Below are 141,233 nucleotides of genomic sequence, written 5' to 3' on the forward strand. Positions count from 1 at the left end.
TATTGTTAGAGATATTTCTAGCTTTTAATATACTTAGATAATAAATTCTTATTTATCTTTTTAGTCATAAAGAGTTAGTATCCTTTATGTAGCTTCACGGAGCTATTTGCTTTACTTAACTATATAAAGCTTTAGCAACTTTTATGGTATCTTTGTTACTTAGTTATTAGTATAATTAGGAACTATCTAAGATTGGTTTTATATATATATATATATAAAACTTTACTAAGCTATTGGTCTTGCTTAGTGTTATAGAGCTACCTTATTTAGCTTTGCGGAGCTATTAACTTTGCGGAGCTATTAGCTTTGCGGAACTATTAATGTTGCGGAGCTATTAGCTTTGCGGAGCTATTAACTCTGCGGAGCTATTAATTCTGCAGAGCTATGTATTGGGTTTAGCTATACAGAATTATATATAGCCTTGCTTGCCTATGTTAATATAAATATCTATAACTAGCTATTCACAGTTGAATATATTTATCAGGCTATATTATGTTAATAGTCTGAGTTATGAATCGATATAAGTTTGGGAGCTGCACTTGACCTAAGGTAGAAGATTATATTTGTATTATAATTCTTTCTACTAGTAAGGTTCTTTGTGCACTGATCTCTTTTGTTCCGATTTGTTTCGAGAGCGGCGAGTATTATCAATCCGTTTAAGATTTACAACAACGTATTCTATAATCAAATGATAATATACTACGGAAGAAAAATGGACCAGGTAAAAAAGACAATAAGAAGCTCCAAAACCATGAACGAAAAGACGGCAGCATTTCCTCAAAATGCGTCCCCATTGTTTATCGGATGAAATATATAAAAAAGTCATAAATTATGTTATAACAGTTTAAAGCTTGTAAAAGCTACACTAACTACGCTCATAAATGCTGAATAGGTTTTTGAAATAAAAAAAATATTTAATGTTTAAATTAAAAAAATAAATAAAAAAATTTTAAGTTTAAGAAATAAATAAAAAATATAAAAATATAAAAAGTAAATAAAGAATAATAATCCCATGCTCTTAAATATTCCAGCCAGAGCAAGATAGGTAAAACTTCTTTGTGGATGAAAGTTGCACCTGGAGTTAAATTTATTCATTAATCATCCAACTTATCCACTTCAGATAATAGTACTATACCTGGAGTTAGGTTTGGAGAGATGGAGCATATCCCAGTCAATGTTAACTAGATAGGAGCAGGAATAATTTCTCTCTCCTCCTCTGGCCAATTCCTAAATGTTTTAAAATTATGTTTTTACAATGTTAGGATAAGCATAGGACGACAAACGAACGATAAACACTATTTTTACAACCTGATGGTGTAACCTTTATTATTTCAAACTTTAAACTATTTTTTATAATAGAATTCATAGTTTGAAATATCTAATATTTGGTTGTCAACATATTTGGGTGAGAAAATCAGAGTTTGAGGCAAAGAATTAATTTCTTTATACATCTGAATTATATGTGTTGTAGGTTTTAATTGTTTTAAAGTAGAAATTAGGTTGGGCTAAATGTATGAACTTTAAATACTTTTTAATATTTTATAAAATTTAAGAGAAAGACATAAAAAACGAAAAGTCCACGCTATTTTAGTGTGAATGGTAAGAAAAGTATGTATCCGATAAATATAATAAATTTAAGGTTTAAAATTGTTAAGTTAATGTAAAAAAGTTAATTTGATGTTGGTTGAAGAGTAGGGTAACCTGAAAATCCAGGCCGGACTTGGCAGCTGCAATATTCATTCTATAAATATTCAAAACTAAATATTTGAAATTCTATTTTATACAGGGTGAGAAACATCGTAAAGGATTGAAAATTCTTCCAAAACGGGATTTGTTAGGTGAAAATTGTACTGTGGAATGATCCGCCCTGTATTTAAATGGTCACTTTTCCACAAATTTTTCTCTTTCCCCCAACTTGGGTTAGCCTGCCCCCCCCCCCCAGCCCTGTCAGCCTTTCATGATAAATTAATCCTTCCTCTGGTAAAATAAACATAAAATTATTAAAATTTCCCATTAACCTTTACACCTCAGGGTTTATTCCTAAAAAACTTGGATTTATTGTAATTCCTAAATGAGAAAGCAGTTTCTGGTTAACACCTTGATTTTTTTGCTGAACCTCTAAACCTTAGCACTTTGATTTTGCTCCTAAACCTTGAGGTTTTATTAACCTTAACACTTTGATTTTACATATAAACCTTGAGGTTTTATAAACCTGAATACTTTGATTTTACTCCTAAACCTTGATGTTTTATAAACCTGAATACTTTGATTTTACTCCTAAACCTTGATGCTTTATAAACCTGAATACTTTGATTTTACTCCTAAACCTTGAGTTTTTATAAACCTTTAATCCTTATTTTTACCCCTAAACCTTTTATAAACTTAACACCTACTTTACTACAACACCTTGAGGTGTCATAAATCTTAATACCTTGATTTTACTCTTAAACATTTTTCTGAACATTTATTTCTTCCTTACACCTTTTTTACATTCCTGAACTTTGAAAATAAACTTAAACCTTGATTGTTAAAACCGTGAAACCCGTTCGGAACATTTGAACAAACTAACCCTTGTTAGTACTTGAGCTTTCATAGTTTTCTTAAACTTTAAATCACAAAACAAAACTAGTTGAAATTTCATTTTTAAAATTTAAAATATTGTTACAATATTATTTTTACGTCTGGTTTTAACTGTTTATGCATTCCCTTGAGTTTAGTTTTATATATATTGTTGCAATGTTATCATTAATCTGGTTCAAACTATTTTAAATATTTCCTTGAGTTTAGTTTTATATATATTGTTGCAATATTAATCTGATTCAAACTATTTTAAATATTTCCTTGAGTTTAGTGGCTCCGTAATACGGTCTGAGACAGCGCTTTGTTTCCCAGGTCCCGTTGGTCCCGTTGGTAACCTTGCTCCGCTGGATCCTATAGGTCCCTTAATTCCTAAAGATGAATTCAAGTTATTGTTCTGAATAGGTTTAGATTGTTGAGAGTTCTGGTTCGGAATAGGTCTGGAATGTTGAGGGTTCTGGTTCTGAATAGGTCTGGAATGTTGAGGGTTCTGGTTCGGAATAGGTCTTGACTGTTGAGGATTCTGGTTCTGAATTGGTCTGGAATGTTGAGGGTTCTGGTTCTTAATAGGTCTGGATTTCTGGTTTAAGATATCTGGTTTGCTCCGCTCTTCTACCTAATCAATATTATCAAATTAAAATTAAAATTAATACCTATCCCTATTATCTAATTTTATAAACGTACGACAGTCGAATCGAAATAAGATCTGAACTGGTACAAGTCATTGCCACAAACTTTAATTTTCTAATCCCAAAATCTTTGCAATATTTCAAACTATGAATTATCTAGGATCAAATAATCTAAGGTTGAAATATCAAGGGTTTGAATCATCAGGTTGAGACCATGAGAAATTAGAACATTGAGCTTATGGCAAAGACTCAATTCCTTGTTAAGCAATATTATCAGGTTAGAAAGATATCACGATTTTAAATCGGAGTGTGAGGAGAGTAATCAGTTTCTTTCCATCAAAAATATTTAAAAATTATATTTGTGTAATCTATGTATTATTTTACAAATCATTATTTTTACAAGCAACGTGCAATAGCCATTTTATTTTGTGTTGAATATATATTTTAATTTGCTTGATTGAAGGTCTCCTACAAGCTCAGAACAATTAATCAATTTCAACCTTAATTATAGGAACTAGAGAAACCTAAATGATTCTTATTTTGATTTAAATCAATATTTTAGCCGTAAAAGAAAAAAGTTGCTTTTGATTTTGTTGCTGTTTTTTTATTGTTTAGATTTTGATGTGGATGTGTTTTGTTTGTATAGGACTAGACTAGAGCGCTTCGCGATCCATTTTCTATTAACAATTTCAGCTTTTGAATGTTGCTGTGCCAGCCGCCATTTTTTTCGTTGTACATCACAAAACAATAATTTTTGGGATTTTTTTGTTATAATAAAAAGGATATCGAAGTATTGGAAAATAAAAAAAATTCTGGGCGAAATTTCTCAATTTAGAATTTTGTGAGTTACCACAAAAGTTTGACTACGATCAGTAAATCCGATTTGACGTTTATTGGATACAAACTAACAAACAGACCAACAGACAGACAATTCAAATACATTTACAGAAGAGAAAAAAGAGGGGAAGTAGAAGGGGGGGGGAATAAAAAGAGGGAGATTGGTGGATAATGGGTAAATATAAGTTGACTAAGAGTGAGTAAACATTAACCAAACTCTTCACAAAGTAATCCTTTCAACTACACTTATTCATTTACTTAAAACAAAAATAAAATATGTCCCGAAAGAGAAAGATTACAAAATTTTAATAAATATAAATGAAAAAAGCAAAACAGTGGTAAAAATTTACTCCTTTCTCTCTCTCGTTTCATAAACTTATAGGGTTTTGTGTATGAAAAATAACAAGCAAAGATGATGTAATAACAATTCAAATATAATTTTATCCGAGAATTGAATCAGACTATTATCACATCATAAACCTATTTAAGTACAGTGATCTTCTAAATAAAACAGAATTGGAAGACGACCAGAATCCCATTTGAAGTTTAACGAATGCAGTTTACCATTAAATTGAATTAGACCGTGTTTTTTAATAAGGGTATAAGGAGTCCTAGAATTTTCCAGAATAATTTTTTGCTCACCACTTTCTCAATAAACGTATTTTTCTCCGGGTAGTTTTTAGATCCAGGAAGACTCTGCACTGTGAGCTCCGGGTTGGTTCCAACACTAGGATTGATTTCAGGGTTCTGATTTATATCAAAGTTTTGCAACTCTTCTTCTTCTTCTTGTTTTATCTCAGGCAATACGGTTTCTTCCTTCTCGGGAATATGGGGTTCGTCTAATTCAGCGAGATCTGGGTCTGAGATAGTTTCTGATTCAGGTTCAGAAAGTTGATCTTTTAAAGAGGTTTGTATAATATTATGATCGGAAACTGATGAGTCCTCGACACCTAAACTTCCAGAATCAAAGGACTCCTCGTTACTTTCCGAGTAAGAAATCCTCTCTTGGTTAACCTCTTGAGGTGGAGAAGTTAGGTTGAGGTTCAGGCTGTGAATCTCAGTTGAGGTTTGACTCAAGGTATCCAATTCCTGGTATATCTGGAGAAATCCGTTCTCTGGGATCAGACCAACAAGGTTGGTTTCAAAGTAATCCCCTTCCTCCAACCTTTTCTCTGTGTTCTCCTCAACCGGAGAGGATACCGTCGGTATTCTAGGTTTAGAGGATCTAGAATTTAAATCTTGTTTCCGTTTAGTATCTCGTGAGATACCTTCCCGTCCTGAGTCTGCTCTCAAAGCAATTGAGAAGATAATTGAACCCGTTGAGCCGCTGGATCTTGCGGAGAAATTCTCTCCGTCCTGACACTCTCCATCCTTGAAATCCACGTCCTGTTCTCTTCTCTTCCCGTCCTCATGTATACTCCGAACCTCAGGAGGATGAGCGGAGCGGCTCTGCATAAACAAATATATTGATGGATCCGGGTTGTATTTTCTACTTTTATATCCCTCATACACTCTCCTTAATCAGTCCATTTTCAAACCTGAAAAAAATCATTCCTCACGAATTATTTTAAGCCAAGAACTGAGTTCTTACCGAAAACACTTTTTTCTACTCCTTTATAATTGCAACCTAATGTTGTGGACTTTTGATATTTCAAACTATGAACTCTGTGAAATCAAAAAGTCAAAGTTTGAAATACCAAGGGTTTACGCCAAAAGTTACAAAGAGTTTACGCCAATCATCAGGTTGCAAAGAGTTTTGACCCCTGTGCCTTGAACCTAAAAATATCAAGACTTGATTGTAATCTTTGTTCTTGTTTCAATAGTAATGAGGTGCGCCTATGCTACAGTAAAAAATAAACTCTCCTTAGTTCTGATACTCCTCGACATAACACATTAATATCACTAAGAGTTTTAATCGGAATATTTTCAGGCATATTTTGATTTCTCAATCAAAATCCACCAAAAATATAGAGTAAGAGATTTTATATACTTAAATAACTAAAATAAGTATCAAAGTATCAAAATATGGAATACAAAAAATCTATATTTAATGGGTAAAATGGGTTCAAACGGAAATACTCTCTGGCTTTCGAACCAGGGCTTCTATTCTACCGTGTCTCTTGATCTGTCTTTTAATCCTGATATTTTAAATATTTGTATCATGTAGATATTATGTACAAATCAAATGATATATCAACTGATTACTCTTCTCAAACTCTAATTGTGTAATTAGCTTATCTAAATCATCTCTGCAGCCTGATGTCGTTGACCGTACGGCGTACATACTTATGAACTCTGGTAGGTCTAAAGTTAAAATTTGAAAAATCAAAGATTTATGGTGGCAAAGATCTAAGGGTTAGTTTGAGGAGAATTTTCAGTTCCTTCGGATCTTAGTAAAATGTTAGTTAAGAAACAAATGAAATATTTTGATGTCCCATTGGACCATGCATGGAAAGTTCCGGTTTTACAAGAACTTTTAAATACAAGAATGAATAATTATGTTAAAGGATTCGATGATTACGTAATTACTGAAATGACAGAAATGACAAATATGTTATGTAATGAGTAATGATCAATGTTGTCTGTTTGTGCATAATTTTGCATATTTTTCTCTTTTCTTTTGGAAACCTGTATTTTCAAAGATTTATTTATACAAATTTAAACTACACCATTTATATATGTATTTTTATCTTTGTGTGTGAATAAATCTTTATAATATAATATAAATTTGTACAGTTTAAAGTACAACGGTAAATTGTTTTTGCAATCACGGGTTAATGTTCCTATATCGTGTAAATATCCTGTATACTTGCTGAAATATATAAATTATTCAATTATTTTCATTTGATTTGGACTTGGAGCTCTCTCTCGGGGGAATCTTGATTTAAACAATTGATTATTAGTTTCACTGCACAAAATATGCAAACATTAAATAACTGTACAATGTAGAAAGATATCAAAGGGACTGTAAGCGTAATTTCAAGTTATTTTTATATGGAAAGATGTCACTGACCGATTCACAATGGTACCCTACTACATACTAAATACTATAAAAGTTCAAATTAAAGTATTTCACAAAAACTGATATTTTTACATCCACAAAAAAAGTTGTTTTATAAATAATCTCAACATGATTAAATAGTTTTTAATGATACATAATCAATTTGCATTGAAAAAAAAACTATTTTATTGAGATTAAGACTTTTTTGTTTTCTAAATTTCACAATTTCACATTTCTTAGCTTGTGAATAACTATTGCAGATTTTTGTTATTAAACAGCTCAATATCATGTACAAATCAATCTATATAAGCACCAATTTACAAAACAAAATAGTTTTTGTGAAATACTTGAATTTGTGCTTTTATTGAATGCTTTGTGTAAACTTTTCACAAGAAAACAAGTCATGATCAATTGAATGAATTAATATTCAAAATTTGCGGATTAAACGATTCTTTAAATTATTTTGGATGTGAAGAGATATTTTTTGATTTTTGGTTGGTTAAGTTATAAAAGGTAAATAAAAAAAAATAAAGTAAGCCGAGATCAAAATGCAGGGTGTGGAGACAGAATGGAAGAGGCTTAGAGACGTAGCAAGGGGCACTAGGTGATTCTGCGTATCAGGAGGCTTCGGAGGTAATTTTGTGGGGCTCATGGTGGCTTTGTATCTCCTCCCTAGTCCACTTGAAACCTTCAACTGATCAGTAATGTGGACGATATTTTTGTTTTTCTAGGTTTAAAGGTGTTTAATTCCTATTTGTTTTCCTACAGTTTAAATCCTCGAGTCACTTCTGTACAGAGCTCACAATTGAAAATAATCAGTAAGTCATAAACATTTATATCTAATTCATACTTAATCAGACAAACTTTTTAAGGGTACCCTTGTAAATCTGACATTGCCATGTTTGCACTTGAAATTACACTTACAGTTCCTTTAATGCTAATAATCAGAATAGCAAGGAAGAAAAATATCTAGAAATTGATGGGAAGAGTAATAAATAAAAGTCCTTGAGAACTTGTATTGCTAAATTGTAAAGACAGGATTCAATTAACATTAAACATTTACGATTGTAAATGGTTTTCTAAAATGTTAAAGACCGAAGACGTAATTTCAAGAGGAACATATCGTCGATTTTAGAACTTGATTATCTGAAATTTTCCTTCAATATCTTTGTACATAAATCCGCAAGTTTACGATCAATTATATGGTTCATTTAGGGTATCTCTGGGGTAATGTTAATCATAATGTTTACCCTTTTTCACTATACACATTAAAAATTGCTAAGCTTGAAATAGACATATATTAAGGAACTGCATATTAGGTAGAAATATTCTCGGTGTAAGAGAAAGTTAACTTCTAGTTTAGATTATAAATCCTTAGTAGAAAAAATTCAAACGAATAATGAATTTCAAACACTTTGGCATAAAGTATTAATATTCTGCAGCAAAATTTTATCAAGACTTTACAAATCCACTGAACACTATTTTTTTAATCTTAATAACTTTGCAACATAATTTGTCATAGACTTGTGATATTTCAATTTATGAATTCTTCTGGATTAATAAGTCAAATTAAAAAAAAAGTTTTCACCATTAGATTGCAAAGATATTGGGATTATAAGATTTGATCTTTAGATAAGTGTTCAATTCATTTCTCTTTCAAAACTAAAGCTTGGCTACTACTATAAAGAAAGTGATAAAATATCGTGTAGATAAATTGATTGATTGATTGATAAAAAGAGCTGTTGAAGAAAGCAGTGCGAAGTCTTCACTGGTTTAGATTAAACTGAACCAATTGTAGTCGCTGCTATAGTTTCCCTATATACCCGGAGTTTAAGGAATAATTGGCATGAAACCTTCTCCTCCTTCTCTCTCCAACCTGGCTGGCTTAAACTTGAGGATACGGGGTCTTGCTTTAAAAATTTAATTTTATCTAAACCTATTTAATATCTTATTGTCTGCAATCTTCGTTGCGTCCTCCTTCATATTCCAAAATCTCCTCTATCTTCCATGTACCTTCAAAATTGACGGAAAGGAACCGAGTCTTTGCCACAAACTCTGATTTTCTAATCCCTATAGTTTTGCAATCTTATGTCGTAGACCTCAGTTATTTTCAAACTATTAATTCTGTTAGCTAAAATAATCTAAGTTTGAAATATCTAATGTTTACATTAGATTGCAAATATAAAGAGATTAGAAAAAGCGATGATTAAATTTATTTCTGCGTCAACTTTCGGAGTCGTTTGTTGAATATAATCTCACTCAGATTATTTTAAGGGTCCCTGTCATAGATTAATACAGATAATACCCTGTCATCTTTTCGAGATTTAGGGGTTTTCGTTCACAATAACCCTGAGAAAGAACACCAAAGGAGTTACGCGTATGCTCTTTTTCTTGTAATTAAACGCAGCATGCGCGTAACTCCTTTGGGCTTCTGCCTCAGAGTTATTTTTTACAAAAAGTCCCTAAATCTTCAAAAGACGATATCCAGTGTTCTATCTGTACTGTTATTAATTCATGGTCCCTGCGTTCACTTTCTTCTAAATATATACTCTATACTCTAAACCCTGAACCTTCTGATAAATTCTGAACCTTCACCTATATGCTGAACCTTCTCATATATTCTGAACTTTCTTTTATATTCTGAACCTTCTCATATATTCTGAACCTTCCCATATATTCTGAACTTTCTCTTATAATCTAAATCTTCTCATATATTCTTAACCTTCTCTTGTATTCTGAACCTTCTCAATATTCTGAACCTTCTCTTATATTCCGAACCTTCTCATTTATTCTAAACCTTCTTACATATTCTGAGCCTTCTCATATATTCTGAACCTTCTGATATATTCTGAACCTTATCTTATATTTCTGAACCTTCTTTTATATTTCTGAACCTTCTGTTATATTTTTGAACCATCTCGATATTCCTTTTTTCTCTTTTATTCTGAACCTCCTCTCACATTCAGATTTTATACATTCTATTTTCTAAAAGTAATAAAACTTTGATTTCTTCTGTAAGTTTTACTCGTTAATAATGTTTACAAATAATAAATATTTAAGTTTATTTAAATTCTCCTTTCAGTTTCCATATTTTTTGTTTGGATTGTCCCGAAGCTTTCTCCACTTTCCCTTGCTTTTCTGTGTATATTAGTAGTATCTAAACTTCGTCTCTACTCAAATATTTCAGTTAAATATGAGGGATGTGTAACAAGCAATAAGCTACAGTGAGATTCGATAAGTATAGGACTAATAAATATGCGTATATTGAGCGTATTTCAGTAGTATTTTAGCTCCGTCTCTTCTCAAATATTTCACTAAATTAAAGTAGATAGGGAAGGGTAACAAGCAATGCTACAGTGAGATTTGATAAGTGTTTACACTATATAGGACTAATAAATGAGCCTATATTTGAGCCTATTACATTAATAGTAGTATTTTAGCTTCGTCGCTACTCAAATATTTCACTAAAATGGATATGGAAGGGTAACAAGCAATAAGCTACAGTGAGATTCGACTAATAAATGTGCGTATTTTGAGCGTATGTTAGCAGTATTTTAGCTTCGTCTCTACTCAAATATTTCACTAAAATGAAAAGGAGAGTGTAAAAAGAAAGATGCTACAGTGAGATTCGATAATAGTACACACTATATAGGACTAATAAATGAGAAAATACCGTCCAATATTAAAAGGTTTAAGTTTAGGATTTGCTCATTTTCTATTGTTAATATCTAGGTTTACTTTTTATCTATTCATTTTTAGAATCATATTTTAGGATTACAAAAATTGTCTTCTTCTGATTCCAACTTTTTAATAACTAGTTTTCAGATATTTTGAATTTTTTCAAATCACAAACTAGTTGAAAGTCAAGACAGGGCAGTGCCGGAGGAGTTATGAGTGACGGAGTAAGGGTAAGTGACGGAGGAAGGATGAGTGACGGAGTAAGGATGAGTGATGGAGGAAGGATGGGTGATAAAGAACGGATGAGTGACGAAGAACGGAAGAGTGACGGAAGAAGGATTAGTGACGGAAGAAATATGGATGACGGAAGACGGATGAGTGACGGAGGAAGGATGAGTGACGGAGGAAGGATGAGTGAAGAAGGAAGGATCAGTGTAGGTGAACGGATGAGTGAAGAGGGAAGGATGAACAAAATAGGACGGATGAGGGATGAGGGAAGGTTTGATGTGCTAACTGGATTGGAGAGGGCAGGGGTTTACCATATCCTGGAGTCAATTCTAGACTTTCTTACTCTTCAAGATATTCTTACCGTCTTTACAGGAATACAGGATTTTCAAAACATTATATTTAAAAAAAGGTAAATTAAAAAACTATATTCTAAAGTAAATTGAAAGAAAATTAACCATTTAACAAAAATCCCGTTAGAAAATTTTCCAGTGGCTTCTTCTATTAAAATCCAAGAACATAAAAAAATTTGGAATCTAAATTTTGTTTAAAGTAAAAACAATATATATATTCTTTTCTATGTTGAGTATAATGTTCCATAGTGCAGTGTGTAAAGACTGGAACCTATGGGATACAGATCAATTTTGGTCTAGAAAAATAAAATCACAATATCAGGCAATAATTCAAGATATTTTAACAAATAATAATAAGATCTATTAACTGAAAATACATTCTTAGAGAATAGGATAACAGTTTGTAAAAGTTTTTTTATTTTTATTTACGAATGGTGAGACAAACCAGTTTTTCTGTTTTTTTCATTTAGAAAGTATACAGTGAGAACCAGAAAACAGTGAAGTTCACGTCGTCTTTATTTTTATTTTAATTATATCGGTTGCAATCATTTAAAATTACAAAATTCTGAGCAATTTTTTCTCAAGTAAAATGAACAACAAAGACGACATGCATCCCAAAATTTTCTGTTTCTCTCTGTAATTTAAGCAAAAAATTAAACTAAACTGTTCGGCATAATTCCTTCGATGATGAACGATGGAGAATAAAGTTTTTATACAGTTTAAACCATAACGTCGGAGATATCAAAAGAATTTATAAAATGTCGTTTTCTAAACCTACTGATAATGAAATGCTACAGATATTTAGGTATAACAGAATAAAATCCATTGAAAAATTGTCAAGACGGTATACTCTTAATTCGATATCTCCGAAGTTCTAGGTTAAACAAAAACTACAAAAAATCTTGTTATTGTCTCCTCAGGATGAAAGTTGTCTGAGAGGATGGTTGGAAGATAAAAAGTATTTATCAGAGAAAGAAAAATGCATTTATATTTCTCGGCTTCAATATAGATGGAAACATGCAAAGGTGATTAATTTCAAACTTCAAATTCAAACTATACCAATGCATGAACACAAACAAAGGAACTGAGTAGTTGCCACAAATTCTGATTTTCTAATCACTATATCTTTGGAACCCAATGTCGTAGATCTTATAGATATTGCAAATTAAAAATTATGTTAGAGCAAATAATCTAGATTTGCTAAGGTTTACGTCATCAGGTTGCAAAGGTATAGGGATTTGAAAAAGAAAACAAAACATGAGAGATATCACTTCTCTTTCTCTTTTTAAACCTTTCTATATCATACATGGTTTATACAAATATAATCCTTTGACTTCTGCTTGCTTGACACTTTTTTGGGGCTTTGAGTTCTAACCATAATTCTATTATAAATTAAAAATTTATTTTGTTCTTGTTTCTTACACAATATTTCTATATTTCGTTATCTGCTTGATGTAAGTTGGATTTATTTTGGCTTGATTTCACACACTTACCTGGAATATAAATTAAATTAATCGACAAAAAGACAGCAATCCTAATTAACATCTTTTAAAGGAATTGAGTCTTTGTCGCAAACTCAAATTTTTTAATATCTTTGCAACCTGATGGTGTAGACTTTTTATCTTTCAAGCTTAGATTATTTGATCTAACATCATTTATAGTTTAAAATATCTAAGGACTACGACGTTGGGTTGCAAAAATATAGGATTAGAAAATCAAAGTTTGTGGCAAAGACTTAATTACTTCCTTATATTGTAAAAGTCATGCTCCTGAATCCCGTGGGGGCCTCTCTAGCAATAGCTGCAGTTGACTGAACCATTTGGATAATTCGGTCAACTTAAAATTATTCCGCAACACCTAAATGTTGTTTCTAGGCCGATATAAGAAGGATCGATGTAAAGTCTACAGTTCTAAGTCTATGTTGGAGAGAAGAATCTGTTCTAGTTGGTCTTAACAACGGTTGCATCCAGGAGTGGAGCTTGGATGGTCACATGATAAGGTCGTATATTGAAATTAAAAAAATAATCCATAGTTCTTCCCACAAGCTGAAATTTTCTAATCCCTTTATCATTGCAACCTGATTGTGCAGACCTTTAATATTTCAAAATTGGACTTTTATCCAACATAATTCACAGTTTGAAATATATAAGGTCTACGACATCGAGTTGCAAAGATATAGGGATTAGAAAATCTAGGTTTGTGACACTGAGTTCTTTAAGTTTAATATTTTTATCTTTAAGGGAGAAAGAAATCCATTCCAAAGGTATAAAAGTTCTCAAAGTTGGTGAGAATGGATCCGTATTAACTGGATCCTACGATGGAATCCTCAGTGCCTGGGACAGAGAATTTTTCTTCATAAGGTATAAGGCTAAATTCTTAATAAAACAAATTTTAACGATATTTTTCTTTAATGAAACAATCATTACAAAATAGCTCTAGAACTGCCATTTCCAAAATGTGGTCTGTCATTGATTTCGTTCGGAAATAGACATTTATATGGTTTTACTAAAAAAATTGAAATTTAGACATTCTTAATATCTCTGTTAATTGTAAAAGCTGAAAAATGGCAGGACTAGAGCTGTTTTGTGATTATTGCTTTATAAAGAACTAGCTGAAGAAATTTAAAATTTTTTTAAAAAATATTTTGAAAAAAAAATCGAATTATTTTAGCCTATAACATCCCACAGCCACCCATGAGTGTCCACAAAAAATTTCAGCCCAATCGGTCCAGCCTTATTTTATTATTAAGAAAAGTGCTAAAATTAGATTGCTGATATTGAACGCCGAAAACTTTTCTAAGGTCAAAGACTGCTTGTAAGTCTTCAATCTTTTAACATTATTCCGTTTTTTTTAAATAGCATTGTAGCCTAATCTAGGAATGTCAAGAAAAATCTAACTCATTAATAGCCACAATCACTTATTTTCAATCTTTGACTTAGCAAAATATAAAATCTAAAAATCAAAGGTACATGTATAGTTGCAAATATAAAATCTAAAAATCAAAGGTGCATGTATAGTTGCAAAAGTAGGATTAGAAAATTCTAATTTGAGACAAGTGTTCAGTTCCTTGGAAATTATACTCCTAAATATACAGCAGGTATATACCTGTAATATCAGGGGGTTGTGGGATATCTAGTATACAGCAAGAATATACCTGTAATATCAGGGGGTGGTGGGATATCTAGTATACAGCAGGTATATACCTGTAATATTAGGGGGTTGTGGGATATCTAGTATACAGCAGGTATATACCTGTAATATCAGGGGGTTGTGGGATATATAGTATACAGCAGGTATATACCTGTAATACCAGGGGGTTGTGGGATATCTAGTATACAGCAGGTTTATACCTGTAATATCAGGGGGTTAAGGGATATCTACAGTGATAACCAGAAAACTCTGTAATAAGAAGACGACTTTTAGAGTCAAGTTTTAACTTAAAATAGTTCATTGAGCATGAGACACAGCTATGGTGCATTGTAAACAGGCCTATTTCACTTAATAAGTATTTAATAAGTTCTAAAACTATTTGCTTTGCAACAACTTCAAATACCCTTAAGTATTGGTATAAAGTCGTCTTTCTATTCCAGAGTTTTCTGGTTATCACTGTAGTATACTGCAGGTATACCTGTAATATCGGGGGGTTAAGGGATATCTAAACGTAATTTTATTTCTAGCGATTCATCTGGCATGTTTATAGATTTATTTTCGAAACTGAGGAGCAATAAAGAAAGCTTTAACAATATTGTACACCATAGGGCAATTAACAGAGGTCAATATGGTCTTATTTCTAAGAAATACGATTTTTTGTCTGATTACCAATGAGGTGGTGGAGATTACCAATTGAGCAGCGCACATGAAGCAAGACACGTTTGGGTAGCGGTGATTACCAATTGAGTACTTCTGCACTCCTCCCCTCGTACGTTGAACTCCTTGGTTCCAGAGAAACTCGTAGTTGCAAAAATATGATTATGGATTGGAAGACGACATAACACTTGCATACAGTGAGATACAAGGTTCAACAACAAGCATACAGTGTTTAGATGTAATAATAGGAGGGTTATGGGGTATTTGGGATAAAATTACTTTGCATTATTTTTAAGAAAGTTTTATGTTTTGATAATATTAAGGATGGAGACTACATGTGGTCTGCTAGTTTTGACTGTACTGTACGGCTGTGGTCAAGTACAGAAGACTGGAGTTGTATTGCTGTACTGTCTGGGCACACACATCCAGTCCGTGCCCTGGTGCTTACCCAGGGGTACATTGTCAGTGGAGATTATAGGGGGTTCATCATGATCTGGGATATCAAGGATGTTTTTACAGAAATTACCAAATTCCAGATCCAACAAAAGAAACATAAGAAGCAGGTAACACTTTTTAACTAAAATATTTTTTTCCGTCAAAATTATAAACAATCTAGTTATTGCCTCTTGTGGATGCAAATAAATAATTTTCATGTGGAAACTAAAAAATACGATGATTATTTGATGCACTAAACCTGCACTGAGTTTTTGCTTCGAACTCTTATTTCTAATCTCTATATCTTTGCAACCCAATGCCGTAAAAAATTGTTATTTTAAACTATTTATTCTGTTAGATGAAATATCAAAGGTTTACACCATCAAGTTGCAAAGACACAAGGATTAGAAAGTTTAAGTTTGAGGCAAGTGTTTAATTTATGTGTTCAGCAGGAATCCTCGCTGTTCAGAATGCGTGGAGGTCGATTAGTACAAGACAGTGCAGGTAAACTTTTAAACAAGAAACTTATTTATCTCATTTTGTTTATATACATCATGTTTTCATCATACATGTTTTGATGTCAAAATTTTCATCTAAATCACTCAAAAAAAAAGAGTTATGAACTCTATTCTTTATCTTAAAATTTTTAATGACTTATTTTAAGCATAAAATTTCTCTTTCATCATTGTTGACAAAGCTGTATAAAATATTTGAACATACATTTTTTCATTCTTTTTGGACGGTTGAATCACATCAATATTTAATTCGATCATATTATATTGAAACCATTTTTAAAAGAGCTCAGAAGCTGTCATTTAAAGATTTAATAAAGAAAAGATAGACAAGGTATAGCCGATCAACTTCAGGGGAAGAATGTTCTAATCCATGAATTGGCCCGAACCTGACCTGATCGTGCCAGGTTTAAATCAAAAGTACGGTTTAGAACTTTCTTCCCCTGAAATTAAAATGTAAATTTTAGGAATTGCTGAGGTTCTTCAGCACTCGTCTCTCCTGGAGCATGATCATCACGTGACCTGCCTTCAGGCCAACCCGGCCTACCTTATCTCAGGGTCAAGGTCACAATTTTTTAAAAGTATTTCTAAGTACAGGGTTGCCCACACAGGATGAGACCAAAAATTAATTGGTATAACTAGGTAGACCAAAATTTGTTAGCCTTTTAACATATGAATTTTTAAAGCGTTCCTCTTTATTTGAGTACAAGGTTATGTGTTTATTTCTGTACTACATACAATTTTACATTTATCATGTTACATGGATTGGATTTTCCATGCCGTTCTTGTTTAAATAGTATGAGGAAAAATCTTCCATTTAAAAAATCTTGGTTGCCTTTCTGTGTTTCTTTATGTATTAGTGTGTTCATAAAAGTCTAAATTTTCCAGCCAAAAGAACTGAGCATTTGTCACAAACTCAAATTTTATAATCCCTATATCTTTGCAACCTTTGATTTTATTTGGTATAACAGAATTAGCTTGAAATATCAAAGGTTTATGACCAAATATAAAATTTGAGTGGAAAATATTCAATTCCTTTATGAATGTGGGTCAATACTCAATTTGAACAAGGTTCCGTTCAACTATACTCTGAAAAGTGATTGTGAAATTATTGAAGATTGTGCTAATCCGTTGCATCTGGTGATTTCGTATTCAGTGAGAAATTATAATATTCGACAGGCTTTGTTTCAGCCTGTCTGCTTAACTACAATACAGAAGAAGTGGTTGAACCAGTTGTATCTTGTTTTTCTAATAGTCACTCATTCATAAAATTCAATCTCTTAAAAAATATTTTACCATTTTTTTTATTTTAGGGACAAGACAATTGTAATTTACTCTTTTCTTCCTGATAAAGAAAAAAGAAAAAAGTCCAGAAACGGAAGAACTAGTTACTTTGATTCATTGAATAAATATTAAACCATAGAATAATTGTTAACTTTTTATTAGTATTCCTCACTAACTCCTCGTTGTTTAACCCCCTAAAAAAACATATGTTAAGAAAAAATGTAAATAAGATTAAGGTCTACTTGAAGGATTTTGGAAAATTATCATAAAATAGACAAGTGTCAATTGATAAGAAAAGAATAATATAAATATATTAGACCTGGGCCAGGGGGGCCTAGGGGGTACGGTCAGTTGGTACACAGGATTAAGACCACCCCCCCCCCCCATAGTAAGCCCCTGCCATAAATTTTTTTTATAACCTCTTGTCGGTAAACGTTTTGTAAATGCTCCCAATTTCAAGATTTCCATGCGTTAAAGAGTTTCAGAACCAGGTATCTAATTTATCATGAATTCATTCCAAATCTACTATTAATTTAGTTCGTTATCATGTACAGGATTACTCATAAAAGATGAGACTGTAAAGAAGACCTAAACCTCTTCTAATATGACAATCTCTCTGCCTTCAATATAGTCTTTAAATGGCTTATTTAATGTTTTGGCAAAAAAGAAAGAAGTTTATCAGTGGCAGGGAGGTATGAATATAAGGAAACAGTATAAATTCCGTAAAGTCTTCTCTGAAGTCTCATCCTTTATGGGTAACCCTGTAGCACAAAACCTCAAAGCCTTATACAGGGATTTTTCTAATAATTATAGTCATAAAATGTAAACTTATCTTAATATATAGTTTTAAAACAATCCTTTTTCCCTGAACAAGATCTGTTACATACATTTCAATGTTAAAGCTATACATAATCATATTCATATAGGGGTGTAGTCAGAAGTATGTCCAGACTCCAGAGTGGGGGATAAAAATTTGTTCTTTCTTTACAGGTGAAGGGGGGGGGGGCTCATTGTACGCTCTCTTGAGCCCAAAACCCCATTGTATATTTCACTGATCCAAGGGGGATAAGCCCCGGTAGCCCCCCCCTGAATATGAATATATATGTATAATATATAGCTATGTATTATAATTGTCTTGATAGATTGAATGTACATCTAAAAAAGGCATTTGAATTTAAATTAAAGACAACAAGACCTTTCGAGTAAACAACATTCTGGAAGTTTAACAATTAGATTTGAATTGTACGTCCCTCCTTCAAGGGCGTAAACAGAAATAAATCTAGGGGAGGGGGATTAGTACAAGACAGTGCAGGTAAACTTTTAAACAAGAAACTTCTAGGGGATGTCTCCCTATTTTCAAAACTCCCCCCCCCCCTCTCTCTCATAACCGAAACAACTTGTTTATAATTTTAGAAAGAAAGATATTGGAGTAGCTTTGACAGATATAGTAGTCGACAGCACAGATATTTATGTATCTGGAGATGATGGAAATATCTTGAAACTGTCTCAACCTCAAGAATGGTCGGAACATGATCTCAATATAGAGGGTTGGAGAGTAGATTGGAGACTCACTGGAGGAGAGATGATAAACTGTCTTGCTCTTTTTAAAAATCTTAGCAGAATTGGTTAGAAAACTTTCGTTTTTAATCTAGCATTAAAATTAGCTCTCAAAATTTTCCTTTAACTGCCACCATTTTTTCGTAGATTTAAAAAAAAAACCTAAAAATAAAATATTTCTCAGATTTCGCCTTAAATACTATGGGCTTGCCCAGTTCAGCCTTGTTTTTGTATACAAACAGGAAATAGACAAAGGAATTGAGTCTTTGCAACAAATTCAGTTTTTGTAAAACCTATATCTTTGCAACCTTATGATGTAAACCTTCGATATAAAGATGCTTAAAGGTACACATACAGTTTAATTACCTTCCATGTACTTTACTTTATCTCTCCTTCAAACAAAACTATAGCAGAAAAAAAAATGTTTCTAAAAATACGACTTTTTATTATACTGTTATGTTAGTAATAATTAGTATTTAAACAGAGATAGTAAAAGATATTTTTGAAAATGAAAAACTCAACTTAAACTAAAATTCTATGAGATGAAAAAAAAGGACAAAGGTCCAGAGAATAATTATGTCATGGTGGCTCTGGTCCACGTATACAATCTTTTTAATGCACTGAATGAACAGCAAACTATTTTTTTTTATGTTCTTCACTCCTGAGTTTAAGATATGAAAAGTGTAAGCTCTGAGTTCTATGGGGGGCTACGCCCCCCCCTTTACAGTTCTAGGGTCGGGTATTGCCCCCTTGCCCCCCTGTATACGCCCTTGCTCTCCTTAAGTTTTCGACGCTCTTATTTTAAAATTCTCTTATCTCAAGAATTTTTATTAGTTTATTGATTGAATAATCCGGAGTTGTCGTCTTCATTCTGGATATTTAAATCTTTGTGTACACACCACTCTACGTTCTAGTGTACACTCCTCCGGGCACAGGATTTTATAGAAACTTATCTTTTACTTTCATCTTTTATAAACTTACACCTAACCCATTTTCATGAATAATAAGGATTTTGGTTAGATTATGTCTGATAAATTAATATTAATTGTTGTTAAAACTGAAAGTTTTCTGTTGTTTAAGGCAAATGTTAAATTAGTATTGCATGGTGTAAATATCAATTATTTAGTCATGGGGTCTGTCCTAGTGAACGATTTTTGGACCCCCCCCCCCCGGAGCCCCCCCTCCTATCAATTTTGTACATGACCATTTATTTTCAGCAAATTTATTATTATTTATTTTTTTGTTATTTAGGGTTAGGTTAGGTTAAGACACTTTCTGGGCTTAGCGCTGCGGCTAGGATGGGCTAGGGGGCTGAGCGCTGCGGCCACGGGTCAGGTTAGTTAAGACACTTTCTGGGCCGAGCGCTGCGGCTAGGACAGGCTAGGGGGCCGAGCGCTGCGGCCACGGGTTAGGTTACGTTAAGACACTTCCTGTCAGACCCATGTACAAAATTGATAGGAGGGGGGGGTCCAAAAATCGTTCTCTAGGAAATTACCTAGTCATGTCGACATTTGATCTGTTCGTCTGTACTTTTTCCTTATTATTTCACTGTTATTTCACCAATTTAAATATCTAAAACTTGCAGAATTAAAAATTTTGATCTCGGAGGTCTCTGTTCAAATCTTTTCGTGCAACCTACCTTTCTCGTCTTTTTCTCGTGAACGAATTATTGTAAATATATATATATATATATATATATATATATATATATATATATACACACATACATACATATCAGATTATTTTGTGACTTATTTGCACCTAGGTTAAGGGTTTTACAGGTCACATATGTTAACTTCTTAAAAATTGTGTTTTTTACGTAAATCTCGGAATAACATGCTAAATCCGTTCCATTGAAATCTTAGATTATTCAGATTAAGAATGGGTTTAGCTGACGAATATCTGTATTCTCCTGATGTCCTGTTAGATCTAAACCTGGATAATTCAAGTGCAAAGTTCAACCCCAAAGTGTCGATGTTGAATCCTGGGGAAGGATTAAAAGTCCGGCCATTGGCTAAAGAGGTAAATTTCTGATATTAAGAGTTTGGTGATGAGCAGATTGTTAGTCCTGATTCCGGTTCTTGTCTACAAAGTGGTCGTCATGTTTACGTACTTCAGGGGATGATAGTTTGACCGCTAGATGTCTTACGCACAATTTTCATCTGATAGATAGATAATTCATACGACCACAATCAAGAGTCATCATGTGGTCGACCATTGTAATTTTGAAACTTTTGGTGGGGAGACCTATAAGCTGAAATAAATTTACATTAAGCCTAAAGGAATTGATGCTTTGTCACAAACTCTGATTTTCTCAAGAACCTATGTATTTGCAAACCTTAGGTATGTCAAATTATGAATTCTCTTAGATCAAATAGTACAAGTTTGAATTATCAAAAGTTTACACCACAGAATAAAATATACAGAATTAGATAATTTGAGTTTGTGGCAAAGACTGAGATCCTTAATAGTTTTATCCAAGACTATAAATTATATAGAAGGGGGTAAACTTTTCAACCCTTTTTCACTTTTACTTTTTCTTCCTTTCATTAGTAGTAACAGAAATTAAACATTCTAAACGATCTGAATTAGGCCATTAAAAATGTTTGTTTTACATATTAATCCATGCCATGATATGATTTCCGCTGCTCTCCCAAATTGTTTGAACTGAAAAATTTGAAAATTGGCGGGGTCTTGCAACATGCAATCAAAACAGCTGACTCGTGTTTTTGTGTGATCTCACATTGGCCAAGTGCAGATATTTTGTGGCTTCGATCTCTATGTTTCTAAGACAAGCATTTGGAAGACCTGGCTGAACTGCCTGACGCCGGTTCAAATCCTTCCTTAATCTTTAACTTTGAAACAGCTGTTCAAATTTGTACCGGCAGGATGTAGTTCAGCGGCGCAGCTCAGATTCTGCTGGTTGAAGTTTCGTCACTAAATCTTTAACCCTTTGACTAATAGAAATCCATACTTGGAGTGATATTTTTCCAGGACTATGAGAGAGGTTTCCTGCAGCTCCTCGGAGAGTTAACCTCTGTTGGAGATATATCAAGAGAGGCCTGGGAGGCCAGGTTTGATGACCTCAAGGCCTGCAAGAATACTTACTACATCACTGTTATAGAGGATACGTTGCTAAAGAAGGTAAAATTTCATATTTCGAATTTTTTGTTGGTATATTTGTAGATTATTAATAAATCTCTTTTAAAAGCAAGACTAAAAAAAACTGACGTTTGATCTTGTTATGTTAAGGTGATTGGTGCCGCTACTCTTGTAGTTGAGAAAAAGTTTATCCACGCCTGTGGCCGGGTTGGTAGGGTAGAGGATGTCGTCGTCTCGGTAAATATATACATTTATTATACAGGGTCATTCCATGTCAAGTCAGCCACCTGATGGACGGCATGTCACAGATTTGGCTAAAATTTTGCATACAATTTTGGATATTAAAAAAATCCCGGAACCCGAAGATGAGCGTTCTGTGACCTTCTATGCCAAAGATATGGCTCTGTAAAGTTTCCGATACACTTATTCATATTGGCTTCCATAATAGATTTTCTCTCAGACCTGAAGTTACTGTTGATAAATGATTACTAATATTAAGTTTTAAATTTTGGATAAATATTAAAAAAAATTGTTGGATTTACTTCGGGAGAAAGTAGACAAAATATTGGGGTTGAAATTTAAATATGATAAGAGATTTGCAACCAGTTAATTTTTAATTCAAAAATAATTTTCTTAGAAAAATGTCAACTTGATTTTACGTTTGAAATTAAAATAATATATTAAGAATGAGTATAGAGGTAAACAGTTGGGAAAACTTGCAGTTGGAATTCTTCAACCCTTGGCAAAAAAGTTGGGATGTTACAAGGTAATCGTAATTTTGAAATTAATTATTTTTTATTGAAGTTAAATAAGTTCACATCAATGATTCCTAAAAAAACTTGTATGTAATCATACAAGTCCGAAAATGTACTGTAATTGATTAGAATTTAACTGCACTGTATGTACTCTAGAAAACTCTGAACTGTACATCATGTAATATTCTGTAAACCTGTACTAAACATCTCTAGGTAACCCTGAATTGTACATCATGTAATATTCTGTAAACCTATACTAAATATCTCTAGGTAACCCTGAACTGTACTGACGCTATGATGGCGTACTACACCGGGCTAGGATATGTAGCAGAGAAGGAGAACGCTAACTTCCTCTGTCTCCGGCTATAGATCAAACCTCTCTTTGCGCAGTGCTCATAATCCTACTTGATTAAACATGGTTCTTGTATCTTTATAAACCAAGCTCAATGTGTGCCTTATCTTGATATTCATGTAATACGATTTGCCATCTTTGTGAAGCTGTCATGATTATAAAATTACAAAAAGTATTTATTTTAATTTAAGTATTAATAATTCAAGTGTTACGTACTTTACAGTATTTATTTGTTTTTATTTTTATATAGATTTTTACTAAATATTGTGATGACAAACCCATAAATTTAAATGAAATTTTAAGAGTTTATTAATTTATAAAGAATTTAAAGAAAATAGTTTATAATAGACAAAATGTTAAAATTGTCGAGATTAGAACGTAAGAGTGTTCAACAGTTCTGCTCAGGGTGCTCAGTTCGTCTATCCAGGTACAGTTCTACTCAGGGTGCTAAGTTCATCTATCCAGGTACAGCTCTACTCAGGGTTCTCAGTTCGTCTATCCAGGTACAGTTCTACTCAGGGTTCTCAGTTTGTCTATCCAGGTACAATTCTACTGAGGGTTCTCAGTTCATCTATCCAGGTACAATTCTACTCAGGGTTCTCAGTTCATTATCCAGGTACAGTTTTACTCAGGGTTCTCAGTTTGTTTATCCAGGTACAATTCTACTGAGGGTTCTCAGTTCATCTATCCAGGTACAATTCTACTCAGGGTTCTCAGTTCATCTATCCAGGTACAGTTCTACTCAGAGTGCTCATTCCATCTATCCAGGTACAGTTCTACTCAGCGTGCTTATTCCGTCAATCCAGGTACAGTCCTGCTCAGGGTGCTCAGTTCGTCTATCCTCGTTCAGTTCTGCTCAGGGTTCTCGGTTCGTCTATTCAGGTACAGTTCTCTTCTGCGTGCTTATTCCGTCTATCCAGGTACAGTTCTATTCAGGTATTATCTGGTTTTTAATAATGATTATCAGCTTTCTTTCGATTATGCTCGTCATTGTAAGAATACCAGAATAGCAAAAGCAAGCCTATAATAAGCTGTGTAATCTGATTTTTGATTTACCAATGTGATCAGAACTAGACTGAAAAGAGGGGAGGGGAGATGGAATTTGCTTGAAGATTTGACTCCTCAGCAGTGTTATTACGTCAAAGTAAAATGTACGCAACCCATATCTATCCTCCCTTTACCAACAGTTCTACCTACACTTCTCACTCTACAAATGTTATTATTTGAGGAGTTTTTAATTTAGGAAGGATATTGAGTCTAGTTTTCCTGCAGTGTATAATGCTGGACTGGAGCAGGGTTGGTATCAATGGTGGAGAGAGAGTGGGTTCTTCTCCCCCCAGTACGGAGGGAAGAAAGAGAGGAAGGTCGGAGAGAAGAGCAGGTTCTCTATGGTTCTACCTCCTCCTAACGTTACAGGAGTTCTTCATTTAGGGCATGCTCTAACTACGTCAATACAGGTATTTCTAGAGAATTAACAGAATGATAATTATTGTTCATTCCGTAATGTTCTTCTTTGATATAGATATTATGGATTTTGGTTTGTCGTGATGAATAAACAAAGTTCGAGTTTTATTTAAATTTTCTAGCTATTTTTTCTTGTTTTATCAGACATTTTTCTGATGGGTTTATTCTTTACCAGAACGTTTGTGCAGGATGCTCTGGTTAGATATCACAGGATGAGAGGATGCGAAACAACCTGGATACCGGGAAGTGATCATGCCGGTATTGCAACTCAGGTATGTTCCCCCCTAAAAATAGAAAATGTTAGTATGTTTTTTTTTAGCTTGATTATTTTGGAATTTTTATTTTTATATTAGTTGAGTTAAATATCTTTTAAAAGCTGACATGCATTAAATTGTTATTTTATATTGCTCAGGGGCGTTCTTAGGAATTTATTCAGAGGGGTGGCCGGGGGCTAAATTTACTTTCTTTCTAGGGGAGACTCAGCCCAAAAAAAAAAACCAGGAAACCATAGATTTCACTGATCCAGTGGGATGGGGGGGGCTAAGCCCCGAAAGCCCCTCCCATAAGTACGCCTCTGATATTGCTGAATCTCGAATGAAGAGGGAATGTTTTCTAGTTGAAAATATATCCCCCGGCCCTGCTCACAAGAAATTTCCTGGAAAGAAGGGGCTGAATTATTTGGTGTACTGTCCCGGTTTTCCTTATATTATATAGTCTGTATGTTACACAGTACAGTGGCTCTAGCTGGTTAAAAATAGGGCCGGTACTTGAAATGAACTTGAGTTTACAGTGTGCTGACAGGTTCTTGTATAAGGTAGATTGTAGTTGAGAAGCAAGTGATGGCCCAGGAGGGATTGACCCGGTACGACCTGGGCAAAGAACAGTTTCTTAACAGGGTCTGGGACTGGAGGAAGCTAAAGGGGGACTCTATACTAGGGTGAGTCCATCATAACTATAATTTATTAATTGATTAAAGGGACTGTCTTTGTTATTTCAAGTGACCCCACATTTAAAGAGTACCGTGCCTGATTTACAACAGTATCCTATAAACCTTTATCTCAACAAAAGTGTTGCTGATAGCTAAAAGTGTCTAATCCTCACAATTCATCTATTGTTTCTGCAACAGAAATCGAAAATAACTTGAGATAAATAGGTCACTTACAATTACGTTTACAGTCCCCTTGATAGATTTAAAAATCCTGATTTCCAGCAGGCGCGCAACTAGGGGGGGCCGGCCCCCCCCCTAGCCTGATTAAGGGGGGGGCATGCCCCTCCCTTAAGAAGTCTTGCAAGAAATGACGAAGTCCACCCTGTTTTGCAATTTAGCGATTCATGAATCCTGACCCTGAGGAAATTTAAGAGCTCTTATCGTAAAATAAAAAAAAAGATAATTGAACTTTAGTTTATTGAGCTTATAGTTCAATCGATATAGCACTTAATACACCATATACACACACACAGACCCCCTTCGTCTCCGAGCCTAACTACTGCCGTAGATCAGAACAGTTTGACAAGGTTCCAATGTGCCTTAATCTTTGTTTTTTTTTTCATTATGCTGTTTTTTCCTGGGAAAGGGAAAGGGGGTTTATCAAGTATTTTTTAGATATTTTCACTATCAGTTCTGCCAATTATTATGATATTGCTTTAATACTGTAGTACAACTATTCAATTAATCCTACATGTTCACTGCAAATATTGTGTGATGTGTCATATTAAAAAGAATATTTTTCATGTAAAATCATGAATTTTTAATAAAAGGAATTTCTTGTCAGTTTTTGAGTACAATGTACATATTTGATTTATGGATAACTAATGAAAATTTATAAATATCAGATGTGTTGACTTATAACTGAATATCCGGTTGGTAAGGTTAGTTTTTTTATTGTTTAAGTATAACACACATTTTTCTTGCCCCCCCTAAAAATGTTTAGGGGGGGGGGCCAAAAAAAAATTCCCCTAGCCCCCCTCTAACCAAATGTCTAGTTGCGCGCCTGATTTCCAGACAAAGGTTTAGGAGTCTCGTTGGAAATCGGACTTGTCACCAACTCAATAAATGGAGGGTCACTTTTTACGTCTGAAGTCCCCTTAATGAAGTTTTAAAATTCTGATTTCCAGTCAAATGTTTAAGAGTACCGTCGCGCGTTGAGAATCGGACATGCCACCCTATAAAAGAAAGGTCGCTTTTAAATTGCGTCTACAGTCCACTTGAAGGATTTAAAAAATTTTAAAAAAATCTAAAACCTAAACCTGCAATGCAAACCACACGAAAGCTTATCTAAAATTTGAACTTTAAAGAGGGTGGGACTATATTTTTGAATTTCAACATTATAACAGCTAGTTGCAACAAGACAGATGAGAGCCCTCTTTGACAGATTTGTATTTGTAGACAGCTGGAGGAACTAGGGGCTTCACTGGACTGGGATAAAACTCAGTTTACCATGAGTCCTGAATATACTAATAGTGTTAATACAGCATTCATTCAGTTATTTAATAAAGGTACCAATAGTAAATATAATGTATTTTCAAAAAAAAATTATGGGGGCTGTGTGATATTCCAAGATTAAATTTTTTTGTATTTTTTTGTGTATTTTTATATTAAAAAAATCATTTAATATCTCTGACTTAATGATAAAATCAAAAAAAAAATCCTAGTATACTGTGGGGGGTGGGGGAATTATATAAAATATGATTTTCAACAAAATATATACTTTTACCCCTTTCCTTCAGTCAGGAAGTAAAGCAAAATATAAAATTGGTACAAAAGAAAACCTGAAACTATGACATTGAAAATAAAAAATACTTGAATATAAATGTATCATCAATTTTGGCAAGGAAAAACAATAAAATGTATCCGTAATTAATTCTTCCTAATTGATTTAAAGGTGTATGTTCACGATATTATCGTATAATAGTTTTATTTAATACATGAAAACAATTTTGTACAATTAATATAGTCTCGATACGGAGATAATAAATATCTAGATTTAAAAAAAAAAAGAAAATAAAAAATATATCAAAAAATACAAATTACACTTTTTATAGGATTAATTTACCGGAAGAAGTCCCTGGTGAACTGGTCTTGTGTCCTTCAGTCTACTATATCGGATATTGAAGTGACGCATGTAAATGTTGACAAACGTTCACTCTTTGACATCCCAGGATACAGGTACTTGTGTGTTATTATTATCATTATTATTATCATTCATTTAGTGGACAGCTGTCACTCCGGCATCTGTAATAAACAATTGAATTTGAAAGAGTATTTTTGCATTGGAAAATTTTTTTCATGAATAACCCACCTCCCCTCGGGGCGGGGGGGGGGATGAACTTTGATGCACTGGATCTGGATAAATAAAGGAAAAATTTTTCTTAACAAAAATTTATTATATTCTGAAATTCTGTGAATAAAACCCTTAAAAAAAACTTTAGGAAAAATTATTTTCCAAATGTAATAAAATGTAATAAAATATACATCCTCTATATGGGTGAGCTCCAATTTTTGTTTCGTGATCTTAAGCCTACCCCAATATGCACTGAGTTTGAATGATGCAATTTGACAGATATATTTGTATTTATGTTTTGTTTATGGATTATTTTAATTTTGTTTTAAAGCAGAAGAAAAGGTGTGTCGTGCCAAACTATTACGTCATTATCTATTTATAATGTTCTTCAGAGAACCAGTTGAGTTGGGTGTTATTACTGATATTGCGTATAAGGTAGGAAAAATATGTTAACATAGATGTCTAAAATATTTACGTCGTAAATTCTGTAAGCATAATTGAGACGAAAACCAGTAATAACAAAGATATCTCAATATTTTCGTCGTAAACCTCTGTAAGATTAATCGAGATAAAAAACATTGTGTTTAAAACTTGACATTTTTTCAGTTAACAAACAGTGAAGCAGAGATAATTGTTTCAACAACACGACCTGAAACCATGCTGGGAGATACAGCTATTGCCGTTAATCCAACGTAAGAAAATTTAAAAACTTAAAATTATAAATTTTTATGGATTTTCTTTTATGTAAACTCTTTTTCAGAGACGAGCGTTATTCTCATTTGATCGGCAGAACAGCATGGCATCCTTTCCGACAAGAAGAGATTCCAATCATCGCCGATACTTACGTCGATCCCGCCTTCGGTACCGGAGCCGTGAAAATAACTCCGGCGCACGACCCTAACGATTTTGAAATGGGTGCGCGGCATTCTCTGAAATCAATCAATATACTTAACCCTGACGGAACCTTGAACGAGATTGTTCCCGAGTTCTGTGGGCAGCACAGGTTTTCAGTTCGTGAATCTATCTGCGCGCGCCTGGATGAATTAGGATTGTACCGGGGAGATCGTGAGCACGGCATGTCTGTTCCTGTGTGCGGGAGAACTGGTGATATTGTAGAACCAATGATGAAGTTTCAGGTAAAAAATTTCACACTTTTCTTAAATCTTTCAGATTCTAATGTTTTCGTCAGTGCTTAGGATCCTTTTCATTTTTTCTGGATTCGGATCTTAGAGTCGTCATAAAAGTCGGAAAAAATCAGGATCCAGGTCCTGCACATTTCTCCGAGATTGACAGGGGTAATTTTTTATCTTTTTGTGCTTATGATTAACCAGATATAAGTAAATTTGTAATAATCTCTCTTTTTTTTAACAGTTCAGATTAGTGATTTGAGAGCAAAAAGTCTGAGCCTTAGGGTTCCTTTTGGCTCTCTTTCAGATTTACATTTGATTGTAGTTAAGTCTGTATTGCGGGAGGGGGGGGGGGGGGAAATATTACTCATAATCTATATAATAAATCTATATAATAATAATTCGTATATATATATGTTGCGTATAGCCGGCCAAACGACTGGACCGATTGGGCTGAATTATTTTGTGAACACTCATGGGTGGCCCATTGTTATAGGCTAAAAAAAAATCGAATTATTTTTTTCAAGATTTTTTATTTTTTTTAATTTTTTTATCCATGGTCAATGCCGGGACCTTCAGCTAGTGATTTTTAAAATCATATCAACCAAATACATGTATTTTTCCCTAAAAACTTTAAACCTGATTTTTTTCTCTGATCGTGATTAAATTTTAAAGGTTTCAATATTTTTAATGTTTTAGTGGTTTCTTGACACGAGTAAGATCGCTGAGCTGGCTCGGGATGCAGTCAAGGATAAAGATCTGATATTGGATCCAGACACAAACAATCCAGTCTGGGAACGATTTTTGTCCAACGAAAAAACAAAGTAAGATTAACTTCTTTTTTGATTAATTTACCAAATACAAACTTTATTTTATTCAGCGTTTAGAAAAACTAAACATTAGTTAGATATTTCTCTCGAGAAATACTTAAATTTAAGAGCTGAATAAAATTTTGTTTGATAAACAAGTAACCTGTTAATTGTTTAGGGATTGGTGTATATCACGGCAACTGTGGTGGGGTCATAGAATACCAGCTTGGTTCTGTTGCAAGGTTAGTTTCAGGGGTTTATTTTCATTTGCGGGTTCTCGACGAAATTGACTTGCGCATTTCTTTATTATCATCGGAAAAACACCATATTTTTATCAGATTGAGGTTTCAAGGGTACCGTTGTAAATCGGATATTTTCATCTTTGCTTGGAGGGTCACTTAAAATTACGCTTACAGTCCGTTTAATGAAAAGTTTCCGTGAAAGGTATCGACTCAAGCCCTATGAAAGTTCCCAGAAAAATGTTCAATTCCAGCTATAGATCGATTTCTAGAACAAAATTAATAAAAAATATTAATATAAAATCTTAAAATTAAATTCCTTGCTCTTATAGAAACTGATGGGAGAATGCTGTTAAGTTATTCTTGAATCCAAGTAATATTCCTCATAATCTTAATTTGAATAGGATGGAGATGAGGAGAAAGGGGTCTGGACTGCTGCAGAAAGTAAAGATCAAGCTTTACTCCGTGCTTCAAATATATTAGGTCAACACAAAATCTTGTTAACTGCAACTCTGGACTAAAGTTTTCTGTCAGATATACTCACTAATCTAATCATTTTACCTCAATATTAGAGATAAAAGGCAATATATGATATTAATGTATTATTTATAGTAAAGCGTGTAAAAAGTTATCCATGTCTCTGATAAATATTAATTGTTTAATTTAAAAAAATAATGTACTTCCATTATTTCTAATCTTTCAACATTGCTTTTTATGTCTATCATTGCGTTGAAATGGTTAAACCTTGTGGTGGGTTAAACTACCGCAGGGGAAGAACACGAGTGTATATTTTTTCTTCCCCTTCCCCCCCCCATCCCACTTTTGAAATTAATTTTTCGCCCCATAAGTTATATATGCTTGCTAGGGTTTTTACGAAGAATTGGGGAAAATGAAATATTTTTAGGGGACATCAATGAAGAAAGATTTCAATTTTTCTGGGGAAGAAATTAAGCACGACACTAAGTAAAGCCAGGAAGGACAATTTTTGACAATGTTTGACAAATTTTGTCACTGTTTTACAGTTGGTGTGACAGTATGTGCCAAAATTTGACAAAACTGGACAAAATTGGACAAAATTGGACAAAATTGGACAAAATTGAGCAAAATTGGACAAAATTGGACAAAATTGGACAAAATTGGACAAAATTGAATAAAGTTGAATAAAGTTGGCGAATAATTCTTGAAATTTAGGATGTGCTGTATCTGAACTAATTGCCGAACAGGACGAGGATGTTTTGGATACCTGGTTTTCAAGTGGGATTTATCCATTTGCAGGTGTCAATTATATTCTATACAAATCATTTCTTTTAAGTTTTTTGGGTTGGTTGGTCAATTGATTGGTTGTTTGTTTGATAATTAATTCAATGATTGGCAAATTGATTGATCACTAGAAGATTGATTCATGGGTAAATTGATCAGTTGATTGATTGAGTCATTTAATGATTGATAGAGCGATTAAATGATTGCATGATTGGTTGATTGGTTATTTTATAAAGTTTGGTTGAGTTTTGTGAAGTATAAATGATTGAATGATTGGCATTTACCATTTTCAGTAAGACGATTGATTGATTGATTGATTGATTGATTGATTGATTGATTGATGTTAGTGTTTGGTTGGCCTGAGAAGACCCCTGAGCTATCCCAGTTCTACCCCCTGGATCTGATGGAGACAGGTCACGATATTCTCTTCTTCTGGGTCGCCAGGATGGTCATGCTTGGTATTGGTTTAACAGGTAAACAAGATGGTTTTAGGCGAGGAGAAATAGAACTAAGGATAGAAGGTTAAAAACTAAGATGAGCTAAGGATTCACTGCCAAGAACTAAGGATAGAAGGTTAAGAACTAAGGATAGAAGGTTAAGAACTAAGGATAGAAGGTTATGAGCTAAGGATACACTGTCAAGAACTAAGGATTGAAGGTTAAGAATTAAGGATAGACTGTCAAGAACTAAGGATAGAAGGTTAAGGTTTGTTTAACTAAGTAGGATAGCTCTGTTTAGTTCTTATCTTGTTTTTTATAACAGAAGTTGAATCAGGCTATTTATTTCATGCGTTGTGTGAAGGTCGCGTAGACGGGTTTATCTTAAAAATCTAATAAAAACATTTTGATGAAGCTGAAGTTCTACAAAGTAATGATAAGGGAAAAGAGTCCGCTTGAGAAGAAAATTTTCCACAAAATAATTTACACGTTCATGTCCATATCACATATTCACACAGCACACTGATATATAAGTTAACTAGGTTATAGAGCTTCTGAATTAATTTTATTCTGATGTTTTACTTTTGGTTTAAAATTTTGATTTATTGTGTGGGAAGAATGCAGTTTGTTCCTGGGACAATTATGAGAATTTTTCTTGCATCACAGGTGTTCTTCAGTTTGTTTTATTATTCCAAAGAATACAGTTCTACCTACCAGTTTCGATCAATTTTTTTTATTTTGTCCATTGTATTTTGAAAATATGTCCTTCATCAACCTTCTTTTTAAGACTTTTTTCCTGGTTCAATTTCCCATTTTTATATTAGTTAGTTGACCAGTTCTCTTTCTAGGTCAGTTACCGTTTCATGATGCAATGCTGCACGGCATCATCTGTGATTCACAGGGACGGAAAATGTCAAAATCTCTAGGTAAAAAGGAAAACCTGTTGTCCACATTATGAAGTAGTAGTAATCTCTGTTTGTTTGATTTGGATGTCCGATCATAACTTAGGAACCCCTGGACTGATTTACCTCAAATTTTGATCGGGGAACTGGGAAAACCACGGGAATGTTCTTAGCAGAGTTTTAAAATTCGTTTACACAGAAAGCTCAGTTTCATTTTCAGTTTCAATTTCAGTTTCAGTTTCATTTTCATTTTCAGTTTCATTTTCAGTTTCAATTTCAGATTCAGTTTTAGTTTCATTTTCAGTTTCAATTTCAGATTTAGTTTTAGTTTCATTTTCAGTTTCGGTTTCAGTTTCAGTTTCAGTTTCAGTTTCAGTAATCTTAAACCAAGTTTGATATTACTATTGTTTTGTTTAGTTATACCTTTTGATTATTGTAATTTTTGTTGAATATTTTTTTTGTTTTAAATTATTGTAATTGATGTTTTGCAATTTTAAGAGAAAAAAATAATAAATATTTAGGTAACGTGATCGATCCATTGAATATAATTAGAGGATCAAGTTTAGAATCTCTGAAGCAAGATCTGGATATAAGCGCGAAGTAAGAATTAGTTTTCATTAATTAAATTAAAATATAAAATTACGGAAGGCGAACAAACTTTTATTTTAGTTAAATTAAACTATTAATGACTAATTTGAGTGTTTCACTGTGACTGACAGCCAAGGGGATTAAGATAGAATTGTTAAAAGAACCTATGTATTTATTATACTAAAACCAAGAGTAACCGTATGTCCTGGTTAGGAACGGGTACTTGAGCGAGGATGAGGTTTCAGTATCTAAATCTAACCTGGAGAAACAGTTCCCTAAGGGTATTCCCGCTAGCGGGGCTGACCAGCTTAGATGGGCCTTATTAAGGTTTGTTGTTTATGATTATAAAACGACTGCAAGCAAAATTTCAAATGACCCTCCATGCAAAGATTGCAAAGTTCTATTTACCCTTGAAACCTTAATCTGATTAAAATGTGGATGATACCGTCGTTTTATTTTAAAATTTCTCCATTGCTTCTTTTCCACAAGAAATGCGCAAGTCACTTTTGCAGAGAACCTGCAAATAAAAATGAACAGTTTAAATAATTAAAAAATATTTGTGTCTAATTCATACTTGATCAGTTAACTCTTTAAAGGGTACCATTGTGAATCGGTAATGGCCATCTTTGCCTTGAGTGTGACTTGAAATTACGCTTGCAGTCCCTTTTTAAAACAGTTTTGATTGTTATTTTTTTGTAATATATTTTGTATTTCAGTTACGATGTGAAAAGTGAATATATAAACCTAGACCTAAGTTTAGTACCTAGAGCAGGGGCCTGGTGTAACAAAATATGGCAAGTTTCTAGGTTCCTAAATATGGCACATCAAACGGTAATTTTTTTTTTTCATTTTTTACTAACTCCCATTTTTTAAAAACCCTTTTCTCTTATTTTTAAATTTATATATTTCATGTTTAGAAAATTAGAAATAAAATTATTTTTAGACGTCTGACGCAGGAACAAATTTATCAGCAATACCTACGGATTTCCAGCCAAGATTAATAGATATGTGGATCCTCAACCAATTGGCTAGAACAGTATCAAGGTATGAAAAATATAAGCTCTGCAGATTTGATCAAACTCCAAGTCGTTTGAATCTCTTCTAAGCATCTGTTTTCAGTGTGAATAGCGAATATGAAGCGAGAAACCTGCACAATGTGGAAAAGGAACTTAGAAAATTCTTATACGGAGACGTATGTGATGTTTATGTTGAATACATAAAACAAAATATTCAGGTAACATGAAATCTAAATTAGGTTAACTATTTGAGTTCTTTCCCGCCATTTTGTTTTTAATGTCCGCCATTTATTTGTAATGGCCGCTATTTTGTTTTTAATGGCCGCTATTTTGTTTTTAATGACCGCCATTGTTCAAAAATATGTCCCCTATTTAATAAATCCGTGAAACCTTTTCACAATGAACCGTGTTCAGAATCCTGAAGATCCTGGTTTTCTGCCCAGTCTACTCTTCCTGCACTCTTGTATCCTCTCCTCTCTCAAGATGATCCATCCCATCATGCCGTTCATAACAGAAGAACTGTATCATAGATTACCAAAGGCAAACATATTTTTCCTCTAAATCGATAAACCATAATGAAAACTTATTTTAAGAATTTTTTAAGAAACTTAACATTTCTGATATTTTTAATAACAAACTTTATCTGGTTTTCTTTTTTATCTGCTGAAGTTAGATTTTCAATTATTTAAGTTAATAGTTGTACAATCATATTACAACAAAAATATAAAATAAGGAAAAACAAGATATGATTGGATTTAGTTACCAAGTGAAAAGCGCAAAGAATCAATAATGGTTGAAAACTTTCCCCTTGGGGTTCAGTGGAGTGGATTTATTAATCCGAACCTAGAAGATCTCATGGAAACCGTCCTTAAAATAATCTCCGGTATCAGGGGACTGAAGGCAAACTACTCCTTGATCAAGGGATCCAACCCGGCTGTGATAGTTCATTGTGATGACCAGCATTCAGTAGTTGAGTTAGACCAGTTTACGGGGGTTGATTAACGTAAATTTTTTTGAATCAACGTAAATTTCATAAAATATATTAACCGTTTTTTAGGGAAATAATCCAAAGACTGACGAACTGCGGAGAAATAAATTTTGTTGAAAATAAAATAGAGATCAAAGCTCTTCCAGTTGGTTGTGTTCTCACATCAGTGGAGAACCTCTCCATCGCCCTTAATCTCGGCCCCTACCTCGACACGGAGAAGGAGATGAAGAAGGTCGAGGAGAGGATCGGGAAGAATGAGCGGGACAGGAAGAAATTGGAGAAGTCGATGAAAGGCAAGTTTCAGTTCCGATCTTCTCCGGAGATAGTTGCGGAGAAGAGAAGAGTCCTGGACGAGGAACTGGAGAGGTTACAGGAACAGTTCAAGGTTCTCAAGGAACTTAAAGAGTAAAATTTTCAGAAAAATGTTGGATTTCTTATGGAACAATGGAATACTGAGACTTCTCTACACCTCGGTTGGGATACAATGGATTGGGTGTGCGGCTGCTGTATTCTTCAAGACGGAGAAGTTTTACGACCTCACAGGTCTGATAAAATATTAATGTAAATATAAAATTTCAGTCTTTCATTTTTACGGGAAATATTTTTTTAAGATTTAATTCAATTTGATAGCTCTTTCCATCACAAGTTTTAAATATTATTAAAAAATTTAAAGCTTTGAAATACTTTTTTCAAAGAAATTTTAACTTCTCGTCAAGTTTTAACATTTGACAAATTCCATTTATCTTTTCAATTTTCAGGCTCCGCTACATTTATTCTGGTTTCTCATCTAGCCTATGAGTCAAGCTTAATGACCAGGTTCTTTTTTTGTTATGATTGTACATTTCTTTTATAATGCTCACATAATACAACTTTGAATATATGCGCCGTCCATGTTGATGTTGATGTTGATGTTGATGTTGATGTTGATGTTGATGTTGATGTTGATGTTGATGTTGATGTTGATGTTGATGTTAGTTCATGTTCACGTTCACGTTCACGTTCACGTTCATGTTCATGTTCATGTTCATGTTCATGCTCATGCTCATGCTCATGCTCATGCTCATGCTCACGTTCACGTTCACGTTCCCGTTCACGTTCACGTTCACGTTCACGTTCACGTTTACGTTCATGTTTATGTTCATGCACATTCATTAATCATAAAATGTAAAAAAAAAGTATTAAACCCTTTCGTTATGTTCAAGGAGACAGAGTGTTCAGGGTTGGCTTGTATTTGGGTGGGCCTGCAGGCTCGGATCCTTCCTATTCCTCCGGATCATGAAGGACGGAGAGGATAAACGGTTCGATAAGGTGATAGGCTAAATGGTTAAATAAATGGTAGATGAACTAGTTGGATTGTTAGTGTTTAATTGTTGGTTAGATAGTATTATTGAGTTTGTTGATGGGTTTGATAGTTGGTTTGTCAATTGGATGGTTAATTATTCAGATAATTGTTTGGTTATTCATTCGGATAGTTGTATGGTTAGTTGTTCAGAATTGTGTTTAGTTAGTTATTCAGATAGTTGTTCTGTATTCAGATTTGTGTTTTGTTAGATATTCAGATAGTTGTTTGGTTAGTTATTCAGATATTTGTTTGGTTAGTTATTCAGATATTTTTTTGGTTAGTTATACAGATATTTGTTTAGTTAGTTATTCAGATATTTGTTTTGTTAGTTATTCAGATATTTTTTTGGGTAGTTATTCAGATATTGTTGGTTAGTTGTTATTCAGATATTTGTTTTGTTAGTTATTCAGTATTTGTTTTGCTAATTATTCAGATATTTGTTTTGTTAGTTATTCAGATATTTGTTTTGTTAGTTATTCAGATATTTGTTTTGTTAGTTATTCAGATATTTGTTTTGTTAGTTATTCAGATATTTGTTTGGTTAGTTATTCAGATATTTGTTTGGTTAGTTATTCAGATATTTGTATAGTTATTCAGATAGATTTTTATTCAGTTGTGTTTTTAGATAGCTGTTAGTTGGTAATGTTTAGATATTGTTACGTTAGTTTTTTGGATAGTTGGTTATTTATTTAGCGATTATTTTATTATTGATTGCGCGCACTTGAGACTCCAATCCCAATATTATTCTAGGCCATCTCTACAACTTGTGATCTGATTTAATATTTTTGCATAATAATTTTTAAGTGAAGGGTTTTAAAAGCTATTTATAAATTATAAAAATGATGGTAGGGATGGGTACTATATTTGGTTTAATGCATGCTGTGTTTAATTAACTCAGATTTTTTTAAGTTGAAAATTTTTTTATTATTTTATTTTTAGCAAAATAATCTTTAAAACATTATATATAAAATATAAATATTAAAGGCGAAGGAGAGTCCTGCGATCATGTTCAAGTTCTGGACCCTTCAGGGAATCTGGGTTTTCATTACTCTTCTGCCAACCCTTCTACTTAATAGGAATAAAACCAATAATATACACAACCAGTGCCCTCAAACATGAACAACAGTGAGAATCAAAAAACTCTATAAATAGTAAGAAGAATATAATACTAAAGTTAAGACCTGAAATAGTCCAATGTACATGAGACACAGTAATTTTGCAGTGCTCACAGACCATTTCACTTAATAATTAATTTATATGCTGCTAGTAAAGCTATTTGCTTTGTAACAACATCAAATACACTTCAAGTATTGCCTTATTGTCGTTCTCCTGTTCCTTAGTTTTCTTGTTATCACTGTATAGTTTTTTTAAAGTTTGAGTTTGGATCCAACAAGTGCTTCAAAATTTTTAAGATCTTCATAAATGGCCTGATTATTATTTTAAATAGATCATCTTTTATAGATTAGGGATCATTAGTGTACAATGGATCATCATTTTGATCAACGAGGATTAAAAACAATAACAATCTTATCATTTCTGAAGACTGAGGATCTTGGGAAACTACGGGTATTATTTCTCAATGGATCATTTATTCTCGGAATCAGAATATCTTTTTTATTGTTTTCTGTCTGCAAAGGCTGAATCTTTTTTTACATTTCCTTATTGGATGTTTTGTATGTAGTGAGCGAAGGAACCCTCCCATTGGAACGAGAGATTATATAGGATGGGGGCTGTGGACCCTGGGATTTATTCTAGAAGTTGTGGCTGATGCTCAGAAATCAATGTTTAAAAACAATCCAGAAAATAAGGTTGGCAATATATGGTTTATTTAGTCAAATACTAGTCAAGGGTGAGGTTGGATATTTGGAGATAAGTTTTAAAAAATCGAAAAATTAAGAATTGCTTAGAAATCCCAATACATAATTAATTACAGAACTAAACCCTTGATCAACCCTTGTGGTCACATCAATAACACACGGGAGTCATACTGCTTGAATTTCAGTCGGGACAGTGAAGTGGTCGGCTGGGACACAAAATGGATTTCTAAAATAAAATGTTTAGGAATAATATGGAACTCTCTAAGTTATCAAGGGAGGGAAAGGGGTGTTTTGGGTCTCTGGCGGCCTAAAAGCTTCCTGATCAATAATGCTAGTTCGATATCTTAGATCCTATCTATTTTTTCAGGGTAAATTTATCAGCTCTGGTTTGTGGAGTGTATCCCGGCATCCGAATTATTTTGGTGAGATGGTTCTCTGGTTCGGTTTGTATATCTCTAGTTCAAGTGTGTTTAGTGGACTTCAATACTTGTCTGTTCTCTCTCCAATCTTTGTCTCATTTCTAATCAGCAAACTGTCAGGTTAGTCAACAGTTCCTTTAAATATCAATACAGGGTTGTATATTTTCTCGAATTATTTCCCGTTTTTCTCCAGAAGTAATTTTTTTTTAGGGTTTTATTTGATTAATTTGGGAAAATTAATGGTTTTTAGAGAAAAATAAATAACTTTTTTGGAGATAAAAAATAATTTAAAAGAAACTTTCCTTTTGGTGTCCAATTTTTCAGTACCCTCCCCCCCCCCCCCCCCCCCCCCCCGATTATAAAAATCATTTCCCTTGTGTATCAATACATGAAGAAGAAAAAAAGTATCAATCCCAGTAATAGATGATGCAGGATGATTGATTGATAAGTCTAGTCAGTGCAGTGCAGTGCAGTGTATTTGCAAACTATTCAAATAACAAAATTCATTAATTAAATTAACTTGGCTTATCCTCTTTTTGTAATTTGATCAATTCATTTTAATTTTTTAGTTGATTTAGTTAATTCAGAATCATTTATTTATGTTAAAAAAACATTAAACATATAAATCGTTCTGAATTTGTAGAAATTTTGGCCCGTTAGGCAACAAATAGAGAGTTTAGATTTGAGCGAAACTGTTTTTTGGTGTAATAATAAATCTTTATGACTTATTCCTTGCTTTGGAGCATGGAGGGGGTACTATTTTAAAGATATAAATATAAAATTAAACTTTTAGCCAAAGATAATATATATATAGATATGCAGGCAGGTATAAATTTAGAGGTCTTGAGAAAAGGTGCAAACAGCACCATCTCTGTCGTACGCATGGCATTTTATCCTCTGGATTGTTGCTAATTTATCACTTTGTTTATGCGTGATAACACTAAATGCGTACTATAGTATCAACAATGTATACTGCATATTGTACTTAATGAAACAAATTAATCAATGCAAATAAAACTGAGGTAGGAATTTGACTAGACAAAGTTTAAATGTGCAAGTTGTACTGAATGGCATACGTAAATTAACGCAATTTAAATAAAAATTATTACTATAAAAGTACATCGAATCTAGGACAAAGTACAACTGATCTGATCATAACATAAACAAAACGCGTACTGTATGTTTGTGTTACCTTGAAATTTAATTTTATTGGTCAAACAGGTCCAGATAGCAACACTTGAACTATACAGGATGCAATACGCGTACTGTATGTTTTATAACACAAATGCGTATTTCCTACAGAAGGCAGCAAGGGGAGAAAGGAATATAGAAAGTAATCAATTTGCTATAGATGTCTCTCCTTGCACCTTTTCTCAGAGGTTCAAAAATTAGTTGTCTGCTACAAGCAATTTAGGAAGGAGGTTTCTAACTGCCTGCATATCTATATATATATTATCTTTGCTTTTAGCATACCAAAATTTACCAGATCCAATCCTGTTAAAATAAATAAAATAAAATAAAATTTATGTATTTTATGGTAGAGCACAAAATAAACTTGTATTGTAGGTATTCCTCTGCTCGAAGCTGCTGCCCTGAAAAAGTGGGGAGACAACCCTGCATATAAACATTATATTGAGAATACACCAGTTCTCATACCATTCATTAAAACATAAATATCAACCAAATCACGAGAGGGATTGAAAAAACGTTTATCAAATTTATTTTCTGATAATGTATTGATATTGATTTAAATGGGACAGATGATGAAAAATTTGATTTATATTTCGCACTAAGGGATGCGTGCGAGTTTTCAAGTAAAGGTGTAAAAAGCTGTTTGTCTATCGTATATTGGTTGGCGATTATATCAATACAATGACACAATATAACAAGCATCTTCTCTTTGTTTACATGTTTGTGTCTTTGCTGTTTGAAAAATTGGTAGAAATCATATTTGAAAGGGAAAGTCGTCTTCATTGTGTTGATAAATATGACGCCGACGTCGACTATATGTAATGTGTTGCTCGTTGGTACAGCTAAGCAAAGTAGTTCTTCAAATTCACAAATCATAGAACTTCAATTCAAACTCAGGAGTTTAGATATAATTGATTGGATAATTTCAGATTAAAAAATGATGAGTTCCACGTCTGAAAGTAAATGTTTCCCAAAAACTAACTGATCAGGCTGTTCGATGTGAGGTGGTTCAAGTTGGTGTGGTTCATTATGATGATGGAAGATACTAGACGCCAGGTGGCGATGGGGGATATGGTTCATGATATGTTGGTAGATAGACCTCCTTCTCCAGCTAGGATGGAGTACAGAAGTGATAAACATGCGAGGTATCTAAATTTTTTTCTTTTAATTTTTGTTTTCTCAAAAAATGAAACGACTGAACTTAATAGTTCTTTGTTTGATCAGCTGCAGCTGTAGTATGAAAAGAATTTATAGAAAATAATTAGCCGTGATCTAAAAATAAATTATGAATTTTCTACAATATCTAAAATAACATGTAATAATTATAATATCAAACATTTTTCTTGTGTCAGGTCTACTTTAACAGAATTGAGTTTGATACGAAAACTTCACGATCTATGCGATGTCGTCATTAATGTTGGGAATAGAAAAATATATGCACACAAGGTGAGATGAAGTTAAAAGTAAATATTATTATAATATAATAGTAAAAAAATCTTGTTTGTGAATTAATTTGCTTATTTTTGAACTTTTGTGTTGTGACTCCTTGGGATCAAGCATTGATCTCCATCGTATGCAGATCTACGGATTGATTTAATTTCTCTTATATCCCTGATAGTCATAACCTAAGAGAGATCAAGGATTTATTCTTATTAAAAAGTGTCCAGTGTCCACATTTGATATCGAGACTAAGTGTACAAGATCAACAATTTCCACACAAAAGTTTTGATCGGTAGTTAATTATTAAAAAAAAAAAAAAATATTTGAAAATATTTAATTTTTAGGTAATATTAGCTGCGTGCTCTCCGTACTTTAGAGCTATGTTCACCGGCGCGCTGTCTGAATCCAACCAAACAGAAGTCACTATTAGGAAAATTAACATTCTTTATCCAAAAATAAAGTGTCTTTGATTTATCGATCAGTTGAGGAGAAAAAGTCGTTAAAAGTTCAATTCCTTCCCAAAAAATAAGTTCAAAAAAAATTTCATTTTGTATGAAAGATTTGTTTCGGTTTTTCATTATTGATTGTTAACTGTTAGTGTCGAGAGTAAAGCATGATTTTTAAGAAAGTATTATTAATAGAAGGTAAAAACTGAGAAAGTAAAAATGAAACTTTTCTTTTGACCCTTAAGATGTTAAATAAATACAACAAAATGCTTTTACTTCGGACAAAATTAAATATTTCATCTTACCTTTCTAGATTTTATAATTTTTACATTACTTTTTTTATCATCATTGAAGATGTTGTTTGTATACAGAGATGTGGACGAGACTGCTATGGATATATTGATTGATTTCTGCTACACATCTAGTATTGTAGTAGAGGAGAACAATGTACAGACCCTTCTGCCTGCAGCGTGTCTTCTACAACTAGCAGAGATTCAGGATGTTTGCTGTGAATTCCTCAAGAGACAACTTGATCCATCAAACTGTCTAGGTATTCGCGCATTTGCAGATACGCATGCGTGCCGGGAACTCCTAAGGATTGCGGATAAGTTTACGCAACATAATTTCCAGGAAGTGATGGATCATGAAGAGTTCCTACTCCTTCCCCTCTCCCAACTCATAGATATAATATCCTCTGACGAGCTGAATGTGCGGAGCGAGGAACAAGTTTTCCAGGCTGTGATGGCCTGGGTTAAATATAATATCAATGAGAGGAGAAATCATCTATCCCATGTTCTACAGCATGTACGGATGCCCCTTCTCACACCTAAATTTCTAGTTGGTACGGTTGGATCAGATATCTTAATAAAATCAGATGAAGCTTGTAGAGATTTAGTAGATGAAGCGAAGAATTACCTTCTACTTCCTCAAGAGCGTCCTTTAATGCAAGGACCCAGGACCAGACCAAGAAAACCTATTCGTAAAGGGGAGGTATTATTTGCTGTAGGAGGCTGGTGCTCAGGGGATGCCATCGCGAGCGTGGAAAGATATGACCCTCAGACCGGAGAATGGAAAATGGTCTCGCCGATGTCTAAACGACGGTGCGGGGTGGGAGTGGCGGTTCTTAACGATTTATTATATGCAGTCGGTGGTCACGACGGTCAAAGTTACTTAAACTCAATTGAACGGTATGACCCTCAAACTAATCAGTGGTCTAGTGATGTAGCTCCCACTTCTAGTTGTAGGACAAGTGTCGGGGTTGCAGTCCTGGACGGATTCCTCTACGCGGTCGGGGGACAGGATGGAGTATCCTGTCTAAATCATGTTGAACGGTATGATCCCAAAGAAAACAAATGGTCCAAGGTAGCGAGTATGAACACCCGGAGGCTTGGTGTCGCTGTAGCAGTTCTCAACGGATATCTCTACGCTATCGGGGGTTCAGACGGTCAATGTCCTTTAAATACTGTAGAACGGTATGATCCCAAAGGAAATAAATGGACGACCGTTTCGTCGATGAGCACTCGGCGGAAACATCTTGGTTGTGCGGTATTTAATAATTTAATCTATGCTGTTGGAGGAAGAGATGATCAAACTGAATTGTCAAGTGCAGAGATATATAATCCTAGTACAGGATCCTGGAGTCCTATGGTAGCTATGATGTCTAGGTAAGTGTTTAATAGTTTGACATATCTTGGGAATAAACAAATGTATTATGTTTCCCCTTACTTCAGTTTTGATCGCCCCGTTTAGTAAAATATTTATTAAAATTAGTTCTGAACTAAAATTTTTGGTTCATGGGTTTGAAGTCTAGAGAACATTGTTGTTAAATTAATTTTCTTATTTTTTATAGCATTTTTCTTAACTTTTTATATTTGTAAAGACGGTCTGGTGTTGGATTAGCAGTTGTAAACGGATTACTGTACGCTGTGGGTGGGTTTGATGGTACAACCTATCTTAAGACGATAGAACAGTATGATGCGGATGCTAACAACTGGAAACTCTGCGGCACCATGAACTTCCGGCGGTTGGGTGGAGGAGTTGGCGTTGTGCGAATGCCGCAATCAGATTCCAGGCTTTGGTAGCACGGAGAGTCCCTTGAAACATGGAAGCTTTAAAGCTAGCTTTTCTTAAGGTTCATTTTTGTTAGAGCAGAGAGTATGTTGTTCTTAAGATCAGAACACATCAATAACTAGAGACTTTTCGAAAGTTTAAAGTAAAAGCAAGGTGTTTCAAGTTTTTGGGGACTCACTGTACTCAACACTCTTAGGTAGAGAAGTACGGTCATTGTAAATAATATTATTTATTTGTTACAAATGCGAATTAGATTCAACATATTCTGCAGTACATGTACGACACATTCAGAAACTTGCATAATTACACGCTTTAGAATATAGAATTATATTGCAAACATCATACACCCTTCAGCAGTCAAGACCTTAATCTTAATATTCTTCGAAACATTCAGATGTATACAGAGGATTGTTTTTTATTCTTTAAAACTGGTAATTATTAAACTTAAAATTGTTCAACAGTGTAAGTGTTTTAACTTTTTTAAACATGTCGTTTTGTTCAACTTTTCACAGTTCAAGTGTCCAACAGCTTTTTAACAATATAACTTGTTTGTTATTCTTTAACCTCTTTCAAAACCATTCAATCAACTGTTAACTGTTATTCTTTAACCTCTTTCAAAACCATTCAATCAACTGTTAACTGTTATTCTTTAACCTCTTTCAAAACCATTCAATCAACTGTCATGTTTTAAAATTGGAATGTTGAACTGCTCTTTAAGGACCAATATAATTGTATTGCATTCAGAACTCGTTATTCTTNCATAAATAATCCTTGTAATATTCAAAGTGTTTTATTCTAAAATTTAAGTTAAATTGATTAAAGTAATAACATTCTTATACTTACTTTTAAAATGTGTATTTGTTCAAATCTGTTTAAAATGTCTTTCGCATCCCCCATGGTAAAATCAAAATATGTAATTCTTTCAGACAATGAATTCTGAACTTCTTAACATCTTTGTCTTGTGAACTATACATACTGATTGTGAAGAAATCTATTACATAAAAAAATACAGCTTTTTATTGATTAAAAAAAGCCCTACCCAAGATGAAGAAATATGCATTTTATGATGTCTTACTAAAGACTGAGCACAATTAACTTTGAGCACTATTTGTTATTAAACTTTAGCTTGCAATCTCAAAATCTGATTTTTAATATCTTCAACCCATTTAAAGGGACTGTAAGCGTAAATTCAAGAGAACCTCCATACAAAGATGGCAATGCCCGATTAACTTTTGGTTTCCTGTTTATTTTTATTTGTGGTTTCTTTACAAAAGTGACTTGTGCACGTTTGCTTACAAGAAACAATGGATAAATGTACAGAAAGAAACTTTTCTCTAGAGTCAGAAAAACTACGTTATAAAATAATGAGATTAAGGATTCAAGGGTACCGTTGTAAATCGGTCATTGCTATCTTTGCACAGAGGGTTACTTTTACGCTTACAGTTCCTTTAACTATGACTAATTTTATCCATCCATTTTAACCAAGCAACTAATAGAATCAAGAATTATTCAAACTTATCACAACACCTTGTTCTAGAGACCAATGATAATTCAGCAATTGCGAATATCAGAAATTTCACTCTTTTGAGTAAAATATTTTCTTCGGTCCTACCATATACGTGTTGAAACTTGCAATTGCTGAATTCCATTGTTAAAAAGATTAAAGATATATATTCTCAGTTTTATGCTAGTTTAATAGACAATAGTTATTACTTCTTGAGTTGAAAAAATTATAATAGAGTAATTTTTAATATTAAACATAATTTATATTTTAGTTTCACCATTTTGAAAATTTAGATAAATTCGTCATTTTAAATATCAAATACTAAAGCAATTGTATATTTTTAATATTAATACCACTACACAACTTCTAATATTCACTCTCAGATAAAAATGGAGAAAGTTCTTCCTTTCCAGCTCAACTATGCTTACAGCTTAATATGGTGAGATAATTTTTCTAATTACAATGATAGAAAACTAATTGGTTCGTTTAAGACAACTTTAAAGGGTTGGAACTTTTAAATGTTTTTTTTTAAATATCTGAGAAGCTTTACAAATTTTCCAATTGTTTATTCTAAACATTAGCTTTTATTACAATATGCCATATTTTAACACTGAGAGAAGATGTATTTCAACACGAACCAACAAATGATCGTTTTTTTCCTCAAAATGTTTCTTGGGATAAAATCTTGTATAGTCATAAAACGCGACCTTTTATTAGTTTTTCAATGTTGGAATCCTCAAAGATTTTTGAGTTGTCTTTTAAAAGCCCATAAACCTTGAAAAGTTCATGAAGAACGAAGTAAGTTATGGTCCATCATTAATTAAGTGTATCTAAAAAATAATCTCCTGGCCATTTTCAAAACATTTTCGATGTATGAATACCATTCATAAGGTCTGTAGTAGAAAAATTAGGGAAAATGACATTTTGAAATTTGCCAACTTGGCTCGATGATGAGATCTGTACTGTACCAAGCATTTTTTTAGATAACCTGTATGTATCATGAATCATTATCAAATAATTATGTTAATTTTTAACCAATGCGTCGGTTACTCATATAATAGGCATATACAACATAGCTTTTATAGCATATTTACAGTTTGGTTTGATTTGATTTGTACTTGGCCTTCAATTTTACTCTTCACAGAATTGTTCATCTAGAAATGTTGCCCTCAATGATAAATCTTTTTTGAAAAAATTCAGGAGTGTATATTTTGTTTAAAAATCATCTCCCCCCTCTTTTGGTTTTTATTCCCTAGGTTGGGAAAATAAATGAAATTTTTGGGGGGGGAAGTATCCCAAAGGAAGAAAAAACTTACCTTTTGATATCCAATTTTTCCCCTCAATTAATCAAAATCATACCTCCGTGTCAGGGGGTGGGAGGGGGGTAATTCTTAAAATCATACACACACCCCTTATTACATTATAGTGATAAAACAATTTTCCAGGGCGTAGAACTTATATGTGAGGAGTGTACTCAAAGAAATCCTAGAACTCCAGTACGAACTCCATGCTGCAGGAGAACACTCTGTAGACCTTGTTGGTTTAAGGTTAGAACCAGAAATTTAAACCTGATCAGAGAGACTATAAACTTAATTGCTTTCGCCGGTTTATAGCAAAGTTATGATGGGACAAAACTAGCCGGTTTAGTACTAGAAGTACACAAAATATGGTCTACAATGATTTCTAGATTATAGACCAGATTTTGTGTTTTTCTAGTACTAAACCGGCTAGTTTTGTCCTATCATCGACGTCGAGCCGGATACTGGAATTTACTAGAGATGAGCCAACTCAAAAATTACTCTCACTCAAATTTCCGTAGCTCCTCCCAACGCCGTTGTAGGGGGGGGGTGGGGGCATTGCTCTATAACTCACACTGTAGTTGTCCCTGAGCATCGTTTATCAGATAAAGGTTTAAAGGTTTAATCTGATAACCTATATATGATGTTTTCAATATATATGGCCTTAAGAATTAAGGTTTATTAAATTTATAACAATCCTTACAATTATAGGGGTTGACGAGAAATCTACGAAAATGTTGGTTCCCTGGTTGCTCAGAAGCTAAACTATCCTATGATTCATGTATTCATATCAAACCCACGGACACATTGATATCTGTTAATTCCCAACCAGAACCATCTGACAATGTGGCAACCAAAGAAGTCACAATCTATCTCCAAGGCCATAAGACTCTGGAAAGGGAACCCCTGGCAGATAAACTTGATAAAACCCCAAATGAAAGTCCAGAAAATAAATTTACATCTAAAACATTTACTCCAACTATTAAAAATCCGGTGGTCTTACTCCCAAAAATCAAGATTCCAATCGAATTTTCTGCGGAAAATCAACCACCTCAGCATAATAATATAGCTCCGATAGTTTCTAAAATTCTAGTTCCAGAAGTTTCAACCCCAAAAGTTGATATCTCATCATCTGCAGAGACTGAAACCCCGCGAATTAAACCTGAAAATGAAACACCTCAAGTTCAAACCCAAACACAGTTATCGCCTACAGTTCAAATTCCGACAATTACCCCTGTCCTCGAGACTCTGACACCCTTGTCGCCGAAGGGTCAAATCCCGATAAAGAAACCCCCTGTTCTCGAAACTCCGACAACCTTGTCTGTTAAAGTTCATTATGGGAAAATTCTAGCTCCAAAAAAGAAAAAATGTTCTTCCGTAAACTCTCCAACTTCGAAACCTGCAACACTAAAGGCTGACACTGGAAATTCTACAACATCTATAGTTCCAGCAAGTCCAGGTTCGACAGCTTGGTCTCCTAAAAAACTTGTTCCACCAGTTGCACCGACTGCAACGCGTGATTCTAACATTGTCTGTGAGAAAAATGGCGACTCTGATCTGAACCCTATCCTTCAACCATATAACTCTTTCAAACGTTTGTATTCAGATAATAAACCTGATTGTGTTATTGATCTGGTTACAACCGACCTACACAATAATTCAATTTATAGTAGTTCTCTTTCTAATGATCCCTTAGACAAGAATATAAATGAAAATAAGGCTCCTAAAAATTTAGAAAAAATGGCCGTCACAACAAGTAAATCTTTTGATCTTAAAAAAGAATCATGTAATCTGAAGTTATCTAAAACTGAAGAAAAAAAAGCAGTGATCAAAATAAATATGAAAAAAATCAAGAAGATTTCTGTGAAACATACGAAAGCTGATAAGAAAAGTTCATGTCGCAAAAATAATAATTATAGAAATAAAATAACAACAGAAGAGGCTGAATGTGAATCTAAGAAGCCAAGAAGCAATATAAAGAACCATGACGATGATGATGAATCTTCATATTCACAAAACTCAAATTTAGAACCAGACAGTTGCGAGGTGCAAGGTAAAAAATGCAGAAATTATCTTTTAACGTATTTATTTTTGTGGCATTTGACCAAATAATTTATTAATTGTATAATAACGAATTATACTATACATAATGTGTTATGCCTTACGGCAATCTAAATATTTATAAATTTATTTATTTTTATTGTTTTTGAAAAAAAATATTGCGAACATTTAATATTTTCAGACAAATTAGCTAGAGATGTGAACGAGAAAATGTTAGAACAAAGAATTAAGGAAAAAGCTGGAACCACTAACGACGAATATGGTTTTGAAAATGATGTCGACATTTCTGACAAAGGACCTGATACTGACGTACAATCTGCTTTGGACATGTCACCTCCAACTGACCTCCCTGTAGTTGCAAACATCTCAATCAGCGCAACAACTCCCCTTGTCAACACATCTTTGGTGGACTGTTCATCATTATCCAACGATATTCAGGAGAAGTCTTCCTCTGGCTCGACATCTTTCCAGGATAAATCTTCAGAAAATTCATTTTCTGTTTCGGACCCAATTTTAACTCACATTTCAACCGTTCAGGAAACTTTATCTGTAAACATATCTTCTGTTGCAGACACATTTTCAGTGGAATTTAGATCATCGGATCTGGAAAACCTGGAATCAGAAACATCTGTAACAAAGATATCTTCAGTAGCTGGCATATCTGTTCCCAACACCATTGACGCAAAAACATCTTCAGAAAATGCAGTTTTGATAGATAGTCCTTCTGACGTTAAAACAAGACCAGATGCTCAGGTAAGTTTAGAGAACACACTTGAAGTAACTGAAGTAACACCCACTAATCAAGTAAAATCCGCTACTGAAGTAACACCCACTAATCAAGTAAAATCCACTACTGAAGTAACACCCACTAATGAAGTAAAATCCACTACTGAAGTAACGAAGTAAAATCCACTACTGAAGTAACACCCACTAATGAAGTAAAATCCACTACTGAAGTAACGCCCAATAATGTAGTAAAATCCACTACTGAAGTAAAATCCACTACCGAAGTAAAATCCACCACTGAAGTAACACCCACTTATGAGGTAACACCCACTACTGAAGTAACACCTACTTCTGTAGTAACACCCACTTCTGTAGTAACACCCACTACTGAGCTGTATCATGATCTGCCAGCAGAGAACAAGAATGTTGAGATCAAAGTGAATATTAAAGATGAAACTCCTGTGAGAACTACTTTAGCAGATTATCAAGAGTTTATAGAACCTGATCAGAAACTGTCAAGCATTAAGCAACCCTTCAGTCTCCCTGACAGACCTGATAGCAAACAGCATTGTTTTAAATCTAGTCCAGAGGTTCATCAGGACGATGTTGTGGATGAAAGGTTTGGTCCGGAAGATGTTATAGCCCTGGTATTCCTGGATGTTCAAGTACTAAGCCTGGAAAATACATCTGACTATTCTCAAATTGGAGTTTACGTTCACGTCACAGGAATCTCAGACCCGGAGAGGATGACCTCCAAGAGTTTGCTGTTCCCTCTTCAACCTCCCGAGGTTGGAGAACTTAGTGTTAAAGTTTTTCTGAAACTTCTGGAGAAACTGAGGGTTCGAATCTCAAGGTCCGACTCAGCTCAATTCATCAAGGATAGTGATAGGTCAGACAAATTCCTTACATCAAAAAAGCATCGACTTTTCTTTCAAAACAAAATAATTATAAAATTTCGAAAAAACGTTCGTTTTTCAGAAATGTATTTGTCCCAAGAAAATCATATCATTTATTATCTTTAATAATTTAGGTTGGTAAATTGCTTCAGTTATAGCGCTGCCTTGGATGAGATCATTCAAGAAATCTCGTCCCTCCAAAGATTCGTTCAGGGTTGTATCTTTGTGTACACCTCGGAGAAACTCGTCTTTCCTCTACTACACTCTATCCTTGACAAGGTTGGAGATGGTTTAATTGGATTTATTAATCTTCAGGAGATTTTTGAAGAAACTTTTCACGGAGAAGAATCTCAAGATCTTACCTCAATCTGTCAAGAGGTTTTATCAGATTCATTTGATCTCTCCGATACTCAAGAGACAACCATTGTTCTCTTTAATCTAGTCAAACACCTGATGAACCCGGATTTTGATAGTTTCATTGCTCCGTATTGTAAGTATAGTTCTGCTATCCGATCTACAGTTCAATGGAAGGAGTTCAGTTCAGGACTGAGATCTGAAAACAATTCTAACATTCGGTAAAAAAAAATTTTAAATAAATTAAAATTTGAAATTATAGAAAATCTTAAAGTTTGAGTCTCATTATTTCAGTGTAAATCATTGGAGATATATATATAACCAATCTTAATAAACAATAGAATATATATATATATATATATGTATATATCTATATATCTATCTAAATATTTGAGATATATTCTGCCCCTTGTCTTTGTATACATCATATATATGTATATATCTATATATATATAAATTACGCCTATTTACAGATTACTGAGTAGTTTTCAAGAAAACCTTTTCTTTGAATTATCCCTCTCAACTGGTGAAGTTCTACAGGATACCCTACCACGTAGAACCCTGGCAGACCAAACAAATCTGCGTAGAGTTACAGAGAGATCAGAAATTCTATCAGAGAAAGTTTCTTACAAATCCCCTCTTCGCAATGTAACAGAGCTCCAAGAATCTAGTCCTGTAGGTAGTATATTCACAGAAGCAAACCAGGATCCTAACAATGATCTGGATGAACCGCAGGGGAGCGATGAGTATGAAGAGGATTTCGGACAAACCCATCTTTCTCTGATTCATTCTCACGACTGGAGACCAATTCAGGAAGCCGTAGAGAAAACTAATCTTCAAAATAAGCTAATTGTTGAGGATTCCTCCTCCGGGTTGAGGTTGAACAACTCAATCTTTGATTTCTCCGGGTATGATCAAATACCTGAAGAAGATACCATCCTTATTCCTAAAGAATCCGACAAGTGTACCTGTGATTCATTGAAGATATGCAATATGTGCCAGAGTTTCCAAGTGAATGCAGTTCTAGGTTCTCCTGGTCGGTTTCACTCTGGAACAGTTCTCTGCCGAGTTCAAGACGATGACGGAGTAATCAAAGATAAGTTTGTCAGGTTTATAGACCGTAGCTTGTACAGCTCCCAAGAGTCTTGGGCTAAGGTTGAAGATCAGATTTGTAAGGTTCTTGACGGAAAATATATAGTTCTTCTCCTCCAACATTCGGAAACTAGAATAATTGAACCTGGAACTCTTTTAGGTAAGTGATTTTTTATTCAAGAAGAATGATTTTAAAACTTAAACTATCAATCTTATTATTATTAAGAATTGGGGTTTAATGTAGTTCAGTTCAGATCAGTTTATATAAGCCTTCGTTACTCTCCGATTCGACCTAAGTTAACTAACATACCAGGTTTTCTGTTCTAAGAGTAATCCGACCTAAACATGTATCGGACCTTGAAATAGGTTAGGGCAAGTTAGGTCAAGTAGGTGGAGTTGGTTGGAGGTTAGACGTAGTTAGTATGTCCCATATATAGACTGTAGACACACGTTACACATTACATAACACACGTTTCCAGGTTAAGTTAGGTTGCTGTTTTATAATTAAGAAGTAGGATGGTTCAGGTCTTATTTCCTAGGATTTTACCCATTTATCCCTTGTTTAGGACTATGTCAGATTTGGCGTGGTATTCCTCCCTCTTCCCAGCCTTCTTATCAATATCTAACTCTACGCTCTAGTATACAAATTGATTTGTTTACAATACTTAACTGTATTCCTGAAAGTCTGGAGCTAGCAGATCTACACCGCAAACCTCTTTGTGTAAATCTGGAGGAGTGTATTCCTGGAACACTCAACAATAAGTTTGCATCCCTTGACCCCAAAGGATTGATAAAGGTGATTTTTTTTAAGTTACGTTTTTTAATGTATAGTTGTACTTTATTTTTTAATGTGTAGTTGTACTTTCTTAAAGTGATTGTAAACTTAATTTCAAGGGACTCTTCATGCAAAGATGACATGCCTGATTCACAACGGTATCCTTAAAACCTTTATTTGATCAATAATGTATAAAATATGTATTAGAATTCTACTAGGTTTAAAAGTGTGTTATTTCTGATAATTCCATATGCTTTCCTGCTGTTTAAATGCGCAAGTCACTTTTGTTCAGAAACCATTGTTATCTAATTTATGATTGGTCAGGCAAAGCTTTTAATGGTTGTGAATCGTGCATTGCCATCTTTCAGGGCTTCTAGACTAAATGATAATAAAGGAATTGACGAAAAAATGTATTTTTACACGTCTCATCATCTCATGTAGATATTTTACATTATTTTATTGAAATTAATTTACAGATATGGTTTAAATCGTCATCTTTCAAATCTCCTCCGCAAATCGGTGATAGGATAGGCACAGTTTCAACCAAACTGGAACTCCAGGGTTTGGATTCAGTTTGTTTGAATCCAGAGGAGTCGAAACCTACTAAACCGAAACCTAGCCGTCCAGTTCTCAAACCACTAGTTCAGTTGGGAACCTTCAGAGATACTTCGCGAGACGCCTTTGCTTCAGAATATATCAATCCTCCAAATCCTTTATATTTAGACGCAAAACCTACCATAGATATAAACCCCACGCAGACATTACCTAAACGAAGGTTGCCTCAAAATCCTTCTAAAACACATCCGTCATTGAAGAAGCCAAAGCTCGCGTTCGGCATCAAAAAAACTTCTGCTTTTGTGAAAAGGAATGTTTTAGAGGAAACAAAAAACTCAGTTTCGAAATCTGGAGATGATATTCATCAGAATCAAAACCGATCAGCGTTACCTGGAGATAAGAGAAAGATCAATGAGTCATCGCAGCCTCAGTCCGTAGCTCAGCAATATGAGGTTTCCAAGTCCCACAACCCCTATATACCAGATAAAATCTACCCCGGTTCAAATAAACCCTCCGGCACATATACAACGATACCAGACAATCCTCCCCAGTATTCAAATCTAGCGGATACCAACCTGTCCTTTTCTCAGTTTTCACCACAACCCTCGTTTAGATCTTATCCACCACCTAGTCACTTTCATTTCCAAGAGCAAGCTTGGATTGGAGATTCAAACCAGATTTATCCGACAGCTCCCTTGGTTAGTATTGGTTCACAGTATCCGTATTATCCTGGAGAATATGTCCAGGCTTCGTCTTCAACTAATTCCCTTACAGCCGAGGGGGATCCCCAACCTTCAAATCAAGGTCTGAATTTCAACCATAGGAATTTGAGTAATCTCACAATAATCCCAACCAGACCTGACAACTGTAAACCCGTCCTGTCTCTCCCGAAGCCTAGACCTGCGGAGAACTGTAGGAATTGTGTGTATTCCAATCTGGAGAATGTTCTTGTTAATGAGAACTGTGAACTATGTCCAAACTGTCCCATCCTTGAGGTAACTCTGCTCGAGGAAATGACTCTCCTCGCCGGGAAACCAGTTTCATGTACGCTCAAGGTTCAAGGGATGTTGAAAGAAGGGGTTATCAAGTTGTTCACCAGAGCAGGGATAATCTCCTATCCGTCCTGTATCCGATCCTTCCCACCTCCAAACCACAAACATCCGGTTCTTTTCTCCGTAGATAATTCTACTTTCACCATGAACTTTGCCAATCATAGTCTAGAGACAACTCTACTCAGACGAGGAACCGTTGTCGCTGCGGCTCAACAAATATTTTTACGGAAATAGCATTTTTAAAACATTAAACTATAATCTTGTCTGAAAATTATGTGTGTTATTATTTTTCCTTTATTTTATATTTTATGAAATTATTGAAAATTCCTCACATGCATTGTATATTGCTTTTATTGAAAATTTTACTATTATAATTGTACAACTATTTTCGTTACTGGTGCTTCATATTTCTATTTTCAGAGAACATGGAGGGTTCTCATCTAGTAGGATGAAGCAGGTTAATCATGATTAATTTAAATAAAACAATACTTTTAAAGGGACTTTACGCGTAATTTCAAGTGACCCTTCAGGTGAAGAGGGACATGATTGATTAACTACGGTACAATTGAAACCTTTATCTGATCAATAATGTGGAAGATATTGTTCTTATTCCAGGTTTAAAAGTTTTTAATTCTGATAAAATCTAAACGTTTTCCTACGGTAGAAATGCGCAAGTCACGTGTGCAAAGAAATAATTGAAAATAATCTCTTAAAAGATTTTAAACATTGATATCTAACTTATACTTGATGGGACAAATTAGACAAAGCTTTTAATGATACTATTGGAAATCCAGCTTTGCCATCTTTGCATGGAGAGTCACTTGAAATTGCGCTTTACACTTTACAGCCCTATAAATATATTTTTTCATTAGATCATCTTTTCTTGTCTTCATATTTTACAATAGTTTGAGTTTTCATCTCAGTCGTTAAAACATTTAAAAATGACATCAAAAGGGAAATTTTTTACTCCCCAGAAATTTAATTTATTTCTCCTTAAAAATCATTTTTTTTCCGCATTTAACAAAGAAAACCTTAAAAAAATTAAACATACTTAAATTCTTGGGGGGACTTGGGGTGTGGGAAGATTCACCCCTGTTTTTTGGTTTTTGTTTTTATCGTGATGAATGATGAGATGAGATTAGGTTTCTATCGTGTCTGTATGTTTAGAAGGGGGTTGAGGAGGTGTCCCTGGTGGGGGAGAGCGTGACCTACCTGGGAGAGGGGAACGCGAACCTCGTGGTGGCAATCAGGGACAAAGATCTTGTCATCAGGTCATATCAACTTTTTACTTATTTATTCATTTTATCTTTTGGAATCTTTTATGATGGAAAATTCTTTTGCATTTAGAATTTTCTTTGATTGCCAAGAAAGAAATTGAGTATTTTCCACAAACTCTGATTTTATGATCAGATCAAAGCATTTAAGTTTGAAATATCGAATGTGAATTTTTGAATCTCTGGCAAAGACTATTCCTTTGTTGAAAACTTAAAATAGGAAAAATTGGAGTTTTTTTTAAAGCAGGTGTCTTACATATTTAAGAATTTCGCCTGGGGCCGGGAGATAAAGAAAAATTGGACATAAAATGAAAAGACAATTTTTTTAATCCTTTTTTATACTTTTTACCCAAGGGGACGGTATCACATCGACAGATTGACACGCACAACCTTGTTCTGTCCATAGCCAATGTCTGAACGTTGTTAAGACGACAGTGTAAACTCCTGATCTTTAACTTACAAACTGTCCAGGTTTCCTAAGAGTAAGTTTGCTGAGAAATGTCAAGACGAAAAACTGAAAGCTATCTCCTCCTACCTCAACCTCGTAATACGTCCTCTACTCGGAGATAGGTTTCTCAATCCTGTATCCGTGGTTAAAATATCTCTGGAGGATTTAGAGGTATTTTGTTCTCTAAGTATATATTGAAGTTTTAATAAGATCCAAAATTTCAATGGCATCCATTAAGTTAGAAATGACTAAAAATGTTCAACTAGAAATATATTTATTATCAGCAAAGTAGACATGCCACTCAATAAATTGAGTGTCTGAAATTATAAATTAATAGAGAAATGTGTTTGATCATGATTGCCTAACGATTGAAATATTTTATATTCAGCTTGTAAAGAAGAAGGTGAGGGTAGAGAGACCGATGGAAAGATGTGTCAAGGATATATTTTATCCAATGGGAATTCTAATGACTGATCTAACCCGGCCTTCTCAACACTTCTCCACTCATGGAATAGGTAACATTGTTAATTTGTGACAAACATATATTAGACATATCATGCATTTTCTCATGTGAAGAAAAACTACAGTGAGCCCCACTAGACATGACAAAGACATCTTATCTTGAGATTATATTAGAAGTTTGGTGCTAACCATTATAATCTAATGTCTGAATGTTTTAAAGGGGCCGTTCGTTTATTTTGGTAATTTCATGGTAAACTAAATCGCCTAGTAGCTATTCATCTTACTTTTCAAAATTATCTGTGGCCAGAGAAATAGCCGATTTATCGTTTAGAATTCCAGCGCAAAGGTATGATACCTTTGCAGAGACAAAATTTAAACGTTTTTTTCAGTAACAACAGCCCAATAAAATCTCAAGCTATCAAATTTCAATGGCATCATGTGTCAGCCATTATATATTAAAAATATGAAAACTTTTGATTTTAGAATTAGCATGAAATTAGAGTTTTTAGCGTTTAAACATGATTTAACACGTTTTTACAAAAACGACATTCTCTCTCTGTCAAACCGGTTCATAGATTACAACTCGGGGATTCCTGGGGAGTGGGGAAGAATGGAAAACGTATCAATCCGTCAAATGTTATACTTTGACAAGTTATATTTTGAAAATAGACAATTTTTAAATAACTTTGAAAAAATCAAAGATATTTACAATCATCAATTAGATGCTACAGTTGAATTTAAAATTAAATTTTTTTTTAAATCCATGACTATGACAAAAAGCATCAAATAGTGTAAATTCGGCCTTTTCTCCGGCCACAGTTGTCTTTATAAAGTAAGACTAATACCAATAGCGAAAAGACTATTTGGTTTACCCTCAAATAATATATTAAGATAACTTTTAAACTCAAGTTATGACTTCATAAAGTCGAATGAACATGAGGCACGGCAGTTGTGCAGTTTACACAGACCCATTTTACTTTGTGATTTAAAAAGTGAAACCATTTTCTTTGTAACAACATTAAAAACATTAAATACACTTCAGTATTGTTTTAATATCGTCTTCCAATTTCGCAGTTTTTTTGATTCTCATTGTATTATAAATGAAAACCATTAAGTAGGGTAAAGCACAAAAAATCGATAGTTTGGCAGGTTCTGAGTTTATCCTGAAGAACTATGAATTAAAGAAATTTGATCGCTGTAACTAACTCATTTAATAGGGTTGATAAAATTTTTCTTTGATTTATCTGTGTGAAAATTGTACATTATAAATCCAAAAATGTCACTTGACATCATTTAGACTCTTTAATCTGCTGCAATTAATATATTGGTCCATAAAATCTGCCACTAATAGTATTTTTGTCCATAAAATCTGCCACAAAGTGAATTTTTAAAGCTGCCACAAAATCTCTGGTGTTGATGATAATCCAAACCTCATAGAGTAAATAAATTAGTTGTTAGTTCCACATTAAAAAAAATATATTTCGTTCTGGGTTGACAATCTTCAGTTCTTGAGATTTGTTTCTGCCATGAAGATTCAAAACAAACTCTAATCATCTAATTATCTAGGTTCAACGATATCTGTTGAATTGAAACCCAAGATGGGTTTCCTGCTGCCTGAGAACTGTTCACATCCGTCCCTCTGCAACTTCTGCCTCAAGCAGTTCTACAAGGTGGAGCAGGGTATTACAGATACCCTAAGCGGATACTGTCCCCTCGACCTATTCTCCGGGAACAAGATTAGAATGTTCTCAGCTATCAAGGCCTTGATGCGAAGTCCGCAGAATAACATGAGAATATTCGGGGATGGAGCTATTCTCCATGGGAAAGAATCAACTGAAGTTCCAAGGTATTAAATTCAACTTTTTATTTAAATTTATTTTCAGTTATATTATGGGCGTTGTCTCGAATTCCCCGAAATGTGGGTTGTCAACTATTGTTATTATTATTGCTATATATGACATATTTGTTTTGTCAAAGACTAGTAACAAAACTAAAATTCTATTATAACAATTGAAAAGTAATTTCTACTCTTATTATTCTAGATGTTCCAAGCTCATATCTCAAGTAATTGAAAACGAAGATGTTCTTGCTCAGGTCCTTGTTACCGCACTTAGCTCTGAGTATAGGCCGGATACGGTACATACAGTCAACCCCAATGAGTTCAACCCTACGGCCATTCCACATCTCAGTTCCAAACTCCTGGCTGTTGAAAAGAGTCAAAAATCTCACTCGGTAAAGTCTGAACAACAATGCAAGGTGGAAGAAGATTTAATATCGTCTTCACACCCCAACTCTCAAACGAAAATATATTGTAAAGCCAACTGTGATATAATTATTTGCTCCGATCCTGCCGGTTCAAATCTTTGCCGCCAAAATAGATCTGATGAGAGCATGAATAATCCACCACGTGATAACCGGAAACCGGTACAGAAACATGTCTGCTACTCCAAACCAGACGCCATCTTGAAAAAGAATTGTGGAGCTACGAGGTTGGATTCTGAGGATGAGTTGACTCCAGGTTCAGTTCTTCATACTATCCTGGAGTTGCAGAAGATGAACAGTATCACCGATCGTCAAGCACTAGGAAACTTGTATATTTGACTCTATGCTAATTAATTTATGTTTAAGCTTAAAAAATCATTTATAAAGGGGGTTGAATTTTTTTTTTTAAATTAGTAAAAAAAAAGTATGTTAGCGCTGTATTTTAGGAATTTTTTAGGGTGTTTTTTTTCGCTGAACTATACTATTGTTAGGTAGAATTAAATTATTCAGATTGTTTGGGTTATAACTTATAACTATTAAAATGACGGTGGGGAGGGGCCTTGCCTGTTGATGGAGTTGAATGATGCCCAAGTTTTGTTTATTGAATAAAACTACGTCAAATGAAGATACTCGTTTTATGCAGACATCCTTGAGAGTTTGATTAAAGAAGGTCAAAACCTGGAGGATTTACAGAACCTGGTGATCCAGCCTGCAGAGGAGTTGGATACTGAACTCGTCTCGGAGTCCATCCAACTTCTGCGTAACTATATCCTTTACGCAACAGCTAAAGATCTTTCAATGTTTATAACCCTGCGGAAATTAAAGAACCCGAAGGGGGCTAGTCTTCCCAAAATCACGGTAAATAATCAGACATATTGCTTCAGCATTAAAATCATAGATCTGGATCCGAAACATGTTCACAGAATCTCTAAGTACGTGAGTCAGAAAAAGGAATGGTTGCGGAGCTGTACACAGACGGAATATTCTCTGTTCTCCCAATAAATAGGATACACCCATCCTTTGTATTTATTAGTCAACTTAGATAATATTGTAGTAAATATTTTCGATTATGTCGATTCAATTTATGGACGACACTATCTTTAACATTTTTAATGATACTTTTACGAATACTGCTTTCCAATTTGGGCCCTACTTCTAAAATGTTTTAATCTGAGAAAATAACATGATTATTTTTACAACATATTTACATCTAATTTAACAGAATATTTTTATTTACTTTGTTGCAGGGATATATATTTTACATGTATCATATATGAGATTCATGTACAAAATTAATATGAGGGGGGGGGGGGGGGGGGGTTCCAATAATCGTATACTAGGAAATTACCAAATATACATCCCTGCTAGCACTAACATTTTTACTAACACATATATACAATTAAGTTTTGACCTTCCATCTGTGCCATTTTGTTAGTCGAAATTTTTAGATTACATTTTACACAAAAAAAAATTTAAATATTTTCACGACGTTTTTTGGTTTTTTATTCTTATCTAGTATTTATAGGAAAAGTTTAGAGGAAAATATAATAAATTTTAATACTTGGTAACATAATTTGAACAGAAATAATAACTGAAATGTGGATTTATGGCATTAAGCATATTTCCCACCGCAATTAAGCTAATTAACATGATAGTTAAAGTTAAGTTTAAAAATATCTAATTTTTCAGACACATTTTAGTATCTTAATTAATGAGATGAACTTGGGGTAGAGAGGCAGTGGAGTTGAAATCACCAGCGGCGTGGGCGCTTTTTAGACAAGATTTAGGTTGATCGGAAGAGACGAGAGAAGACAACATGCTGAACCTGTTCTCATTGAAGCAGGAGAAGAAGGACGAGGCCGCAGGAAATTCAAAAATTTGTCGTCTCATCACATTATATATTAGACTTTATGGTTGTAATTCTCACAAGGAATCAGGACCATAACTGCAGGGATTTGTAAACAGGGGGGGGGGGATCCCTTTTACATAGAAAAAGCACTTAGTTTTTATGTATTTTTAAAAGCCCGGAAACCCAAAAACAATTTTTCGTGCAATAACAGTGCTTAGGATCCGCATTTTTTTAAGTACCCCTGGATATTCTGATGTACCAACATATACCAAAAAAAGAAAATACAGAGTATCTCTGTCATCCTTGATCAGTCAAAGGTTTAAGTGGTACCGTTGTGAATCTGACATTGCCTTCTTTTTTTTGCATGGAAGGCCACTTGAAATTATGCTTACAGTCCTTTTTATTATAACCTCAACTGTTTGAATTAAGGCGGAGGCCGAACCTCGAACAAGAAGAAGGCTAGTGCTGCTCAGCTCAGGATTACTAAGGTAGGATTTTATGAAAAATGTAATTTTCTGGACATTTTATCTTTTAGAAATTGGTAATTAATGCGATCTGTTTACCACATTGCTAAGTTTTCATTACGAATATCCTTTTTAAAAGGCTTAAATTTAATTTTAACAATCTTCAATGCTAAGTAATTGATTGAATAAACAGAAGTTCCAAGGTCCCAGGCCTTATTGATTGATTGATCCCAGGTCTTAAAGTGATAGATTGATTGCATAAATAGCTTTCCATGTAGATCTGCCAAGTTTCATTGCTTCTCTAGATGATGTGTATTCAACTAATTGTTTGTTCAGGATATAAATGAACTGGAACTGCCTAAGACCTGTAAAACAGAGTTCCCTGACCCCAACGATCTACTCAACTTCAAGGTGAAAATATTCCCCGACGAAGGATTCTACCGGCAGGGTCAGTTCTCCTTCAACTTCAAGATTGGAGATCAATATCCACATGAACCACCTAAGGTAAAGAAACTCATACTCTCTTAAATTAGAGGGAGTTTTACCGTAATTTCATGCAATACTCCTTCTAATGACTGTCATAACCGATTCAGCTTCAGTCTTGTCTTTTCTGAAAGGTTTATCATGGTCCATTTAACTTTAATTCAGAAATATTTTTTTAGAAGTTAATCCATTGAATTCTTTGATAACGACTAACTAATAAAAACATATTTTCTGTGGTATTGTTTTGAATCGAATCGTCATTTAAGTTATGACAACAACGAAACGAAACAAATTGATTAATTGATTTGATATTTTTCAGGTTAAATGTGAGCACAAGATCTACCATCCTAATATAGATCTTGAGGGAAACGTTTGTTTGAATATTCTCCGCGAGGATTGGAAACCTGTTCTCACAATCAACTCAATTGTGTACGGTCTTCAATACTTGTTTCTCGAGCCTAATCCCGAGGATCCACTAAACAAGGTTAATTTTAAATTATTTTCTCTTGTTTTCAGTTTATCAGGGTGTATGTGAGTCAGTGCTTAGGATCCGGATCCGGATCCAAGGGGTAAAATATTGACCAAAAACAAAAAAAACTTTTTACTCCTAAAACCCAAATCTGAACTTTTGATTTGATTTTGAGATTATAAGAATTTCCTCATTTCTGAATGGTTCATCAAGTTTTAGGATATAAATCAGCAAAGAAATAAAACAAAAAATTTGAAAATTATTTTTTGTCAAAAAATTCAGTAAATCTTAAAGTTATGACCTGGATCCGGATCCATTTTTTTCCAGTGCGGATCCGGATCCGCACCAAAATTAAATGAATCCTAAGCACTGATGTGAGTATAATATTTTCATTCAGGGTGTCCCACAAGACATGACTTGGAGATCATCTTTGAAATAATTTTCGGCATTCATCCGTCAATTTCAATTTACATTTAAAAAATTCCCAGAAAAAGTAATAAAAAAATACCCCTTGAGCCTTGTTCAATAAATTCAAAATTGTCTGTGTACTGAAAAAAATGCTTTATTCTTCAGTAATTTGACTGCAAAGAAAAGGCAGACCACATTTTGGAAACACTTAACAAGAAGAATTTCGATGCGTAGGAGCATTTTTCGAAATGTCTTCTTTTATAGGACTAGGTGTTTTGTACTCTTTTATACCTATTGACAGGACTAGGTGTTTTGTACTCTTTTATACCTAATGACAGGACTAGGTNATGCGTAGGAGCATTTTTCGAAATGTCTTCTTTTATAGGACTAGGTGTTTTGTACTCTTTTATACCTATTGACAGGACTAGGTATTTTGTACTCTTTTATACCTAATGACAGGATTAGGTGTTTTGTACTCTTTTATACCTATTGACAGGACTAGGTGTTTTGTACTCTTTTATACCTATTGACAGGACTAGGTGTTTTGTACTCTTTTATACCTAATGACAGGACTAGGTGTTTTGTACTTTTTTATATCTAATGACAGAACTAGGTGTTTTGTACTTGTTAAATGCATGTTAGAAATGCCGCAAATTATTTCAAAGATCTAGGACTATCTTTAAATCGACTCTCAGCTTTCATTTTCTTCTTAACAACTTTATTCAATACAAAACAAATCAACAATTATATTTTCATTTATAGAATCATAGAGAGAAAAAAACGTCTCACTCTATCTTCGTACCTATTGCTGTAATGAGTTGCTTTTCGCAGAGCTCTCCATTAATTAAGGTTTAATCAAAAATAGTTTTGCAAGCGTAGTTGCAAACTTTTCATCTTCAAACTGAAATGTGAACGTGAACAGAACTGCAGTATATAATTAAAAAAAATATATTTTATATTATATATTGCAAGCGTAGTTGCAATTGAATGACTTTTCATCTATATGAATAAAAAAGAAAAATAAGCAACGAAAAAAGGCATAAAAGACCTAGCTTTCATTTTCAGTATCTTAGCAAAAACTGAAATGAATTATTTTAGGAGGCCGCCATTGAGCTTCAATCGAACCGTCGTCTGTTCGAGCAGAACGTGCAGAAAACTATGAAGGGAGGCAGCCTTAACGGAGTCTACTTTGATCGTTGTATTCGATCATAAACAAAGATTTCAGACATGTGTTCCGTCAAATCCCCACCCACTCACCTACACTCCCACATTGTTTAACCATGTCATTTCAGATTTCTAACATCCTACAACCAACCTAATCCTCATCGGTTTCTCCTCTCCGTACTCTATCCATATTCCATATTCCATAACTAGTCCAAACACTGTTTTATTCAAAACTCTTCTTTCGCCAGATAAGTCATTCACTTGACCGTTATTCTTTAATCCCACACTCAACCCTCACTCTACCTCAACATCTACACTTTTATTCACCCCGCTACTCATAACACCCCGACATAAAAGCCCCGCCACTCTGAACCTCCCGACATATATAGCCCCACCACTCTACAAACCCCGCCAAATCGCTTACTCTGCCACTTCCACAGTTCCTTTCTGCGCCACTTCCACAGTTCTTTTCACCGCCACTTCCACAGTTTCTTTCTCCGCCACTTCCACAATTCCTTTCACCACCACTTCCACAGTTCCTTTCTCAGCCACATTTCACAGTTCCTTTCTCCGCTGCTCCTTCAACTTTATATTATAAAAACATTTAAACTTCTGCAATAAATGTAAGTTTCATCTAAACTTTGAGACTAACTGTTGCAAGATTTGTTCAATGTTCAAATATTTTTATGTTGGTGGATAAATAGGTAGGAATATTGGGTAAATTATTCTAACGTATTTATTCTGAGATCAGATCTTTTATGTTGTAAACCTCGGGATTATTGATTAATTTAATTCCTTCTCTATAATCATACCTTGCAGGAATATCTTTAATGAAGAGATTAAACATTGATCATCAAATTAGAAGTTGCACTTCAGATCTAGGCAAGTCCTGATTTTTATGAACACAAAAAGGTTAAGTTTGATTTTCATTATTGATTATTTACTATTTTTCTACCAGTTAATAATTTTATAATTTATTTTTGTAGTGTGTTTTTTCTTCTAAAATCTCATTTTCTCTCTTCCAACATTCCCACCCCTACAGCTGATAATAATAATGGGATTTCTATTTTCTTACTTTTCCCTTAAAACCTATATTTTTGTATTAAATTAACTTTAACGACATAGCTTTAACATTATTTTCTTTGCCATTCATCTCATGATTTTTCCCAAAGAATATTTTTTATTAGATTTACCCAAGAATGAGATTATTTTTTTTACTCGTCATTGTTTTAATTAAATGGGTAGAACTATCTAAGCTGCTAAAATTATTAAGATACACATAAAATATTACAGTGCAACATTTTAAACTTCAAATATACTTTTATTCTTATTTTTTGTCATTATTACATTTTTTCCATGTTTTTCATAAATTCCCATGATGTTCTAGATAGCCCAGACCTTGATGTAGTCCACCTGCATGGCCGCCTGCTCCCCATTGTTCTCCTCGGGGTTCCAGGTCGGATACCAGGAACTCTTCGCGTTCCAGAAATCAAGAGAAGCCTGATAATGATATAATGATTTAAGATACAGATAGATTGACAGATTACATGATTGAGTAGTATTCATAAGACATGAAAATTTAACACACTGCTCTGGTTTTCAAACATTTGGAAATTTTTCCCTGATAAATCAGTGGACGCTAGATAGTGTGTGTTGGATATTAAAAATTTTACTTTAAGGAGTTTTCAGCATATGAGATTTGCAACGGTAAACTCTAGTTTAAACTACATTGAGAATCAGACCACTCTGGAATATGAAGTTGACTTGTAGAATCAAATTATGACAATGAGCATGATACATAGCAATCGTGCAGTGCATACAGACCATTTTATCAAAATATTGCTTTAAAGTCGTCTTCCTATTCCACATATTACTGATTCTCAATTTATCAATTATCATCGACGGAGACATCTTCATCATTGATCTGAAAATATTTTCTTCTGTCTCTAACTGAAAATATTCGATCACAGTAATGCAACTGTACTATTTTAACGATAGAGATGAATGAGCAAACAGTTGAAACTTTTTAATTCCCGAAAACCAATGAAATCAGATAAAAGTTGTAAAGGTTCTTTTTTGAATCATTAAGGGCACAATATGAATCAAAAGATCACGTTAAAAAAATTTAGATTAAAAAAATGCTACAATCAAGTTCTCGTATACAACTGAACCAACCTGAGGAGAAGTATTTATCCATGGTTTCCCTCCCTCGTTAGTAAAATCATCAGAGAAGTATCCGGTTCCTCCAACAGCTACATTTAGGATCAAGAAGTATTCTCGGTCAAACGGAGCACTCTTGTGAAATCCTTCCCAGGGGTTCTTCAATCCTAGGAAAGATGGTTAGTTACATTAACCCAACCACTTATTTTAAAAATAACAATAGTACAGAATGGTATGCAGCACCAGGGTGCTTTAAGCCGCTTATCTTTAAGGTTGACATATAACCTATTTTAACTAAGAAAAAAAAGCAACTTTGTAGATCAATTGGTCGTGTGTTTTTAATTTTAAAAGTATGTCAAACTTATTGGGGTTTCATAGCATTTACAAAAAAAACTTAACAACATATTTTGGAATATCTGTTCAGAAATTTAAATAAAAACTTTTCTTGTTGCTAAAAAATTCCACTGCACTTAAAAGAAAATATCAAAGAAAGGAACAACCCTGTTAAGAAAAATTGGATCTCATTAATTCAGAGTTGAATCAGGGCTTGTCTTGCATAATTTTCTCCCTACCTGGCCAATCCGTCTCAAACTCTCCGTGTTCCCACATCCCTCCTTCAGGATATGTAATCCGTCCTATCTCCTCTCCGTCCACGGAGAAACTCATGTAATCCGGAGTCCACTCGGTCTGGTAATTGTGGAACTCTGCGTCCCAACCCTCTGCAAGATTTTTGACCCAATGAGCCTTGGACCACTCGTTGGTCTGGACATCTAGACCGTACTGCAGGGTTGCTCCGTACTGTTCTACTCCAACATTTACTCCGTCCTGAGTCAGTTTTCGGTTTCCTCTGATAAACAATTTTTTGTTATTTCATGCCAGATTTTTCGTCTACTTTTTTAACAAACTTTATTTATTTTTCATAAAAATCTCCAGTGCATGGTTTGAATTAATTTAAGACTGGATTTCTCCTAACTGACTATTTATTTAGATTTTGCTAATATTAATAAGTCACTTTAACAAAGAAAAATGTTGTCATCTTGCCATTACAACGATTATTACAGTTAATATCTACCTGGATTCAAGAATATCTATCTCTCCACTAGCTGGCCACATTCCATAGGCTTCTCTTAGAGGCAGAAGCCAAATGGCTGGCCAAATCCAATCCCCTGTTAACAAAGGAATTGAGTCTTTGCCACAAACTCTGATTTTCTAATCCCTATGTCTAAGCAACCCAATGTCGTAGACCATATGATATTTCAAACAAGGAATTCTGCTAATCGAAGTTTGAAACATCAAAGTTTTACAGCATTATATTCATGTTGTTAAGATATATGGATTAGAAAATTTAAGCTTGTTGCAAAGACTCAATTCCTTATAAGATTTTTATAAATCATCCAGAATTTTATCCTAATTCAAATCTATTTAGTTATGCACACAATGATTCTTTCCTACCGAACTAAAGTATTTTTACATTATTGATTTTAAACAAATAACAAATAAAAAAAAAACCACTTTGCTCTTTTCTTTAACTATTAATTGATTCCGGCATGTGATCATAAATGGACTAAAATTACATTTTTGAAAAATGTTACTTTCTGTAAAAAGCTACACAGAATTGATTACTGATCTTCAAAAATCAGTGATCTGGATTAATCAATGATGAAAATTTCTCAAGATTGTTAATGGTCATGATAAATCACTGATAAGGAGCAATCACTGATAAGGATTGATCAATGATTTGGAGTAATCACTGATCAGGATTGATCCAATGATTAGGAGCAATCAGTGATAAGGATTATCAATGATGTGGAGTAATCACTGATCAGGATTGATCCAATGATCATTGATCAGGATCGCTCTAAAATTTACCTGACGGCATCTTAGCTCTTGCTTCAACTTTGCCGTAGGTGAACCCGAAATGATTTGCAGTTCTCAACCTTGCAGAGGCGATAGGGTTGATTATATTAGGGCCAGAACCTTGTCTCATACACCCGTAAAACTAGAATAGGATTGGGTTGATTATATTAGGTCCAGTACCTTGTCTCATACACCCGTAAACTAGAATAGGATAGAGTTGATTATATTAGGTCCAGTACCTTGTCTCATACACCCGTAAACTAGAATAGGATAGGGTTGATTATATTAGGGCCAGAACCTTGTCTCATACACCCGTAAAACTAGAATAGGATTGGGTTGATAATATTAGGGCCAGTACCTTGTCTCATACACCTGTAAACTAGAATAGGATAGGATTAAACCTACAATGTTTTTATTAGTATTAGCTAATAATGACTCTACAATTAAATAAAAAAACTTGATTCCAATCTTGGAATTAAAATTAAACGAGATAAAAGGTCCCTGTAAGTCCCGGCTAAGTGGGGAGAGTGAGCATCGTCTCAATTTTCCAGGGAGATGGAATTAAGTTTCTCAATTTTTTCCAGAGGGATGTCCCCCCCCCTAAGCTGTCAATGAGAAAAGAAAAGAGATAAGAGTTGTTTTGTTTACAACTGGGTATAAGTTAACTTCTTATTTAAAGTACACATTGAGATAAAGATTACAATTTCAAACCCAACAAATTTCTTTCAAATTACGAACCAACGAAGGAAATCAAATTCTCATTCAATGTTCATTGAAAAATTTAATTAAAACTGATTCGGTAAACATTTATCTTAAATTAGAAAATTAGAAGATTTACTTGAATCAGTGTAAAAAAATAAATAAATTTTGTAATTCTCATTTTAATGTTATAAAGATGTTCAAACGAATTCAGATTTAATAATTTTAATACAAAGAGAACCAATAAACTTTGAAATAGGAAGAAGACTTTTAGAATCAAGTTATGACTTAAAGTTGTCCAATGAACATAGCTGTGTCTCAGAACAAACACCTCCAGATGTTTACCTGAGAGTTGGTGCAAACACCTCCAGATGTTTACCTGAGGGTTGGAACAAACACTTACAGATGTTTACCTGAGGGTTGGAACAAACACTTACAGATGTTTACCTGAGGGTTGGAACAAACACCTCCAGATGTTTACCTGAGGGTTGGTGCAAACACCTCCAGATGTTTACCTGAGGGTTGGTGCAAACATCTTCAGATGTTTACCTGAGGTTTGGTGCAAACATCTCCAGATGTTTACCTGAGGGTTGGAACAAACACTTCCAGATGTTTACCTGAGGGTTGGAACAAACACCTCCAGATGTTTAACTGAGGGTTGGTGCAAACACCTCCAGATGTTTACCTGAGGGTTGGAACAAACACTTCCAGATGTTTACCTGAGGTTTGGTGCAAACACCTCCAGATGTTTTGAGGGTTGGAACAAACATCTCCAGGTGTTTACCTGAGGGTTGGTGCAAACACCAACACTACAGATGTCTACCTGAGGGTTGGAACAAACATCTCCTGGTGTTTACCTGAGGGTTGGTGCAAACACCTCAAGATGTTTACCTGAGGGTTGAAACAAACATCTCCAGATGTTTCCTAAGGGTTGGTGCAAACATATCCAGGTATTTACCTGAGGGTTGGTTTAAACATCTCCTGGTGTTTACCTGAGGGTTGGAACAAACATCTCCAGATGTTTACCTGAGGGTTGGAACAAACATCTCCAGGTATTTACCTGAGGGTTGGTTTAAACATCTCCTGGTGTTTACCTGAGGGTTGGAACAAACATCTCCAGATGTTTACCTGAGGTTTGGTGAAAACATCTCCAGGTGTTTACCTGAGGGTTGGTGCAAACAACTCCAGGTGTTTACCTGAGGGTTGGTGCAAACATCTCCAGGTTGACCTCCCCAGAGATCAAACTGACCGTTCATGATGAAATCCTCTCCAAACCTATCCGAGGTTAAGGTAGGTTTCAGGAAGAGTGTACTGTCCCTGCTCAGATAACACTGCGATCAAGTCTCAAAATCAAAAATTTTACAGGTTAACCCAGTACTTCAGAGACATCGAAAGAATTTATAAAATGTCGTTTTCTTAATTTATAATGGAATGCTGCAGATATATTTTTTTTTAATTGAATGATTATATGGAGCTTTTTAAAAAACTGTCACCGCATATTTATTAATTTTACAATTACAGAGATTTAGGTACAATAGTATAAAACCCATTGAAAAATTGTCAAGACGACACTTTGTAAATTTTTCGATGTCTCCGAAGGACTTGGGTCAAACTGTATAAAGGATTTTTTTTTTGTTTAAAGGGACTAGGCGTAGATTCAAGTGACTCTCTAAGCAAAATTGACAATCCCCGATTCACCACGGAAACATTTAAACATTTGCCTGATAAATGATGTGAAAGGTATTGTAGTTTTCCAAAATTTAGAAGTGTAAAATTCGAATATTCTCTATTTGTAAAGGAATGTGCGAGTCACTTTTGTAGTGAATCCACAATTAAAATTAGCCAGTTTTTTAGATTAAAAACATTGATATATAATATATACTTAATTAGACAAAGCTTTAAAAGTAAATTGGTCATTTCCATCTTTTAATAGAGGGTCACTTGAAATTACGCTCATAGTCCATTTAAGTATACTTCATTTAACTTGTTTTGTTCTTGGCAAATTTTCATAAGTGGGTTTCTACAAAAATGACTAGCGCATTTCTTACTCCAGAAATAATGGAGATATTATCAGATTATAACACTTTTCAGGACAAATTTATTTGGTTCCAGAACAGAAATTCTTAACATTTTGTGATTCTTAATAACTATTCAAAAAGAGCAGGTTATGATCTGAAATATTGTTGTTTTCAATCTTCGTTTCAATTTACTTTATTTTAACGATGATTTTGCAACGTTTTCTTAAAATAGAACTTTTCATTTATATAATTTCTGCGATCTTCTATTTTTAGATTTTTGCATGGATTTGTTGCAGAAGGTTGAGTTTATCCTTTATTTAATTACCCATTTGCATGAAATAATAAATGCATACAATTTCCATTTTGAAATTTTACATCAGATTTAATTCAACCATGTAAAGGTTTATTACTCCTGATTAATTATAAAAGCCTTGTTAATTATTCAGGAACTGAGCTTTAATTAGAATTTATTTTAATTCAATTTTTTGTTTGCCTTTATAATCATAGAAAGCAAATTAAAGGAGTTGAACCTTGCTACAAATTCTAATTATCTAATCCCTATATCTTTGCAACAAAATGTCATAGACCTTAGATATTTCAAACTATGAATTATGTTAAATCAATTAATCTATGTTTGAAATATCAGGTTGCAAAAATATGGAATTCCAAATTTGAGTTTTTGACAAAGCCTCAATTCCTTTGTTCAAACTATGAATTATTTTAAATCAATTAATCTATGTTTGAAATATCAGGTTGCAAAGATATGGAATTCCAAATTTGAGTTTTTGACAAAGCCTCAATTCCTTTGTTGAAATATATATATTTTAAATTAATTGAATGGAATTTTCTTCAAAACCTATCTTGTCAATTATAACTTTGTAAAAAAATGAATTTCCAACGCAATTTTAAGTGACCCTCAATCTAGAAAGTACCATCAATGATCGACGACGGTACCCATACTTCTATTTGAATAGAAATCATTGAGACATCTTTGTTTTTGTATTTAAAAATTGACAACCTGTGATGATGCGATTTTCAAAAAAAACGATGCGTAGATTTCTACAAAGATAAAATTGAGCAACAAAACGGCGAACATTTGTCACATCACAGCAGCTATGTCAATTATGCATTAAACCAGGTCACCAGGTATCATTAATATTTTTGGTAGTCTTGACACGAATATTTGGAAGGCTTTAAAAGGACAGACCGGTTATTTAAGGTAGTTGAACAGAGTATGCAGTGTTGTGGAAAGCTTCTTTAGGATTCATTTAAGACATATAAAACTATTTAAAGATCTGTAAATCCTGAGTTAGAGCGCCAATTTGACGTTCAAAACTCCTACTTTGGGGGTGGTTACGTTTTCAGAATTAGTTTTTTTAATTATTAAATAACGACGACACAAATGAAACAAAACTCTACAGTAAACTAAATAGTTGTTAAGGAACCGGTTGAGAAAATAAAAATTAATCTTATCATCGAAAATAAGTAATCTTGTTCAATTATTAGTTTCTATTTCTCATTATTCTAGTTTCTCATTATTCACAAAAATTTTCTGCAGATTTTCTGGAATTATTATTGAAAAGGCGACATTTGAAGAATTTTAAGAAATCTGCGAATAAATTCAAAGAAAATAAGAAATTTAGTATAATGATGAAACGAAATAATTGATTCTAGCATTGATTTATTCACAAATTTCTTTTGAGAAATATGTTCCCATCTAATTAGATTACTTTATTTCATAATTTAAAAAATCCGATTCTAAAAACGTATCCACCCCCAAAGTAGGAGTTTTGAACGTCGAATTTGCGCTCAAACTCAGGATTTACAGATCTTTAAATAGTGTTATATGTCTTAAATGAATCCTAATGAAGCTTTCCACAACACTGCATACTCTGTTCAACTACCTTACATAGCCGGTCTGTCACAGGTTGTCAATTTTTAAATACAAAAACAAAGATATCTCAATGATTTGTATTCAAATGGAAGTATGGTTACCACGAACTGCATACTCAGTTCAACTACCTTACACAGCCGGTCTGACCCTTTAAATTTTTTGTTTGCTCATATCTTGATCTGTGTTCCTGGTGTAAGAATTAGATCTATTGTTCCAATAAACCTGGAACTCCCAGTTTCCTCCTCCTGCCATTGTTATCTCATGATCCCACATGTCCAAATCAATCTCGTCAAACTCGTCGTAGAATATCAAATCTCCGGACTCATGGCATTGAGGAACACCCTGAATTGAAGGATTATAATTAAGGAATTGACACAAACTCAAATTTTCTAATCCCTATATCTTTGCAACCCATGTATGAACCAAGCTCAATAATGCGTAGATGAAGCAGGAACCGAGTTTAAACCAGGAAGATTATCTGAATTGTACTTAAAGAAGGAGTTGGAGAATATACTTCAGTCCCGCATACCATCTAGCGGGGTTCACATACACTTTATATTCGGCAATGTTTTTATCGATTGGAATAAAATATACAATAATTAGTTGTGCTAGTTGTGCTAGTTATGCATTTAGGTACCTTCCCACCTACCAGACTGTTGTCCGGTATACTCAATGTTGTATACCTTTGATATTTTAAACTATGAATTATGTTAGATCAAATAATCTGAGGTTGCAAAGATATAGAAATTAGAAAATTTGAAAATCATTTTCCCCAATTTAGCGAAAAAAAAACTTTTTAATCAAAGATTTTCAAGAAAGGGGGGGGGGTAATAATTTTTCAAGAAAATATACACCCCCAACAGAACTTATCCATGATAATGACTGATCTCATAACCTCTCCCTTAACTTTATTTAACAGTTCCAAATCTTGAATGAATTTGCTTAAAATTGAATCTACCAATGTATTCAATTATAACAACTTGAGTCTTTGTTACTAACTCAAATTGTCTAGTCCCTATATCTTTACAACCTGATGGTGTATGTATACCTTTAATATTTTAAAATATTAGATTTATCAGAAATCATAGTTTGATATATTTAAGGTTTACGACATTCGGTTGCAAATAACTGTAACTAGAAAATCAGAATTTTTGGCAAAGTCTCTGTTCCTTTTAACCCCTGTAACCTGTAGGGTGCTCATGGTAGGGGAGGAGAATCCAGAGCAATTCCTTTTTCCCTCAATAGAGGTCGCAGACAGGAGAACAACAACTACTCCGAGAGGAACCAACATCCTAGTAAGCAAGTATAAGTGATAGAAGACAAAGAAAATCTTAAATATTCTAAATACGGAACGTAAAATAAGAAAAGTTTAAAACTGGAAGTCTATCTTCAAAGTATATAAATATTAATTTCTATTTGTTTGTTTGGCCGATTAACTCATGAACCCCTTGATTGACTTAACTAGTATTTACTATCGATAGAACCACAGGAAAGTTTTGGTGTAAAAGTTTTAAGTTGAGTAGGTTGAATTTTAAATGATTAAGTATCCAGACAAAGCCGGGTATCCCTGGTTAGATAACTAAATATAGTCAATACTCATGTATTAGCTATTCATCCTGAAAATTGCATAACGCATGAATAGATTCAAAATTTAATAGTTTTTTGTTTTTCATTTGTGTTATGAATTAGTTTATTTTGTTTTTGTGCTGTACTGTACTGTATTGTACTGTACTATATAGTGTATAAAATCTTATGGAAGACTTTAAGAATTTAAAGTAATTTCAATATTCGTACCTCAAAGAATATAATTTGAAACTGGGTTTTATCTGTATTGTTTGTCAATTGTTTATCTTATTTTTCAGGGTACGGACAAACATTAATTTTATACTGGGTTTTTTTACAGTAAAAATGTGTACTTTTGTTAATTTAATCAGTTCATAAAATGTTAAAAAATTTTATATGTTTATTTTTTTGCATACATCCCGCATAATTGTATCTAATCTTTTTTTATTTTTTTAAGAGCACTAAAAAAGATAACCAAAAACTTATGTAATAGTCCAGCTTAGATAACGTTGGAAATTGCCTTTGGGAGAATAAAAATGTCTAACGCCTTGGTGAGTAAAAAGGTTTAACCCTTTCTCCGGGTTTAACATAAAAAACACTTTATTTTGTTTAATCTTAGAATTTTATAGAATTTAAAAATAAATTTCTGCTAATGACCCTTCCCCCGGAAATGTATGTATGTTAGCTAGATAAATTGTTAAAAATAAATCTCTAGTGTTATAGAGGGTGGGGGAGAGGGATCAAGAGAGCTGGTGGGGGAAATAAATTTAATTTTATTCGTAAATCTACAGGGTGAATATATAAAAGTTACTAATCTCCGAATGTAAAATACAGCCTGTCTTACGTTTAGTTATTTATTAAGGTGCCAAAAGAGGGACGATTTTTTTTGTGGAAGGTTATACAACCTGGTAATTTGGGGAATTTGATAACGCAAGCCTAAAATTAATTAGTATATCTTTGAAATCTAAATATCTAAACCTTTAGGTCTAAGTTTAAAATATCATAGGTCGGCGACAGCAGCTGTTGATAAGATATGAATTATAAATTTGAGTTTGAGTCGAGTAATTACTTATTACTAATCAGTTTATTTTTTACTAAAGAGAATTAATATTAGAAGATTGAGCTAAAAGAATGTGTTGTAAAGGATGAAATCCCCGCAAGAGGATTATAATATCCGCATATCAAAAGCGTTGGATTCTGGACCCAGAAAAGACCTACTCATCTTCATCTCCTTTTATTCACTCGTTATTTATTATGTCTTTACATCTAGAAGCAATAAATGTACTTCTAATTTGGTGACCCCAGACAACAAACAAACCATGGCCGAAAACACAGCATCTTGGTCGGAAATACCTTAGGAATTGGACGAGGATGACAATATCAAGCTTAAACTTCTTTTCCACGTATAATTACTCTTTCTTCATCTTACAATCCCACAGCCACTACTGGAGCTAAAAAGCTAAATCTCAGCTACTCCTAGAGCTAATAAGCTAAACCTCAGCTACTCCTGGAGCTAATAAGCTAAATTTCGGCTTCTCCAGAAGCTAATCAGCAACATAGCTACTTTTGAAGCTAACAAGTAAACAGCTATACCATCTTTAACCTACTCCTAGATATTCTGGACTCCAGTTCTCTACAGGTTAAATCTTGGGGAGGGACTTCTGTAGTGGATGAAATCCCCGAAAGAGGATTATAACATACGCAAATCAGTAGAGTTGGATTCTGGTCCCAGAGAAGACCTACTCTTCTTCCTCTCCTTTTATACACTCGTTATTTATTATGTATTTATATTTACAACTGAAACTTTTCTGAAAGATTTTCCATATCAGAAACACAAGTGCAATGCATCAAAACAATTATAGATTCAATGTCTTGGAAAATTTGATAATTTTGTTGATTCCAGCCCCATTTAGAATTTCAAGTTTTTTTATGTTCTAATATGCAAATGTATCTTCGGTTGAAATGAGACATTATGAAGGCGCAAATGTGCACTGGTAAGGCTGCTTTTAAAGTTAAGGAAAAATCAGGTTGGTGTGAACAAATCTTTGCTAGAAGATGAAACCTTGATTAGAAAATTAAAATCAAAGCTACGAACTTTTAAATGAGATAAACCCATTCTTTTCTTACCATGTAAGGAAGGTTTAAAATGAGTTAATAGTCGGCTTTAAATTTTCAGTTAAAGTACAATTGCAATTTCTATTGGTTCTGAATCGTCACCATGCACGTGACTAAACCCTGATTGAAGCAGACGTTACAGGGTCATAGATAGTGAAACATTGCCGATTAACGGCAAATACAAGGCGCATGTATCTTTTTTTAGTTCAAAACGCGTGATACAATTCAGGGTTGGAATTGAGATCTAAACTAAAAGAATAATAAAATCCTACTAAACTTGGCATCCAAATATTCAACTGCATCTTGATAATTTTGAATAAATTATACAAACTATATGTTTCCATTTATCAATTGTGGTTGTCAGCAAACTTATATTGAATTTCAAATACAGAGAATCTTAACAAACATAAACATTTATATTAAGGACGGAGGCAGGGGGGGGGGAATAGTTTATCTTGTATAATTGTAATTTATTTTTTAGTCGTTTTGGTTCGTTCTTTAACAAGTTTTACCACAACTTCTAACATTTCAAAACTGTGTTCTGGTCAAGTTTGATTTTATTTATCTTTGCAATATTTTTATCCTAAAACAAGCAAAAGCGAACGTTTTAACACGCTAGCCTTTGGAACAGGTTTAGTTAGTTTTTGCATACATTTTCTGTCAGTGTAAAATTTGGTAAAATGTAGAAAAGCAAAAAAAAATTTGGATAAAATAATTCAAAAAACATGAACAACTGTAAGACCAGAAATGTAGTTTACTGTATTACATGTGAACACTGTAAACTACAATATATAGGACAGACAACAAGATCTTTAGATGAAAGAGTGAGAGAACTCCCCCGACTCACGGAAAAGTTCGTTAATTAGATCGACCCCCACCCCAACTCAATATTCACACATCTACACAGTTTGTTTTTAATCTTTAAGAAGAAACAATCTCAAGGAATAATAATTGTCTAAAAACATTTTTTAGAAAGTGAATATTTGCAAATTCTCTTTTTTCCATCTCATAATCTGAGTTCTTTTCCCTTATGTGCATTTGACAGCCCAAATTTTTATTTTGAATAATCTTTTTGTTTGTTTATATTCTTGTGATTTTTACATTTTTTTATTTTTCTATCGATTTTGATGGTTATTATATTGTTAGAACTGACGAGGGTCAACCCAGACCGAAATATATTTTCAATAAATGTGGAACTAACATCTACTTTTTTACTCTACAGAGGTTTGGTCCATCACCATCACTGAATTTTAAATAAACAAAAGCAATCTTGACCCAAGGAGAAAATATATGCAATAAACGAAGCAAAGCAATTTATCACACTATACTTTGTATGTATGTGACAGTGTATGTGAGATTGACACTTTGTTAATACATTGCTGCAAACGTGTAAGCTACCTTAAAATATCATAGCTTTATAACGTATGAAGCTTTATTTATTTACATATATACATTTATATGTAACCTTAAAATATCATAGCTTTATAACGTATAAAGCTTTATTTATTTACATATATACATTTATATGTAACCTTAAAATATCATAGCTTTATAACATATAAAGCTTTATTCATTTACATATATACATTTATATGTAACCTTGAAATATCATAGCTTTATAATATATAAAACTTTTTTCATTTACATATATACATTTATTTGTAACCTTAAAATATCATAGCTTTATAACATACTAGCTGGGCGTTGCCCGTGAAAAAAAATGTGAAGAAAAAAATCTCGAATTTATCTTAGCCCCTTTTAACACCCCCCGGCCACCCATGCGTGTCCACAATACATTTCAGCCAACATATATATATATATACGAATTTCTTGTTTTATTATATAGATATAGCTTATTTATTTACATATATACATTTTATACATTGTAGCATATAGCTGTATAAAACCATGATCATTTAGAAAACAGGGCAAAGTTGAATTTTACTTTTATCGCTATTACCTTCTGATCTTACGGAAATCCGGAAAAATGTCAGTTTAAAAAAAACAAAGAGAATATGTACATATGTCAATGTCACAAATGATAATCTAAAATTTAAATAAACAAAACTCTAAAGTTTAAATAAACAAAACTCTAAAATTTAAATAAACAAAACTCTAAAATTTAAATAAACAAAACTATTATCTAAAATTTAAATAAACAAAACTATAATCTAGAATTTAAATAAACAAAACTATAAAATTTGAATAAACAAAACTATAATCTAAAATTTAGATAAACAAAACTATAATCTAAAATTTAAATAAACAAAACTATAAAATTCAAATAAACAAAACTATTATCTAAAATTTAAATAAACAAAACTATAATCTAAAAAAATGAGTCAATTCTAATTGCCTAAATGAAATTATCCTATGCACTGTAAGCAGAAGGAGAAGTGCAAATTTATTCGACATCACTGGTACGACTTTGTAACCTCGTAGCTCTTCTAATTTAAGTGTCAAATATATATCTGCAGTTACATATTAGAAATTCAAAACATTTTTGTTCTTCTCAATATCTCTTCACAACAGAAGTTATGATTGAAAACATATAATATTTTAATTTGACTGTAGTTTAGTGTATAAATTGATGTGTTGCACCCCAAATATAAAAGTTGAAAGAACTTTTTCATTCAATTCTCTCCGGCTCATTTATTCTAGATTCTTACATTTCCAAGCCAGCCCACGGTTACATTAGAGAATCTTAATTCCCTTATTTGTAATATATACAATACATATACTACACTACACAGAACCATGTATTGTATATATATATATATATTCTAGCAGAAAATAGTTCTTGTGTCTGGAAAAATATATATTTGTTCATATATCTTATTATTATCCAATATCCATAGATTGAAAATATAAATGCTAAATGCTGGAATAAAAAATTACTTTTCTTTGAAAGAAACATATGACTTCAAACAAAGTAAATAGGTAAAATTAAATTTTTATAAAATCTTTTTAGGCGCAAAATGAAAAAAATAATAAATTAAAAAGATAGACCAGACAGCTCTGAAAGTTAGTCATCAAAGGAATTGAGTCTTTGCCACAAACTCAAATTTTCTAATCAGTATATCTTCGCAAACTGATGATGGAAACCTTTGATATTTCAAATTTAAATTATTCGATCTGACAGAATTCATAGTTTGAAATATTTAAGGTCTATGCCATCGGGTTGCAAGGATATAGGGATTAGAAAATTGGAGTTTGTGGCAAACAATTTCTTTTAAGATAAATTCAACTTTAAAGTGTCACAACACCTTGGCCTTCGGTTTTACCTCACCAACTCACTTATACTTTTTTGTAGTCGTGATCATCTTGGCTTACAGTGCATATGTAATATTTTCTTCAAACTGAAATTCACCCTGGACTAACCAGGGTCCAGGGCTAAATACAGTCGGTTTCTTCAATTTGAATTCAATTATGTTTTGGTTTACTAATCGACAGTCCTTAAATTCACAGAGCTGTATTCTTACACTTTTTCATTGAAAAGAAATCCACCGATGATTGAGTTTTCCACAAAGGAACCAATTCTCTCTTCAAACTTTTTAATCCTTACATCTTTGTTACCTTATTGTGTTAACCTTTGATATTTCAATCTTAGACTTTTTGACCTTACGGAAAGCAAGTCATTTTTTGGGGGGATTAAAATAAAATTCATTTGAACTTTCTTGGGTAGGAATTAAAAATATAAGATAAAATTAAGGAGAAACCAGATTTTAGACCAAAACACAGAATTAGAATAAATTTGAATTTCAACATTTTTCCCCTTGTCCTTGAAGTTTAACCGTGAACTAAATTAATGAGTTTTGAACCTGTTCCCCTGAATATTATTAGTATTATAGTATTATAACTATAGAAAACCTAATTTTCTTCCTATTTATCATGCAATCAGGAGAAAGGACAAAAAATAACTTCTTTCGACCGGTTTTACAATAATCTAAACAAATTATATTCTCAGGTTTAATATTTCAATTAAGGGGGAATTGACAGTGCAGGGTGTTTTAAAAATAACATTTTTAACTAAACAGAAAGAGGAGATCTAGATTCGACTTTGCGACATCTTAGCTCCTCTAGTCTTGATTTTAAGTATAAGAAAGTAAATGAATCGAGTCTTTGCCACAAACTCAAATTTTGTAATCCATATATCTTTTCAACCTGATGGTATAAACTTTTGATATTTCAAACTTGTAGATTATTTGATCCAACAGAACTCATAATTTGAAGTATCAATGTCAAGATTTGGGGCTGAAAATATATAGCAATTAGCAAATCAGAGTTTGTTGCAAAGACTCAATTCCTATATCCAGATATAAAAGAAAGATTCAAAACATGTTTGTTGTTTTCAATAGTTATTATTGGAAACATATAATCTTTCTTATATATTACGTGAAATTTACATTAGGTTAACGTGATAAAATATATACAAAATTAATTTATTGATAATAAAAAGGTTTTTGTATTTTTAATATATTAATTACTGTCGTTATTAATATTACTTCCTTCCTTTATAAGCACTGTAACTTTGAAACAATTGATCTATCTGTATGAAAGAATTATGAGAATTTTTTGTTCAGTTTTAATTAAGTTCAGATTTGAAGATTTCCCCTACATGGCTTTTAACCACCACGTAGCTTTCTAATCATTAATACTAAATTAATATTCATAAATATCACACCATAGATATTAAAAAGTATCTAATCTATGTATCTATCTATCCTCTATGTTGAGTATCTAATCTATGTATCTATCTATCCTCTATGTTGTATCTTGTATTCCTGGAAACACTGTAGAACACGATGTAATCAGGGTTAATGCTAACAACCAAACATTCTAATCATTATAAAAGGCTTGAAGGCTAAGCTATGTTTATCCTGGCTGCTTTGTTCCAAGAATTCTCAATAATATTCTAGTAAAATCCCCCTTTTCTATTTCTTCCTTTGTACAATGCAGTTGTATTCCAAGGATTTTGAAATCAGGAGAATAAATGTACAATCTTGTTACTGGAAATCTTTGACAACTGTTATTCTGCTAAAAAATCAAGCTTTTCTACATAGAAATGTGGTAAATTCTAAAAAGACAGAATAATATTTTATTTTATATAAAGGAATTGATTCTTTGCCACCCAATGTCGTAAATCTTAGATATTTCAAACTATTAATTCTGTTCGATCAAATAATCAAAGTTAGAAATATCAATATTTGGTTGCAAACATGAGTGATAAGACAATTTGAGTTTGTGGCAGATACTTAATTCCATTGCTGTATTTTTTTTACAAAAAACTACATGCGAAACTAACCAAAGCAAAATATGTTCGGGTTGATTCAAAATATAAATTACATTTTAATCAGTGCAGTGATTCAAACAATCGAAATGAATTTACTTTTATTTGTTTTTAAACATACAGCCCGACAAAAGCACGACACTCAAAACAAAACAAAAAAGTCGAAATATATTGTAACTATCTCAATGCCATTTAAAACTGGCGATATAACTCAAGAGAACCATGGGGACACGGGAATGTTCTTAGATGGGTATTTAGCTACTAAGTTGAGTGGGTTAACTTTTACGTGAAAAAATAGCTAAAAATTGACAACCAAGAGCTGATAACGGCGGGGGAAACTATGAATACCTCCTGGGCATCACTGGTTTCTCAAGAAAGTATAAAATATAGTCTGAGTTGCAATATACTTACATAATTGGTCGTTTTTTTATTTTCTAACCCATTTGAAGTTTTCCAAACTACTTTTTCCTCTTTTTATGGCAACTTAAATCTTTAAAGAACATGATGACCAATGCATGTCCTAATCAGCGAAAAAAAAACTTGAACAGTCTTGGAATAAAGGAACTTACTATTCTACGTAGCAATCTGTCAAATATGGGTTTGTAGAGACTTAAAAATAATTTCCTAAGATTTGGCAGAAAAAACTGAAGTCAACATGTTTTTATAACATTTGACTGCCTTAATATCTATTTTTCCATATCTTTTTTGCTATATATAAAATATATTTCTTCTTTAACATTATAATATTTTTATTATATTCTCCATTATGTTGGAAGATATGAATATTGTTATATAAATTGTGTAAGTGTCATATATAGTTTCCATATTTTTATCTTATTGAAAACAGGGAAAACAGGGAAAAAGGAGCAAAACCTTAATTTGCCTGAAATTCTAGGTCTAAAGCAACCTTCTGGGGGGCTGTAACCTTGATTCTGATCCTAAAAGTTTTATATAAAAATGAATCATTTTGATCATAAATGATTACTAGATTGTCTACTAAAAACCACATCATTAATTTATAATAATTACTTTTTTGTTTTATAAGGCTCAGGAGGGTCGAATCAATGATCTTAACATTCTACAGTATCATACTGAAATAAAATATTTCAAAAAATATTCAATAAAGTGTGAACTAAAGACAAAGTTTGGGACAATTTCAAGTCATCTTGCTCCGACTAAGAACTTGTACGACTTTGTGGCTTCTCTTCTTTTAATTTTTCGTACAAGTAAAGAAATCATAATTATCCGGTTACATATTAGCAATTCAAACATTTTTTTCCTTTCAATAGTTTTAAAGCGAGGAGTTATGATTAAAAACAGACAAGATTTTAATCTATACGTCCAACTCTAATTTACTTTAGTCTACACTGTACACTGCTCAAACTGAACAGTGAACACTGTACACTGTACACTGCTTAAACTGAACAGTGAACACTGTACACGGTACAGTGCTCAAACTGAACACTGTACACTGCTCAAACTGAACAGTGAACACTGTACACTGTACACTGCTTAAACTGAACAGTGAACACTGTACACGGTACACTGCTCAAACTGAACACTGTACACTGCTCGAACTGAACAGTGAACACTGTACACTGTACACTGCTTAAACTGAACAGTGAACACTGTACACGGTACACTGCTCAAACTGAACACTGTACACTGCTCAAACTGAACAGTGAACACTGTACACTGTACACTGCTTAAACTGAACAGTGAACACTGTACACGGTACACTGCTCAAACTGAACACTGTACACTGCTCAAACTGAACAGTGAACACTCTGAATAAAATATTTTAATGGTCTCCCTCATCCCATTAATATAATGTTCAGCGGCATTAAACCATTTACAAGATGGCCAATCTTACTTTACATTAAATAGATTGTTGTATAAAACCTGCTATTATACTCAGATCACCTTTTAAACCATTTTATGAAAAATACAACACATCAAAATAAAACATCTATTTTTAACTTTTTCTCTTGTTGGCTATTTTGTAGGTGGATACGTTTTAAATGAAAAGGTAAATATAGACAATCTCGTTATTAAAACATGTTTTTGATTTATATATATATTGAATGAAACTCGATATAATTTAAATTTAAGAAACCGAACACATCTCGCCCTGATTAGTCCAGGGTACATCTAACTAAATATTAGACTCAATTGATTCTAATAGCACTGTAAAGTAGATAGAAGGAGAGGGTAACATTTATCCGACATCACTGGTACGACTTTGTGACCTCGTACATAGTCTGGTTTAAACTTTTTGCACAAGAGCAAACTTATTTGGGTTCATTTTATAAATTCAAAACATCTTTGTTCTTCAATAAGAGGAGTTATGGTGCAATTAAACGTAGGCCTATAGGCATCCATTATATTTGAAATATATCTATTTTATATTCTAGAAGGATATGTTCGGTCTATTTGTATTATACAGACATTATATTTATATATTCACATTATTTGAATATTATTCTGGAACATTCCAGAACATTAATGATTCATTTTTCATTCCTGTTCCTTCACAATTACTGCGCCTTCCCTCACTCGCCTCCGTTAGATAGTTCAAATCTAAAACCTCACTTCTATTTTTTTCATCCTATTCTTAGTTCTACATCTTTCCCTTAGTTCTCTATCCTTCTCCTAGTTGTCTATCTTTCTCCTAGTTCTCTATCCTTATCCTAGTTCTCTATCCTTCTCCATGCTGTATATCTTTCTCCTAGTTTTCTATCCTTCTCCATGTTGTACATCTTTCTCCTAGTTTTCTATCCTTCTCCTTGTTCTCTATCCTTCTCCTAGTTCTCTATCCTTCTCCTAGTTCTCTACACTTCTCCTAGTTCTCTATCCTCCTCCTAGTTCTCTATTCTTCTCCTAGTTCTCTACCCTTCTCCTAGTTCTCTATCCTTCTCCTAGCTGTATATCTTTCTCCTAGTTTTCTATCTTTCTCCTAGTTCTCAATCCTTCTCCTAGTTCTTCATCCTTCTCTTAGTTCCCTTTTCTTCTCCTAGTTCCCTTTTCTTCTCCTAGTTCTGTATCCTTCTCCTAATGCTATATCCTTATCCTAGTTCTCTACCCTTCTCCTATTTCTCTATCTTTCTCCTAGTTCTTAATCCTTCTCCTAGTTCTCAATCCTTCTCCTAGCTCTCAATCCTTCTCCTAGTTCTCCATCCTTCTCCTAGTTCTCTATCCTTCTCCTAATTCTATATCCTTATCCTGGTTCTCAATCCTTCTCCTAGTTCTCTATCTTTCTCCTAGTTCTCAGTTCTCCATCTTTCTCCTAGTTCCTTTTTTCTCCTAGTTCTCTAACCTTCTCATAATTCTATATCCTTATCCTAGTTCTCTACTCTTCTCCTAGTTATCCATCCTTATCCTAGTTATCTACCATTCTCCTAGTTCTCTAACAAAAGAAATTTTAAGAATGAAATAAAAACTATTTTTAGAGAGTTTCGGGGTTCGAATATTTCCCAGTTCCTCCCTCCCCCTCCCCTTCATAATACACTCTTGGCCTGGAACGGCCTCAGTATAGCCTCAAGTCCTGGAGTGAGTAGAGGCGGCCTCTCTAGTGACAGTTTTCTCCATACTAGTCTAAATTCAAACTGTCAAACTCTGATATCCCGGGTTCAGAAATAACTTTTATTTCTCCGAACATAAAAGAAAATACAGAATTTTCTGTTTCAATTACATTTCGTTAGTTTGAATCCTGATTTCCCGGTTAATCATTCTAATATTTTCATCTTATTTACGATACATAGTTTATTTAATGTTCGCCTTTTGTTACCGGATAGATTATCTTAATGATTAATGGAGGGAAATAAAAATAAAATATACTTTTAATATATCTACATTAAAAACTACTTAATTTAGCAGATTTTTCTGTTTCTATTGAAAAGGGAATTTAGAAAATCTGAGTTTTGGCAAATGCTCATTTCCTTTTATCGTAAATTAAACTGGTTTTAAGAAAGTAAATTTACTGTTTTAATTAATTATAAATGTGTCAATTAACTGGAAATATAATATAAAATATAATATCAAATATAATACCTTGAGGTCGTCTTTGTATTGCAATGTTTCATGGTTTACACTGTAAACACACTGTATTATTTACTAAGTGTACTGTATGTATACACAGTGTATACCCTAGTATATAAATAGAAACAAAGCTTCTATATAAATTACATCAGTCACTAGATCAACTAGGGGAAAATATATATAATATATATGTATATATATTGTAAAAAAACATATGAATGATCGTAAACTTAGTAAACAAACTAAAAAAAAAACATTGTTACAGCTGTATAGTAAATTCAAGAGCTAAAGTCAGCACTTAAACTATCGAGGAGCCTAAAGCACCTTTGAAGCAAATATTTTGTATTGTTTTTAAGTTTCATAAGTTGAAAGTACAAAATCAGAAAAAAATATATGCAGTCAATGAACAGAAACTATAAACAGGTGAAATTAGGAAATTATATATTAAGAAGTGTAAGATTAGGAAAGAGGAATATTAGATCAAGAAGTGTAAGATTAGGAAAGAGGAATATTAGATCAAGAAGTGTAAGATTAGGAAAGGGGAATATTAGATCAAGAAGTGTAAGATTAGGAAAGTGGAATGTTAGATACAGAAGTATAAGATTAGGAATATTGAGTGAACAATTAGAAATACAGATCTAGGAAATCAACCTTTTTTGATATTTTGATATCTGGACATGTTTTTCATGTTCTCTATCTGGAAATGTTTTTTATCTGGAAATGTTTTTTATCTGGAAATGTTTCCATCTCGAAAGTTTTTCCATCTGGAAATGTTTTTCTATCTGGAAATGTTTTTCTATCTAGAAATGTTTTTACATCTGGAAATGTTTTTACATCTGGAAATGTTTTTACATCTGGTAATGTGTTTCTATCTGGTAATGTTTTTCTATCTGGAAATGTTTTTTCCATCTGGAAATGTTTTTTATCTGGAAATGTTTTTCTATCTGGAAATGTTTTTCTATCTGGAAATGTTTTTCTATCTGGAAATGTTTTTCTATCTAGAAATGTTTTTCTATCTAGAAATGTTTTTACATCTGGAAATGTTTGCTATCTGGAAATGTTTGCTATCTGGAAATGTTTTTACATCTGAAGTGGTTTTCCATCTGGAAATGTTTTTCCATCTGGAAATGTTTTTCTATCTGGAAATGTTTTTCTGTCTAGAAATGTTTTTACATCTGGAAATGTTTTTACATCTAGAAATATTTTTTCATCTGGAAATGTTTTTACATCTGGAAATGTTTTTCCATCTAGAAATGTTTTTTCATCTGGAAATGTGTTTACATCTAGAAATGTTTTTCTATCTGGAAATGTTTTTACATCTGGAAATGTTTTTCCATCTGGAAATGTTTTTTTTTGGAAATGTTTTCTTTTTAAAAATGTTTTTCCATCTGGAAATGTTTTTCTATCTGGAAATGTTTTTCTATTTAAATATGTTTTTTTTCCATCTGGAAATGTTTTTTGTCTGGAAATGTTTTGCTATCTGGAAATGTTTTCTACCTGGAAATGTTTTTCTATTTGGAAATGTTTTTCAATCTTAACTTTTTTTTATCTGAAAATGTTTTTCCATCTGTAAATGTTTTTTTCCATCTGGAAATGTTTATCTTTCTGGAAATGTTTTTCTAGCGGGAAATGTTTTTTTATCTGTAAATTTTCTGCAAGTAACTTATAGAGAAACGCAGTTGAATATAATCAATTCTAAGATTTAAAAAGATGGATAACATCATAATTTTTAGGGTGATAAAGGTTTAAAATAGTTGTGAATCGGACATGCCATTCTATAATCTATAAATATATGGTCACTGATGTAAAAGATAAAAATCATAAACTAAAAATGTATAATTGAAGATAGCTAACGTTTAGGTCCCAAAACACTTTAACAATACTAAGAGCAAAAGATTTGAAAAAAATCAATTTGCTCTCAAAATAAATGTTTTATATTGAATATATTTTTATATATAAATATATCACCTTGATAGATATTGACAATGAGACAATAGATTAGGCGAAGATAGATATCTTTAATCTATCAGAGTAGAACGAGAAGTAATTAGGAGGGGGGGGTTGTATATTGTCCCCCCTCTCTCTATAAAAACAATTATAGTTTGTACGGGAAAAAGAGTTGGGGAAGGGAAGGGAAAAAGGTGGAGGAAGGGAGAGGTTTAAGGGGAGGAAGGGGAGGGGTTTAAGGGGGAGGAAGGGAAGGGAATAGGGGGGAGGAGGGGAGGAGGTTTAAGGGGAGGAAGGGGAGGGGTTTAAGGGGGAGGAAGGGAGTGGTTTAAAGGGGAGGAAGGGTAGGGGTTTAAGAGGAAGGAAGGGTGAGGTTTAAGGGGGAGGAAGGGTAAGGGTATATGGAGGAGGAATCTCAGAAAAACCCCGTGAACTATCCTTTTAATCCCCCCTTGTCATATCTGTCTGATGTTTATAAGCATGTAAGTCCAGAAATATTTATGATCGCTTGATACTAACATGAGTTGGGCCAATCAAAACATTGCTCTTGTTTACATTCAAAATGTCAATAGGGAACTTTATTCATAGATTCCTGATCTTAGGGGCATCTGCGAGACATCATTTTTTTCGTTGAAACGTTTTAAGATTTTTTGGCTTTACTGAGCCTAACCTAATGTCTAAAAAATTGATAATTGAATACATAAGCTCGAGGATAAGTTAGGCAAAATGGAAAATACTCAAATACGCAAATCTTACGCAAACATTGAAAGGGAATAAGAATTAACAATTAGAAAAATAGTATTTTTAAAGAAAAAAGATATCATAGTTTATATTTGAAACCTGTTGTAGCTCTCTAATAGTCTAATAGTCCAAATTCGAGATATTATTGATTTACGCCATCAGGTTGCAATGATACAGTATTATTATATATCAAGGGAGGATTGTGTCCAGTTTAAGCAGAATTTTTATTTCTTTAACTTCTTCAATTTTTGTTTATTATTTAAAAGGTATTTTCAAACAGAAAAGTTAAAATCTACAAAAACTTGTTATTTCCTGCTAATTTATAGAAAAGCAAATATTTTGAAAGAAAACCATCAAACTTGAAATTTCTTCATTAGATCAATAAATCAACAAATGTCATTTTTTTGTTTATGTTTGATTGAAAATATTGAAAGGTAATGATTGACGTCTCTTCAACAGATCAGTTTCTTGTCTATCTAGTATCCACCTATCTAGTATCTATCTATCTAGTATCCATCTATCTAGTCTCCATCTATCTAGTATCCATCTATCTAGTATCCATCTATCCAATATCCATCTATCTAGTATCTATCTATCAAGTATCCATCTATCTAGTCTCCATCTATCTAGTATCCCTCTATCTAGTCTCCATCTATCTAGTATCTAGTAAAAAGAAACGTTAAAAATGCAAATGGCTTGGATGAGAAGGTGGTGGTACTCAGGGTATATAGAGGATACGGCATAAATCACTATTTGCTCCCAGTGAACACCAGAGAAAGATTAGGCTCTTAGAAAACCCATAAAATTTACACTGTTCATCAAAGGGTAGGGGGGGGGGGGAGAATGAAGCAAGGGGAAATATAATAAACAGTTATTTTAAAACAAAATTTTTTTCTCGACCAATATTAATCCATGTCTTAACATCAATTTCAATGTTTTGATTTATGGTTTGTACTTTTTTACACTCCCGATAATATTATCAATATTTATGAATAAAATATATATATCTATTTAATCATACATTACATATTGCAAATATATATATATATATATATATATATATATATATCATGTATAAATGTTTTGGAAAATAATTTCAAAATTTTTGTTTTGTTGGGATTTTTGGCATAAAAAAATAAAATGTGATAAAAAAATAAAAATATTTTTGGAATGTTAAAATTTTTTTTTTAAATTGTAAAAGGAAATTCGCAGATTCAAATGTTCCCAAAATATTTTTGATTTTTTTTATCTAATTTTTTATGCCTAAAATTAAAACAAAACAAAAATTTTGAAAATGTTGTCTAAAATATCAATGATCCCGTTTTTTTCTCACCGTAAGTAAGTTTCATCGTAAGCATTATCTTTACTTTTAGTACTTATTCTTATTCTTGTATTAGCCTCGTTAATCCTATTCTTATTTTTTTTTGTATCCTATTCTATTCTTTTTCTAGTATATTTCTTGTGAATTTCTATCCTTATTCTTGTATTATTCTTGCTTATCCTATTCTTATTCTTATCGTGTTATTCTTTTTTATACTATTCTAAATCTCTTATCATTCTTGTTTATCTATACCTCAGAACATATATATTCTGAGATATATACATACGTAATTTGGTATAATATGTTTAATAATAATAATATAAAAATAGAGGTTTTGGGAATATTTCCCCCAAATCTAAGAAAATATAAAAAATAGAAATATAAGGAAAGGGAAAGGACAAGAAAGGAAAAGGAATTAACGTTAAAACGGCTGGACCAATCAGGTCCAAATTAACGTTAAAACGGCTGGACCGATCAGGTCCAAATTAACGTTAAAACGGCTGGACCGATCAGGTCCTTTGTTGTAGCACATACATAATAAAGGTTTTCAGAATAAGAAATTTGGCCTTAAAATAATTTCGATTAAAAAAAGGCATTGATAATTTTTTCTTTGCAACCCAATGTCGTAGACCTCAGATATTTCAAACTATAAATTCTCTTGGATCAAATAGTCTAATTTTCAAATATATAAAGTTTACACCATCCGGTTGCAAAGTTATAGGCAACAGATAATTTGAGTTTGTGGCAAAAACTCGGTTCCTTTAAATTTGAATCAAGTTCTGTATGTCCAAGGTTTAAACCTCTGGAAATTTGAATTACTTTACAATTATAAGTAGAAACGTCCCCGAAAATGATGTTTTTAAACGTATGAAGAAAAAAAGGGTATTGTAAAAAGCAAAATTAGGGTTTCCACCATAATTCCGGAAATGATCCGGAAATTATTTCCATTATGGAAAAGATTCCGGAAATCCGAAATTCCGAAACGATTTTTTCCCCGTGAACCGGAAATTTTCGGATCGCTGTTCCGGAATTACGGAACGTTCCGGAATATTCCGGTTTACGGAAAATCGTTTTGGAATTTTCCGGAAAAAGGTTCCAGAAAAACGTCTCAAACTTATGTAAAAGATAAAACCAGTAAGTAATACTATCTACATAATAATATAATATGCGCCTGGTTAAGCTGTAGTTAAAGTAATACTACTGTGAATTATCATGAAATATAAATCTTGACTGCCATTAAAATTTAAAAGCTACAACTTTTAGAAGAAAGAGGGGCGCAAAGCGTTTCACTTCAGCCAAGTTCTATTAAATAAGCTCAAATTTCTAAATTAATATAGCCAATATAACCGCATTTTCCTCTTAACCGCATTTTCTCCCAAGTCTCGTTTAACTAAATATATTCATGTACGATTAAATATATTCGTGTTTGAATATATCAATATTTAAATATATTCATGTTTAAATATCAATATTTAAATATATTCATGTTTAAATATATCCATGTTCAAATATATATTATGTAATGAATATATTGCATGCCTTCTCTTCACTTCTGAATATATAATTATGTATATTTGTAATATTTATTTATTCTTTCCTTTTATACTAGGAGAGGAACCAATAGAAGAAACATGTAGAAATACGTTAATACAATCAAATTATGAAATAAAATAGAAGAAACATGTAGAAATACGTTAATAAAATCAAATTATGAAATAAAATAGAAGAAACATGTAGAAATACGTTAATAAAATCAAATTATGAAATAAAATAGAAGAAATAGAAGGAAATTGCTATATTTTTGCAAGAAATAATACAAAGAAATGAAACTTAATTAAGAAATTATATTATAAAATCTTTTAAACAAATACTGCTGCGAATATTTTCGTCATAATATCAAAAAATCTAAAATTTTGAAATCAAATTTTGCAGAAAATGTTCTGCTGAAAGGTTTCATGTCTCCTTTATCAGCTGCAGTAGCTGAGCTGATCTAGCGACTGGATTTATTGTAATCCCTGAATATAAAATAAATCCGTAGATAATGGAAAGAAATCAAATCATGGGGTGAAACCATCACATTCTAATGCAGAGTGGAAAATAAACCTGCAGGATAGTAAAGAAACTTACACTCTTGGGAAAATAAGATAAAGTGATAAGAAAGCTAGTAAAAATGTGAAAAGCTCTCAGGGCATCAGTAACAAACAAAAGTTTTTTAGGTTCCTTTAATTCTTCCAGCTGACCTGAACCCTTGGAAGTATGTAAGTGCGGTTATATTGGAGCTTTGATGCCTCCAATGTGCGGTCAATGTCCCAATATGAACTCTAGTGTAAATAACTCCGCCTGCAGTGATGTAGCACGATCCAATGATCTAAATCACTCCGCTTGCGGTAAAGCCCCACGACCCAGTGATCTAAATAACTCCGCTGGCGGTAAAGCCCCACGATTCAGTGATCTAAATAACTCCGCCTGCGGTAAAGCACCACGATCTAACGATCTAAAAAACTCCGCCTGCGGCGAAGTAGCTCGATCCACTGATCTAATTTTTCTAAATAGTTTGCTCAACTCGACCGAACCTGGTAGAAAGAAGGATATTGCAGGAATACAGGTGAAATTTTATTTGTTGGTAAATTAAAGAGACAGTAAGCGTAATTTCTAAGTGACCCTCCTTGCAAGGAGGGCACTGCCCGATTTACAACGGAACCCTTTAAACTGTTTATCGAGTAAATAGAGCTCTTTGTTTAAAAACTACTTAAAAACTACTTGAATCCCTCTGAAACGCAGTGTAGCTGTGTACAATTTGACCTCAATACAGCTGATGCGCTACTTGTGTAAATTGACATTACAGAATATTATACATTAAACCCAGTTTATAAAAATTTAAAAGAAAATATTTATTATCTGTCAATTTTAGGGACTGATTTTTAATATTTTTAAAACTTAAAGCAGCTTGCAAACAAAGTGTTCAACACTTATACGCGTTTTTGTAGATTTATGAGAATAAGTCCCACAACATTGTCGAGTTACTGCTAAAAGATGTTCCCTATCTGGCCTTGCAAATTTTAATTTCGTTTTTTGAAACTTAACTAAACTAATGCCAATTGTTTTATTGAATTTTTTATTGAAACAATAGCAACTTTAAGAGCAACAGTTTAATGCTAAAATTGTTAATATAAAATGGGGCGTGAAGCGCCCTGAAAACCAATTATATATGATATATTGTTATGCTAATATAAGTGTGGAAGGGTTTTTCATGGTCTGGAAGGAAAATTCAATCCATATATTCATATTTTCTACATATTACAGATATTTAACAGAATATTTATTCATGGTTATTGAAAAAATAATTGATAAAAAGCATAGGATTGGCTGAGAAAATCAATTGCATCTTATTCTTGTAACAGACTCTTTGCCTCTTCTTAATTCTCTAAAATGTTGCATTTTGCATTCCCCGCTTTCTAGCTTGCCTCTATTCAGCAGTACTAGCTAAGCGATTCTTCACTATAATCCCTCTCCCACTCCTCCTGCCATCTTATATTTCTTTATTCTTGATATAAGTATAAAAAACTCACATCAGTTTTATTAAAAGGTTTAAAGGGAGCAGATGGGAATCGAGTATGTCAATGTACAAATGGAGTCTTACTTGTAATTCTGTCTTTAGTCCCTTTAAAAATCTTCCAAGGATAATCCATGGAATTAAGTCTTCGCCAAAAACTCAGATTTTCTGATCCTATATCTTTGCAACCCAAGTTGTCTCTCAATATGTCAATGTCGTAGAACTTATATATTTCAAACAACAAATTCTATGAGATCAAATACTTTAAGTTTGAAATATCAAAAGTTTACACTGGAGTAGGTTGCAAAGATATAGGGGTTAGAAAATTTGAGTTTGTGGCAAAGACTTAATTCCTCTGTATCTAATCAAATTTACTTACTTTTAAACCACACTTTTAAAAAATCTTTTGCCTTCATCATCAATTTGTTGTTCCCAAAAATCCACTCTATCATGCACACACTTCATATTTGCATATTTTGGATTATTTTGAATTCTGTAGTTTTTTTACTGAATTTTTTGTCCCTGTGTAAATATTTATTATAGTTGATTATACTCCGGCTGTATCTAGGCTAGGTATAAAACTGTAAAATTTATACGTCTTGCAAAAGTGCTAAAAGATGTCTGAAACTACATCATATATTGAACATATTCAACCTTACTCCCCTTTACCCCTCTACAAACATACACTGTTAGAAATTACTGAAACAAAATGCGAGATTTTTCGAAAATTGTTTTATCATTCCAATTAGGCGTGAGAGACAGCAAATGAATTGCGAGGAAATTCTTTAACTAACATTTTATCGTTAGCGATGTTTCTCGATTCATTAAGAAAAGTTAAAATGATAAACTTATATAATAAACTTAAAGCGTGCTCAAAGCTTTCAAGACGATTACGTAATACATCCGAGGAGATAATAGAATAAATCAAATTTAATGTTAACTGAAGGTAATGTAAGCCAAGAAGTGACATCTCGCTGATGTCTTATATAAAGATCTAGATTTTCCATTAGACAAATGTTAATAAGAAGACTCATTCTTCCCCATATGCTTGCGTCAGTAAATAGAGAATTTTGCTTGCGTTACGTTAATTATGCACAATTATGCACAATTATGCGAAAAATGTTGCTATTCCGATTTTTGCGTTTGCTTCATACTTATATTTGTGCAGTTCTCTAAAAAATTCTGCTGTATTTCAAGGGTCGTCTGCATATACTTATCAATTTTCTTTCTAGAATTGAGTTTATTCTTAAAATGATGAATGTTTTCAGAGCTGTTGCAAGCTTTGAATTATGAAATATATAAATATATACATAAATATACAATATATATACATATATAATATATATATACATAAATATACAATATATATATATATATACATAAATATATACAATACAAATTTCTCATGAATATAAAGGAATATTCGAGGAAAGGATAAGTTGAGAAAGAAATATTTGAGAAATGGTTTATAGAAGTTTTAGAGCAGGCAGGCATGGACCTGGTGACAGAGTCATAAATTTAAACTTTAAACTGATCAAAGTTTTATTCCCATAAAAGATTAAAGACTGAACCTTGTTACGTTGAAATATTTTAGCCCGATTAGGAACTCAAAACTTTTACATTTGAGACTTGTAGCGCATTTTGTAACTGGGAAATGGGTAGGCGGGTAGATGGGGGTGGAAGGGCAACGGAGGAGGTTAAGAGTGGAAGGGAAGGAAGGGAGATGAGGGAGGAGGACAGGAAGGAAGGGATGAGGGAGGTGGAGTAACTGGAGAAGAAGGAAGGCAGGAGGAGGACGGGAAGGAATTGAGGAGAACAGGAAGGAATTGAGGAGGAGAACGGGAAGGAATGGATGAGGGAGAAGTACGGAAAGAAAGGGACAAGGAAGGAGGACGGGAAGAAAGGGATGAGGGAGAAGAACGGGAATAAAGGGATGAGAGAGGAGGACGGGAAGAAAGGGATGAGGGAGTAGGACGGGAAGGAATGGATGAGGGAGAAGTACGGGAAGAAACGGATGAGGGAGTAGGACGGGAAGGAAAGGATGAGGGAGAAGGACGGTAAAGAAGGGATGAGGGAGGAGGACGTGAAGGAAAGGATGAGAAAGAAGGACGGGAAGGAAGGGATGAGGGAGAAGGACGGGAAGGAAGGGATAAGAGAGGAGGACGAGAAGGAAGGGATAAGGGAGTAGGACGAGAAGGAAAGAATAGGGGAGTCTGAGAAGATGGAGGAGAAGATGGAGGAGGAGGTGGTGGTGGAATGGGTTCAGACATCCCATATTTATTAACAAAGAGTGTTAATGTTTCAATCTGTATCTATCTATCTATCTATATATTATCTAATCCTAGAAGATATTGTTTTCCAATACATTTTATATTTTCTATATTTATATATTATATATAAAGGGGGTTAGTAGATAATTATTTATCATCCCACATCAAACCTCACTGAAATCAAAGAATTATTAAAATTAGAAATTGAAATACAAAACGATTTTGATTTAATGGAAAAACATTTTGACGCAATATGAAGTGTTGCCTTTATATTTTTAGTTAAAAACACTACATGTAAGGATGGGTCTTCTGTACCCCCTCCCCCCTTCCGGCCCCATACCCAAGGTAATAAGGCAAGAAAAGATAATTGCTGTTTAGTATTCTCTGCGTATATATTGAAACCAGTTCTTTCTGGGCGGAATTTGTAAACAAGAATAGATACATCAGTGTTCCTATAATATCCGAGGAGGATAAAAGCATTTAATTTTAATAATTTTGATAATTTACATAATAGTTTCCTATGACCAGAATATTCAATTGATTTTGTATGTAATAGATGGATCCCATGTCAGGCTGTGACATCCGTCTTAGCCCAAAACAGTACACTGTGGTACAAAAAATGCGTACGGCGGTACACTTCTAAAATAACTATCTTTACATTATAGTTCTTTGCCCCCCCCCCCCCAATCTAAGAAAACTGCTTTCGAAAACGGGTAAATATGAATTCTTAGTTGTAAAATATTTGTATCTCTTATAATGCATGAAATACTAAGTTTGGAAACATTAGTCTATTCTAGACTGAAGCAACATAAATGTTGGAAAATAAGTTTACTCATATCTTCTGAAAGGTTAATGGGAAGAGTTGCAATATTACAACTTTTATACTTTTTAGGATTTTTAAGAGTTAAAAAACTTTAATTTTATTTATTAAATCTGAAAAGGAATTGAGTCTTTGCCACAAACTCAAATTTTCCAATCCCTACATCTTTGGAACCTAACAGTGTAAACCTTTGAAATGTAAAACTTGAACTTTTTGATCTAACAGAATTAATAGTTTAAAATATATGAGGCTTATATCATTGGGTTGCAAAGATACCGGGATTAGAAAATCAGAGTTTGTGGCAAAAGCTCAATTTCCTTTCATCTTAAATTTTTGATGATATGTGTCTCATGATAACAGTATCTATATACATACTTTGCTTGTCTGTCTGGGACCTCGCGTGACCCCAAGGAAGGTTTATGGATAATCGAATTTTCAAGAATGTTCCTCTATCAAAATTCAATTCTTGAAAATTTTAAAAATCCATGAAATTTTTAGCATAAAATCTACAAAATTTTTTGTTTGTTTTTATTTTACAATGTACAATGTTCACAATTGAAATAGATGATGGGCAAGAAGCGCCCTGAAGGCCTTGTATGATATAAGTTTGTATAAGAATAATTCAAATTACTTAATTTGGTAATCTAGCTTGAGCAACTTAATCAAAATAATACTTTATTCGGCAATATGGGAGAAAAAAAAAACAGAAGGACTAAAAACTTAAAGAACTTGATTCGGTTATTTAGTTTGAGCTTCTCAATTTGGGACACAAAAATGTACCCGAAATGCGCAGTTCATAAGACGTAGAATTGACTCAAAATTCAAAGGACTTCATGAATATGTCCTTACCGAGCTAAATTGACAAAACAATTCCAATATTACTACATCGTAAATCTGTGACCAAGCTACATCAATACTGTTGATAAAACATTAAAAAGATCTGAAGGCTATGGAAACCATGCTATAAAAGTATAGAATGTCCAGTAAACAGAAGTATAAAGTATCAAATTGTTCTTTTATAAATTTAGATTTTCACAAATAATTCCTGGAAGTAAGAAAATGTTTAATTGAAGAGAGAAAACATTTGAGTCTTTTCCTCAAACTCAATTTTTCTAATCCTTATATCTTTGCAACCTGATTATGTAAACCTTTGAAATTTCTGACTTAGATTATTTTATCCATCAAAATTCATAGTTTGAAATATCAATGTTGCAAAGATATAGGGATTAAAATCATTTTTTTTGGTTTCAAACCAAATCATTTAATGGAAATAAGTATAAAACATATAGGTCTAAAAATAGGTTAAAATGGGTTTTGTGAAAGAGGGGGGGGGGAGGCAATAAAAACTGTAAGTTTAGGACAGAACTTGCAGTTGTTCTAGAAGTAAAGAAAAACAAGAATGAGTTTAAGAAGTGTATTCCCCAGGGTATATAGTATACAGTATACAGTAGTTGCATGCCTGCGGTTCATTAGAAAATTAGGAATCTAAGCAAATTACCGGTGGTCCTGAGCAGGAGGGGGCTGTTGAGTGGGGGCCAGGGGGGCAGAGGGTGGGGAAGGAGGAAAGTCGTTGGTGGGGAGGTGTCAACTAATTTTTGAAGAAAAAAACTACATTAAATTATTATTATATTAGTGGTGTGGGGTGGAGAGTGTGTTCTTGTTAGATCACACTTGTCCACAGCCAGTATTTGGATTGGTGTCCAGACTGGTGTTTACGGGTTCGATTCACGTACTCCGCACAAACCTGTGGTTTCAAAAACATCTGAAGCCGACATCTGGTTAAGCACTTATGACCACCTGACGGATGTAGGAGGACAGAAGGGCAGCTGTCAACAACTCTCGCAGCGAAAGGGAGCATTCTTTCTACTCAACCAGAAAGAAGCTTTAAGTGGATTGATCCAAGTGAATTTTGATGAAGAGAGAAATGGTGGACAAGCAGTGAGAGTCTATGATTGCCAGCTATAGGTAACTGGGGGTATCCAATCCGGGCTCACAAATAATTGGGAGCAATGAGTGTGATGTTTCATGTCTGTATGGCACCTGGGCCTCGTTCCAGAATATCAGAAGAATTCCTGCACTCTATTATTCTGAGGCCTAAGAAGCAGCTGGAATCTTGTCAACCCTCTTTTCAGTATGGATGAATGTGCTGCCAGATTACAACCCTTGGAAGATAAATATAAACGCATACAACACCAGACTTTCGCAATAGAAAAATTCAGAGATTTGATCGTATAAACCCGATCATGTCCTGGACACAAACAAATCTCTTTTAACAAATTATTATATTATAATTTTTAGAAAAACACTTGTTTGAATTCAAATAGAGGAAACCTAATGCAGTCTGGAGTGGTCCAGTAGTAAACACCTACTCAATTCCAAGTTCTTGAAACGTATCTATCCAGGTCCAACCCGTCCGCAATCAAAGTCAACCAGAACACAAACCACCTGGCTCTAAATGCCACACAGGGACACAAGCGTAGCTATGCAACAAACTATCAAGTAGGTGCTCTAAATGCCACACAGGGACACAAGCGTAGCTATCCAACAAACTATCAATTAAGTGCTCTAAATGCCACACAGGGACACAAGCGTAGCTGTCCAACAACTATCAATTAAGTGCTCTAAATGCCACACAGGGACACAAGTCATTTATCGATCCCAATTGATGGGGACGATCCGACCTATGTTATCAAAACAGGATTTCAGGATTCCTCTCTTGCAGTAAACAGTACAGAGTTAATCTATAAACTGAGGTTTATTTCTTTAGTTCAGATTAAAATTAGGTCATTAACAGCGTAAATACAAGTTATGCGCTGTTATATATAACGTAGTTAAACAATCACAATATGGGTATGACAGAGTTATACATATTATATATACGTACATGGAATGGGTTAATCACAATACAGGATTAGCGTAATCACTATATGAACAATGTACGACGTAATTTACAATAGGCCTCAATATTTCCTACAGTCCCACATCATATTGGATTATATCTCGCCAAAATACCCACATATATTGGGCATACAAATCTTTATATTAGCCTTATACAATTTTTAAAAAATGTTTCATTCTTTTTAAATTTGTCTGATTAGTCCCGTAAATCTCAATTTATATAAACGGTCAAATATGATAAAATTGTAATGGTTCTCTGGAATAAAGACCCAACCGTTATATCCGCGTGGTACGGTCTGTATAATCCTTGTGTTTGGTATATGTTATATAAGCTCCCTAAACTCCAGATATATCCGCGTGGTACGGTCTGTATAATCCTTGTGTAAGGTATATGTTATATAAGCTCTTAACTCCAGATATATCCGCGTGGTACGGTCTGTATAATCCTTGTGTAAGGTATATGTTATATAAGCTCTTAACTCCAAATATATCCGCGTGGTACGGTCTGTATAATCCTTGTGTAATGGTATATGTTATATAAGCTCTAAACTCCAGATAGATTCTATTTGCTACACTCTAAGTCCTCTAAGAGCTAAGAGTTAAAACATAATTTTAATATTTTCTTCTCAGCATCTACTTAATCCACTTAATAGCAATACATTCCCTACACCCTGGGATCCTGAAAATATACTACAGTGCAATTAGTTAAACAGTGTTATTTATTAAAATCAGATCTAAAACATTAAATATGATTTGGGTATCTGCAACAGTTTCATTCTTATGACAAACTCACTTTGAAAGAGTTGAGTCTTTTCCACAAACTCTGATTTTCTAACCCCCATATCTTTGCAACCCAATGATGTAGACCTTAGATATTTAAAATTATGAATTCTGTTCCGATAAATTCTATTTTTCTAATCCATGTTACTATGCAAACCCATGGTGTAAACCTTTGATAATTCAAACTTAAACTATTAGTTCTAATAGAATTCAAATATCAAAGGTTATATATCAGGTTTCAAAGATATAGATTAGAAAATTGGAGATAGGGCGATTGTTCAGCTCCTAATATCAAGGAGTAGTTGAACCTCGTAGACTAAATTAAACCGCTTCTCATGTAAAGAGAAGTGGTTCAAACTACTTATTGCTATTCATTCAATTTGATCCCAGATTCATCCTTTGTCTAACAAATTTTAATTTGAAACGATTACGTGTTTAATCCCCACAAAAAAAAACTGTTTCATGTTGTGGTGATCTCGCATTGACCTTTAGAGGAGATTAACTTAATCCCTTGGACCAAAAAAGATAAGGATTTGTGCCTCATGGAGGGATTAAGGATATATAAGTTCTGACTCTGAACAGCTGATTATTTTCTAATTCATATCTATTCTAGACAAGAGAGGAAAGTGGCGATCTCCCAATCACTCATGATTCTCTACGGTTAGCAGATCAGGTTAGTTGCAGATCAGGTTGGTAGCAGATCAGGTTGATAGCAGATCAGGTTGGTAGCAGATCAGGTTGATAGCAGATCAGGTTGGTAGCAGATCAGGTAGGGAGAAGATCAGGTTAGTAGCAGATCAGGTTGGTAGTAGATCAGGTTAATTGCAGATCAGGTTAATTGCAGATCAGGTTGGTTGCAGAATAATAAGCATATCAGGTTAGTTGCAGAATAATAAGCATATCAGGTTAGTTGCAAATCAGGTTGGTTGCAGAATAATAAGCATATCAGGTTAGTTGCAGAATAATTAACAGATCAGGTTAGTTGCAAATCAGGTTGGTAGAAGAATAATGAGCACATTATCATCATCGAAAATAAGTAATCTCATTCAGTTATTGGTTTCTGTAATTTTTTACCAAATTGTTTTAAAATTCTACGGGCAACGTCGGACACTTCAGCTAGTGTTTGTAAAAGATCTTGATTTTCAGATAAGTTTTCACCAGTGCAGATGTTATTAGCGCCGATCTTACAGATTGCGCTAAAAAAAAACATAATGTTGTTATTTTGCTAACCTGACCGAAGCACCAGAAAATGAAAATATAAAAGAAAAATACGAATGTTAAAACAAGAACTTGTTTAGCTCAACTCAAACTTTCTTTTACCTGAACCTCTAAACAATCTGATCCAGCCAAGACATAAGTTCATCAGCTAAACAAAAGATTCTTAATTGAAGTTTAAAATAACTTTTTTATCACTTTTTTATAACAACTAAACTAAAAATAACGAGCCTAAGCTTGGTGACGTCACCAAGGTCGACTTGGTTTCTATATTTAGATATATCTATCTTTTAGAAACTATACCACTTACTTATGTATGAATGCATCTGATGGTGTTGAACCCTGCAGTTCCTGCATCCTCGTCTCATAATCCTATCATCCTTCCTACAACCCAGACCCAATCCATCAATCAATTTCAACCTTGAAACTTTTTCTTTTTTTCTTCCTTTATTCCTTGAAAGTTTTCCAATCAATCATAATTTCTCTTCTAGTTCACACCTTCAACTCTAGTTCTTTCACCAGTATTTATATTCTAACTACAGGCGGAGAAACTGGTGACAAAATGGAGAAAAACTGAAATTTAAAGGGACTGTTGGCGTAAATATGAGCAGTACCCTTTAATCTTTTTTCTGAGTAAGAATATAAAATATATCGTCGTTTTTCTTTGTTGAAAAGTGTTAAATTCTGATAATTTTCTTTATTGTTTCTGTTTGCATATAACCAAGCATGGCATTTGAGAATAATCAATTTTAAAAAAGAAAAACAAGAAACAAAAAACTGTGTTAGAGGTAACCCTGTGAATCGAACACGCCATTCTATACTTCGACGATCACTATAAATTATGTTTATCGTCAAACAGGAGTAAACAAAGATTTTATTTAATAAATCCCGTCTGATAAGACACAAAAGATTTGATTTAATTGAAAGCATAACTTCATTTCATGAGTGGCATTAACTTTATACACCCTGTAACTCCTTTATATATTATATATTGTGTAGATCGTTCTTTTCTCTTCTGAAAATTCATAAAATTTGAATGAGGCTTTTTTCTAGTAAGCAGCTTTTGGATTTCTACAGGAAAGCAAAACTTTTTGTTTTAATATTTGAGTGTTATTTAGAATTACTCTGAACTCCTGTAAGACTAAGAGTTAGGTTTATATTTCTCCCGGTTGAAACTACAACAGAAAGTTTATGATTATATTTCTCCAGGTTAGGACTTTAACAGAGAGTTTCAGTTTACTTTTCGGAAGATTTAAATTACAGCAGAGCGAAGAAGTTTAAGTTTTTATTTCTCTATGTTAATGACGAAATTTAATGAACCTTGCTATGAGCGTTTTAATTATTTATTGTAAATGAATTGTTAAAAATCTGTAAACAAATATTTTTCATGTTTTGCAAAGCTAAGGAATTTAGTTTTGGCCACAAAAATCTAATGTTCCATTCCCTATATCTGTGCAACCTGATGTCATAGAGATTGATTATTTCAAACTTTGAATTCTGTTAGCTCAAATAATCTAATTTTGAAAAATCTAAGGTTTTCCCCGCCAGGTTGCAAAGTTATAGGGATTAGAAAATCTAATATTGTGGCAAAGACTCAATTCCTTTATTTGTATTATTGTAGTATACAACGTACTTATGTATGGATGGATCTGAAGGTCTTGAAATGATCAGCTCCTGCAAAGAGTTAATGTTTGCATATCTCTAGGTTAAGACTATAGCAGAGCAGAGGGTTTATCTGGATGAAGCTAAAGAACTATTCTCTCTTCTAACCAACAAATGGATGCAGGTTGGTTTAATTCTTGTAATAAATATCAGGTGCAAACAGCAGGGGATCCTAGAAACTAGGAAACTAAAGAATACAGTTTTTAGTTTCAAAGGATTTTTATCTAATTCTTAAACTTTCCGATTCTTGATTTATTATCTGATCAGTGTTTACTGTATAGGTAGTTTTAATATTCAATTTATTTACATAATATTTTAGAAACATCATGCTTGTAAATAATCCTGAAAAAGAATTATGAATTCAAAAGAATGGAAGAGAATCCAAAAGTTAGACGAAGTGATCAGGAACCTGAAAATTAGAGAACTTAAGAAAAACCAAAAGTTAGATGAATTGAAAAGAAAACTATAGAAACTATAAGGATAAAAGAGAAACCTTGAAACTAGAGGATTGAAGAGAAACCTTAAAACTATAATGGTTGTGTATTGAAGAGAAACCTTGAAACCATGTAGGTTGTGTATTGAAGAGAAACCTTGAAACCATGTTAGTTGAGTATTGAAGAGAAACCTTGAAACCATGTTGGTTGAGTATTGAAGAGAAACCTTGAAACCATGTTGGTTGTGTATTGAAGAGAAACCTTGAAACCATGTTGGTTGTGTATTGAAGAGAAACCTTGAAACCATGTTGGTTGAGTATTGAAGAGAAACCTTAAAACTATGTTGATTGAGTATTGAAGAGAAACCTTGAAACCATGTTGGTTGAATATTGAAAAGAAACCTTGAAACTATGTTGGTTGAGTATTGAAGAGAAACCTTGAAACTATGTTGGTGGAGTATTGAAGAGAAACCTTGAAACCATGTTGGTTGAGTATTGAAGAGAAACCTTGAAACCATGTTGGTTGAATATTGGAGAGAAACCTTAAAACCATGTTGGTTGTGTAATGAAGAGAAATCTTAAAACTATGTTGGTTGAGTATTGAAGAGAAACCTTGAAACCATGTTGGTTGAGTATTGAAGAGAAATCTTAAAACTATGTTGGTTGAGTATGGAAGAGAAACCTTAAAACCATGTTGGTTGAGTATTGAAGAGAAATCTTGAAGCCATGTTGGTTGAGTATTGAAGAGAAACCTTGAAACCATGTTGGTTGAGTATTGAAGAGAAACCTTGTAACCATGTTGGTTGTGTAATTAAGAGAAATCTTAAAACTATGTTGGTTGAGTATGGAAGAGAAACCTTAAAACCATGTTGGTTGAGTATTGAAGAGAAATCTTGAAGCCATGTTGGTTGAGTATTGAAGAGAAACCTTGAAACCATGTTGGTTGAGTATTGAAGAGAAACCTGGATAAGGATAAATCTGACCCAGGGGAGATACTAAAGTATAACCTCATCCTTTAGTAGCATACTACAAGTATATTTAGAGACAAGAAGACGAGAACAGGAAAATATTTTTCTTTTCTTTAGATATTCTTATTTTTATAAATAATTGGATGTAATTCCCTTTAAATTGCATTACACTAAATACACAGATTGTGTGAACAAATATTTTCTCTAGATTTTAATATTTCTTTAGGTATGTGGTTTATCTCCAGATTCTGTCAAATATCGCAATATATTAAACATCATAACATAATGACACATATTAAAAATAAAGATCAAGTGATTTAATATAGGATCGATTTAAACTCAATTTTGGAGATTGTTAATAACAAAATTATTCGCCTTCGGATGTATGTTGGTGTGGTACAAATTGTGTACCCTTTAAATGGCGTGAAACATCTATATATAAATTTGGCTTGTCTGTCTGTTTGTTTGTCTGTCTGTTTGTATCCAAATACAGGAGAACTTGCCAGGTTTAAATAAGAACTGCTTTCTTGGAGAAACTGTCTATCTTTGATCTTTATCCTGTACTTAGTTTGGATAAAGTAGCAGTAAACTTGGGCAGGGGATGAACATATTTAGCTCATATATTTAGCTCAGGGGAGACGGATACTCTTCTCCAGATCTTGTATTATCCATATATTTAGCTTAGGGGAGACGGATACTCTTCTCCAGATCTTGTATTATCCATATATTTAGCTCAGGGGAGACTGATACTCTTCTTCAGATCTTGTATTATCCATATATTCAGCTCAGGGGAGACTGATACTCTTCTTCAGATCTTGTATTATCCATATATTTAGCTCAGGGGAGACTGATACTCTTCTCCAGATCTTGTATTATCCATATATTTAGCTCAGGGGAGACTGATACTCTTCTTCAGATCTTGTATTATCCATATATTTAGCTTAGGGGAGACGAATACTCTTCTCCAGATCTTGTATTATTTATATATTTAGCTTAGGGGAGACGGATACTCTTCTCCAGATCTTGTATTATCCATATGTTTAGCTCAGGGGAGACGGATACTCTTCTCCAGATTTTGTATTATCCATATATTTAGCTCAGGGGAGACGGATACTCTTCACCAGATCTTGTATTATCCATATATTTAGCTCAGGGGAGACGGATTTTCTTCTCCAGATCTTGTATCATATATTTTGCATATTTTTCTACATGGATATCCTGGTTAAGGTCGTATATTTTGATAATTAAGAACAGAGCATAAGACGAGTTTTTGAACAATCAATCCTAGAAATCGACACCACCCCCTTCCATTTTGGTATTGTGTCAGCTAGATATGAAAGGCAGGAGGGGAAGTTTCCACAACAAATCTTACATTATGAGACGGTACCTAGATGATTTGAAAAAGTATGGATATCTAAACAGGCCCGTAACCAGGATTTTCCCAAGGGGGGTGCAAAGAGGAGTGTTGTAGTTATGGGCCCAGGATCACCATGTGAAACGCAGTGAACGAGGCGGGGGGGGGGCGTAGAAAATTCGTCATTGCACCCCCCTTTTTTGAAAAAGGGGGTTGCACATGACCCCTGGCACCCATCCTGGTTTCGGGCCTGTATCTAAGTAAAGGTATCCTAATAATATAGTACGGGTTTCCTATTACAGAACAGACATTTTGAATATAATGGGTTTCCTCGGATAGAAGGAAAATGATGTAAAACCTAAATATTAATCAAAGTTCAGAACATACATTTAAATTCAAAACAAATATTCAAGTTCAAAATGTAAATTTCAGATTTACCCAGATTAAGCACGAATATTCCGGTTGAGAACGAATATCCAGGGTAAGGACGTATATCCAGGTTAAGAACGAATATCCAGGGCAAGGACGTACAGTCCAGGTTAAAATGAATATCCTGGTCTAGGACTTATATCCATGTTAAGAACGAATATCCTGGTTAGGAACAAATATCCTGAGCCCGCGATTTAAAAACTTCGGCTCGAGTCGTAACTCCTTAAACCCGACTTTAAGACCCAATCTTCGGCCCAACTCTGACGACAGCTTGTGTCACGTGATTGACAGCTGCGAGATCTTAGGCTCGACTTAAGGAGTTAAGCCCAATGAAAATAAAACCAACCTTGGTTGGTTTTAGTGAATAATAAGGCTCAATAATGGGTCTTATTCTCATCAAAACCCGGAATGCACCAATTCCAACTATGAAAATCTGCCAAATACAACATTAAACCGATTTTATGAACTAAATTCTGTTGAAAAATAGATGCAACTTAAATTCGAAAGCCCGAGCCGTAAATAAGGCTCAACAACAGCTTAGACCCGAGTCGTATTTTCTTGAATTTTTTAAATTGCCGGCCAGATTAAACATATATATCCAGGTTAAGAACGTGTATCCAGGTCCATGTGGGAGTTCATGTTGCAGATCCATGAGATCATGTTTTCCAAGTAAAGTTTGCAAGTTGTGACACATGTCTCGGAGCAAACTAAAAACTGAAAAACAGAAATGTAATCTGACTTGAAAGAATCTTTTCCTGTTAAATCTAAACTTTGAAACTTAAATCATCGAGTTTGAAACTTCTTTACCAGGGGAATTTACATCCTTTCATTCTTTTTCTCTCTTGTCATTCATTAAAAATAATAGAGAAGGTAAATGGGTGTATGACGAAGGTATATGATTTATAAAGAAGATATATAGGATGTTTAAAGAAGGTATAGGATGAATAAAGAAGGTATATGATTTAAAAAGAAGGTGTATTATTTATAAGGAAGGTATATATAGAAGGTGGATAGGATGTATAAAGAAGCAATAGGATGTAGAAAGAAGGAATAGGATGTATAACAAAGGTATCTAGGATATATAAAGAAGGTATATAGGATGTATATAGAAGTTACATAGGATGTATAAAAAAGAAATAGGATGTATAACAAATGTATCTAAGGATGTACAAAGAAGTTATATAGGATGTATTAAGAAGGAATAGGATGTATAACAAAGCTATCTAGGTTGTATAAAGAAGGTATATAGGATTTATAAAGAAGGTATATAGGATGTATAAAGAAGAAATAGGATGTATAAAGAAGGTATATAGGATGTATAAAGAAGGTATATAGGATGTATAAAGAAGGTAATAGGATGTATAAAGAAGAAATAGGATGTATGAAGAAGGTATATAGATGTATAAAGAAGGTATATAGGATGTATAAAGAAGGTATATAGGATGTATAAAGAAGGTAATAGGATGTATAAAGAAGAAATAGGATGTTTAAAGAAGGTATATAGATGTATAAAGAAGGTATAAGATGTAAATATATATATAGGAGGTATTTAGGATGTATAAAAAAGGTATAAGATGTATAAAGAAGGTATGTATATAAAGAAGGTATATGATGTATAAAGAATACTAAATCATATTTCAGCTCCAGACGGCCATAGAGGAGAGTGTAGAGTTCATAAATTTAAAAATTCAACCAACTCTCACATTGAGCCAAACCAAACCTTGTGTTTGTGTGGAAACCTCAGATAGATCGGGAAAGGTAAAACTGAGTTTTCTTAATCAAATTAATAATATCAACTTTTAAAGTTTAAATCCCTGCATGATAATTTATTAATTTATACCCCCGAAAAGGTACATTTACACATTTAATTATCTCCTGAAATAATATTTTGTAAGAGATTTCACCCCTGGAATAATATTTTGTAAGAGATTTCACCCCTGGAATAATATTTTGTAAGTTTACACCCCTGAAATAATATTTTGTAAGTTTACACCCCTGAAATAATATTTGATAAGTTTACATCCATGAAATAATATTTTAAGGTTACACCTCAGAAATAATGATTTATAAGTTTACACCCCTGAAATAATATTTTATAAGTTTACACCCCTAAAATAATATTTTGTAAGTTTACACCCCTGAAATAATATTTGATAAGTTTATCCCCCTGAAATAAAATTTTGTAAGTTTACATCCCTGAAATAATATTTTAAGGTTTCACCTCAGAAACAATGATTTATAAGTTTACACCCCTGAAATAATATTTTATAAGTTATACCCTTGCAATAATATTTTAAAAGTTTACACCCCTGAAATAATATTTTATAAGTTTACACCCCTGAAATAATATTTTGTAAGTTTACATCCTTTATTTTATAAGTTTACACCCCTGAAATAATATTTTGTAAGTTTACACCCCTAAAATAATATTTTATAAGTTTACACCCCTGAAATAATATTTTGTAAGTTTACACCCCTGAAATAATATTTTATAAGTTTACACCCCTGAAATTATATTTTGTAAGTTTACACCCCTGAAATAATATTCTGTAAGTTTACACCCCTGAAATAATATTTTGTAAGTTTACTCCCCTGAAATAATATTTTGTAAGAACAAGATTGGAGATTTTTATTTTCAACACATTGCATTTTCTCACGTTAGTTTTGTATCCTGTGGCTTTCAACCAAATATTTTTTCTACTTTTTTCAAGACAATATTCATATTAAAATAATCAATTCATCAATTACTCAATAGTAATGATGTTAAAAAAATACCGATATCTAAAATGTCTTGCATTAATAAAGTTCATACAGAGGTCGCTAAGTAAGAGAAAAAAGACGACATAAAGTCAATTTAAAAAAACAAGGTTTATATCGCGAACACTAAAATCTCCCTAGATTGGACTAATTCATTTGGTCCCTGTCCCGTTTTGTCTGATCTAGTCAGTATCCTTGATATTCTCTTAATATTTTATTTTAGAGACTATATCGTACATGCATGATTAATGATAATTAGTATTTTGTTTAGTTTTATATCCGTGCCTTGTACAGCTATCAACCCAAGAAAGATACACTTCTACCCTGTACAGAGATAGGGTTGGCATTCAAATCCGGAGATATTTTAGAGGTATTTATTTATTATCCGGAGATATATTTGAGACATATTTATTATCAGGAGATATATTTGAGGTATTTATTTATTATCAGGAGATATATTAGAAGTATTTATTTATTTATTATCCAGAGATATATTAGAGGTATTTATTTATTTATTATCCGGAGATATATTAGAGGTATTTATTTATTTATTATCCGGAGATATATTAGAGGTAATTATTTGTTGCGTACAAAATTTGGGTGTGTTTTTGTACTTAGAAATTCAGGTAATTAGGTATTTAAGTAACGATGCAATATATGCCCCCCCCCTCCCTCCTCAAGTATTATTTAACCATTCTAGTAAATATATGCCCCCCCCCTCCTCAAGTATTATTTTCAATTCTAGTAAATATATTCCCCCCCCCCCTCCTCAAGCATTATTTAACCATTCTGGTAAAGAAATGCCTCCCAGTTGGTTGAATAATGCATTTTTACTGCAAAGTTCTTATTCCCGAGCTATCTTGCTCCGGGCAATATTTAATTTTATCAAAATATCCTTCCTAGTATCCAGCAGTGTTCCTCAGTAAAAGGAGGGTAAAGAAATGGAAAGTTTTCACATATGTTGAATGAAATAAATAATTCAAAAGCAAAAATAGAAGAACAAATTTGAAATTTGACAAATGAAATGAAAAGATGAAAGAAAATAAACTTAAATAATTAAAGTAAAGTAACATCTAATTTTGTAAATAACTTTATTGGAAAGTAAAACTTACCACGCGGAAAAGATCATGAAGGGGAAAGTAAAACCAAAAAGTAAGAGAAAAGGAAGCTTCAAAAGGAAAAGTAGTACCAGTATAAGATTAGGAAAGAAAGCTTTAAGGCGAAAGTAAAGCCAAGAATAAAGATAAGTAAAGAAAGCTTGAAAGGGAAAGTATTATAAAGAATAAAGAGTGGAAAGAAAGCTTGAAAGGAAAAGTATAACCAAGAATAAGAAGAGAAAAAAACTTGAAAGGAAAAGTATAAATAAGAAAAGAAAAGGAAGCTTGAAGGGAAAGTTAAACCAAGAACAAAAAGAGAAAAGAAAGCTTGAAGGGGAAAGTATAAACAAGAACAGGAAAGAAAGCTTGAAGGGGAAAGTATAAACAAGAACAGGAAAGAAAGCTTGAAGGGGAAAGTATAACCAAGAATGAGATAATAAAGAAAGTTTGAAGGGGAAAGTATAACCAAGAGTAAGAACAGGAATGAAAGCTTGAAAGGAAAGTATAAACAAGAATAGGAAAGAAAGCTTGAAGGGGAAAGTATAACCAAGAATAAGATCGGGAAAGAAAGCTTGAAAGGGAAAGTATAAATAAGAAAATAAAGAAAGTTTGAAAGGGAAAGTGTAACCAAGAATAAGATAAGGAAAGAAAGTTTGAAAGGGAAAGTATAAATAAGAAAATAAAGAAAGCTTGAAAGGGAAAGTGTAACCAAGAATAAGATAAGGAAACAAAGCTTCAAAGGAAAATTATAAGAAGAAGATAAAGAAAGCTTGAAGGGGAAAGTATGATAGTAATTATGTGATCGTGCGAAAAGCAATAATTTATTTTCTAGGTTACCCGCAGCTAGAAATATCTGACTATATATATAATCATTTTTTAGCATTAGTACCATGCAACAGTCATATTCGTTCTATTTTTACTTCCTTCAGTCTTTGCACACATTTTCTAGTTTTGCACTTTCCCTTTAAGCCTGCAGGTTTATTCTCTAAGGTTACTCGATCCTTAAATTTATCAAAACAAATTGTTACTAAAATTTAACAACTGAGTTAATTATGATCGGATTTTTTTTCATGATTTTAATATCATAAATTAGAGACATCACGCTGAAACTATATAAAAAAGACTTTATAATCCAGTTTATAAACTTTATTCAGGTTGTATGCAGTCAAGATCCGAGCTGGTGGCAGGCCAGGTTAGAAGGAGAAGAAACTATAGGTTTAATCCCTTCGTTAGACCTGGAGGAGAGAAGAAAATGTTTTGTGGATAAAGATGATCTCAAAAAAAAATTCTCTTGTTGTGGTTCGTCGGTTAGTTATCTCTTTAAAAATCAACCGACTCAATTTAGAACTTTTAAACCAAACTAAAAACATTCCTGTCGTTTTACCGAGATCCACAATTTAAAATTTGAGGCAAATCGGTCAAGGGTTCCTGATTTATGATCGGACATCCAAACAAACAAAAAAAGATTACTACTTTATATAGAAGACAGGATTAACCCCAAAGGATTGAGACTTCTGATTTTATTCAACTTCTTATTTCTTCAATTCACAGTGATCCCTGCAAATGTAAACTTATTTTATCTCTTTGACACACCCTTTATAAGCACTTACTCTGCAATGTTATACTGAAGGTTATACCTTTTACTGAAGACCGAATTCATTCTTCGGGTTACTGGTTTATTGAGTTTCTTTAATAGGTCGCCATTTCAGTCTCACCCTTTTTAATTACTGTGAAAGATTATACTTAAAAATAACATGTTTTTTTAGAAAAAAGAAAAGAAGAGGTTTGGTTACCATTTCCGGAAAAATGCCGAGGTTGACCGTGCAGATCTTCAGCTGTATGAAGCGGTTGAGAGAATGCCGCCATTTACGAGGTAGAATATTTTCCCGCATTTATTCATCGTCTTAGTTCACTTAGTGACGGACGTCAAATCAAGGGTGAAATATAGTTATTTGATAAATTGTTTATGAAAGCTGTCATTAAACATTGACAGAGAGATATTCTAAATATTCAAATATCCAATTAAGTTGCATGGAAGTTTTCATATTTGAGTTTCAACAGGGAAACTTGTAATAATATTTCTTGAATCTGATTTGAATTATAATTCCAATTTATTTCCAGGAAAAGTCTAGTTCTGGTTGGACCCCCAGGAGTCGGTAGAAGATCTTTAATCAATAAAATAGTTAATTCTGATCTTAAACTGTTCGGGACTACAAAGGCTGGTGAGTTAAATTAACATATTTTTTATTCCAAAGCTTGATTCTTGTTTTTGTGAGACAGAATCCAGAAAAAATGTCTTCCACATAAATTACACTAGAAAGGGGTCATTTTATTTGCTGTACTATCCCGGTTTGCTGTACATTTTTGTAAATTGTAACTGTATTATACAGCTTGCTCCAGCTACATTAAAATCTAAAGGCAAAAATTATATTAGTGATAAATTTACACGTAATAAATCCGTCCATCTTTGAATAGGCACAATGGTACCCTTTAAACCTTTTTTCGTCATCGATGGCAGAGAAATCCTTATGTTTATCTCTAAAAGTGATGTCCAAACCATGCTGGGAAACATGAGTGTGCGCTAGCGTACACTTTAAACTCAACGCAGCTGACTTCACATATTTTTCGAAAATCCCGAATATTCTATATCAAAGGGGGTTTAAAAGAATTTTATTAAAAATATTTATTTTTCTGTGACTTCTATAAATTAAATAGTTTTATAATGTAAATGCAATTTGCAAACAAAATTCTCAACAATTACAAAGGTTGCTGAAGTGGTTAAAATATGCACAGTCGTCATGCATGCTCGCAGTCAAAGGTTTAAAGGGTACCATTGTAAATCGGCCAAGCTAAGAGAGGGTCACATCAAATGCCGTCAGTAGTTCCTTTAAGTTCCCTAAATTCCGAACACAGAAGGACTGGTGAGAGTCTCCGGGGGTTCCCTTCGCCACTCAACTTAACTTTAATTGGATTTAAAACAAAGAGAATTAAAACACAAACTCAGGACTTCTCCCCTTCCTGTAGAACTAACTAGAGGGAAATTATACATTAATAGCTTGGAAACCCAGCTTTGTCTGAAAACTTAACTTTCTCTAAAAAGCCAACCTACTCAATTTAGAATCTTGAAACCAAGCTAAGACCATTTCCGTTGTTCTAAATTCTACCGAGTTCATTCGAGGTCAAAGGGTACATGAGTTATGATTGGACATACATACAAACAAACAGACAAACAGAGATTACAACTTTATATATATAGATGATATCTTGGAAACCCAATTTACTAAAAACTAAAATTTACCTATATTAACCCATTCAACTAGAATATTTAACCCTAATCAGAAAAAACATTCACTTGGTTCTATCCTGTTTAACAATTAAAATTTGGGGCGAATTGATCAAGTTGTTCGTGAGTTATGATCGGACATACAAACAAACAAACAGATATTACTGCTTTATATATATGTAGGTACTTCTTGTTCTTATATACTTTTAGTATTAGTTTTTAATTTAGTATATATATACACTAGCTTCGTCGGGGAGTTCCTCCTATTCGACCCAGTCATTTAAATTTTAAACCAAGCTGAGAACATTCCTATGGTTTTACCGAGTTTCCCAATAAAACGTTGAGGCAAAGCGGTCCAGGGGTTCATGAGTTATGATTATTAGACATTTTACCCAACAAAGCTGTATTTTTATTTGATATAAAAAAAACAGAAAAGCCAAATATATACATATTTAGTCATAAATAGAGATTATTCACAAATTGTTGTGAATTTTGTTAATAATTACTCGGTCCCCTCGAATTTAGTCTCACAGATCTAGCGTTAAATTAAATTCAAATATTTTCAATTTATTTCCTGCTTATTTATAGTTTTCCGTGTTTCTGGAGTTATTTCAATTAAAAATTATCGGAAAAAATAATCTTGCATTAGTCGATTAAAAATGTTACAAATACCTTTTCAAATTAATTTTGATTCATTGAAGCATAAAATTTAATATTTATTTGCTATATTTTTAACTTCCTCTTTTAAACCTTACTTTCGAAATAAAAATAAAATTTAAAAAATTAGGCAAAAAATGTCTTCCAATTTTCCGAAAATTGATATTTTTAGTGACAAGTAGACCGAGGGGAGAATACGAGACGGACGGAGACATGTTCTGGTTCGTCTCAGAGGACGAGATCATGACGAGCATAGATAGGGACGAATTTTTAGAGGTAAGTAAAAATAGTTCAGAATTTTCCTGCTTCAAAATGAGCACCATTTTTCTGTGTTTTTACTTACACATATAAATGGATACATTAGTTTTACGTTCTCATTCAGCATACAATCTGTTGAATTTGGGTCTGAAACATAGACAAGTTGAAGTTTAGTTCGACAGTTCAGTGAAAATATGGACAGAAGAATTGAGTCTTTGTCACAAACTCAAATCTGTGTCAAAATTTAATATTCGTTTGTTTGTAAATTGTAATAAACTATACAAATCTTTGCAACCTGTCGGTAGACCTCTGATGATTTGATCTAACAGATTTATATCAGAGCTTGGAATGTCTCAGGTTTACAACATTGGGATACAAAGATATAGGGATTAGAAAGTCAGAGTTTGTGGCAACAACTCAATTAATTTGATCTTCATTATACTAAAACAGTCTTGCATCAACTTTCATGATTGGGTTGAATTTGAAATGACTCAACGCCATCCATGGGCTTGGATTTCCGCGCAAAAGCTGGTTTCTTATTTTTGTACTCCATGTACATTTTAGAAATATTAAGCCCTTGCTTATATTTTGCGTAATTCGCATCAATTTCTGCGTTAGAGCTTGCAACCCTAGGATCATTGTGCGTTAAAATATATAGTGGAAGAGAAAGTAACGCATTCAGAAAAACAAAACAGAAAAATATATTTAAAATATAAATCTTATTTATGTTGAGGGGGGGGGGGGAACAAGGATTATATGTTTTGAAAATCCTGAATGCAGAGTGTAAATTATCTTTTCAAGATATTGGAGAATATTAAATATTTTTTCTATCTTTCTGTCCGTCAAACTTTCTAACAATGCATTTTAGAATTTTCTGGTCAAAATATTTATTTTTATAGATATGTTAAATGTATATATATACCATGTTTATTGACTGAAAATGAGCAAACCGAAACAATATGTATTAATAAATATAAAAATAAATATATATATTATTATATATATATTATGTAATATATAAATATAAATATATATATGTTTATTAGCACGTCGTTGTGCACCTTCGTTAAAGTAATCTCAAACAAACTTAGAATGAAAAATGAAGTTTACGTTGCATTTTAAGAAAGATGAAAAATAGTTTTGTTGACACTAAATTTAGATTTTTAAAGTACAATTGTTGCCTGTACAGTGTACAGCAACAAAATTTGGTTTCACAAAATTAAAATCAGAATATTTGTTTATTTTTTTGTTTATCGGGTCAAATTACCAATTTGCATTTATATATTAAATATATTTTTGAAATTTTGCATAAATCTGTAAAGGTAACTGAGAAGGATGGATATCTGTACGGTACAACTTATCAGTCTATTAGAACCATCATATCACAGGGGAAGCTTTGCTTGATTGATTGCAAACCGGAGGTAACTTTTCAAAATTTGTTGCGGCATTCCTTTTTTAAAACATATCTTTATTCTTTATCTTCAATATTTATAGCTTAAAAGGACTTGAGCTTAATTTTAATCGGCTTTCCATGCAAATATGGCATTGTCCGATTCACAACAGTACCCTTAGAAGCTTTGTCGCGCCCCGGTTTAACCAGTGCAGTTTCTTCTCTTTAAATTCAAATAAAAGTGGAGTCTTAATAAATAAACCGTTAAACCCCCGTGGTCGGTCTAATTAAGTATGAATAAGATATTTTACTTACTTACAAGAAAAGCGACAATATCATCCACATTATTGATCAGATTTAAAGCGTACCGTTGTGAACCAGTCCCTTGAAATTACGTTTAAAATCCATTTTATTCGGAAAATACTGACAGTCCAAATAATAACTACTACATTTTGTATGGAAAAATAAAACTTTTTGATTTTACCTTTGAATGTATATCATGTAAAATTGCAGCTTTTTCCCATTTCTTTCTATTTCTTAAGAACAACATAAAATAGCGAAAAGAAAAATATATTATTTTTTATGAAACTATTGTGTACTTTATCATTCTTACTCACTTCATGTAGAAGTTTCTCGCCTTTTTAGATTATATTTTGTCCCTCACTAAAGCTCGGAACAAAATAAATTTATAAAGGCTTGAATCTTCTCGATAAAGAGAAAATTTCTGTCAAAACTTTTTAACACTGTGAATCAAAATAACAGTGTAATAAATAGTTATTACATGCCTATAAGTAAACTAACCCTCCCCCCCCCCCCTCCTCCTGAGTTCTGACTATGAATGGAAGGTAAGCTAAATTTACTCTCGCATAAAAGAGAAATGTAGCTATGTAATTTTTCAAATTCCTGACAGTAGGAAGAAATAAAGTCCGTAAATGACATTGCATCAACATTTAATGCTAGATTAAATCTTTTAAATGTTTATAAACATTAGAATCCCACACTGATCTATGGGATAAACTTTTAGAAAATCGCTTAGACTGTTTCAAGTTCCAGAGCTTGCGAGCTTTTGTGTTGATTTAGATATCCACTGTGGACATTTTTAATCTCGTTAGTTATTCATTCACTGACCAAAGCTCCTATACTAGACCCCTGTCCATGTTGTCTACCGAATAAAGATTAAATTAATCTCAATCCACGGAATTTAAATAAGATATTTCATTTAAAAAGTGTTCACTGTTTACACCCAGTTCAGTCGCCGAAGCTAAGCGCTTTCTCCCAAAAAAGTTAATCCCTTTATTTTATTTACATAAATTAAAACTGATCCTTGGTGAATATTTTTTTAACATGATAAAATAACATTAAGGTCATATTTAAGACAGTTTTTGGAAATATTGAAAAACTGCAAAAATATCAATTGACAAACTATGTGAAGTGTAAAAGTCCGGAACCGCGCTAATGCATTTATCAAAGAAAGTATTTTCTTAATGAAACTTCTTCTTCGCATAGCCGGCAAAACTGTCAAAACATGAAAAAAGGTTTGAATCGTAAAGGACAAAATCTTACTGTAGGATCAGAAAAGTAGTTTTGCCCCCGCTTTCTGAGGAAACAACGTTTACTCCTATCGTTGTATATTCTTTAGATTATGATAAAGTTAAAGTTTTGACTTTAACTTTTATGATTAATGTCTCAAAACTTGAGAATTTGGTGAGATCGGACCTATATTGTTCTTGCATGCATTCATAACTGTAATCAAAAGTATTGAAGAAAAAAGAAAAATTTTCAATTGTTACAAATGATTCATTTCTAATCATTTTTAGATCATTTTCTAAGTAATAGTTTATTAGCAAATTAGAAAAATCCTTTCTACAAAACAATTATTTAAATTGTAAAAAATGCGATGTGAATTCCACTTTTTTCTGATTCCACTGTATAGAAATCAAATTTGGAATGCTTGAATCATAATAATGCATCTGTTCAGAGGCCGAATTTAAAGAATTTGAGCCAAGGTTTAAATTTAAGCCGCGGCTCAATTATGGTTGGTTCCACTTAAAATTGTATTAATTGTTTCAAGATTAAAGCCGGCGCTCAATTGAAACCGGTTTTTGGCGGATTTAGGACGCGACTCAAATTCATTAAATTCGGACACAGATTTGAGAAATGCTTTATTTAAAAACTTCAACAGAAAAACTTCGTCAATGCTTTAACTTAAAAATCCAATTACAAAACAGGATATATGTAGTGCAGTACCGGATATGGCCAGGCCGGAACTAATTAAGATAATTAGGTCCCCCTAGGGCGTATACAGGATGGGGGGAAGCACCTATGGTAGCTGAGCCCCAACCTGGAAATGTGGTGGCTACGGGTATTACCCCCCGTGAAACCCCCCCCCCCCATTGGACAAATTTCTGAATACGCCCCTGAAGTCCACCATCCCCCTGGATAAATTCCCGTATACGCCCCTGAAGTCCACCATCCTTGAATTTCATAGATTGAAGTGTTGTCTAAAGCAGATGATTGTCTGTTTCAAAGAATGCTTCAATTAATTCAAATTTGAATATTTTCAATCTGTTTAAAGTGAAAATAATTTTGAGAATTTCCCGCCGGGAATACTTTAGATTGTGACTTCCTTTGTACTCAGAGGTGTCCCAAAAATATAAAGGAACTTTATAATGTTATTTCCTTTGTACACAGAGGTGTCCCAAAAATAAAAAAGGAACTTTATAATGTTATTTCCTTTGTGCACAGAGGTGTCCCAAAAATAAAAAGAAACTTTATAATATTATTTCCTTTGTACATGTACAGATGTTTTTTTCTCCAAAAATATCATTGATCCAAGGAAAGCAGTGAGAAATTAACATTTTTCATTTCGTAATGTTTTGCTAGTTGCAATCACAAGTATTTTTTTCACAAGATTAATAAATAAATACATCACGTTCTTCATTTCATCTTTTAAATTTAGTTCATGATTAAATCTGGTTTACTTCCGATTTTAAAGATTTGCAATGATTTGTCTTTCCCTTGGTTTCTATGAAACTGCACTTTTAAGGTTTACTGTTTAATTAACAACAATGAAATGCAATTTGTCTTGAAATTAATGAAATAGTCATCAAGTTTTTCTAAGACGTTGTACTTGTAATTGTAATTATTTTGCAGTTTTTTAAAGCTGACAACAAGATAATAGTTAAGAGAAATAATTAGTTTTTTCCTTTGAAAATCTTTTTTGATTTTGTATCAAATAATTGTTTTAACAGATTACCTGAACCACTTCTATCCCCACCAACCCCAATAAGATAAAAATCCAGAGAAATTGTCAAATTTTCATACATATTTTCAACCGTTTAAAAAAACCTACCCTGGTTAGATGGATTCAAACGCCATACAAAATTGTAATTGCTTATTTGCAATTGCTTATGCCTTGTAGTAGAGTAAAAATATAAATAATCATAAATACGTCATTTTTTAAGATATTCGTCAAAAGCTTTTCGTAAGTCTAAATCAGTTTCCGTTAGAGTGAGGTCAGGGGGCTCAAGGAACTGTTTTGTTCTAAAGTCTAAATGCAATACAAGATTATATACAGATTATGGACATCAGCTTATTCTCCATAAAAAAGGCATGTCCGATTCACAACGGTAACCTTTATAATCTTATCGTGGATAACAAATCTATTCTGTTTTCTGAATATCTAAAAATTTATTATTTCAATTGGGAGTCTTTTCCTGCAAACTACAATTTTCTAATCCCTCTATTTTTTCAACCTGATGGTGTAAACTTTTAATATTTTAAACTTTGATTATTTAATCAGAAATATCTAAGGTCAACCATATTGGGCTGCAAAGATATAGAGATTAGAAAATCTGAGTTTGTGGCAAAGACTACATTTCTTTAATTATACAATTAATAGGACTGTATCGAATTTCAAGTAAACCTATATTATTTTCAGTTAAGAAGAAGATCTGTATCTTCAACCTCAGGTTTACTCGGATAAAGGTGTAAGGAGTATCGTTGTTAATCAGACATGCCATTTTATTAACGGAGAGTTTCTTGAAATTCGTCTACAGTTCCTTTTATTGTTTAGACGTTGAAGATTCTGCATCAGAGTTCTGAGATAATGCCCTTCGTTGTATTCCTCCACGCTCCATCAATACAGAGTCTCAGGAACATGGAGCAGAATATCTCTAACATCAACCATAATGGAAACTCACATCGAATAAATTCGGTAAACTGCATGCATCATTGGTTCTTAATTAAATCAATTATAGTTTGCTTTCATGTCAATTGCTTCTTAAAGCATTCCTTTTTTGAAGTGCTTAGGATCCATTTTATTTTGATGCCTATCCGGATCCTGGATCCCCCAAGAAAAAAGTGGATTCGGATCCAGGTCATGAACAATTCTCTCGCTTTTTTAATGCTGAAAGTTGTATCATTCAAAAATAAAGAAATTTTAATAATCTCTCTTTTTTCATCAACTAAGATTTGGGTTTTGTGCGCAAACTTTGTTTTTAACAGTTTTTGGTTGATGTTTTCTTCTTTTGTTGCGTATCCGCACTGCTTTTTTGGATAAACTTTTTTATCAGAATTGTATTTTAAATGATCTTTAATATTGAAAAATCCAACCTGAGTTGGGATTTTCATTTTGCCCTTTCTGTATCCATCTTTTATAATTAATTAAATTTTTCGGATTCGTTAGACATTTTCTAGCTTCGACTTCCTCGCCTAGCTAGCATGGGAAATCGCAGCTTTTTTAACGAATCGGATAATATTGACTATCGGCTGTACAGAATCCGTGTATTGTTGGGACCGAGAGAAGACGACAATTCAGACAGGATCCAACTTCTATAGAGAAACAAGTACCTTGAGTGTTTTCTTCCTAACCTTTCCTAACATATAGAGATAAACAATTACCTTGAGTGTTTCTTCTTAACCTTTCCTAACATATAGAGATAAAAAAGCACCTTGAGTGTTTTCTTCTTAACCTTTCCTAACATATAGAGATAAAAAAGCACCTTGAGTGTTTTATTCTTAACCTTTCCTAACATATAGAGATAAACAAGCACCTTGAGTGTTTTCTTCCTAACCTTTCCTAATTTCAAGTGAGCATCCATGCAAAGACAGCAATGCCCGATTTACAACGGTGTCCTTGAAACCTTAAAACCTTAATCTGATCAAAATATGGAGGATAACGTCGATTTAGTTTCACCAGTGTTTCTGTTTGCGCAGAAATGCGCAAGTCTCTTATGCAGAGAAACCAAAATAAAAACAAACAGTTTAAATAAACAAAAACATGGAAATTGAAGGGTACCGTTGTAAATCGGGCATTGCCATGTTTGCATTGAGGGTCACTTGAATTTACGTTTACATTTTACAGTCCCTCTAAGAAAACACCACTGGTCGGTGATCCTAATTTAATATAAAATTTCCAAACCTCCATTTTATTTTTCTCTTTATCTAAATTGAAAATTTATCAAGTAAAGCGGTGCTTCCATGTTATCTTCCCAGAATAAGAGCCAAATTGAGTACTTTTTAACATTTTTACTTTCATAACTGCAGTAGATATGCCTTCTTGTACTGTAGCATCTTTGTGTCCTGTGTAATACATACTTATCTTCTTCTATTTTACTGGTATAAATAAAACCTCTAGTTTTCCTTCTATTCCTAATTTTAATCTAGAAATTCTTCTTCAGAGCATTTTCTTTTGAACATTTATATTGTGGTTCAGTGAATAAATTTTACTTCAAGTTAATGATTCATCTTGTCAACTTTCACAAGATTCATTGCTCTGCAATTCTATCCTGCACCAATTCAACCAACATTTCAGAGAGAATAATTTTACAAACTTTTAAACTGAGACTATTCACATTTTTATACGGTGGTCGTCTTTTAATTATATCAATACAATGAATACGAATTTTCTATTTAAGTTTTGATTTCTAACAAGCTTTTTTGAAAAAATTACAAGTTTACAAATTGACAAATACTAATTAAATTAACTACTTCTCCTTGTTTCCATGTTTATGTGTATCCAATATCCATGCTGTTGGAAAGCTTGATAGAAGTAAAAAAATGAATTTGAAAGTCGACTCCGTTGTATTGATATAAACGACTACGACGACTGTAAGAAACATAACATTTAGCTCATAAAATCGAATAACCTAAATCATTTTTAAATTACAAAGTTATTTTTAGAAATATCGTAGACTTTTATACTTTCTCTTGAATTTTTTATCAATCATCAAATACCTAATGTCTACCCTCCCTACAGTAAAAAAAACACTCATTCCACTTTAAAGGAATGAAGTCTTTACCTCAAACTCAAATGTTCTAATTCCTATATTTTTGCAATAATAATTTAAACTTAGATTATTTGATCTAATAGAATTCATTTAGTTTGAAGTATCTAAAGTTGGGTTGCAAAGATAAAGGGATTAGAATATCAGAATTTGTCTTCCTTACTTTATGCAAAATTTGTGTGAAAAAATACGCAAGAAATAAATATCGTTTTATAACGAACGTTTTTTGGTTTGTTTTTATTTTTTATTTTATGGTTGAACAAAAATATTCAGAGTTTGATAGAATTATGAAATGTTTAAAAATGAACCATATAACGATCATCAACCCTTTACCTTTAAAACATTATTTTTAAAATAGTGCAATTTAATAGTTAATTAATATAAGGTTTCCCTCTAAGAAAGAAAAACATTATTTCCCCTTCCATAGCTCTCATGTTTTTACTTGAAAAACATGTTTTTACATTGAAATAATGCAATAATATTTATTTTTATTTTCACAAAATCGATGCCATTTCACAAATTCTATTGAAACCTAATAATGGTCATTCAAAAAAATATTAATTTATTTTAAATTACTTTTATGACACCCTCCCCCCTCCCTCCTCTACCCAATTTTATTAGTTTATTACTAAAGTAAAATTATTTTTAGTTGTAAAATAATTCAGCGCCTTGACAACAGTTAAAGCATGAAATTAGGGCTCGGCAACATTTTAACATAATTCCCCCCCCCCCCACAGTAAAAATACACTCAGTCTCAAACTCCAAAAATGAAATCGTTTCCTCAAACTTTAATGTGGCCCAATATTGTATACGCAATTATACTTTTTTATAATAGTTTAAATAATTAAATGAATTTCTTTACAAAACTCGAAACTAACTTCAAGTTATTCAGCCCTCCCTCCATCAACGGTGCACCATCCTTAGGTTTCATATCAAAGATATAAGGATTAGCAATTTTGAGTTTGTGCTAAGACTTAATTTCTTCATAGACTCAAACTACCTTTTTTGTGTAAAGTATTTTAAAGATCCCAAAAAAAGCGTTTGTTCTTATTAAGTTATAATTTTAAACGCGCGCGTCTACAAATCTAAGGGTTTCAATAATCTGAATATATTAAAAAAGACTTTTATAGCTTGTTATATTAAAAACTAGCTGGGGTGCCTGGCGTTGCCCGTGTTAAAAAAATAAAATCGTGAAAAAAATTTTAAAAAAGTTTGAAAAAAAAATATTTCGAATTTTTTTAGTTTATATATTACCCCCAGGGTACCCGGTACCCCTGGGGTTCCCTCAAAACATGTCAGCCAATTTGGTCGGCTATAGCTTTCATTTAAATGAATATATGAGCGGAGAGCTTTATCATATAAACTAGTTGGAGTGAGAGGGTTTTCCCAGATTTACATCATGTTTCATAATCATTATTATTTCCGCCGTTTACCCGCGTTTGGTATTAAATCCATGAATTAAGGTGAAGTGCCCGGGGTTGCCCTTGGAAATATTAAAAAATCCATTTTTTAGCCTATGTTACCTATTCCCTATTTCATTACCTAATCATCAGGGTTTGATGGAGCAGTGGTTAGCGTGTTTGATTTAAAATCTAAGGATTCATGGTTCAAGCCCTACCAACTGCAAAATAAAAAATCGGATGAATTGAGCCAGTCTGATGAGTCCTAATAGGACGAAACACTGTGTCTATGGATATATATATATATATATATGAGGGAAGAAATCTTTTATGGATTAGTATTTTTCTTGAATCTACCACCCCTGGGTGTTGGTTTCATGTTTACTACCGTCTTCAGAGAACAATAGGTTGAAGGTTGAACTGAAAGACTATTCTCCAGAGACGAGTAAATTTACACAACTCTGACCCATTTATTATTCTGCAGTTTCAACCTCCCCCCACTCCCCTGTTATTCATTTATTTTGACCAACATTACCGACCTATGATTCTCCAACAGAGGGAGGTTAGGTTACTTAACGTCCCTTGGGATAGTTATTTAAAATAACCACCCGCTCTGCGAAGTTTTCGGGATAAAATTTGCGCATTTTCATCTTTCAAGACGATAAAATTGTGTACAACTACTTTTTCGTGAAATTAAAAATTTTACTTAACCACGGGTTTCCTTGATCAATTTTGTCTACAAAACATCCCTCACTGCGCTCTGGTTGTTCTGTAGAAAAAATAGGTTTTAGGAACCCTTGGTGAAGTAAAATTTCCCGAACTTCCCTGTAAAGTAGTTGTAAATAATTATTACCGCCTTTTGGCCAATGTTACCGACCCATGATTCCCTTTACAGAGGGAAGTTAAGTTACTTATGATCCCTTAGGACAATAAATCAAGACTTCTACTCGCTCTGGGAAGTTTTCATCAAAAATTCGCTCATTTTCATCTCGAAAAACGATAGAATTGTGTACAACTACTTAGCCACGGTTTCCTTCGACCAAGTTTGCCTAAATAAAATTCTTTGCTACGCATTGGATGTTTTGATGACAAAATTGGTCTTGGGAACCCTTGTTAAAGTAAACTTCCCTATAAAATAGTTGTAAATAATTAATACACTATTCATTTTTACATTATCATTACTCATTCATATTTTTCAACCGTAAAAAGTTAAAAATAATCATATTTTATTGGAAACCTGTTGTCAATTTTCAATTTTAGAAATTTTACATTTTTTCTATTAAGAAGTAAACATTGATAAGTCTTCACAAAGATTGAATGCTACAGGATTTTTTTTAAAAACTAGATCTAATGAATTTAAAACCAGTTAGATTCTTTTAAAAAGTTCCCTAGCATACACTATTCATACGTATATTATACCGGCTCTGTAAATCATTTGAGGTTAAATAAAGTCCTCTGTCTTGCAATGGCTTATTTAGTGATTTGAACCACAGGGAACCATAAATACAAGGAAACTACTTGTTAATTCAGCACAGGGAACCATACATACAAGGAAACTTGTTAATGCAGCACAGGGAACCATAAATACAAGGAAACTACTTGTTAATTCAGCACAGGGAACCATAAATACAAGGAAACTTGTTAATTCAGCAAGGGAACCATAAATACAAGGAAACTACTTGTTAATTCAGCACAGGGAACCATAAATACAAGGAAACTGCTTGTTAATTCAGCACAGGAAACCATAAATACAAAAAGACTTGTTAATTCAGCACAGGATACCATAAATACAAAAAGACTTGTTAATTCAGCAGAGGGAACCATAAATACAAAAAGACTTGTTAATTCAGCAGAGGGAACCATAATACAAGGAAACTACTTGTTAATTCAGCACAGAAAACCATAAATACAAGGAAACTACTTTTTAATTCAGCACAGGGAACCATAAATACAAGGAAACTACTTTTTAATTCAGCACAGGGAACCATAAATACAAAAAGACTTGTTAATTCAGCACAGGATACCATAAATACAAAAAGACTTGTTAATTCAGCAAGGGAACCATAAATACAAGGAAACTACTTGTTACTATAAAGGTGGAAGTAACAGACCTCCCCAACCCCCTAGATCTTGTTATTTCTTTCTCTACATTCCTATACAGGGTGTCTCACGAAACATGATCGTGCCAAGACGAATTGAAGGTATTTGATCCTTGAAATAATTGGCGATATTATTCATAAACCTAATTTTAGAAGTAAAATTCTCGAGATAATAATTACCCCTAGTCTTGGCATTCACAAAATGTGGTCTGCCTTTTTTGTGCTTTAATATTACCGGAGATATGGATTTTGGTTTTATTTAATAAAATTGAAATTCACAAGTCGTGTTGCTACTTTCATGTTTCGTGGGACACCCTGTATATCCTCATTCTCATTCCATTCGACACGCTGAAACCTATTCAACAATGTTCCAAATTCCAATTTTCTCCTCTTAGCTCCCTAGCCGCCCCCCCCCCCCCCCCCCCCCCCCCCCGGCCTCGTTTATTACCAAAGAACAAACCAATACTAACAATACCATACCCTAAACTACAGGTCATTTCAAATTGTAGTTCCCAATCTTTCAACTTGAGAAAACTAGGACTGGGCACGTTCTGATTTAGTTCTAGCCATTTTGATATTGTACTGATATGAATTCACCGTTAAAATTTGTTTTCGTTTTTGACTAAAAGAACGAAATCTTTTTGTTAACAGTATTAATCGCCTTTTTTAAGCTAATATTAGTTAACGATCTCGACATTTTTAACGGCAGACATTTTAGAAATCCTTAACCGCCGCTAACGATTATTTAAAGGAAATATTATCTTTGAATTTCTGCAATTTTACGCAGAAAAAAGAACGAGTCTCGTTGTTTTTAAAACACATAGTTTCGTTTTTTTTAACTTTAATTGTTTTTACACGGCCATTTCCATTAGTTGACGATTTTTGCCGTTCTTTGACGAACTTTGCCCAGTTCTAGAGGAAATTAACCTGATAAAAAAAAATGCATTAAATTCTTAAATTGTGTGCCCGACATTTCAAAAATCTAGTAAAAACTTATCTCAGACTCTGCCTATACTGCTCGGCAGGCAGAGCTTGTCTTCTTCGAAGTTCGAGGAAAAATTGTTTTAAGATTATTTTCTTAAAAATTCCCCGACTATTGTTATTGTTCTTCCGATATCCTAGTTTGTTGCATGATTGAACATAATGAACATAATTCACAACTTAACTGGATTGCTTAAATGTTTTCTTTGTCTCTAAATATTCTTAATCTCACGATGTTTTATATTTAGGATGAAGATATGAACAGATGTATAGAAGAGAGCTCAAGGATACGTGATGAGTTCCAAAACTATTTTGATCTTGAGATCGAAGTGGAGGATTTCCAGGAAACGTATCGGACACTACTGGACGCTGTAAATAAATTATCCACTGAATCCCAGTGGGTTCCGCTTAACTGGGTTTATTCGTGATAACTTTGTTTATTCTTCAGTGTACTCCCTTAACATATGAATAGTACATGTACTCTCTCAATATGTTAGTACATATATTCTTAACATCTGGATAGTTGATGTACTCTTTCGGTACAGGGTGTCCCAAAGAAACATGGGAATTCAGTGACGAATTCGATGTCGTCTTTTTAAAAAATTCTTTGATTTAGTATAGTGATACCTACTGAGAAAGCTGTAATCCATAAGATTTTCGTCTGCTATATTTACAATTTGTTTGTTTATGTTTTGACCGCATACGGTTATACTTAGTAAAAAAGAAAATTACAGTATACAAACAGAGCAAACTTGTCCGTCTTCACTGTTCATCTTGCGGAGACATTATAGACACATCTTTACAGCCATTTACCGTTTTCATAAAATAAATTCTAGCAGACATAATAATATTTGGCTGTTGCAATTAGGTATTACAATGCTAATGTATAACAAAGACGATATCGAATTCGTCACTGAATTCTTATGTTCTTTGGGACACCCTGTTTATGGAAAGTATACTGTATTTCTCAACATATGGCTAGTACATATACTCTCAACTTGGATAGTAGATGCTTTCTACAAATGTACTTTCTCAACATGAGAAGTACATATATTCTACAGTTGTTCTCTCATCATTGATAGTACATGTACTCTCTCAACATATGGATAGTACATGAACTCTATCAAAGCGGATATTACATGTACTCTATCAAAGCTGACATTACATGTACTATCTCAACATGTGGATAGTGCATGTACTCTATCAAAGCTGGTAGTACATGTACTCTCTCAAAACGTATAGTTCTTGTATTTCATGACGCTGTAATCGTTTAAGGGTGACAAAAATAATATTAGTTAACAAATAACCCCTGCAGCTGAAATAGATCGTTCTCTTTAAAGTTTGAAATAATATTTCTAGAAAATCAGATGTGTTCCGAAAGCATAAATGCTGGAGGCATGTGTGTAAATAGTCAAGTTATCTTATTAAAAAATGAAATGTATAGTCCGATGTAAACGCAATTTATAAAAGTCGTATATAAATTGTAAAATAATTGATTAGTTTCAATCTTGCATGTCAAGGGTGTATAAAATTCTTTTGTTGCTTATCATATTATTCTTTCTTTTTTATTTCCCAAAAATAGTTAACTTAATAACTAAATCACCCGCCCCCCGACCAGAAATGTAGAATATCACTTTTTGGACTGTTGAAGGTTTACAAATTTCAAAAAAAAATTTCGTGGCTCTTAACAATTGCTTTTTTACACTTTAACATATTTTAACCCTGAGATAATATTTGCAATAACGAGCAAAAGCACGAATCAGAATGTTGTATCAACCTAGAAACTATATACAGGAACGCCCAACTCAGATATACTCGAATTGTGTACTGTACTCTGTGGGAGAAATGTAAACAAACCCAGTGCCCCCACAGACGTTGAAGGGTTTGAACTGTCTGATCAGTCCAACAAAAAACAAGTTAAGTTAATACTTATGAATTTTTGGCTTTCTGGTCAATATGGAAAATACAATAACAATATATTCTTATTCCACCCCTTGGGCCCTTTTCCCTCAAAAATGATGCGTTGCCCCTGAATTCTTTGTTCTGATCTCCTCCCACTGCAGTACACAGATTTGACGCATCAGATGTGGCGGTTCCTAGTCTATATTTCTTGTATTAACAATCACAAGCTTTTCTGTAAAGAAATAAGGATAAGTCAGTCATCTTTGGAAGGTCAAAGGTAGGTACAAATAGAAGGTCAATTGAAATAATGTCCAAGAGTCAAATTAATTTATATTACATTACCATTACCATAAAAAATTAACAAATTCAGCTTGGAACACAATAAAACCAGAATCAATCTTCAATTTGAAAACCATTTCTGCAAAAAATTTTATTTAATTTAACAGTGTCTAATTATTTTTTTAAACTTTTCCCAATTACCTCAATGTGTTAATACGATTTTTAATAAGGATTATGATTATACACCCTGGACGTAATATCGGATTTAATTTTAAAATGTTTAAAAAATGAGAATATGTTTCTGTACAGTAGAAAATAACATTTCTTTCAACTTGTCAAATATCTTATTCATAGAAAAGATAGTTAGAGTTCAAGACTAAAGTATAAGTACAAGACTTCAGAGACGAGACGAGTCGAGATGAGACGAGACGAGACGATGTTTTAAATAGGAAAAATTTCAGTGAAGTAAAACGCTTGAAAGTCCTATATTTAGAATTTACATAAATGAAAACTACAATTTTCAATGATTATCACAAAATGGTGCCAAACAATACAAATCAAAAATGTGTAAACTTATTTACATATGAACATTTTAAATCTTTGGTCAAAATTTCACCATTTAAAATTTTCAAATAATATATGTACAAGTAGTAATTGAGTCCGAAATAATATTGGTCCTTACATTACAACTTAAAATAGCATGAACATATGTTTGATGTCACTTTATATCAGGTTGAATTGCCGACTCGTTTTTTTCTTTTTCTCCGCTTTAAAATACACTTAAACCTGAACAGTAAACATTAATAACTAAAAAGAGAAAACAATATTTAGAAAATAACTCAGAAAAGAATTAAAAAATATAAATAATGCATAAATCTGAGAAAATAACCAAATCAGATTAAATTGGAACCAACGGTTGATACTAAATAGGAACTTAATTCTATTAAGCTGAACAAGGAAACCTAAGTTCGAATTAAATGAATTTGGGCTGGGTCTCAAATCCACCAAAAACCGGTTTCAATTGAGCGACGGTTAAAATCATGAAACATTAAATACAATTTTAAGTGGAACCGATCATATTTCAGCCGCGGCTCAAATTCTTTAAATTCGGCCTCAGAGGTGGTTAAACAGAAGGAAACCAGAGGTTATTCGCCAAAACAAAGAAACCAGAGGTGTTGAACAAGAAAACCCGAGTTTGTGAAATAATGACAAAAATAATTGATTTTTGGAAACAAATATGTGAAGCTAAAAAAAGGAAACCTAACATAATCTACATGACCTGTAGGTTGAGATAATAAAAATAATAATGATGCGTAAATGGAAAACTAAGGTTCAATGTCTGTAACAGTTTTTCTTTGAAAACCCTAATCCTATGATAATTCGCTAAAAATTTCATGAATCTTTTTGTGGACAATTAGTGAAAATAGAAGAAAAATAAATGTTACATTTAACACAATGAAATCTTAGGACTGGTATTTTTAAATCTCATCGTCCACTATAAAAATTAAGCATTAAAAATAAACAAAAATAAACAACAAATGGAAACTGATCCACTAATCCACATATTAGGGAAAATATTTACCTGTAAAAGTTACAGTCAAAATTACACTAAAATGCTTTGATTTCACTAGTCATGCTATCCAACACCTAAATCAAATTAATTTATCCAATATGTCTGAATCTGAAATTTTGAAAATGCTCACATTTTTTTTAATTACCATATCAGTTTTTTTTTAACTATATTGATATTTTCTTATTTATATTTAGAACAAATTGCATAGGATTACTTTCAACCTAGAACTCGTATTCACATCACCTGACTTAAACAAACTGGGGGGAAAACACAGCAATGCTAAGTCACACCATTCCGGTCCTTCAATTTAAAATAATATTAGTAATTCTAAAGCAAAAAAGGGGGAGTGTAAGTAGTATTACTCTCCGGAAAATTTAAACAGTGGTTAAACATAATTTAGCATTGTCGTAGAACGCTGATTTTTTGCATGCGAACTCGCTTATATGTATTGTAACTGCAAAATGCAATTTCAAATAGATCAGAGCAAATGTGCGCAATTAAGAAACATCGCATGCTACTTTTGTCTTGAATTAGGGCCAACTTGAATTAACATATATTTATTTGCATTTTTCCTTAATTGCGCGCGCACAGGGGGACATGAGGCTCTAGGGCGCAAACTTTTCAGGAATTTATTGTTTAATCGCGTCCTGATGCCGTTTCAAATTCATTTAACGGTGTAAAGCATGTGAGGACGTGAAAAAGTCATATTTTTTAACAAAAGGCGCGCGCACATTTGCGTTTGACCACTGTTTAAATTTCCCGGAGATTAATACGACCAAAGCCCCCTTTATCATCATTATCAAAATATATTTAAAAAAGGGAGTATAAATTAATGTAAAATGGTGTACTCTTATTTATTTTGATTTTGTCAAATGTATTGAAGTTATTGTACTTATACATTCTCATTCTCCAAAAAAAATTTCAATTAAAAACATGCTTTTGGTCAGTATCTAGACAGCCTTCAATATATTCATTGCATGTTGATTGTTGAAGGTAGAATCAGTAAACTATTAAATTTAAGATAGGGAAAATTTCTATAAGCAATCATTATGTTAACTTCAATGACTCTTCAAACTAATTTTGTTTGAAAGAGTAGAAGAAAAAGTTACCTTTGAGTAAAGCCTTGGTATTTAAGCTCAGTCAGTTCTCCGATATTGTGAAGGACCAAAAAGAGAACTGATTCAGATCGCTAATGATCGCTATACCTTGCTCTTTTAATATAAGATCGTGGATCCAGACTGTAGGAATATCTACTTGGATACTTCCGGCCTTCCAGACTCCTTTCAGAACTACGATTTTTCAATCCATATTGAGATCCTTGAGTATAGTTTCGATCCCATTGATGATTAGGACACTGATCCAGATAATCTCGTAGATCTTTATTACGACCAATGTGATTATAATTGCTCCTTGTGTCCCAGCTTGTAATATCTTCCTGGTTGTTATATTGTCTCCGACCCTTGTATTTTTGCCAGGTCTCGCGCACCCTTTGATCATTCTTCCATCCTTCGTTAGAGTAGACATCTGCACAGCTCTGTCCTGTCTCCGAGGTAAAATTATAACTTTTGTCAAGTTTCTCGCACCTTCTATGGTTTAAAATGTGCTTGGTTTCGATAACAGGACTATGGTCCTTTAGGTTCATGTTCTGATTATGAAACTGGCGAGGATTGGGATGAAGAATAGAATAGTCTCCAGGATTAATAAAGTCTTGAGTTTTAGTAAGTTTTCCTCGGTAAGGAGAAACGAAGGCTTCATTAGGAGTGGGAGGGGGAACACAGAAATCGAACAATTTTTGAGATGATACAGTAGAGATAAATCCTTTACCTGCATCAGCTATCGGTGCACTTGGATATATAGAAGAGCAAGAATATCCAGTGGAGGTTGCTGGTTTAGAGATACAAGGATATCCAGTAGAGGTTGCTGGTTTAGAGATACAAGGATATCCAGTAAAGGTTGCTGGTTTAGAGATGAAAGGATATCCAGTAGAGTTTGCTGGTTTAGAGATACAAGGATATCCAGTAGAGGTTGCTGGTTTAGAGATACAAGGATATCCAGTAGAGGTTGCAGGTTTAGAGATACAAGGATATCCAGTGGAGGTTGCTGGTTTAGAGATAAAAGGATATCCAGTAGAGGTTGCAGGTTTAGAGATACAAGGATATCCAGTGGAGGTTGAAAGTATAGTTGGTATAATATATCCAGAGACACTTGAAAATGGGTTGGGTTGGTTGAGGGACTCACTTAGTTGGATCACAGGAATAGGGGTTCCAGAAAACATAGGATATTTATAAACTTCAAGGACCATTTCACCACCTAGAAAATATTATTGATTAAAGTAGGGTAAAAAATAAACCTGGAAAATGATATTTTTATTTTAATTAAAACAAAACTCGTCTCAGGGTCTAATGGGACTGTAAGCGTAATTTTAAGCGACCCTCAGTACCAAGATTGCAATGCCTGATTTACAACGGTACCCTTGAAACTTTAGCCTGATTAACAATGTGAAAATTTTCGTGCTTGTTTGCTGACAATTCCTATATATTTTTGTAGTAAATCGACAATTAACATTTTTTTTAAAATTTCGATTTAATACTTAATCATACAACACTTGTAAGGGTACCGTTGTGACTCGGGCATTGGCATTCTTTACATGGACGGTAACTTAAATTACGCTTACAGTCCCTTTAATTTCTCAGGTTACTATCCATATCTAAATAAGAACATCTGCATTTCAAGTTTGGGTTTGATTATAAATTCGTGATAAAAACATATTTTACAAAAAGATTGGGGTTTTATCACCAAGCAAAATAATTTTCTTGAAAATTGTCCAAAGTAATCCTGAACCTATTTAAGGAAATCTCTCTTTAAATTTATTAATTTCAGTATTTCAAGAATACAGATAAATTACCTTTTGAAGTTATTTTGGTTGAGTTGTCACATTGTCTTTTCTTCTCAATACTGCGACATCCTTCAGATACTTCTAGTCGTTCTTTAAACTCCTCATAACCAATACATCTATCTTGACTTTTCCTAGCAAGCTTGCAATCGTTATTTCTTGATTTGCTGACTGGCAGTTCAGGTTTATTACCAACCTTGACCATGCTCATCGTAATGATTTCGTTTCCTGTTGGTAAATCAGAGTCCGAGCTGGACGAATCAGGGTCCGAGCTGGACGAATCAGGGTCCGAGCTGAACGAATCGGATTCAGATTCGGACGAAGTTTTCTCCGATTCATCCTTGTCATCCGAAATCTCGGCAAGATTGAAAACATTTTGATAGTTAACACTGTCACGTCTCATCCTTGTTCTGTAGAGCGAAAGAATTCTATGCAGGGAGGATTTATCCTTCTCCTGCAAATCCGGTAAATCTTCGTTTTTTAAAACAGGTTCAAGGTATTTACTTCGGATTATTTCAGTATTAGGAAACAACTCAGTCTTTGAAGCATCCTTTATATCCAAGATAAGACTTGTCTCTGTATTGGGAGGCGTCTTGGGAATTGTATTGTTACTTGAAGCATTCTCTGTATCCAGGATAAAACTTGTCTCTGTATTGGAAAACGTTTCGGGAATTGTATTGTTACTTGAAGCATTCTCTGTATCCAGGATAAGACTTGTCTCTGTATTGGGAGGCGTCTTGGGAATTGTATTGTTTCTTGAAGCATTCTCTGTATCCAGGACAAGACTTGTCTCTGTATTGGGAGGCGTCTTGGGAATTGTATTGTTACTTGAAGCATTCTCTGTATCCAGGACAAGACTTGTCTCTGTATTGGAAAACGTCTCGGGAATAGTATTGTACCTTGAAGCATTCTCTGTATCCAGGATAATACTTGTCTCTGTATTGGGAGGCGTCTTGGGAATTGTATTGTTTCTTGAAGAATTCTCTGTATCCAGGATAATTTTTGTCTCTGTATGGGTGAAAAGCTCAGTCTTAGAATAGTTACTTAAAGTATCCTTTGTCTCTAGGATAAGACTTGTCGCTGGTTTGGGTTCTAATTCTAACAGCTGTTTCACTGGAAGATTATTTTCTGCATCATGAGAAGTATTGATCTCATTTACTTTCGTATCCGAAACAGCATCAGTTTTTGAGCCAAGCTTTGTATTAAGAACAAGTTGAATTTCAGGGGATGGACCAACCTCTATGACAGGAGTCTGATGCAATTCAGGGGTCTTCTGAAGTTCGGGTGATGAAGCTAGCTCCGTTATCAGATTTTGTTGAGATTCAAGGTGCAGTGAAAACTTTATCTCTGGGATTTCCTGAAGTTCAAGTAGAGAGACTCTGGTCTTTGGATTATATTTAGAGTTAGGACATGGAGCAACCTTAGTCTCTGAAGTCTCATTAATTTCAGAGGATGGAGCAAGCTTTATCGCCGGATCTTGTTGAAACTGAGGGCAAGAAGCAAACTCGGTACCTGGCTTCTCTTGAAATTCGTAAACCAAAGCAAGATTAATCGCTGAATTCTGTGAAAAATCAGAGAGTGGAGCAAGATTACTTATCGGATCCTGAGGACATTCTGAACATGGAAAAAGCTTTGTCTCCGGAGTTTTCTGAAGTACAGGACAGGGAGCAAGCTTAATCTCTGGTTTCTGACAAGATTCAGGATGTGAAGCATCATTAGGCTTAATATTCTGTGGAAATTCCGGATGTGAGGAAACCTCAGTCTTTAAAATCTTTTGAAATTCAAGGGACGGAGCAAGCACTTTTGTAGGATTCTGTTGAAATTCAGGGCATGGAGCAAACTCAGTCTCTACGATCTCCTGAAATTGAGGGCGTGGGGTAAGCTCAGTATCTGGATTCTGTATTGATTGCTTTATCTTCAAATTCTGTCGAGGTTTAGCGCATGAGGTAACAATAGATTCCAAGCATGGAGCAAGACCATACTCTGTATTATGAAGAAACTTATTAGTCTTTGGGATCTTCAGAACTTCAGTAGATGAAGCAAGATCAGCATCCGGATACTTTTGATATTCAAGGTGTGAAGCACGATTGATTTTCGGATTCTGTTGATATTCAGGGTGTGAAGCAAGATTAATTTCTGAATTCTGTTGAAATACCGAGTATAAATCACGCTTATTGTTAGGATACTGAAGTTCAGTACTTGGAGCAAGATCAGTTTCCAGATTCTGTTGAAATCCATCGCACGGAGCAATCCTCGTCTCAAGGTTCTGTTCAAATTCTGCATCTGAAACACCAAGTGATTTCAATACCTCGATAAGATGATCTTTCATTCGTGGAGTATCAAGGGTTTCAACTGTGGAAAAGCTCTTTTGGTTTCCCTGAGAAAGTTCTTCAACGTGAGATAAATCAAAGGAATTTCTATCCAACAAAGAGACGCAACCTCCAATAGACTTCTGAAGAACTGAAGTGACCACAGGGGAAATTTCATCCTGAGAATTCCAATAATAGAACCCAGGTTCAGGACTCCTTGTAGTAACTGGAGCAAATGGAGAAAACTCCATTGGAGCAGGTTCATTCTCCTCCCGGAGAACCTGTAAAAATAGGGTTGAAGCAGGTTCATTCTCATCCAGAAGAACTGGTGAAGATAGGGCTGGAGCAGGTTCATTTTCATCCTGGAAAACCGGTGAAGATGGGGTAAGAACCTGGACATTATCAGGAACAACCGTAGATATCTCTGAATAGAATCCAATATCCAAGAATTCTCGCAGTAGTATTCCTTCCTGGTCTAGATCGGCCAAAACTCTAGAATTCAGACTCGCATGTTCTATAGACCCGAGCCCAATACCGGGACAACAAAAATCTAAAAAAAAATTGTTCGTACAAAAAATTCCTGAATTTTGCATTTAAAAATCTTATATAGATGTTTTCAACAAATGCAAGCTATATTTTATGCCGTATTAAAAAAATCACAATTTATATCACAAGAATTTTTTCTACTGTGGAAGATATCCTTGTTCACCGCAACTTAATTTTAAATTATGAATAATAGCGGAATATTGAGAGTATAACTCGAAAAACAGAACAAAATTGAAGATTTGTGCATCAATCTTTTTCATGGCTTGACATAATCACAGGATATAGACCAGAAGATGGTAAAATAAAAATAATACAAGAGAAGTTATGGCAAGGATATCTATCATGAACTATTGAAGATCAGTATGTTTCTTCTGCCGTCTAATCTCTTGTTTCAGTTCCTCGCTGTTCCTCGCTCCAATGTTCAGTAAAAATCACAATTACATCAATACAAAATAATAATATATATAAACACTCTCGAGCTTTTAAAAATAACCTGGTTCTGGTTGTGCATTGAGGTCTTGATGAGAACCTTGAATCTGGACATGACCAACTTGATCGATCTGATCATGGTTTCCGATCTCATTATTCTCAACTGGAACCGTATCAGAGATATCAATCTTGACTTCTGAGTTGGATTTACCTACTCCGGCGGCGGTGGCCAGAAGAGATTTCAGGACTGATGTTTGATAATTCCACTCAGCAGCCTGATCTAGCTCAGCTTGAATCTCCCGGAAAAATCTTGACCTAAGCTCTTCACCAGTCTCCAAAACATCTTGAGAATGGTCGATCATATCTTCAACTATTCTGGGACAGGGGAAAAGACTCTCCCATTCCACTCTGCTAGATTCGTCTGATTCAATGTTACTGAGCTCATCCTGATCAATTACTGGTATTAACAAACAACAATACAATGGTGGAATAGATTAGGTATTTCATTGCTTTTGATTGTACATTATATAAAATATCTAGAACAGAGATTTTTAATCATTACTTTTCCCGTCAGAGTTTAATGAATTGTAGAGGTCGCTGAATTGCTCAAATCCTGAATCGCCGATTGAAATCCTCATAAATTCTTAGCTTTGAATCGGTGGTTCAAGATTTGAACCGGTGGTATAGGTAGTTCAGCCACCTCTTTAAATTCGGTTAATAGATCCATATCTGGTATATAAAAATAATACTAATTAAATAACAAAAAACAGGATTAAATTCTTCTCATTTGAAATTTTTAAAACGTTTTTAGTTCAATACATTTCAAATAACATAGAGGTAGTCAAATGGAAAATAAATTTTGCACAGAAAAATTTTAATTTTACAGAAATATTTTCTTCTAAATGACAATCTTAGATTTATCTCAATTGGGACATTTTTGAGCTGACGACCTCCTCTACTAATATGTCTACATTTGAAATATACATTCCGCAATTGACAAGTTTCTTTAGTAGTTACAAAAAATTGGATTTCCCTTCCCATTTCTATTTTGAAAAGATTTTATCTAATTAAGCGAAATCTAACCTTTAATACATACGAGACTTGGTCAGAAGTATTTTTCCCCTCTTCTACACCTTGTGGACTTAAGACTGTAGCTTGCTTGGTTTCAGATACCTAAATTATAATTCAATAATAATACAATACAAATATCCATAACAGTACAAAACTGTGTAGTCATTGATCCCCAACCACTCATTACAAAAAATTCTGTAGGATATTCATGAACAAGTATTTCAGAGCTAAAAAAACTTAAGAATTGAATTTCCTTAATTCCGATCGCCTGAATATCCATGCTGTGAAAATTATTCTTGTTAATCCTCTCTTTTTGATATCCCTGCTGGGTTCCGACCAATGCAATGAGAGTTCTCTCAATGATTTGGTGTAAAATTTCCCGGCTTCTGATTGGCTGTTCGGTTTATGCAAACAACACTCAGATTGGTTGAACTTTAGACACTTTAATGGATATCAAAATTAAAATATAATAATCTGCAGATTAACAAAAAGAGGAGATCGAGCATTATTCTTGAATTCCACGATTCGAAAGTTTTCAGCTCGATTTACATTCTGAAGGACGGATTTATCTGTAATTCTCATGGGGAGATGTTTTAACGCCACAACATTTAAAGCAGTGACGCATTTGTTAAAGTAGACATTAGAGCGTTTAATACATACCTTATTTTGATCCACGGTCAAATTTTCTAAATTTTGATTTCAAAATATGATATCGCAAGAGATTTCAAAGATATGTGCTTGGCGTGTAAAGGAAAACAAATAAATATCAAACTCTTAAGAACTATATTAATTGTAATAACATACGATACAATGGAAGAAAGATTCCATGTGAAAAAGAGTTCTGACGGTTAAAATCAAATGTCGACTGGATAATATGGCACTGGATCCAGAATCGCTGGATAAAATGTTGTGGGAGTAGTGTCTAATTTTTTGTTTATTTCGTCAAGCTTAGCAACATCTAACCTTTAATTCAGTTGAGACGGCACAGGTAACCATCGTCTCGTCTGAACCTTCAGGACTGAAAACTGAGGCTGGCTTGGTTGAAGAAACCTAGATCATAAAAATGATTAAATAATAATAAAACAAACTGATGTTTTCTCTTCTTCCTGTAAACCCACATTTGATCGAGAACTGTAAAAGTTATCTGATGTTTCTGTCTCGAGAAATTAATATAAAACTGTGTGATTATACCAAAACTTAATTATGAGATTTTATTAATCTATTCAATTAATCTTTTTAATCTAAATTTTCTAATATTTTCTACTCCCAACACTAGCTTCAGTTTAGGTTAGGTAATTCTCAAATTCTGACAATGGAATGGAGAAATTAATAAGAGATGCAATTAAAGATCAAGATCTGACTGAAACAAGTCACATTAAGCAGGAAGCAAATAAAATAAAATGGATTTCTTTCAACTTCTGGGGTTACGATTTTCAACAACTTTTTGTTTTTAACCATTGAAAAATACTTTTTCTTCAACAACGTTTTGTTTTTAAGCGATGGATTTAAGATTTTAAATAATTTTTTTTTGTCTTCAACCACTGGTTTTTAAATTCTGCAGCAACTTATATTCTTTCAACTGCTGGGATTAAGATTTTCGACAGTTTTTTGCTTTCAACCACTGAAAAATAATTTTTCTTGAAAAAGTTATTGCTTTCGACCGCTGGTTTTCAGAGTTTTCAGCAACTTTTTTCTTTCAACCGCTGGTTTAAGATTTTCAACAACGTTTTGCTTTCAACCACTGAAAAATAATTTCTTGAAAAACGCTTTTTTTCAACCACTGGTTTAAGATTTTCCAGAAGCGTTTTGCTTTCAACCGCTGGTTTTATGAATTTGAATAACTTTTTGCTTTCGAACACTGGAAAACAGTTTTTTCTTGAAAGACATTTTTCTTTCAACAAATGGGTTTAATAATTTAAATAATTTTTTTGCTTTCAACCGCTAGTTTCAAGATTGTTCAGCAACTTTTTATCTTTCGACCACTGGGTTTAAGATTTTTAACAACTTTTTGCTTTCCACCACTGGAAAATAATTTTCTTGAAAAACGTTTTTGCTTTCAACCACTGGGTTTAAGATTTATAACTTTTTTGCTTTCATCAGCTGGTTTAAAGATTTTTCAGCAACTTTTTTGCTGTCAACCACTAGTTAAACATTTTGAAAAAAGTTTTTGGTTTCAACCATTGATAAAAAGTTTTATTAAACACATGTATAAAATTCTTTCCTGGGAGGAGGGGGAAGAAATCAAAGACCCAAGAGGAGGGGAAGGAAAAGGGAAAGGAAAGGGGAAAAGAAAAGAAAAGGAAAAAAAAAAGTGGAAAATAAAAGGAAAAAGGGAAGAAAACAGTAATGGAAAGGGTTAAAAGCGGAAAAAGGGGAAGGGTGTGGAAGGGGGAAAGGCAGAGAGAGGGAAGGGATGGAAGTGGATTAGTAGGGAAGGAGATAGGTAAGGAAAGAGATAGGTAGGGAAGAGGAAAAGTAGACAGGGAGGGTCAGGAGGGAAAGGGGAAGATTGAGAAAGGGGAATGTTGAGAGAGAAAGGGGAAGATTGGGAGGGAAAGGGAATAGTTGAGAGGGAAAAGGGGAGATTAAGAGGGGAAGGTTGAGAGGGAAAGGGGAAGGTTGAGAGGGAAAGGTTGAGAGGGAATGGGAAAGATTGAGAGGAAAAGGGAAAGATTGTGAAAGAAAGGGGAAGGTGGAGAGGGAAAGGGACAGGTTGAAAGGGAAAGGCTGATAGGGAAAGGGAAAGATTGAGAGAGAAAGGGGAAGATTGAGAGGGAAAGAGAAGATTGAGATAAAGGGAAAGGTTGAGAGGGAAAGGGAAAGATTGAGAGGGAAAGGGAAAGATTGAGAGGGAAAGGGGAAGATTGAGAGGGAAAGGGGAAGGTTGAGAGGGAAAGGGGAAGGTTGAGAGGGAAAGGGAACGGTTGAGAGGGAAAGAGAAAGGTTGAGAGGAAAAGGGAAAGATTGAGAGAGAAAGGGTAAGATTGAGAGGAAAAAGGGAAGGTTGAGAGGGAAAGGTGAAGATTGGGAGGGAGAAGGGAAGATTGAGAGGGAAAGGAGAAGGTTGAGAGGGAAAGGTGAAGATTGGGAGGGAAAGGGAAAGTTTGAGAGGGAAAGGTGAAGATTGGGAGGGAAAAGGGAAGATTGAGAGAGAAAGGGGAAGGTTGAGAGGGAAAGAGGAATATAGTTAACTATGCAAGGAATAGGGAAGTAGAAGGAGAAGGTAAGAGGAAGGTAGGGTAGATAGGGAAGGGGACGGTAGTGAATCAATGGAAAGAAGTGAAGAGGAAGGGTAAATAGGAAAGGGACGGACTAGAGCTCTTAACCTCTAAGTTAAGTAAGACAAAGTTAGAGTAATAAGGGAGAGAGACAAAATGGTATAGACATAACAGATAAAAGGGAGAAATTAAAGAGGAAAAAGGTCAGATTGAAACATACGGTTGAGAAGGACACTCCGTAAACCAAAAATAAAAGGTTGAGAAGGAAAACTTAGTAAACCTGAGAAATGAGAAGGAAAACTCAGTCAGTCTGGAAACGGACAAGGAATCCGGAAACAGAAACCCTCACAAACCCCAAATGAGTAGAACAAACTTGGAAAACCCAACGAAAAAGATGGAAAAGAAGAAAAAAGAAAAAATAATACATAAGGCTATAAAAGAATTACACAAAAGAGATCTGAAGAAAAGAAAAAATAAAAGATCCAAAAAGAAGAGAAGAAATAAAACAAAAGCGATCTAAAAAAGAAAGAAAAAAAGATCCAACAATAGAAAGAATAAAAAAAATAAAACTGATGGGTCTAGAGTTGGTTTCTCAAAAGGTACAGTCGCCGGAGAACGAGAAAGTTTTGAACAAAAAATGGATAAGGCAAGATATGTTTAAGAAAAAGTAAGAATGGCCGGGTGTTGTAAGTTGAGTCTCTCTGACACCCGAAACGGGGAAAAGGGACGGGAGAGGAGGAAAGAAACGAAAACAGAGGGGGGGGGGGAGGTAAAGAAAAGAGATGAGAAAACAAAACATCGAACTCTTGTAGGTCTCGATCAACAACCGGTTTCAGCCTATACCCCCTTTAATTTTTCCTAAACAGTCCCTTTAAGAAATTTTAAACTATAAGCTAAGAACTTTCTCGTAGCTCTATCAAGTTCTCCAGTTCCCCAATCAAAATGGGATGCAAATCGGTCAAGGGGTTCATGAGTAATAACCGAACATACAAACAAACAATAGACGAACTGAGATTAGTACATAATAATTTTATAACTAATAGACTAGAGATAACAGAACAGTATTTTTATTTACGAGTCTTCAAAAGATTTCTATTTCTCGCCCACTAACTAGTGAAAATGATGTATTAAGTTCACTAATTATTTCTAGCGCTTAATTGCTAAAAGAGGAGCGCGCATGCGCTAAGGTTCAAAAACGTAATTTTATTTTTACTTCTGCACTCCCCCCCTCTCATTCGACAAT

At 33.3% G+C, this 141,233-nt stretch overlaps 13 protein-coding genes across 19 annotated transcripts in view; 10 read left to right on the forward strand and 3 right to left on the reverse strand.

The window, feature by feature from the left end:
- Window positions 1–1,101: 1,101 nt before the first annotated feature.
- Window positions 1,102–5,600, reverse strand: LOC111718447 (sporozoite surface protein 2). The gene is made up of 4 exons (XM_023494046.1): window positions 4,686–5,600; window positions 2,841–3,193; window positions 1,702–1,741; window positions 1,102–1,227 (listed from the first exon to the last, which is right to left on the reverse strand). Exons 1-4 carry the CDS (start codon window positions 5,496–5,498, stop codon window positions 1,117–1,119), a joined length of 1,317 nt encoding a protein of 438 aa, XP_023349814.1. The 5' UTR covers window positions 5,499–5,600; the 3' UTR covers window positions 1,102–1,116.
- Window positions 4,943–23,289, forward strand: LOC111718451 (probable glucosamine 6-phosphate N-acetyltransferase). Of its 4 annotated transcripts, none has more exons than XM_023494052.1 (7): window positions 7,821–7,834; window positions 14,050–14,054; window positions 20,768–20,917; window positions 21,890–22,039; window positions 22,148–22,234; window positions 22,683–22,763; window positions 23,023–23,289. In XM_023494052.1, exons 3-7 carry the CDS (start codon window positions 20,777–20,779, stop codon window positions 23,119–23,121), a joined length of 558 nt encoding a protein of 185 aa, XP_023349820.1. In that variant the 5' UTR covers window positions 7,821–7,834; window positions 14,050–14,054; window positions 20,768–20,776; the 3' UTR covers window positions 23,122–23,289. The 4 variants fall into 4 exon arrangements, with proteins under 4 accessions (XP_023349819.1, XP_023349820.1, XP_023349818.1 ...); XM_023494050.1 differs by lacking the exon at window positions 14,050–14,054 and adding an exon at window positions 14,352–14,356 and having other exon boundaries at window positions 7,827–7,834; XM_023494053.1 differs by lacking the exons at window positions 14,050–14,054; window positions 23,023–23,289 and adding exons at window positions 14,352–14,356; window positions 22,966–23,016 and having other exon boundaries at window positions 7,827–7,834.
- Window positions 10,259–19,077, forward strand: LOC111718449 (uncharacterized). Its single transcript, XM_023494048.1, has 6 exons — window positions 10,259–11,322; window positions 11,555–11,622; window positions 12,221–12,325; window positions 13,175–13,299; window positions 13,541–13,660; window positions 18,752–19,077. Exons 1-6 carry the CDS (start codon window positions 10,935–10,937, stop codon window positions 18,966–18,968), a joined length of 1,023 nt encoding a protein of 340 aa, XP_023349816.1. The 5' UTR covers window positions 10,259–10,934; the 3' UTR covers window positions 18,969–19,077.
- LOC111718454 (F-box/WD repeat-containing protein 11) lies at window positions 15,386–17,569 on the forward strand. Of its 2 annotated transcripts, none has more exons than XM_023494057.1 (4): window positions 15,386–15,670; window positions 15,995–16,046; window positions 16,522–16,618; window positions 17,368–17,569. In XM_023494057.1, the coding sequence occupies exons 1-4, from the start codon at window positions 15,443–15,445 to the stop codon at window positions 17,468–17,470; spliced, it is 480 nt and encodes a 159-aa protein (XP_023349825.1). In that variant the 5' UTR covers window positions 15,386–15,442; the 3' UTR covers window positions 17,471–17,569. The 2 variants fall into 2 exon arrangements, with proteins under 2 accessions (XP_023349825.1, XP_023349824.1); XM_023494056.1 differs by having other exon boundaries at window positions 15,388–15,670; window positions 15,992–16,046; window positions 17,368–17,567.
- A 118-nt stretch (window positions 23,290–23,407) lies between the features above and the next one.
- Window positions 23,408–35,638, forward strand: LOC111718444 (valine--tRNA ligase). Of its 2 annotated transcripts, XM_023494041.1 has the most exons (23): window positions 23,408–23,531; window positions 24,348–24,561; window positions 24,757–24,840; window positions 25,387–25,505; window positions 26,955–27,064; window positions 27,611–27,734; window positions 28,242–28,284; window positions 28,456–28,541; window positions 28,610–28,985; window positions 29,676–29,800; window positions 29,964–30,027; window positions 30,429–30,507; window positions 31,216–31,299; window positions 31,632–31,757; window positions 32,570–32,647; window positions 33,145–33,223; window positions 33,425–33,538; window positions 33,928–34,042; window positions 34,155–34,255; window positions 34,331–34,445; window positions 34,642–34,767; window positions 34,987–35,211; window positions 35,280–35,638. In XM_023494041.1, exons 1-23 carry the CDS (start codon window positions 23,458–23,460, stop codon window positions 35,622–35,624), a joined length of 3,006 nt encoding a protein of 1,001 aa, XP_023349809.1. In that variant the 5' UTR covers window positions 23,408–23,457; the 3' UTR covers window positions 35,625–35,638. The 2 variants fall into 2 exon arrangements, with proteins under 2 accessions (XP_023349809.1, XP_023349810.1); XM_023494042.1 differs by lacking the exons at window positions 23,408–23,531; window positions 24,348–24,561 and having other exon boundaries at window positions 24,754–24,840; window positions 25,383–25,505.
- On the forward strand, window positions 35,602–40,912 carry LOC111718450 (uncharacterized). Its single transcript, XM_023494049.1, has 7 exons — window positions 35,602–35,758; window positions 35,974–36,031; window positions 36,418–36,523; window positions 37,542–37,633; window positions 38,239–38,365; window positions 38,742–38,913; window positions 40,360–40,912. Exons 1-7 carry the CDS (start codon window positions 35,638–35,640, stop codon window positions 40,464–40,466), a joined length of 783 nt encoding a protein of 260 aa, XP_023349817.1. The 5' UTR covers window positions 35,602–35,637; the 3' UTR covers window positions 40,467–40,912.
- A 74-nt stretch (window positions 40,913–40,986) lies between these two features.
- On the forward strand, window positions 40,987–44,683 carry LOC111718445 (kelch-like protein diablo). Its single transcript, XM_023494044.1, has 5 exons — window positions 40,987–41,129; window positions 41,337–41,430; window positions 41,769–41,854; window positions 42,242–43,534; window positions 43,750–44,683. Exons 1-5 carry the CDS (start codon window positions 41,014–41,016, stop codon window positions 43,949–43,951), a joined length of 1,791 nt encoding a protein of 596 aa, XP_023349812.1. The 5' UTR covers window positions 40,987–41,013; the 3' UTR covers window positions 43,952–44,683.
- A 13-nt stretch (window positions 44,684–44,696) lies between these two features.
- Window positions 44,697–54,674, forward strand: LOC111718443 (uncharacterized). 2 transcript variants are annotated; one of them, XM_023494040.1, is made up of 10 exons: window positions 44,697–45,117; window positions 45,384–45,883; window positions 46,890–46,991; window positions 47,454–48,795; window positions 48,985–49,697; window positions 49,850–50,418; window positions 50,560–51,000; window positions 51,253–52,031; window positions 52,438–52,667; window positions 53,123–54,674. In XM_023494040.1, the coding sequence occupies exons 2-10, from the start codon at window positions 45,881–45,883 to the stop codon at window positions 54,485–54,487; spliced, it is 5,544 nt and encodes a 1,847-aa protein (XP_023349808.1). In that variant the 5' UTR covers window positions 44,697–45,117; window positions 45,384–45,880; the 3' UTR covers window positions 54,488–54,674. The 2 variants fall into 2 exon arrangements, with proteins under 2 accessions (XP_023349808.1, XP_023349807.1); XM_023494039.1 differs by lacking the exon at window positions 44,697–45,117 and having other exon boundaries at window positions 45,148–45,883.
- LOC111718446 (uncharacterized) lies at window positions 54,631–59,716 on the forward strand. Its single transcript, XM_023494045.1, has 7 exons — window positions 54,631–54,710; window positions 55,421–55,524; window positions 55,999–56,146; window positions 56,364–56,490; window positions 58,004–58,283; window positions 58,480–59,021; window positions 59,343–59,716. The coding sequence occupies exons 1-7, from the start codon at window positions 54,702–54,704 to the stop codon at window positions 59,699–59,701; spliced, it is 1,569 nt and encodes a 522-aa protein (XP_023349813.1). The 5' UTR covers window positions 54,631–54,701; the 3' UTR covers window positions 59,702–59,716.
- Window positions 59,717–60,004: 288 nt separating this feature from the next.
- Window positions 60,005–64,175, forward strand: LOC111718453 (NEDD8-conjugating enzyme Ubc12). The gene is made up of 5 exons (XM_023494054.1): window positions 60,005–60,564; window positions 60,978–61,036; window positions 61,349–61,516; window positions 61,815–61,979; window positions 63,471–64,175. The coding sequence occupies exons 1-5, from the start codon at window positions 60,516–60,518 to the stop codon at window positions 63,582–63,584; spliced, it is 555 nt and encodes a 184-aa protein (XP_023349822.1). The 5' UTR covers window positions 60,005–60,515; the 3' UTR covers window positions 63,585–64,175.
- A 661-nt stretch (window positions 64,176–64,836) lies between these two features.
- LOC111718448 (beta-1,3-glucan-binding protein) lies at window positions 64,837–73,456 on the reverse strand. Its single transcript, XM_023494047.1, has 8 exons — window positions 73,351–73,456; window positions 72,352–72,506; window positions 69,449–69,569; window positions 67,566–67,695; window positions 66,769–66,862; window positions 66,269–66,543; window positions 65,712–65,863; window positions 64,837–65,036 (listed from the first exon to the last, which is right to left on the reverse strand). The coding sequence occupies exons 1-8, from the start codon at window positions 73,453–73,455 to the stop codon at window positions 64,920–64,922; spliced, it is 1,149 nt and encodes a 382-aa protein (XP_023349815.1). The 5' UTR covers window position 73,456; the 3' UTR covers window positions 64,837–64,919.
- Window positions 73,457–90,932: 17,476 nt separating this feature from the next.
- Window positions 90,933–126,385, forward strand: LOC111718456 (MAGUK p55 subfamily member 6). The gene is made up of 13 exons (XM_023494059.1): window positions 90,933–91,784; window positions 100,114–100,173; window positions 102,421–102,501; window positions 107,203–107,319; window positions 108,590–108,688; window positions 110,570–110,722; window positions 111,182–111,288; window positions 111,537–111,637; window positions 113,528–113,631; window positions 114,936–115,034; window positions 119,079–119,219; window positions 119,782–119,850; window positions 126,019–126,385. Exons 1-13 carry the CDS (start codon window positions 91,464–91,466, stop codon window positions 126,196–126,198), a joined length of 1,632 nt encoding a protein of 543 aa, XP_023349827.1. The 5' UTR covers window positions 90,933–91,463; the 3' UTR covers window positions 126,199–126,385.
- A 2,036-nt stretch (window positions 126,386–128,421) lies between these two features.
- LOC111718455 (uncharacterized) overlaps window positions 128,422–141,233 on the reverse strand; it is a 13,290-nt gene continuing 478 nt past the window's right edge. The window contains exons 2-9 of the mRNA XM_023494058.1: window positions 137,736–137,822; window positions 136,785–136,874; window positions 135,766–136,147; window positions 132,430–135,276; window positions 130,634–131,834; window positions 129,768–129,824; window positions 129,534–129,598; window positions 128,422–128,737 (exon numbers count right to left, since the gene is read on the reverse strand). Coding sequence (XP_023349826.1) covers window positions 130,714–131,834; window positions 132,430–135,276; window positions 135,766–136,147; window positions 136,785–136,874; window positions 137,736–137,822 — 4,527 coding nt within the window. The 3' untranslated portion in view covers window positions 128,422–128,737; window positions 129,534–129,598; window positions 129,768–129,824; window positions 130,634–130,713. The remainder of the gene's footprint in view (window positions 128,738–129,533; window positions 129,599–129,767; window positions 129,825–130,633; window positions 131,835–132,429; window positions 135,277–135,765; window positions 136,148–136,784; window positions 136,875–137,735; window positions 137,823–141,233) is intronic.

This window comes from Eurytemora carolleeae, unplaced genomic scaffold (genome assembly GCF_000591075.1).
Source record: "Eurytemora carolleeae unplaced genomic scaffold, Eaff_2.0 scaffold176, whole genome shotgun sequence".
NCBI classification, from domain to species: Eukaryota; Metazoa; Arthropoda; class Copepoda; order Calanoida; family Temoridae; genus Eurytemora; species Eurytemora carolleeae.

What these genes read in the sequence shown, in the direction of transcription:
- LOC111718447 (XM_023494046.1), bottom strand. Translation starts at nt 5,498, where the DNA reads ATGCAGAGCCGCTCCGCTCATCCTCCTGAGGTTCGGAGTATACATGAG. An exon ending in ATACGTTTATTGAGAAAGTG is followed by an intron (nt 3,194 to 4,685) that starts GTGAGCAAAAAA and finishes AATATTGATTAG; the next exon opens with GTAGAAGAGCGGAGCAAACC. An exon ending in AGTCCGGCCTGGATTTTCAG is followed by an intron (nt 1,228 to 1,701) that starts GTTACCCTACTC and finishes TAAAACATTTAG; the next exon opens with GAATTGGCCAGAGGAGGAGA.
- LOC111718449 (XM_023494048.1), top strand. Translation starts at nt 10,935, where the DNA reads ATGAGTGACGGAGTAAGGGTAAGTGACGGAGGAAGGATGAGTGACGGA. An exon ending in TATTCTTACCGTCTTTACAG is followed by an intron (nt 11,323 to 11,554) that starts GAATACAGGATT and finishes TCCATAGTGCAG; the next exon opens with TGTGTAAAGACTGGAACCTA. An exon ending in AGAGAATTTTTCTTCATAAG is followed by an intron (nt 13,661 to 18,751) that starts GTATAAGGCTAA and finishes TTATAATTTTAG; the next exon opens with AAAGAAAGATATTGGAGTAG.
- LOC111718454 (XM_023494056.1), top strand. Translation starts at nt 15,443, where the DNA reads ATGTGGTCTGCTAGTTTTGACTGTACTGTACGGCTGTGGTCAAGTACA. An exon ending in AAAAGAAACATAAGAAGCAG is followed by an intron (nt 15,671 to 15,991) that starts GTAACACTTTTT and finishes TTATGTGTTCAG; the next exon opens with CAGGAATCCTCGCTGTTCAG. An exon ending in TACCTTATCTCAGGGTCAAG is followed by an intron (nt 16,619 to 17,367) that starts GTCACAATTTTT and finishes TTTTTATTTTAG; the next exon opens with GGACAAGACAATTGTAATTT.
- LOC111718451 (XM_023494051.1), top strand. Translation starts at nt 20,777, where the DNA reads ATGGGTTTAGCTGACGAATATCTGTATTCTCCTGATGTCCTGTTAGAT. An exon ending in AGGATACGTTGCTAAAGAAG is followed by an intron (nt 22,040 to 22,147) that starts GTAAAATTTCAT and finishes TGTTATGTTAAG; the next exon opens with GTGATTGGTGCCGCTACTCT. An exon ending in AAAAGTTGGGATGTTACAAG is followed by an intron (nt 22,764 to 23,022) that starts GTAATCGTAATT and finishes AAATATCTCTAG; the next exon opens with GTAACCCTGAACTGTACTGA.
- LOC111718444 (XM_023494041.1), top strand. Translation starts at nt 23,458, where the DNA reads ATGTTAAAATTGTCGAGATTAGAACGTAAGAGTGTTCAACAGTTCTGC. An exon ending in ATGCCGGTATTGCAACTCAG is followed by an intron (nt 24,841 to 25,386) that starts GTATGTTCCCCC and finishes TGTATAAGGTAG; the next exon opens with ATTGTAGTTGAGAAGCAAGT. An exon ending in CCGTGCTTCAAATATATTAG is followed by an intron (nt 30,508 to 31,215) that starts GTCAACACAAAA and finishes CTTGAAATTTAG; the next exon opens with GATGTGCTGTATCTGAACTA.
- LOC111718450 (XM_023494049.1), top strand. Translation starts at nt 35,638, where the DNA reads ATGTTGGATTTCTTATGGAACAATGGAATACTGAGACTTCTCTACACC. An exon ending in GAGTCAAGCTTAATGACCAG is followed by an intron (nt 36,032 to 36,417) that starts GTTCTTTTTTTG and finishes GTTATGTTCAAG; the next exon opens with GAGACAGAGTGTTCAGGGTT. An exon ending in AAAACAATCCAGAAAATAAG is followed by an intron (nt 38,366 to 38,741) that starts GTTGGCAATATA and finishes CTATTTTTTCAG; the next exon opens with GGTAAATTTATCAGCTCTGG.
- LOC111718445 (XM_023494044.1), top strand. Translation starts at nt 41,014, where the DNA reads ATGATGATGGAAGATACTAGACGCCAGGTGGCGATGGGGGATATGGTT. An exon ending in AGAAGTGATAAACATGCGAG is followed by an intron (nt 41,130 to 41,336) that starts GTATCTAAATTT and finishes TTCTTGTGTCAG; the next exon opens with GTCTACTTTAACAGAATTGA. An exon ending in ATGGTAGCTATGATGTCTAG is followed by an intron (nt 43,535 to 43,749) that starts GTAAGTGTTTAA and finishes ATATTTGTAAAG; the next exon opens with ACGGTCTGGTGTTGGATTAG.
- LOC111718443 (XM_023494040.1), top strand. An exon ending in TTCATCAAGGATAGTGATAG is followed by an intron (nt 50,419 to 50,559) that starts GTCAGACAAATT and finishes TTAATAATTTAG; the next exon opens with GTTGGTAAATTGCTTCAGTT. An exon ending in ACCCCAAAGGATTGATAAAG is followed by an intron (nt 52,668 to 53,122) that starts GTGATTTTTTTT and finishes ATTAATTTACAG; the next exon opens with ATATGGTTTAAATCGTCATC.
- LOC111718446 (XM_023494045.1), top strand. An exon ending in GACAAAGATCTTGTCATCAG is followed by an intron (nt 55,525 to 55,998) that starts GTCATATCAACT and finishes CAAACTGTCCAG; the next exon opens with GTTTCCTAAGAGTAAGTTTG. An exon ending in CTTCTCCACTCATGGAATAG is followed by an intron (nt 56,491 to 58,003) that starts GTAACATTGTTA and finishes CTAATTATCTAG; the next exon opens with GTTCAACGATATCTGTTGAA.
- LOC111718453 (XM_023494054.1), top strand. Translation starts at nt 60,516, where the DNA reads ATGCTGAACCTGTTCTCATTGAAGCAGGAGAAGAAGGACGAGGCCGCA. An exon ending in CTCAGCTCAGGATTACTAAG is followed by an intron (nt 61,037 to 61,348) that starts GTAGGATTTTAT and finishes TTGTTTGTTCAG; the next exon opens with GATATAAATGAACTGGAACT. An exon ending in CCGAGGATCCACTAAACAAG is followed by an intron (nt 61,980 to 63,470) that starts GTTAATTTTAAA and finishes GAATTATTTTAG; the next exon opens with GAGGCCGCCATTGAGCTTCA.
- LOC111718448 (XM_023494047.1), bottom strand. Translation starts at nt 73,455, where the DNA reads ATGTTGGTTCCTCTCGGAGTAGTTGTTGTTCTCCTGTCTGCGACCTCT. An exon ending in AAGAGCTAAGATGCCGTCAG is followed by an intron (nt 66,863 to 67,565) that starts GTAAATTTTAGA and finishes CTTTGTTAACAG; the next exon opens with GGGATTGGATTTGGCCAGCC. An exon ending in GTTTGAGACGGATTGGCCAG is followed by an intron (nt 65,864 to 66,268) that starts GTAGGGAGAAAA and finishes CATCTTTCCTAG; the next exon opens with GATTGAAGAACCCCTGGGAA.
- LOC111718456 (XM_023494059.1), top strand. Translation starts at nt 91,464, where the DNA reads ATGCCTCCAATGTGCGGTCAATGTCCCAATATGAACTCTAGTGTAAAT. An exon ending in AGGATATTGCAGGAATACAG is followed by an intron (nt 91,785 to 100,113) that starts GTGAAATTTTAT and finishes TATCTATTCTAG; the next exon opens with ACAAGAGAGGAAAGTGGCGA. An exon ending in GTTCGGGACTACAAAGGCTG is followed by an intron (nt 111,638 to 113,527) that starts GTGAGTTAAATT and finishes TGATATTTTTAG; the next exon opens with TGACAAGTAGACCGAGGGGA.